General features: G+C 40.1%; 1 protein-coding gene across 1 annotated transcript; it reads left to right on the top strand.

Moving 5' to 3' along the window:
- The first annotated feature begins 1007 nt into the window (after positions 1 to 1007).
- Positions 1008 to 116585, top strand: usp43b (ubiquitin specific peptidase 43b). Its single transcript, XM_022190698.2, has 16 exons — positions 1008 to 2047; positions 12748 to 12894; positions 39032 to 39135; positions 51245 to 51337; positions 63683 to 63818; positions 64165 to 64309; positions 73685 to 73847; positions 77249 to 77360; positions 95798 to 95901; positions 100109 to 100186; positions 100271 to 100400; positions 104790 to 105132; positions 108565 to 108723; positions 109252 to 109425; positions 111319 to 112455; positions 113298 to 116585. The coding sequence occupies exons 1-16, from the start codon at positions 1421 to 1423 to the stop codon at positions 113306 to 113308; spliced, it is 3663 nt and encodes a 1220-aa protein (XP_022046390.2). The 5' UTR covers positions 1008 to 1420; the 3' UTR covers positions 113309 to 116585.
- The last annotated feature ends 2233 nt before the right edge of the window (positions 116586 to 118818 follow it).

Here is a 118818-nt window from a genome sequence, read left to right on the forward strand (position 1 = left end):
GTCTAGAACACATTATTCCAAACGGTCTGTTTTTTTTTTTTTTTTTTTGCCTGGATACCCTCTGGTTCACTGCAGTGTTGCTGTAATGTCCTTTTCAAACAGCAAAGTCCTTTTCCTGACGAGCCTTTCATACAGGTCACATTTTTCTTTCTGACTGTAGATGGCTTTGACTTGGACACCAACAGTTGCACCAACATTTTGGAGTTTTTGGATACTTTTCTCTTTTCTTTTCTTTTTTTTTTTTTACGTTAAATAGTCTGCTACTGGGCTAAAGTTGCTGCAACTCTTACATTTTTTATACTGTTGTGCTGTTAGGCTTTTATGAATAATGAATCTAAAAAATTGTGTTTATTCTATCAACTGAAAAGGCGTTTGATTGCAGAGAAAAAGCTAATTCCTCCAACTGGGTGTGATTTGTTTGTTAAACATAATTTCAGAACTTGGCTGAAAAGACTGATGCACACTGCAGAAGTCAAACATTATTCTTTAGACTGGAGCTGCTACAGTAAAACCCTGTTATTCAGCATTGATTTAATTGCATCAACTTAACTAAAAATACCCATTGGGACATTTTTTTATGAACCTAAAAAGTTTTGCTTATTCTTCAAATCATTGCTGTAATTCAAGATACGTTTGATTGGAGAGAAAAAGCTCGTTCTTCGAACTAATTGATTTGTTTGTTAAACGTAATTTCAGTAGAAGTTGCCTGAACTCGGAGGCCTTATTCTTTAGAGAACAGCAGCAGTCAAATCTTACAATTTAGCCAATTTGGCATCAGTGCGTAAAAATGACCAATATAATTCCATACTATTTTAGAAATAATGTATTATGTTGATAATGCTTCTGCAATTTGTGCAAGATGTTGAATTAAGGACCTTTATTTTAACAGCGTATTTTTACACCGAGAAAGTACTTTCACCAGATAAAGGTCTTATGAAAAGTAAATTGAAATCTGGGGTCTCTGAGCTGGACCTGATGTGAGCGGATCCTGGATCGGGGCTGCACTCTGCTGCTATCGCCTCCATGTGTTGGAGTGGGAGGGAGCAGACACACGATCACTGGCATTTTCCAGGCGAAGTTGGGAGCGATGGGAGGGATCGCTCAGTGCTGCGACTGGACGGCACAGCGGCTCGTCTTGTGCCGGCCATGACGAGACGCAGCCGGTGACAGCGGTGTCGGAGCGATAATGAACGCCTTCAGTAAGTGCTGGGATGGATGAGGAAGGTTTGCTGTCAGTGCGGGGCGGAATAACAGTGTGCTGCCGTGTCTCCCGGCTCCGCGATGGTGGCACCTCTGCGCGCTTTCCCTCCTGCTATCCGGACCAGGGACACCACCGGCGGAGAAGTGACACACCGGCGACGAATTTTGCACAATTATCAGCGTGAGCTCAGACGTTCGAGGGAGTAGAAGGGATACTGTCATGGAGAAACAGAGCAGAGTCAAGGAGGAAATGCCGACATCGAAGGAGGAGAAGCGCAAGGAGAAGAAGCCGAAATCTGGGAAGCTGTTCCGAAAGAAATCGCTGAAGTCCGTGGGGAGTTTTATGAACAGAATCATCAAAACTTTGGGCACTTTCACCCACTTTGGAGACGCGGACGCGCAGGACGCGGAGGACGACGACGGGGGGTTTCGAAATGGCGCACCTTGCACCCTCAGCGCCGGCTCAGGAGTAATCAAAGAGGATGTACAAATGGCTTGGGATCGAGTGGTGAAGAACACTTCGAGCACGTCTTCTTCTCTGTGCACCGGCAGAGAGAAACTCCTCTACCAATACGGAGACAAAATCCCGGGCGTTCTGGGACTGAAGAACCACGGCAACACCTGCTTCATGAACGCAGTGGTCCAGTGTCTGAGCAACACCGACCTGCTGGCCGAGTACCTGGGCTTGGAGAGGTACAAGATGGACCTGAGTCAGACCAGGATAAACGGGGTGGTGAAAGCTGAGGAGAGCAGGCTGGCCAAGGGAGAAGTCACGGAGCAGTTGGCATCACTTGTCAGGGCTCTATGGACTCTGGAGTACACCCCACAGCTGTCCGTGGACTTCAAGGTACCCAAAGTGCAAAAAAATTAAAAAAAACACAATCTGCAGGTGCATCTGGGAGGAGGCAGAGTGTCCGTAAACACCTACTATTGCATTATCAGCTGTTTAAGTGTAGTCTTCTGCTCAGTCAGACATAATCACATGTTATTCCCACCACTGTGAGCCGCCTGAATGTCAGGTTCAGCTCGGATGAAACAGGTGGCACAAGCCTTGCATCATTTTCTGTAATTACCAGTCGTACAGCACCCATTTGCCTCCGTCGAGCTCACCCTGTGACTCCAGCGTTTCCCTGCCAGGTGATAATGAGGTGGCTGCTCGGTGTCACAGCAAGTCTGAGGGCACCAGGTCAGCAGGTCTCTGACTCACATGCTGCGCCGGGCTTTTTTCCAGCACAACACCTCCCATTCTGCTGGAGGGCTGCACAGTATGTTGAGTGCAATGTGAAGTCAGTTGATACAAACAGAAAACTTGCGCGATCCACAAGAGAAGTCAGTGCTAAGGCTTCTTGGATGCACTTTTGTTGGGGTTTTTTTTGCATCCAGGTTCCACTGAAACACTGAAAAGAAAGACTTGGTTGCAAAAACAAATGAAATGTCAGAAAATATTCCAGCTACAGAAAGGATTATGTCACCCTCTCTGAATCAGATCTGAACACCGTCCAATGCAAAAAACTATTTTGGGTGCCTTTGCTAGTGTTACATCATATGAGAAAGCTTCCAAATGTTGTTGTTTTTTAGTTTTTTTGTAGAAGTATTTTTAATTTTGATGCAGATGTACTCTCCCACAAAATAACCCCAATCATTCTGGAATGATTATTACTTTCCCAATAGAGCAATTTAAGTCATCTGGTACAAATTCACATATTTTTTCATGTCAGTTTTTCCCCTATATTGTGCAGTCCTGCTCTGCTAGCATCATTTCATAACCAGTAGGTGTTAGAGCTGCACAGTGATGGGAAAACAGCTGACGCAGACGACTTAAATAACTGTTTGGAAGGAATGAATCACTGTAGAATGATTGGGGAGAGCATTTGCATAGAAGATAAAATGGCTTTTGGTTTTCTGCTTCTTTAGATCTGACTTTGTGCTTACATCCAAAGCTTTGCGGCTTAAATGGTCAGTCTGCATGGCAAAAAGCTCTGTGTCTTACAAATAAAGTTAAAAGAAACTAAGTATATCCAAGAAACCTAAAATTAGAATAAATTGTGTTCTATCAGGCTGACTTCTTTTGTGGATCCCTCATGGAAAATGAGAAGTTTTCTCTTTGCATCGAGCTGCAAAAAGGAGTCGTAGCACGATTCACATTCACCAGAATGATACATTGTGCGCCATAGTGGATGGGTGATACTTAAAATGAATCACACTCTGCACTTTCTTTATTCCAGCTCTCATAACAGGTGGCTGCTTTTCCAGTATTTATTTCGACGCATTACTGTCGCCATGCAAAGTTTGTTCGCACAGGAAGGAGATGATTTACTTCCCACTTAAGAATCTTTCTTCCCTGAGGATCAGTGCCTGTGACGGAGCACTATCAGGAGACCCTCAGGCTTTCCTACTCTGCCCACGCTGTAGATAGGGGAGGGAGGGAGGGAGAAGAGGGGAATGCAACTGTACTTTATCTGCCTGCAGCTTTTTACTCCGGATTTGTCTGAGCTGCAGTTCAGGGCAAGAAGTAGATAATATGGAGCAGCGAACAAAAGGAAACACACACTGGATCTATTCTTGGAAATGTTCATTGCTCTGTCGGGATGGCCAGTGGAGTAGTTTGACCCTTGCTCAAGTGACACCTTCATGATTTCTGTCACAAGTTAGCCTGAGAACCACCATGTCGATAGTCACTGATGCAGAGAATCAATTTGAACGCTATTTTTCTTCATTTTTTTCCGTTCGCCGTCCCATCTGTTGTGCTCTCTGAAAAACTCCCCTGTCAACCAGAATTCATGCTGCCAATAAATCTTCACTTCCACACTTTCATTTCCCTCTTATCTCTCGGGACACTGGTATCACATATTTTCAGCACGACAATCAGAGGGAGCAGCACGGAAACATCTCGCCAAGATTAAAAGAAAAAAAAACACTAAACACTCCTCCGTATGTGACGAGATGCTTCCCGTGTTAAAGTGCTTGCTGTGTTTCTTGGCTGCAGTTTGCGGCCATAGGAGGTCTAGAGTTCGTGCGGCGATCCCTCTGAAATTGCCTGTTGAGTAATACCACAGCTGCCTGGAGGGAGACTTTATGAAATGATCAGATCACTCTGAGGCCTGTGTCTGAGAGGCTAAATTAGCTCCCAGTTGTGGGAACTCCAGACAGCACAAAGCACTTATAAACAACGCTTTAAAACAGGTTTCGGTCTTTGTTTAAATGGCTTTATTAATCTCTCGGTTTTGTAACTTCATTATCAGTCCTTGCAGGCCTCTCAAAGTCATGTGTCTTATCACAAGGGCATTAGGAAGGTTCAGCTAAAGCAGCCAGATTAAAAGGACTACCTGTAGCACCCGTCTTCACATCACATGAATTTTGATAAGAGATGATAAAAGGGCGGCTTGCTGAAAGGAATCTCTCTTTTTTTTGACAATTAACCCTTCAGCGGGACGTACACAAATGAGTACTGCCGTTCATGTATAAATGTAGAATCATCCTCGTTTGGTCGCATGCTCTTGAAAGTTAATGAATCAGCAGTGGCCTCGTCTCAGGTCAGCTGGCTGCAGAGTCCCGCTCTGGGAGCAAAACGGAACAACAAAGTCGCACTGAATAGCTGGAGCCCTGCCACATTCCTGTACACCTGCTCTGTAGGACAATACAGGTAGTAGGAGGGAGGCAGCTTTTGTTAATGTTCACGAAAGATTAAGTAACACAGCCTGTCGCCACTGTGTCCTAAGCTTCCACTCCCACCTGAGTGTTTCTGACACTGCAGCTGAAGTTTCTTAAACCTGGGAGCAGATGGGTCAATATATAATTACAGGACTTTTTGTATCATAGTTGACATTTTTGCTGTTTTCAGGCCTAAAATCAACATGGCCACCTATAACCAAACACGACATGGAATTTTTACAGAAAGATTCTTCTAAATATTATGTATACAGTTGACTAAAGTTTAAATTGAAAGTTATTTATAAAGATATTGTAGTAGCACTGTCCACACTTGACTCACACACTACTTTATATTAAATAACTCAGAAAGCCTTGGGGTCTTGCCAGTCTTTTCTCCAGGAGGAAATGACATCATGTGGAGCAGGTCATGTGACCTGGAATTAACACACTTCCTCCAGAGGTGTTTTTGCAATGGGTAATGTCTTGGTCACAGATACAAGTTGTTAGCCTAGCCGCGCTAGACAACCCACGGCAACAAATTTAATTCTCTGCCAGGGTGGGTCTAGTTACCCTCCATAAGGCTCAAGGCTGGATTCTCCTAAAACTGGCCGGACCAATCACCATGAAGTGTAGAGTCAGAAGGCGGGCGTAACGAAGTGACGACAGAGGCGCGACGATTCTGACAGAAACAACCGGCACACAATAAATAGTTATCTTTCGACTTGGCTTTGGCCACAGCCCTTAAAGATTTGAAGCTAAAATTAAACTTGAAAGATAAACAAAGGACGGCACTTAAGTGTTTCATTGAGAAGAAAGATGTATTTGGACTTATGCCGACGGGATATGGCAAATCCTTAATATACCAGTTGGCTCCGCTGGTTGGGAAGCTAATGGGACTTAGCCACAATCCGCCGGTGCTCTCGGAACTACGTCAGCCTATTCATTGCGTTGATTAGTTGTATACCTACCCAATTGCTGCAGAGGGATTTGATAGACAACCTTTTAGCCCGCCTCCCTCCCTGTCGAGCTTCCCTAGACCCTTGTGCCGTCAGAAACATGGGTATAGCATGGCTAGGCTAACAGACTGTTATTTTCCGTATAAAATTTGATATATTGCCAAAAAAAGAAAGATCTGTCATGATTATCTCAACTTAATAGAAGGAACACAAAACAATTTTTGAATAAGCTCATTTTATTGTTGTTTAGTTAATTGGAAGGTGGTTGTTATTAAATTGGGACAGTTTTTTAGTTGTCATTTTAGTGATATCCAGTCATTTTTTTTAGAAATAAGTGCTTGTTTTCATAAAAAAAATAATACTGAGTTTGACATGATTAGATATGATCATAATGAACATAAAAAACATTAGTTTTGTTTTTTTACTTTAAATAAAAACGTGAGATATATCCCATGGACTTCAAAAGTTCCTTAATTATATGTTGACCCAGATGTGTTCTTTTAATCTGGACAGTGCATTTTCAGAATTCCCCCCTCCTGGCAGGGCGGTGTGTTTGCAGAGGGGCCTGGACAGGGACGAATCCTGAAACTCAAACAGTTACTCAACAGCCAACTTATTGGTTTCCATAACATGAGAGGCCTGAGAAAGAAAGAAGAAGGGAGTTTAGGGTGAGCTGGCCTGATGACCGGACAGGAATGCCTTCCTCCCTGCAGGATGCACTGATAGACCCATTTAGGAAGTTGTGATGACTGTGGGTTTTGCTCACAGATGTGTGCCAATATTTGTCGTCTCCATGTTGATGTTTAACAGTTGTACTGTGTTGCTGGTTGCAGTAAGTCACTGAGTAACTCGCAAGAAATGTACAGCAGATTGTAGTCGTGGTAATTTCTAACCTGGGATGCTGGAGGTAAGCTGTGTAGAACCGTTGAAATACATTATTGTTCAAAAGTTTGGGATCACCCAGACAATTGCACAAACTCACATTCTTATACATGTGCTAACATAACTGCACAAGGGTTTTCTAATTATCAATCAGCCTTTCAACACCATTAGCTAACACAACATAGCATTAGAACACAGGAGTGATGGTTGCTAGAAATGTGTCTTTACCCCTGTGGAGGTATTCCATTAAAAATTTCCATCTAGAATAGTCATTTACCACATTAACAATGTCTAGGCTTGTAATGGCTTTTGACTCCAGTCATGACTTATGATTAATTTAATGTTATCTTCATTGAAAAAATGTCTTTCTTTCAAAAATAAAGACATTTCTAAGTGCCCCAAGCTTTTTTGAACGGTAGTATACCGTATATTCACATATGTTGATAGCATTTTTTTAGACGTATATGGTGATATAAGGCTGCACGGTGAATCGGTGGTTAGCACTGTCACCTTGCAGCTAGAAGATCTCCAGTTCACATCCCACCCTGGGATCTTTCTGCATGGAGTTTGTATGTTCTCTCTGTGCATGCATGGGTTTTGTCCATCTACTTTGGCTTCCTCCCACAGTCTAAAAACATGCTGAGGTTAGCTGATAATTCTAAATCGTCCGTAAGTGTGAATGTGAGTGTGATTGTTTGTCTCTACATGTAGTCCTGCGATAGACTGTCCACGGTGTCCCCTGCCTTCACCCTAAGTCAGCTGGGATAGGCTCCAGCTCCCATGCGACCCTAATGAGGATTAAGCTGCTTATAGATCATGGATGGATGGATGGTAATTGGAAAAATCCATGAATTTTCACCAGATGACTAGAACAATTCTATTTGCAAAGAATGAATCACCCTTTTATGGGAGAGTGTCCGCGTAGAAAATTTAAAAAAAGATTAAAAAAAAAAAAACAGTTTGAAATCTTGCTCATTTGTTGGCAAAAGCATCCAAATTATTATTTTTTTATTGATAGGTATTCATATCTGGATTTGAACCTAGCATAGTAAGCTTTGTGCTGCGGATTTAAATGGCCTTATGTATGAACAACAGCTGCAGGACGCTGCTGACAGAAGCCTGTTTGTGATCAATATCATCCTTTCTGTTCCCCTAAATGTCTTTGGTTCCTCACTCATTTTGTGGTGCATGTGGAGTCTGCATGTCAACAAACTTTGCATCTTTTAAACCAAGTTAAACACCCCATTGTATCTTAGAACCTTTAATTTGGAGTACATTATTATGTAATTTAGATTATGAAATGAGTACCAGGCAAGTTTTTGTTCCCTGTCAAACAACAAAAAAACGTGTAGCATGATGTGTTAGAGGGCCTAATGCACTTCCCAATGTCGATAAGGTTTTTTTTGCAACAAAATAATCCCTTTGCTGCCTTAAAATGTCTTAGAAGTAACTCTGTCCTATTGCCTTCTCTAGAATGTGCAAATCTATGAAATCCTTGCCTCTGTCTGCACCCACCCGCCCCAGCTGACACAAGCTCACCTAAAATTCTGCTGAAACACTGTAAAACTAGACTGTTACACAAGGGCAAGTTTGGAGGAGCTCAGCCTTACATGTTGGAACTGATTCTGAAGAACAGTGACGATACAGAAAGCCCCTCTCAGGAAGTTGATATGACAGGGTTCTTCAGCTTTTTATTTACGAAACCCCACAAGTGTGAATCCATTTTTCCAATTTAGAAATGCTCAGCTATAATGCTGACTGCTTAAATCACTCATAATATCTCCAGCGTATAAAACGCGCCATTGGGACGTAGTAATGTGAATAAACGGGTCAAAATATAATTGCGGGACTTTATGTAACGTAGCTGACAGGTATCCTAGTTGACATTTTTGCTGTTTTCAGGCCTAAAATCAACATGAACACCTATAACCAAACACCACATGGCATTTTTACACAAAGATTCTTGTAAATATTATATATACAATTGAGTAAAATTAAAATTGAAAGTAATTTAGAAAGATATTGTTGTAAAACTGTTGACATGCCATAAATCCACACTTGACTCACACACTACTTTATATGAAATAACTCAGAAAGCCTTGGAGTCTTCCAGTCTTTTCTTCAGGAGGAAATGACATCATGTGGAGCAGGTCATGTGATCTGGAATCAACACACTTTCTTGAGAGGTGTTTTTATAATGGCTAGCTTTTTGAATACAGATGCCATTTGTTGTTTTTCATCTAAAATTTGATATATTGCAAAAAAGAAATCTCTCTCATGATTATCTCAACTTAATAAAAAGAACACAATCAAGACAATTTTTGAATAAGCTCTTTTTATGATTATTGTTATTAAATTCAGACGGTTATTTAGTTGACATTTTAGTGATATCCAGTCATTTTTTATTAATAAGTGATTGTTTCCACAATAAATAACCATGTAATTTGTAAAGACGTGATCACAATGAACAAAAATCACATTTTTTTTTTTTACTTTTAATAAAAATGTATGCAAGATATATCCCATGGACTTCAAAAGTCCCTCAGTTATATATTTACCCAAACAACATGATTTTTACTGAACTGGATCTTTAAATAGTTGCCTAAATGGTTGAAATACTAAACAGTTCAAACAGTTATCCAGTAATGACTAAATTATAATTCCCCCTTTTGTCTCTAGTTCAGTAGTTGCACACATTACCAGCAGACAGTGACCATTATGCCACAGATGGTAATAAAGAACACATGGCCTCTCCACAGCTTCAATTATATCACAGAGACAATTACCACCTTCAAAAGGGCTGATGGTGATTACAGTTATTGCTTCGCTATAATGACTAGCTGCACAACAGCTTTAGGTTAGCACAGGTCATGGTTCATAGTTAATATCAAAGCGTTTCTTCCAAACAAGCCTGAATGGTTCAAGGGCTGCACCAGTCTGAGTCGCCTCTAATCTGCCTGATTGAGAGACGCTTGTTGTAATGTGAGGGGTGAGAGTGCGATCGCATTACATCTGCAGTGTGCTGCAAGTCGGAGAGAATACAAACTGTGTCGAAATGCATCCACATCAGCAAGTGCAGGTTTTAGGCTATAAATGTCATGTTCTAAAAGTGAGTACAGGCTTTCTGTATATGCTGCAAAATGCATCCTGCTCCCTATCTGGGTCTAAGTTTGCATGCTGTATCTTGATGTAATAAAAATGAAACACAGAGTCTGTACATCAGCTTAAAACTTTTTTATATATCCTCTGACTGTAACTTATCTCCCAGTTATTGTGAGGATCCAGAGTCTGATGACAAGACTCATCACTTTTTTTGGCTTCCTTGAGATCTCCGAGTCAAGGGAAGCTTCAATTTCACTTTCAAGACAAGATCAAAAGGCGAGATTAGAGGACCTTATTGCTCTGCCAAGACTCCACCAGTAGTTTTTCTGTTTATGAATTTTTATGTTCACTTTTTTTTTTGCTCTTGTCTACGTTTCAGAAACGACTTTGAAGATGCAGTCCTGGTTTCACACCCAATTAGTTATTACTCTGGTCGTACTGAACGTCTTGCTTCTAATGTTTTAAACAGAAAGTTTACTTAAATAAATTCATTTTAGTTCTGCTTTTTTATTCCTGTGTTCAAACAGCTACTCTGACTAATATATATAAGGTACAAGATCCTGTGGAAATAGATTTTTTTGTAATTTTGGACCTTGCACCTCATATGACAGTAAGTCCACTTACAATATCTTTAGTGGATAGGTGTAATATCAAATCGAAGAAGATCTTGCATAGAAATCTTACAAGATTTACAAAAGATGCCACATACTAATCACAACATTATCTTAAAAATAAATAGAAAGGCACAAAATAAGATCAGATCCTCATTTAAGCACAAGTTTTGAGTATTTTCTTGAATCTTTTATCACTATGAATGTTGAATGTTTTGCTCAGGTTAGCGTTTTCTCCAAACCAGGTTATCATCCTGGTGTTCAAAGAGCATCTCATCCCTTAACATCTTAATTGTTGTCTGAGTACAGCAACGTTTCCCACAGATTGCGTCAGATAACGTAGGTGATGATGTAATATTGCATCAGCTGTTACTTTCAGCTGTATAAGCTGGTGCCTGGTGAACTTATGGCTTTGCTTTTCATGTGAACTGACAAATGGAAGCAAGTTCGGGGCTTCTGCTAACCTTTTAGCCATGAATGTCATGCTTACCAGAACGGTTATGTAAACGTTAAAAATTCCCTGTCAGATTTTACTTAACTTTGCCTTAGCTATTAAAAATGTTTGTTTGTACTTATTTTTTTAAGCTTTGCCAGTTTTAAACTCGGTCCAGTTTCAGATAGCATCAGGAACAAATGAAGTCATGTCATATTATTATGTCACGTATATACTTTTGACTATACACTGAGGGAAATGATTTGATTTGATATTTGATCTCCTGCATATTTCTTGATTTTGGCCACATACAAAAAAAGGGGGGGGAAAAGCGGTCTGTAATTTTAATAGTAGGTTTATTACGTAACTGTTATGTGACGATCGGCGTATTTCTGTCTGTCTGTCTGTCTGTTGGCAACATTACCCAAAAACAGACCAACGGATTTGGATGAAATTTTCAGTGGTTCGATGGCAGGTCTGCCACTACTGCAGTTACAGTGAATGGGTGAACCAAAAACATTGCAAGGTGCTTTGTAGATCCACAAAGATTAAAAAGTTAAATAAGTCAAATATGCGCTCACCATTTGATTGAAAATGATATAGACAGCATTATTTGCTCTGCACTACCTGTTTACTTGATTCAAGCTTAATTCTTATAGTGAGTCTGTAAAAGAAAAGAACAGTTCAAAAGTGGTGACTTTCATTAGTGAAATGTAGCTGTAAGATAAGACTGTTAGAAGACACAAAATCATACATAAAAGATGAGTTTTTACTATTGAGGGCAACTGGAAATTCTTTTTCTTCTCGGCGTTTTCTATATGAGGAAAACTGCCCAGCACAAACGCACCTTCATATTGTGCATTGATGCAATATTTAGCTACATGCTTTGCTCAAGGACACCTCGGCTGTGCTTTAGTTCAGTCTCTGTCCGTCCTTTTAGGAATTGAACTGGTGGCTTTTCATTCTCAATCCTCCAGCTTCATCATCAGACACCCTACATCACGTTGGGGTGTTATGGCTGTAAGAGGCATATCGCATATTAGTGATTACAGTCTTGCTCCCTCCGCTGTAATCTCTCATCACTGTCTCAGCGACTTCAGGCTGCCTGCTGCAGTTCATGGAGCTAATTCCTTGCCTAATTGAGTTGGGTGCCATTCACATCGGAAGTCACACGACACCGTGTGTGAGCTAAATTAGTCTCCAGCCCACTTTTAAGCAAAATTTTATTCACACCTCTCGTTTGATATCAAAAATTTTCTAATTTCGTTTCTCGACACCCAAGGGGGCAAAAGGTAATGCATTTAGACAGTGCAACTCTTATTAACAAGCTGTTTTTTTGTTGTTTTTTTAAAGTCTGAGACAAAAGGCAGATTTTGCAAATCTGAAATGTCTCTGCTTCAGTCAGAGTGTGGGCCGGGGCAGAGAAGCGTGAAGAGCGTTAGTGCAAATTTGCAATTCTAGGCTTCCTCTGATCAGCGTTCTGTGGAGAAGGCCCGGGTAAAGCTGCCCATTCAGGAGCCTCAGTAGTACCACCGAATACACCCGAGCTGTCAAAACCAGTAAACAGGCAGTGTTTGAGATTCACATTTTGTGTGGGAAGGATAATGTAGCAAGTCACTTTTATTTGGCTTCTCCAGAAACCAAATGCAGCTTTATTCCTACCAGGCTGTCGAATTCTAAAAGTCAATTTAAATGACCACTGCGGTGAAATAAAATCTGGGATGATGTGGACAGGATTTCTATATTCGTCGATTTCAGAGAGTTTTTCTTTGAAGTCAGAACTTACCATAAGAGTTCTGTTCCTGTACAAACTGTTTCCTTGCTCATAAAACACACTAGATCAACCAAACTGTCATAATTATGTAGCTCCAGAAAAATTCCACTTTCATCATGTCTGCTCTCCCCTCTGCAGACTATCGTGTCCAAGTACGGATCGCAGTTTCGTGGTAATTCCCAACATGATGCCCTGGAATTCCTCCTGTGGCTGCTGGATCGCGTCCACGAAGACGTCATTCTGGCCTCCCACAATAACAACAACAAGACCAAAGCTCCTGGAAAGGTAAGAATCTATCCCCATTATGGTAATTATTTATTTTTTTGGCAGTTTTTGCTCTATAGCTGCAGTGGTGATAAAGACTTGAAAAGCAGGGAGAGAGAGGAGGCTGACATGCAACAAGGGTCTGGGAGTCAGACCGTGGGTGTTGCAGTTACACGGTTTGCACCTTAATCATTACGCTGCCAGGGCACCGCTTACATTTTAAACTAAAGGATCATACTGCATGCTTAATTGATGCACAACTAATTCATGACTCTTTATGATTCAGTGCATAATATATGATGAACTGCTGTGGCCTGATACATAGTGAAGTCATTATTATTTCATGTGATGACACGAAACCGTAGGGATCATCATTTTGTGAATGTTAATGCACACTTAAGACACAGTTACATTATGTTTTATCGAGTCACGTCTGGACTTCTTGGAGACTTTTCCCTTCTCATCCAATAATCTTCCTCAGTTCTAATTACCTGAATGGGGAGTCCCAGGTATATTTATTCTCACTTCTAAATCGCATAGTTCATGGACCGTTATTAACCTAAGACTCATGTCCCTTGAGGTGGAAATGGTGGTGAAGCTGACTGGGACCTCAAGACTGCATTCTATGTACCTGATAAGTGGTTTTTTGGACTCCCTTCTCTGTTTCGAGACGGCTGTTGCAGTTTAATATAGATTGACCTCCTTTTGTCCTCTCCTCCAACCATCCAAAATGTAGATTTGCTATCCTCAATACAACATCTCTTACCTTTTAGATGCAGGCGGACTACGAACTTTTGGCTCTCCTGTGTTGTGCGATGCAATTGTGGAGCAGTTATTCAGTGTTATCTATACTGAGGTGCCTCGTTGCATTATACTACATAGACAACTTGTCTGTAGATTGGTCTAAAGTGCACTGATTTGTTGTCTTTTGAGAAAATCCTACTAAGATTCTCAGAGACAAAGTCTACATACATATGTTATCACTTTTTCATGTTACATGCTTTTATAAGGATTTTATCCTCTGAGCTTTATATTCTGTCTTTGTCCACACATTTACAACGTATTCCAAGGTCAGTGTCACATGAACTAATTGGGGATCGATTGATATGTTTTTTTCAGGGATGATACCAATGCTGTTTATTAGTAATCCAGAAACTCATAACCGATATTTGGAGCCAATGTGCATTACGTTTAATGTTTTAACACCATGTGATAGCAGAGAATCTGTCATTCATAACTAGGTTTCTTCATTAATAAGGTGACTGTAACTGGAGATGTTAAATACATAACAAGGGTGATTAAGTTAGAATGCTCTCCTTTGTTTAATTGACTGAGGTTGATTTGTTTTTCTCCTGCAATTGCATCTTTTGTTCTTCTGTTTTCTTAATGTTTCACTGCTCTGTCACTTTTATTGCCCAGTAAGGTTAATTTCTTAAAGTATTTTTAAATTTTTTTTCAGACTGTTTTGGGGTCATTTCTACTTCTTCGTAGCTGCTAGCCGTTAACATAGTTTTAGCCACGGTGAGAGGAGCTATTTGCTGGTTTGTGGCAATAACTTGAAGCAGTAATCAGTCAATTAAAATGTAATAATCACAAAAATGCCAAATAACGGCCACGACGATCACCCATGCCAATAATCAGTCTTTCCCTAGAACCAATACAAGTGTAGTATTCATTGCATGCAGCAGTGTAACTAATGAGAGATCTAACCTCCAGCATGCCAAGTTCATGTTGGCAAATATTTTTGACTTTCAGTTGCTCATATCTCTACATTTCTTGCTTATCACCAAGCTAGCAAGTCCAACCTTGCTGATAAGCTCGTCCTAAGATGTTCTGATAACTCCACAGTCAGCGCCGCTATCGTTAGCTCTTCAGAGGTTAGCTGCAGGTCTCACAATTTGTTCTGCAGAGTGCTTTTCATGCTCCCCAAACCAGTGTGGCAGTCCACACTGTGCAACCTTGTTCTGTGTTTGATACATCGCCTGTGGACAAGGAGGATACGAGTAAGTCTGGCGATTTGATGTTTGATTTTCTCTCAGCACGTCTCCTCCTCAAGGTACGCCGGCAGGCACTCTGCATCCTGATAGTCATAGAATGGAACTTTGAACTGCTCAGCGCTGAGCCATTAAAGCAAAATTTTCATGTATTATTAAAAACATGTTGTTTGTTTTTACTTTTGAAATAGACATCCCTCTTTTTTCTTTTTTCTTTTTGTAGATTTATTCGGGTGATAACCAATTCATGAGAAGTGTTGGTGAGTCATTGCAAAGAAATCGAGTTGGACTCAGGCCCCTATGGTTCCCAAGGCGATGACTTGTTCTGTTGTTTCATCGGCATGTGGACTCCCAAGGCTCTATCTTAACCCTCCTGTTGTCTGCATTTACAGGCACTAAAAAATATTTTTTCCTTGCCTGGAAAAAAAAAGTCCCCAAATTTCTGACAATTTGTAAAATCTTCAGGAAGAAAATTCCAATAATTCCTTAAAAGTTTCCCTTAAAAGTTTTATTTTTTTTAAATCCACCAATTTTGGCAAGAAAATTCTAAATATTTTCAAAAAATGAGCAAAAATCTTCCAAAAAAATCCTAAACATATCTAAAGTGATTGCATATACATCAGTAAAACTTCTAATGTTTTCTTTAAGAACATTCAGGGAAAAAAATCAACCAAAATCCAGTGAATTTAGCTGAATGTTCTTAAAGAATAATTTTTTTAACATTTGTTTTTTTCCACCAAAAAATGTTGAAAATGTGGAAGTTTTCACTGTAAAAATATTTTTATTTTCCACATTTTCAAACTTTAAAATGGGTCAATTTTGACCCTCAGGACGACACGAAGGTTAAATACTTTGATACAGCAATCTAAAACAATCTATTTTACAATTGAATGTTGTATAATTGATGCACAACTTTTATTTCAATGAACCATTATAGGTTATATTAAAAATTTTGACCCCCATGTTCATGTATAGCATTTCCCCTGTCTTCTGAAGTACATTAGGAGATAACAATACCTGTGAATGTGGACAGGAGCTCATTTTTATCCCCTGTGTGTGACCAGCTCCCTGTATTAATTAAAGTTTTATTTTTTACAACTCCCTAAGTTCCATATTTGGAATATATATCTTCTGCTGTTCATATAGATTTCTCTCGTGTCACGTTACTAAGTTTCCTTCCTCCTGTCCTGCTTTTAAATTCAGGATGAGAGTGAAGGATTGGGTGAGGTGTGGTGGGGGAGGCGGGGGAGGTCTGGACTGTATCTTAGGGCACTTGGGTGTGCAGAGGACAGGAGGCAGAGACTGGAGAGCTGCTGATAAGGTCTGTCATGAGTGTGCGGCACCCCGGGGAAAATGTCACCACACCTTGTTAACACCGAGAGCAGCCAGTGAGGTGTGGAGGACATAAAGCTGATGTAGATGATGGTGTTTGCATCGTGATTCATTTGATGGAAGCATCCCTTCAGTCCAGTGAGAAATACACAGTTTTTAAATTGCAACATGTGGAAATCTTTCTTGTCACTGTTTTTTCCTCATGTTTAAATTGGCCTGATGTTATAGCTCACTTATTTTACCTAAATACTATATGGGTCAATATATAATTGTGGAACTTTATGTAGCATAGTTGACATTTTTGCTGTTTTCAGGCCTAAAATCAACATGGCCGCCTATAACCAAACACCACGTGGTATTTTTACAGAAAGATTCTTCTAAAATATAATATATACAATTGAGTAAAATTGAATTTGGAAGTTATTTATAAAGAGAATGTAGTAAACCAAGTATGTGCTCATAGAGCTGCATTGCTGCAGAAGCTTTAGCCTCATTTGCAGGGACCAGCGTTACCTGGAGGATAGTTAAGGTTGCAGAGTTCTTAATTTCCTGTGAATCTGTCATGTCCTTACTTTGCAGGGGGAAAATTCCACCAAATTACCTGTCATGTTATTTTACCAAACACAGAGCTCATATGATAATGTTAGTCCCATCCCTGTGATTTTTGGGTCTTTTCTCTCTTCTGCTTCTGTCCTGCTTGAGCTTTCTTGAGGCTTTTAAATTCAAGTTTGGAGCATTTTTAGTGCAACTTTAATAGCCTTGTGTCGCTTCGCTGCATAGAAATCACTCACAGAGACCTGAAATGAATCAATTTTGAATCTGGAAGGGTGTTTAGATGGATCACATGGGGTAAGCAACATTTTTTTTCAGTCTTTTAACGAACGCAGCAGTTATGAAGTTATGGCCTATTATTGTCACGTCTGCAGGTAATGTCAGTAAATTTGAGTAAAACACAGACTTGGAGGTGTAATTTTTGAATCAAATGAGATCCACAGGTAATACTAGTCCCTTTCAAATAAGGCTTCAGTCTCGTCCATGTGCTGTTAAAGCAAAGCTGAAGTCTGCAAAGTTTTTGGTTCAGTGAAATTTGGATGGAACCTCTGCTGTTTACATACGATGTTCTTTTGGCATCATTAGTCTGTGATGCTCTCTGGATCCGTTCCAGTTTTAAGGTTACTGAGCCAGATGAAACCATGCATTTGAGGCCTTTTTCTGGAATAAAGTTGAGTGAAAACTGAAGAGGAGTGTAAGGGTGAACACTGGTGACACGCATCGACTTCAGCAAACTGCAAAACAAAACTCTCAATTAATGCTGAGTCTTTGTTGCAAGCCTCCTCTGTGGACACAAGCTTTAGGGTTTAATCAAAAACAATGAGACTGCAAATGCAAGAGATTAAAATCAGATGCCGCTTGACGAGTTGGCAGGTTTGTAATAATCTTTGCAGGAGTTGTACCAGACATAAGCTCATTGACACAGCGTGTACCTTTCTTAATCTGTCAACAGGTGCCAGGAATACGCTGTAGCTATTAAGCTGCTCCAGGTACAACTTGTAGTATTACGCTCTGTGTACAGTCTGTGATTAGGCTATTTCTGCCATCAGTGAATTAATAGAACTGTGAAAACCTCTGATATGTTTCATTAAGGATCATTTGAGAAGAATATGATGCATTAATAGAATATGCAGAGATATCATTAGCAATGAGAGAGAGAGAGCAGCACTATGGTCTGTGTCCAGAGTAGAAAATCTCTTGTGACAGTTGTCTCTTATGTTTGTCCAGGCCTTCCACTATCAGACGGTTTGGCTCTTTACACACATCAAGGTTGTCATGGATTTCATTTTTATCTGTGAGGAAACATGCGGTCAGATAGATACTCTGCTCACCAATGACAGGGAAATAATTCCAGTAATATGCTCTCCTCCATGAATCACCAGTCTCCTCCTTTCCTTATCTCCTGCTTTGTCCCTTCATAGCTCTTCTACCTCTGTGGGAATGTACAGTAAAGCTGTGGTATGCGGCCTGATATCACTGTGCCTCCCACAAAGGAGCTTTGTGAAGGGCAGAGAGGGCCTCACAGAGGGTAGGAGAAGAGCAGCTGCAAGAGAAAAATTGTATAAATCACATTCCTGTAAAACTTTAAAGCACCATTTGGGATCATCTTTGCTCTGTGAATGTTTTTGTTGTTTGTTGGTTCACCTCGGTGTTAATCTGCTCCGGTGGAGTTCTCTGGGCTGTCTGGCAGAGTCATCCAGGGTCACAGCCAGTTTACCAGTTTACTAGTCCGTGCACGTTCCCACTCACAGCCAAGGAGTCTGCAAGCTGCATCCTCTTCTGCTGCTTATCCAGGAGCCTGTGGGCCTGTGCTAATTGTTTTTAAGCATGTGTTGTTAGTTTCTATTTAGCACCAAAGAGCCAGAGCCTCAAGATAAAGTGAAGATGAGGAGACGCCCCCCCTCTGTCTCCGTCTCCATCCACAGTCCTGTCAGGCTGACTTCGTCTTTGTTTATCACAGTGCAGAGCGTCAGACTGGTTTGTAGTCGCAGCCAAAGCATTTAGTATTTCTAATGGAGGTTGACATCCTTCACACACACAATCAGACCTACATTACACACATTCTAACATTTAACGTCGACTCCCCATGGCTTTGACTCACGCAGCACACATTCTCTTTGGGTTTGTTGATCGTGTATCACTTAGGAAACACAGTGCAAGTGTGAATCCCTCTCTCTCTCTCTCTCTCTCCCTCAGCTTTATGAATGTGCCTCTTTGTAAGTGGCAGGAAGAAAGAAACACTTGTTGTGCAGGCCGAGAGCGCAGAGAAGGAGAGGTGAGGCGAAGTTCTCCGCAGTAGTGTGGCTATAGATGGGGGACAGTAAGCAGTAGTGACAGTTGGAGAGATGGGGAGACAAAGAGAGAAATCGCTCTGATTCTACACAAAAAGTGCTGTGTAAACGGTAAAACGTAGCTGTGTACAAAATGTGACTAGTCGAGTCAAAACACTGTTTTGGGACAAATCCAGACTAAAAGACTGTTTTATTTATCATTCTTAAAACACCGGGAAAGAAGCTTGTGAACGTTTGCCCGAGTAAATTCATTTTCACTGACTAACCAGAGAGGAAGACATGGATTGTAGAGAAAATCATAATTAAAATCTTTTATTAGATCATTAATGACTGACAGTTAAATAACCATTAAAGAAGGATGCAACAAATTTGTGTTCTGTAATTGTTGTGCTTTGATTTGTACATGCTTGCCAATGGCACTACCCAAACATAGTTGGAAGCTCTAAATTCTCCATATATCCTGTGCTCTGTCCACCAACTGTACTGTATCCTGGAAGCAGGAAGTAATGCTCAGCACACCTCTGGAATAATTTCTGTCAGGTTGCTACATCCCAATTTGTAACCTGCTGTTATATCCTGTAGAAAATGCAAAGTCAGTGCCAGTGGACTAACATGTACACTGTAGTCTGAATGAAGCATGTCCATTTTCTTAAATCAGTGTATGGAGATGGCTGAATGACGGGCTTATAGATGAGTGAATTAGTCTGTACAAAAAGCAAGTAAAGATTTACATTTAGAGGGTAGAGTTGGCATAAGTAAGCAATTATTCACACAAAGGTGTATTTGACATTAAACATGACTGTCTTAACCCTTTGATGCACAACATGGGTCAAGACATACCCGTTTTCCATTGAATATGGGTCACTTTTGACCCATGTTGTGCATCAAAGCGTTAATAGCTAACTGTCCCAGAACACAGCCAGATAATATAACCAAATAGTTATTATATGAGAGGAGTTGCTACCTTTCAGCACAGTGAACTCAGTAGGGTAGATTTATTATTCTTCTGTGGGGGTGCAGTGCAAAGGTTTGTTTTTTCTGTGTCCAACCTTGACAAGCAGTCAGAACACAAACATGTAGCAACTTAAACTACGCGTGACATTAAAGGATATTAATCAACAATTAATGTATTTTTGATGAACTAGGACAGTGTAAGGAAGATAACAGAACATTTATCTGTACAGTAGCTGTAAGATTCAGTGGGTCTAAACCGTCTGTTCCCAGTAAAGCTGACTGAAAATGTGTTGATAGTGTTGATAAGTCTGGACGTCATCCTCCTACACATTAACCGCACAATCACAATGTGGTCCTCCTTTGTTTAGTAGTTGCGCTCTCCTTTCCTTCCTGGAGATTTGATTTGCGCTACGTGGGTGGTTGTGTTCTGGAATTAGACTCCCATCCAGACAGTGACCCAGACATCGTATCAGAAACTTGGTTTCTTTTCAATTATGCCGGCAGTACATGTCTGTAAGTGCACCTCTAAAGCCGCACTTGGCCTGTGTGTGGTCAGTGCTGCTCCCTGCTCTGTTCAGGGTGGGATGGTTTTGTTGGGATTCTTGTGTGTTTTCTGCTGTGTATGTGTGTGTGTTTCCTCTCCGCTCTGCCTTTGATTTTGTCTGCCCTGCCAAGCTCAAATGGCTTCCTGTGGCTCAGAGCCACCCAGCTGGAAAAGCAGCTTGGAGGGCAGGGTGCGAATATGACCGCTTTGTGTTTGAGGTCCTCACTCACCTTTGACCCGGCTCAGTGTTGATTGGCTTAAGCCTCGAGTCTCCCACAGATGCTGAGGTGAGATATCTGAATATTAGTCAAAAATTAACTTATTAACTCTGTCTCAAATCCGTCCCTAATTACTCTACAGTGCACTACATTTACTCGTTTGATTTGAGCATCCAAATTCTGAATGTGTAATTATGTTACATTGTTCCCTCAAAAATGAAAGAAAGCATTCTGTTGCACTTACAATATGTTCTGCTAACAGTCTCACTGTGTTCTGCATTTTGAAAATTGTTGTTATGCTACTGTGCAGCTGTCAGTGATGACTCAGAAGGATGACAGGATGCTGTCTGAAATCTCAATTTACTGCTCACTGTCGAGTAAACACTTGCAAAAAAAGAGAGTGCCAAATCATTTAGATGCCAAGTTACTTCAAATTGCATCACATCTCAATATTTACATTTTTTCCTCTACTGAACAGTGTATCTTCTTGTGACCAATCAAAATTAAGTACTTTAGAAAGACGATATATAAAAAAATGCATGTCCCAAAGTACAAACTGAATGCAAGAAAAGTGAATACACCTGTGGTCACACAAATAAAAAACAAACAAACTGTGATCTCAGGTGTGATTTCCGGTTACCCTACTTCATGAACATGTTTGCAAAATGAGCTGTAAACAACATATAGGCTTTGTCTATCTTCATGTCTGCACCATGGCTCCACTGAGGAACTGAAAAAGTTAATTGTGAAACTTTAGAAGGATAGAAAAAGATACAGGAAGATTAAAAAAAAAATCAAGAAACACAGTTTCAGCAGCAATCAGGCAAGAAAGAATGAGCCACAGTACCACTAATCAGAACCACAGTGGTCCTCCTACTAAAATGATAATACAGACAGTACAATTACATAATCCAGCTCAGAAACTCGATAGGAAAGTGATTCAGACTGGGCACTGGGGTTATCAATGAAAATCAGTTTGTGTGACAGCTCAGACAGTGTGAAGGACATTCCATAACCTCTTTACTCTTTGAACAATTTCTCTTTAGCACAGAAGCACAAGATTAAACTCTACTAAAGAACATTAAATGCGATAAATACCAGGAGCACATTCTTTGTCAAACAAGTCCAAAATAATGTGTTTGACTGAGCAGTGTCCTATTTGTTTTGTGTAAACCTGACCAGGACTGCGATAATGAATGCATCGTCCTGACAGTGAAGCACCGAGGTCAGAGTGATGATTTGGGGGCCGAATGAGTGCAAAAGTTGTTGGGAGATGACATTTATAGATGGTATCATGAACGCCTGTGGTTATACCAAAAACACTGCCTGATCAGCTGACTCCCAGTCTGCAGAGATTTGGCAGAAGAGGAATGTCCTAACATGATAATGGTTTTAAGCACACTGCCAAAATTGCAGAAGAGTTTCTAAAGAAGAGCAAAAGGAAAGCTGTGACCTGGCCAAGTCTGCTGCCTGACTCAAATTCAAAATAATTCTTCTGGGGAAAGGTAGAGCAGCACAAAACCTGTAGGAAAGAGCAGCTGATTAATGTGATTCTGTGGAATTGCAGGGCATCGGTCCAGAAACTTGATATCCTCCAGGTGGATTGAGTCAAAAGTAAAGTTGGACATCTGCAGTAAAAATATGTACATATAAGTTTTGAATCTCAGTGATGAGATTTCTGCTAATTTTACACAAGAGACTAGGGAGAATGAGGGGACAGAACATTCTCTGTATCTGACTCGGCTAAAGTGTTCATCTGTCTGTAGTCAGTATGTCTATCAGTTGTAGAAGTTAGATTTGAAGCCGTGTTTACTTCCTAAAAATGCAGCTGTTTTTTAAGACTCGGGGTTGCTCACTGTGGCATAGACACAATTATGTTCCAACTGTCTGACTGCTCCAGACAACGCAATGCATCACCAGTGGTTTAAACAACAGTTAAAGGACACCGCCATAAAGAGCACTCATGCTCTGCAGGAAGCCCAGCAGAGAAAGACGTGCTCTCATTAAGTTGTGGAGAACTTTTAAATAAAAGGAAACACGGTTAGCATTTGCTTTTTGTGTGAGTTTGGGTTTTCAGAGAGGCTGCTTGGGTCTAATTACTTGGAGAGTAAAATATTCACAAGTTAAAAGTTTAAATCTGCAGCAGACAAAGCTTTAAAAGTCATTGTCTGAACTCTCATAGATTTGTCTTCAAACACGCTTTGCCCCGGGAGACGAATAAAGTGCTTCATCTTGTTTTGTAGAGAAATCTAGTTAAACGAACAAGCTGATTCTTTATTTAATATAAAGAAATTCGCTCACAACGAATTATTCTCAGCCCTGCTGTGGCTGATTGGCGTACACAGACGACCCCAACAAGTGAAATGATTCAGATTTGCTGAGTGTAGGCTTTCCAGAGAGTGTGTCAATTCAATTGGCTGAAACCCGGCTGACTGGGATGATTTAAACAGTTGTTGATAGAAATAATTTAAGCAGAGAGGTGTGCCTGTCACGCCAAGTCCAGTTTTAATGTGTTATCTTGAGTTAAATTGAATCTGCTTGTGAAGATGAATGGATTTTTAAAAAAGCAATAATTATCAATCCGGTCTAACTGACAATTGCCAGTTTAGAGAAGGAACTTTAATCAACATTTATATTCCTACCATATTGTCCATTTATTCTACTGTATAAAAACATTTGCTGCTGTTTATGATGACCATTAAAACAGCTCCAGAGGCTCCTGTGTGTTTCTCTTAATGTGTGGAGTCATTCTATCCTCATTTGTGTCACCGCAATCATCAGCGGCAGGCGCTGAAGCAGAAGGGTAATAATAAACCTCATCAGCTCATGTTGACCTGCCTTCATTAGAAATCATTTCTCCCTCAGCCTCTCTTTAAGGTGGAATGAACCACCTTAGGAACGCTGTTCACCAGCAAAAGATGTTTCTACTTTTTTAAAAGAACACGGTTTAAAAAGTCAGTGTCTGTGTTTCATGCCCCTTTTTCTGTTTTAAAACAGGAATAAAGTCTACAGACAGATAAAAATGGCATCAGTGAGCAATGATGGGCTCCTCTGGATCTACTGAGCTCAGATGTGTGTTTTATCTCCTCATATTTAACACACCAGCTCTCCACTGAAGCAAACGTTTAATGTGGAGTCATTATGCTACCGAGGCTAATGTTCTAGCCATGATTGTTGCCCATAATCAAAAGGAAACTGCTTTAGTGTTTCTGTAAACCTCTTTGTGTGGACACGATGAGGATATGTGTGAGCTTACATTAGGTTTTAACTACAGATTACTTCTGAAATACACATTTTTCATTTCCAGAGCAATTTTCTTTTATCATTTTTTAGCAAATGTATAAGGAAATTATTAAAATGCCATGCCAAGTATTAAAACAGTCCCTGGGCCAAAAGTTAAGAAAATATTTATCAACTTTTAAAACAGCTATAGGGAGTAAACTTTTGGCAGCATCAGGGCTTCTGCTGGTGGCCTGCCAGGTTTAACTTTACTTCCTGCTGGGTTGAACTTTCAACGAGTAAGTAAGAGTGCACAAGATGTCAATTTATTATGTTCCCAAGTATGCTGGAATGCTTATAAGTCATTAAGAATTATATGCAGGAAGCAGAAAATGATTGAAGGTGGTTTATTCAGAACCGCTCGAAGCTGCGTTACAGCAAATATGGCGGATGTGACTCAGGTGGCAGAGCGAACCATTTAGCAGCAGCATCGCAGACCAAAGCCAGAAACGCATTCAGAGAGCGCAGTCCTCCTCCAAGGCAGTTCGTTCCCCTCGTGCCCCTATCTGGCAATGATACAGAAAGCTTTAACAAACCGTGGATCCAGACTATAGGCGGCATCACTGTCAAAATCTAATTAGGTGGTCCTTGTTTTATTTTTGACATTCTCTGAAAATTTCATCCAAATCCGTTTTTCCGTTTTTGAGTAATGTTGCTAACAGACAAATGTGCCCCGATCGTTGCCTGATTCTGCCTCGTTCTTTGGTGGAGTAATAAACGAATACATTTAGAAATGTTCGGTTTCTTTGTAGACACTCTGTGATCTGTCAGTTGTAATGTGTAACAATAAACTGAGGCGTAATGTTGCTGAAATTGAACTTATTTTTCTTAAGAAATTTCAGATGTTTTGTACAAAGATAGTTCCTTCAGTGTGAGCATTTTCAGAGCATATCTTTTTGTACTAAAAGGAAAAATTTAGAGTTGTGATTATTTTTAAGTTATTATGCTGTAATTTTACTGGTCTGGCCCACTTGAGATGAAATTGGACTGAATGTAGCCCCTGAAGTTAAATGAGTTTGACACCCGAGTTCCAGTGCATAACATCCTGCACAACCAGAATGCGACATTTTGACATTTCTATTGCACAAAATATACAAAATTAGTTGATAGTGAGCTTGAGAAATGCAGTTTTGTCACCTTTGGGAGGTGGTTTTATCATTTTAACCACTTTACTCGCAAAATATGTGACTCTAAGGTCATCCTCAGCTCCGGCAACTGTGTTTCTATGTCCTTATATCTCCATTTATTCAGTCCACTACAAAACTGAACTGTTTAGAGCAGACCGTCACTCAAAGGCACATTCATACCTGTAAGCATTTTCCTGCCAAATAACACTAGAAACCCAGGTTACACATTTAAAGTCAGAGAAATCCAGTGGCGGGGTAATAAAAACTGGGTCATTCTCAATATGAGCGACTACCCACTCCAGAAAAAAGAAAATGTGAACCTTTCTGTCTTTCTTTTTTCTCTATTATCTTTTAAACGATCAGTTATCTCAGTAATTGGATTTACTCAAACTTTGCTTTTTGCAGCCCGAGTCAGCATCCATTATTAGTGAGTCACTCTGAGGTCAGACTATTTGTCCAGTCAGTAAAGGACTTTGGGTCAAGTGGATGTTGATGTCAGTATCACTCCCTACACTGTGCTCATGGCCTCTGTTTAAAATACGACTCACTTATGTGTCACCAAGAGAAAAAAAAAACAAAGTTGCGTACTCTTTCTCCGTGTGGTTAGTGGATTTACTGCACCACGCTGTCACTCAGAAATTGTGCTGACCAAGAATTTTCAAGCCGCAAGACTACAGCCTTCCTCCTGACCGGCGTCTCATCTTGTCTGTGTGTCTGTCACCATCTGAAGCTTCATTTTCTCCCTCTGTCTTTCATTTTCTCTCGTTGAAAGCAATCTGGTGCGGATGAAATTCATGACTCTTTTGTCATGAGGGTCTTGGGCTAACAGAGTCAGTACAGCGCCTCGATGAGGGCTCTCTCTTTGCACCCTTCACCTACAGATAGCGGCATTCAATGAACAGCCTTTGTTACCGGTCTAGTGTGATTAACAGACAGCCTCTGATGCCGGTACAGAACAGTCAAAGTCAGTCTTGTAGTGTCCACGTTGCTCTCATCTCACTTACCATCTACGTCTTTTACTTTTAAAAGCGGAACAATCCATTATTTTTGGTAACTTTAAGCTACCACCTCTTTAGTTTTATGTGACTTACATTCTACAGTTGTACAACTTTTTTATTCAAAGCAACATACATCTGAGAGTGGATACTACAGAAGCAAGGATCTAGTCAGGAGAAAACTACCTGGATAAGTGCCATAAAACAAGTTCAAGTGTGATAAGACCGTGGTGCCTACAGGCAGTGCAGACGCAACAGGAAATGTTTTAATTTTGCATTCTGTCAAGTGAGGCAAGAGTTGGGTTTTTAGTCTTCTCTTAACCCTCCTGTTGTCCTCATTTACAGGCACCAAAAAATATTGTTTCCTTGTCTGAAAAAATCCAAAAATTCAGCAAAAACATTCCCCACATTTCTGAAAATGTGCAAAACCTTCTGGAAGAAAATTCCAGTAATTTATTAAAATTTTTATTTTAAAAAATCCCCCAAATTTGGCAAGAAAAATCTTGTAAATCAAATAATGAGTAAACATCTTCCAAAAAAAAATCCTAAAAATATCTGAAGTGATTACATTTGTCAGTTAAACTTCTATTTTCTTTAAGAGCATTCACAAAAAAATAGCTGCATCGAGGTGCATTTTGATTTTTTTGTGAATGTTCCTAAGAAACCCACAAGTTTTGAAAATATGGCCATCAGAAGTTTCACTGTGAAAATATATTTTTTCCACATTTTCAATCCGGTAAAGTCCCAGCCCTATTTTTTTTTCAATCAGTTGATTGATAGGATTTAATAAACACAAAGTTTCCTTGGTTGACGACTGCCCTTGCCAGAAATATTACTTTTAGAGTTTTGCTCCTCAGCTCTACTGCACAAAAAATGTATATGGAAGCTGCATCACTTTGCTTCCACTGTAGTCAATGAGGGCCACACCAGCTGTGTGGCTAAGTAGTGAGATCAGAGCTGCAAACGTAAAAATAGATCAGTCTTCTATTCGTATTTGTTACACAAGGTGTGGAGGGCCCTTTCACACAGAAATGGATTCTGAAGGGTCTTTTTTTTTCTATTAAGCTGCAGAGTCTTGATCGCCCCGTCTGCATTTATTTGGCAGCACCAGCTGACAGTTGCTTAGCTGCTTTATCCCTACAGAGTCTGCTGTTGTCTGTAGATGTCAATTTACTATCTAAACAAACTCACAACTCGAAGTTTCACAGTGCTGTGCTGTGTTCAGAAACTGAAGACCCAACAATGCCAAAATGAAAGCGAGCCGTCTTGTTTTTTTTTTTACCACAACACTGCAGGTGAAGCCAGTAGAAAGATCAGCTCTGTGGTATGGCTTCTCAACAAATGGTCCACATATCAGTGCATGCTCAGTGATTTGATGTCAGTTTTCTATTTGGCTTGATAATGCCACTGGATCTGCAAAGGAATCAGAATTCATCCGTTGGGAAACATGAATGTCAATACCAAATTTCATAGCAATCTGACCAATAACTGTTGAGATATTTTACAAAGAGAGGATTTCCCAAGGTGTTACTAAAGTCTACAGACAAGGAAAAATCTGGGTTGTAAATAAATCACAATGTGAAAGATCCCTCATTAAACAATATTCATCTCTGACAGTTTGGTCAATATTTGTGCCATACTTCTGTGTCCCATCTGAATAGATTAGCTGCAGTCTAAACTGCCACTGAAACAAAATGTTCATTTAAGATGCATTTTAAATAGATTTTAGAGTTACTTTTGAAATGTTGAATTCAGTGTTTGTTTTTCTGAAATGCTCAAGTTGAATATCAAAACCAACCTTTTCCGTTTTTGATTGATTTGGTCATTATGTATCCAGAAAGTATCGTACCAACACAATGACTAGATGTTTAAGATTTGTAAATGACACTCACTGAAATACTTTGAAATTCAAAGTTTCAACCCTAGAGTGTTATTGGAGGACGTAAGACTTTTATTTATTCTTGTGACATTTTTCAAAATTTTTAATTTTCAAGTTAATATTCAAAGTCAGTGAAGTTACCATATATGGTTCCTTGCCCAGTAAAGGTAAAATAAAACAAAAAAACATTTAAATTAACGTATATATCATCACTTAGCACAACTACTCTGCCGTTTAATGTGAGTTTCGTCAGCTAACCATGGTTAGTTTTGACGGCAAATATGGAAGAGGACTGAGCCGCAAGTCTGTCTTTTTCCAACTTCGGAGATAAAAGAAAGTTTGAAACATTCCAGGCCTCTACTGATTGGTCAGATGCCACGATGTAGTGTCCTGGAACGTAGAGTGAGCTTCGCTGATTGGCTAAGTGGAAACCACATGCTTCTAAACCTCACTAAGAGACAGAAGCCATATTTAATGTGTGCGCAAGTTACCAAATATGATAACTTGTCTGAAGGGCTACCCTGCCGTTGACAGGTCGCATATTGAGTTTATTGCTAGGCAACTTTAACACATTGGACATTTCAAAGGTGATCTCAGAGGGGTTCTTTGGTTTGCTCTAACTTGATTGTTTGACACTTAATGGATCACTTTGGGAGAATTTCTTTGTGTTGTTTCTGCTTTGGTACTGGGAGCTCAGTCTACAGAAGATGAGGCTAGAAGGGGATATGGTGTATTGTCCAAAGACATCCCATCGGAGTGGATGCTTGCTGTTCACCATGGCATTACAGACAGCAATGCAAAGTACTAAATGGAAGATCTGACAGAATGACAGATGCACTACAAATATCTTCCATGAATATACAGTATATTCTCACAGCCGTGGCCACCTTTTACTCATCCATGACCTGACTGATGGCTGCAACATTGACTGGCGTAATGATCGTCTTCAGGGCCCGATTGCCCTTCCTCCATTATACGATATAGCCGCACAGCACACAGCAGTCATTCAGTTACAACCCCGAGGTCAGTTTGAGTCCATGCACCGATGTCTGGGCACTTACCATGTCCATACAAATGCATCCCGCCCAGAGTGATCGCCCAGGGGGAATAATGGGCCGAAGGGTCAGAGGGAAAAGCTTCTAGCATCGGTATTATTGAGACTATTTATAGAGAGGAAACCACGCGACAGCAAGCTGTGTTGAGGGAGACTGTCCATTATTTATCAACGCTCTGTATGTCAGCTGAGTACGCTACTTTCTCAATAACCGGTTGCTCTATCTACATGTCTGCATCAATAAACACACATACATATTCAGCGTCTTTACGGCTGTCCTATATCTTTATCTCTTCCTCTCTGAGCCGCTCCGTTACAATCGCCACGGGGATTCCGGTGCTGTTGGGGCTTGTTCTCAATCACTCCTCTATAGTGCTCTCTCCAGCGGCAGCACATGTCCATCCCTGTGTGTTTCTACGGCTTCTTTAAATTATTCACATCAGGGCCATTACTGAGAACGCTCGAACCCCCCACCATTTACGATCTACCTCCCCCCAAACATCCCTGAAAACCCATCAGGATGAGACAGGTGGTCTGTGAGGATGGGGGCCAAATTTCCTGGATTTTCACCACAGCCGAGCGAGAGTGCTCGAGTTTTCCTTTACAGTGGATCTACTCGCAGAGATGAATCACTCCCAGCAACATTTTTTGGGTGAATTATTGAAAGCCTCCCCGTTGGGACAGAGTGCACCGGTAATCTGTGCGATTTCAGGCTTTCATGCTGAAGTACAGATGTCCAGGAGTCAACAGTCCTGGATTTAACAGGGGCTTGGTAGCGTGCTAGTCATCTGTGTGTCTACATCCTCACTGCTGAAGTGGATAATGAGTAAACGTGGGGCTGTTTCCGAGGCTGCCAAAATTCCTTTTCATAACACTGATCTCGCTGTGGAAAAGCAACCTGAGTATTTGTTCTGCCACTTTCATTTAGTCAATAATGTAATTATTCCACAATTATTTGAATTTTATCATTGTTAGAATTAGACATACAGGGGGTCCTCGACTTATGTCACAATGTGACGTAAGTAAGATTTTCGTCTTAAGTCAGAACTCCTATGAAAATGTAAACAAGGCCATTACGTGCATCATGATATCAATGAGTTTGCATATTTGTACAACTACAGTAACAAAAACAGTCATTAGCTCACACTGAAACAAAACTCGATAGAAAAATACCGGCGAAAATGTAAACAAAACCGTTACATAAGTCAAACAAAACCTTTATGTATCAATTTAGTGTATTTGTACAACTGCAGTAACAACAAACTTCAACTATCAGACTTTTAACACTATTGTTTCTATTTACGTGTGTATTTATATATATTTAATACTTGTTTTATAGAGCTGTTCAATGTTTGTTATACTATGTTGTTTTTGTTTTTTTGGATGTGCCAACAAAGTTTCATTGCAGAAATGCAATGACAATAAAAGTCCTTGAATCCTTGAATTGAAACAGTCCTTAGGTCACACTGGAACACAGCTCGGTAGGAAAATACCGGCGAAAATGTAAACCATAAGTCTGACTTGCATTTGGGAGCCGTAATGAAGTTAGCAAATGTAGCATAATCCAGTGTGGCAGCGAGTGTAAATAAAGCCATCGTATAGCGTCGCGTGACTACTGTACATACAGTATTCATCCGCTCCGCTCGCCAACTAGTTCCACTAACCCAGTTCTGACGTACCACATTAAATCGAGGACCGGCCCGTAATCGGTTCCGATGTAACTGAGAAACGATGTAAGTTGAGGACGTCGTAAACTGAGGACCTCCTGTATTTATCAGTGTGAATAATTATCTAGAAAGAACAAAACTCCAGATTAGCGGTGTATTTTCACAGTGACGTTCTCAGCAACTTCCACTTAAATCATCTGCTGTTCTGTATCCTAAGAAAATGACCTTCTCGGGCAGCGAACTGCACAACAATTCGCTTATCACGGCTTATTCTCTCCATCTCTCCGGCCCCTTCTCTCTTCTCCCATCAGTCAGCTTAAAAATCTCACTTTGTGAACCCTGGCCTCCTGCTGAGACAGCGGCCGGCCTCCAGCCCACTACTCAGTTGCATGCTGTATCTTTGCCATTTATCTAAATCCCACAAATCAATTACAGCACTCTAAGGTGCCAGGGTGAGGGATTTAAGTTTTAATTTTCTCCTTGCTCCTTGGGCACTGGCAAATGCCCCTCTCTTGGCATTGAGGCTTACGGATTAAGCAGAGGTAGACGATTCTCAGGCTTTACATATCTTGGATATCAGCAGTTGCACATTTTTGTGTTCATTTTTGACCATGTTACCTTTGTAGATATTTAGCGGTCCTGGTTTTACTTTCATTTTATTTAAAAGTCACTCTCCGAACCGTTAATTAAACCCCTAAAAGTATGCTTCAGTGAGGATTTTTTTTTCTACAGTAGCTCGCTGCCTTGAAATTCATAACCCATGGTGTCCTCTTATCTCCCAAATATACAGATAGATACACCCCCTGTCAAAAGTTGTAGGACGGGTTCTACTTTATTTGAATGAGAAAGTGTCCTAAAACTTTTGACAGGGGGTGTAATTCAGATTAAGAAATACAGAAAAATCCACCCTGCAAGTTGACAGGATTGGTTTCTTATTTTTGCGACATATGACATCTTTGTTTTGGAGAGTTTCATCATTATGCAGCAAATTCAATGTAGAAATACTCAGATATAGTTTTTCCTGCTTTTTCGCTAATGATTTGTTTTCCTGCATATATGGAAACATTAACAAGGTGAAAAAAAACTTGATTTTCACCAGAGGGATTCTGTTACTGTACCTGTCACATATTCTTTGACCCAGTTTGTGCATAAGCTTTGCAAAATCAGTACAATAAAGAAAGCAATAAGAAAGCCGACAACCCTCGCACAGCCTCACACATACTCCCAAGTTCAAAGCTCTGCCTACATCTGCTGCCTCCTGACTTAGGTCACCATTACACCAATCATGAAGGACCCCGCTGCTGAAAAGTAGTCAGCTTGAAATGACTCTAAAATACCCCAATTCAGGCCCCCAACAAAATGCTAGTCCTTCACTGACAAAAAAAAAGACCACACAAAACCTAGTCTTAGGGGAAATAGCTGGCACAGTAAGAACAACTTGTCATTTTTCTCCTCCAGAAAGGGTTGGTGGATTGCTGCAGTATAGCCTTGCCAAAATCAGTGACTATACAGTAGACTTCTCCAAGACGAATCAGTAGCCACTTTGTCTGCCACAGGAAGCAGCAACAGGAGGACAGAGTCGGGGCCAAATGATCAAAATGGCTAAATTAGACTAACACTAATTTACTCCTGTCACAATATTTTCATCCTGGACGAGCCCCCACGTGCCTCAAAGCAGCTCACAATATGTGATAATTAGATACAAGTCCAGTTAAAGTGCCAATAAATTAGCTTTTTTTTAATGAGTATGAAAACAGAGCAGTTAGTCAGTGATAATTACTATGTGAAGTTACCATGAGGATATTTAAGGTGTGGGGGTCAAAGGAAATGCCAGGATGTGTGAGAAATGTGTGTGTGTAGGTTATAGATTGACAGACCAAAACATAACAAAAAATATTCTGTTTCAGTGTGTATGCTGCATATACAGGATGTGCAAATGAAAAATACTGGAAGGTACGTGTACGAATGAAATTTCACACCTTGGGCTTTTCCTTTTTTCTCCTGTCTCTCTGTACTCTAAAAATAGCTGCTCGGGTTGTTTTTTTGTCTCTGCTGGCTGCCTGTTTAGTTACGTCTTTATCAGGTGGAAGTTGGCATATTTTTCTGACAAGCAATTTCAAAGATAGCATCTCAATTTCAGACTGGCGTGTGGCATCTCTGGAGATGGACCCCTGTTCTGCTGGGGTCATTTCACAACCTGTAAAACGATTTCCTTAGACCGGCAACAGCTTATTCCGTGGGGATTGATATCTGGCCACGATCGTTTAGATGACTAATGTCTTATCAGAACCACATGTCAGTGGGCATGTAAGCTGTCCCACTTTCTCAGTGTGCTTAAATGTCCAAATCGCCAACAGCCGCTGTTAACTCACAGCTGACACCTTGCAGTCTATTGACATGGCAAAGCCTGGCATGGATTTCTGAGAGGTGATAAGACCAACTATGTTTGGCCTCGGTGTTGCTTTGTTATCGCTACATAAAGATAGGAATGGAATCTATTTCCAAGTATGTGGAGGGAACAGAGGGAGTATTCAGTGTATTAGACTGAAAAAACAAACGTGGGAAGGATTGTGCTCTTAACCTTCAACTGAATGTGAGACAATAGCTGGGTTAATATATAATTATGGGACTTTATGTAACAGAGCTGACAGGTATCATAGTTGACATTTTTGCTGTTTTCAGGCCTAAAATCAACGTGGCCACCTATAACCAAACACCACATGGTATTTTTATACAAAGATTCTTCTAAGTATTATATATACAATTGAGTAAAATTGAAATTTAAAGTAATTTCTAAAGATATTGTAGTAAACCTGTTGACATGCCATAAATCCACACTTGACTCTCACACTACTTTATGTTAAATAACTCAGAAAGTCTTGGAGTCTTGCCAGTCTTTTCTTCAGGAGGAAATGACATCATGTAAGGGAAGGTCATGTGATCTGAAATTAACAAAAATGACCACAGAGAGACACAAACTGACAAAGAAGCACAAAATGCTCAAAAAGACACAAAATGACTCAATGAGACACATAATTATCATATGAAAATCCAAAATAATGAGAGACACACAAAATAAGTTCAAAAAGTTGCACAATGACCAAAGAGACACCTAGAATTATCACAAACAGACTGAAAAGGGCCACAAAGGTGCACAAAATGACCACAAAAAAAAAACTCTGTACAAACTCAGTGTGAAAATGATCAAAAAAGCACAAAATGAGCACAAAGACACACAACACAACTACAAAAAAACACAACATGACCACAAAAACACACAAAATGACTCAGTAAGACAGATAATTGTCATTTAAAGACAAAATGACGAGAGAGACACAAAATAACTACAAAAAAATTGCAAAATGACCACAAAAACACCTGAAATGACCCCAAACGGACTGAAAACTGAAACAAAAATGCACAAAGTGCTCACAAAACCACTTGAAAATGACTACAGAGAAACAAAATGAGCAGGTCATGTGATCTGGAATCAACACACTTTCTTGAGAGGTGTTTTTGTCATGGATAATTTAGTTTAAAGTGATTTCTCGCACACAGATACAAGTTGGTATTTTCCATCTAAAATTTGAAATATTGCCAAAAAAGAAACATCTGTCATAATTATCTCAACTTAATAAAAAGAACACAAAACAATTTATGAATAAGCTAATTTTATTATTGTTTAGGTAATTAGAAGGTGGTTGGTAATTAACTGGGACGGTTATTTAGTTGACATTTTAGTGATATCCAGTCATTTTTTTATTAATAAATGATTGTGTTCATAATAAATGATTATGGAATTTGTAAAGACATGATCACAATGAACATAGAAAGCATTTGGTTTTTATTTGGTTTTAATAAGAATGTATGCAAGATATATCCCATGGACTTCAAAAGTCCCTCAAATAGTATATTGACCCAGCTAAAAAATCTGTTGTTTTGAACTTCCTCTTTGGGCTGACATTAGAGGAGAACATGACAAAAACAGTGACCCCCATGCAAAGAGGAACGCGTGATGGAGGAGGAAGAGGTTTGTCATTGTGCGTTGAAGCAGTGCAGCACAGAGGTCAGGTTTCTGTCTCCAGCTTGAGTCTTCTCAAAGCTCAAATGCTTTTAGAAGAATAGATTGAGGACTTGAAATGTTGGTGAACTGCAAAGGATTCCTCTGTCTCTCTGTGTGTGTTCACCTCACACTGGTTTCTCCGACGCACACACATGCCCTCCGCTCAGAAATTCTAAACCTCCTTTCAGCTTCATGTGAGAGTGGAGGTCATGGTCGAGCTGCCAGCCTGGGAACACTGGCAGCCAGTTTGGACCAGTAGCTCCAAATGCGAGGTCGAGCAAACTTAGTGCGTCAAGTGAGACGACTCGAAACCGTGCATTTCCGTTTGACCAGGCCAGCGTAGCGCAAAAGCACTGCTGGGATGATGTGATGACTTAATGCATTCTCAAGTACCTGACTTCTACACCAGGCTATTGTGGGATTGATAGCGTGCGACAAGAGAAACGCTAACGCGGTACTTGTATGCCACATGAATGCCTTTAAAGCAGAACCATTTAAAGAAGTTTTTTTTAGGACATTTTCCCCGCCTGAAAAGGTGTGAAATGGAGTTGATGCTGTACAGAGATATTCACACGCTGAAACAGTGCAGCTGCTTATTATAACTTTCAGCTGTTTTAGAGTTTTGGTCTCCGGCGCAGCCATTTCACAGATGATTGGGTGAAATAGTTTGATATTTTGGGAAATATGCTCATTTGTTTTCTAGCTCGGAGTTAGATGGGAAGACAGATAGCACTCTCATATCTGTAATTGTGAAGCTCAGCGTAGCTAATAACTGACATACAGGAAAGGAGCTCGACTCCGATGAGAGCAGGCAACGTTTTAGTGAAGTGAAAGGGGAAAAAAAAATGTTTATAAAGCACATTTGAAAACAAACCCTTAAACACAATGACTAAAAGACAGTTAAATAACAAGAATAAAAAGTTAGAACACAATCTGAGCAAGTCTTACATGAAAAGTTGAACTATTCCAGAGATTAGGAGCAGTCCAGCAGCTACATTTTGCACCACCTGCAGTCTCTGAGGATGCAAAGAGTCCACCTGAGTGGTAGAAAGGGCACAAATAACTTTCAGTTGTTGGGAGAGAGATCTGCATTCACCTTGACTAAAAGTCTCAGCTGAAAAAAGTTGGTTTTGGCCTCTGAGCTAAACCTGTCCGTCAGACTTGAAGGAACTGTCAAAATTCATTGCAGGGTTCTTCACAAAAGATCGATTGTACGAAACCAAAGGGCCAAGAGGGCCGTCAGGGTCATTTAGAAGGTCCAAACACAACAATCTCAGAATTTTTTTTGATATAAATCTAAGTCTGAGAAAGTTTAGAATCATCCAACAGATTTCTATGTTGTCTGCAAAACTATTTTTAAAAGTCTTATGTTTGTTAAAAAATGGATCCCAAGGCCAGCATGTGCAATAAATGAGTGAGCCCAGAATGGAGTCTTGAGGGACACCATAAGCTAGCAGCAGAATAATCAGTCAAGACAGAGAAGCTCCTATCTGTCAGATATAACTTGAACAATTTTAAGACAGTACCTTTGTTGCTCATACACTGTTCAAGACATGAAAAAGGATCCTGTGATCTGCAGTGTCAGAGGCAGCAGTCAGATCTAAAGGCATCACAATAGTAGTTTCCTGAATCCCAACACTCAACATGAGAGAAGAAACTCTAAGAAGAGCTGAAAACTGTAACCACTGCAGTATTTTGCTTACAGAAAACTAGATAGCTCAGAAATTAACACCTCTAACTTTGCCCTGAGAGACTGGTGATTCAAATCAGGGCGCAGTTTTCCAGTGACGACCCTTTGGCTGAAAGCCTCTGGTAAATGAAATTATCAATTGTAAGATTACTGCTACTCACTCGGATATTGATCTTCCCTCTCTGTCTCATCTGCAGTCACTGCAATACTACTACCTGGTCCTCAAAAAATAGAAAGCATTACACCTTTAGGAGCATCCCTACACCAGTTACCTGACCACAGAACTGATTTTTGGGTTCTTTTATTTGTTTTTAAAACCATGCATGGGTTAACGCCTGATCTACGTGCTCCACATACGAGACTTGTGGGTAACGAGAGATTGCATTATTTTTTCTAGAATTAATCGGAATTAATGCGTTAAAGTCCCAGCGCTAGTTGCAAATTTGACTTGTTTTCTGTCTTGCTTTTTTGTACATACAATATTATCTTTGGACAACTCTGGTTGTCTTAAACCGTGTTGCATAGGTAAACTTGTTGTGCAGTTGTTTAAGGGTATGAGTGGAGAGATGTGGAAGCCAGAGGGGTGATCCAGAGATGCGGTTGTATGATGGTTTGGCAGGTGAGCGAACGGCGGCGTGCGGAGCTGGTGGCTGGCGTGTAGCTGGGCTGAGCAGAACAGACGTGGCAGGACTGGAGCAGAGCTAACAGGAAGGTAGCACAGAACGACCGGAATACTGATGCACAGAGAGAGCGAAACACGAGGAGCAACAGGTCGCCGAGGCTGGATTTGGTGGAAGCGTCGGCACCACATGGCAGGCTGAGCGGTCTGGCAGATAAGTGAGGTGTTGGACCGGCGCTGCTGGCTGGAGCCTGATGATTCGATGAGTAGCAGGTGTGCAGGTGGATTGGCAGCCAGGGGATAATTGAGAGCAACACAAAAGCAAAAGATTCACACAGAGAGAGACACAAACAAGAGAAACCACAAGGACAGAAAAATGAAAGGAATGAGGGAGCGAGCACAATCACAGATCGTCAAGCCAGAAGATAAGATCCTCGTCAGATACAATTAAAATGTAAAGTAGTGTGTCTTAAACCAGGAGTGTCAAACATGCGGCTCGACGGCCAAACTGGACCGACAGAGGGTCCAGCCCAGCCTGTGGGATGACTTTTCAAACTGTAAAAATTACAGAGAAGACATCAACTGCAAATTGTAAATTTGTAAAACTAAAAATTTAAAATAATTTCTAGACCATGACAAGTTGTTTTGATCATAAAGTAAAATACTAGATTGCTCATTGTTCTTTTGTAATTTTGGGTCTTATTTTTGTCATTTTGTTTCTCATTTTTGTCATTTTGTGTTTCCTTCTTGTCTCGCTTGTGTTTCTTTGTCTTATTTTTGTCATTTTGTATTTTGCTATATTCATTGTTTTTTGTATCATTTTGTGTTTTTTTCTTGCTTGTCTATGTTTTTGTTGTTCCTCGATTTTGTCATTTTTGTCTCGTTTGTGTCATTTATGTAATTTTTTGTCTTGTTTTTATCATTCTGTGTCTCTTTTTGTCTCACTGGTGCCGTTTGTCCCTTTTTTGTCGCTTTATAACTTTCTGTCTAATTTTTTTTGTCTCTTTTGTTTAGTTTCATGCTGTTTGTCCCATTTTGTTTCTCGCTTTTGACTTTTTGTGTCTCGTTTTTGCTATTTTATCTCTTTTTGTAATATCTTGTCTTGTTTTTGTTAGGTTTTTTTATTATCATGCAGCAAAATACTGTGTTGTTCAGTTCCAGATACCTGTGACTAAATGTTTTGTTCCTTTGTAGACACTCTGTGATCTGTAGGTTGTAATGATAAACTGAGGCATAATTTTGTTGAAATTGAACTTATTTTTCTTAAGAAACTTCAGGTTGTTCATAATGTTTTATAAAAAATAATTCCTTAAATGTGAGCATTTTCAAAACATACCTTTATGCACTAAAAGTTGGAGTTGTGGTTATGTATAGGTTATTACACTGTAATTTAACAGATCAAATTGGACTGAATGTGGCCCCTGAACTAAAGTGAATTTGACACCCCTGTCTTAAAGTATGGAAAACATGCTCATTGTTCTGTAAAACCGATGCAGAAGGTTAGTCGTGTCATTAGTACACAGCAGTTTGTGAGACACACATCCCACACATTCGCTTTGTGACCTTGCAAGCCTGTCAGTGATCACACTCAGCTTTTTCCCCGTCTTTTATCTTCATCCAAGGCCAGCTTACCCTCTGTTGTAGGTGAGAACATAAAAGAATAAAGACAAGGGTTTCTCCGGAGGGTTATGTTTAGACCGGTGCTTTCTGCCGCGCTTCACTGTGTTTTTGTTGCAAGAAAGCAAAATGTGTTAAAACTGCTTTTCCGCACATTTTTTTTTCCCCTCAAAATGATTGTTGCACCGCTCTCCCATTGATAATGCTCGACAGCCAGTGATGGATGAAAGAGTGTGAGAGTGTGGCAGTGCTGTGCTGATGGGTGGTCTCCTGTGTGCCGCAGGGTTCCGCTGGAGCTGAGGAGGTTCTGTCTCCTGACCCGTGCCCGTCCCAGCAGCCCAGAGTTCAACACAGCTTCGTCCAGGAACATTTCCAGGCGCAGTACAAGTGAGTTTGCTTTTCAAACACGCTGCACTTACATTTTTATCCTATTCTAGCCGCTTCACATTTACATTTTTTAAGCATTACACCCAGGTTGTAAATTCCGTTTAAGTGTTTCTGTATATATTGTTCAAACCTATACAGGCTCTTTGTTTTGTGTGTACAAGCAGGATAAGATGCACAACATTTCTCTATGCACTATGCCATGTAAAAACTGTGTAGGTAACAACTTTGACTTGACAGTGACATCTGCTAGAAATGAAATCTGCACTAGCAATAGATTAGCAGGTTAAGTGTTAGAGATAGTGCTGCAAGACATTGGACAAAAGCGGACATTACTATAGTTAGTTTTTCTGCAATATGCGCCCACTGGCCACTTTATTGGTATACCGTGACAGTAAAAGTTCGAACCCCCTTTTGTCTCCAGAACCCTTTGATGCACAACATGGGTCAAAAGTGACCCACATCCAATGGAAAGTGGATATCTCCTGTCCCACACTGTGCATCAAAAGGTTAATTCTTCTAGGCATGCTTTCAACAAGGTGATGGAAACATTCCTCACAGATTTTGGTCCACATTGACATGATAGCATCGAGCAGTTGCTGCAGATTTGTTGACTGGACATCCATATTGTGATTCTCTGGATTGAGATCTGGTGACTGTGGCGGTTATTGGAGTACAGTGAACTCACTGTCATATTCAAGAAACCAGTTTGAGATGATTTGAGCTTAGTGACATGGTGCATTATCCTGCTGGGAGTAGCTATTAGAAGATGGTCCACTGTGGGACATGTTTAGCCACAATACTCAGGTAAGCTGTGACATTCAAATGACGCTCAGCTGGTGCAAAGGGGCCCAAGGTTTGCCAAAAAAGAAAATCTCCTGCACCATTTCTCCACCACCACCAGCCAGAATCGTTGATGCAAGACGGGATGGATCCATGCTTTTATGTTGCTTAGGCCAAATTCTGACCGTACCATCTGAATGTTGCAGCTGAAATTGAGACCCATCGGACCAGGCAACATTTTTTCCAATCTTCTACTGTCCAATTTTGGTGAGCTTGTGCGAATTGTAGCCTCAGTTTCCTGTTCTTAGCTAACTGATATACAAGCTACTGTTTGTGTATGTGTATCATTTTTATTGTCAATATCACAGTTGATCATTGTCATAAATTTGGGAATCTATGAAAGTGATCAACATTCCATTAATTAGTCTGAACATTTTTGCTACTAAATCTTCTGCTGTTAGTGTTTCTCCCAGGCGTAAACTAACCGTGACGTCACCCGTTGGTTTCAACGCCGAGAAAATGAAGCCCGGATTTTGCTACTTCCTGGTCGCCGTTTTGGATTTTTTGGAGCCAGTGACGTAAAAAGCGTCAAACAGACTGGACCGGAGAGCAACTGGGGGCAGGATTGGCTGAGGACTCTCTTATCCCGCCCACATTTTACCGCAGAGGCTTCTGTTGCTGTCTATCAAGTATAGCCACGCCCCCTGGCTCCGCCAACTTTAACGATTTATTTAAAATTCAGTATTGATTTATTTTAAGATCGGCCACCTGATCTCTCATTTTGACCATGAAAACTAACGGGAAAAAATCCTGAGCTGTAGAACATCAGTCTATCAAATTTTATTTTTTCCAAAAATGAATTGGGGTCTATGGAGAAAAAGCTTTTTGGAGCCAGCCCTAGCGGACGGCGTGATATTGCAAGTTTTTGACACTTCTGGGTTGGCTTGAATTCTGGAGCCAGATGCTACGTCCACTATATTTACAGTCTATGGTTCCTCCCCTGTTCTTCACTCCTTTTGCTGCGCACATGTGGAGCCTGCATGTCAACAAACTTAAAGTCTTGTCAATGAAGTTTAAAAGAAATACTCCAAAAACCCTTAAATCAAAGTAAATGATGATCTACCAGTTTATCTATCAATTTATTTGTAGATTAGTCGTGGAAAATGACAACCATGTATGTTTTTCTTTTTTTATCAAGCAGCTAAAAGGCTTTTAGTATGATGTTTATTTGCGTTACTTCACTTTGGACTTCATGCACACACTGCAGTGTTTATGCTGAAATGACATGTTGTGCAGCCCTGCTTGGTGGCCAGTAAGACGACACAGTAATTTCCTGGGAAGATTACTATTGTTGTGAAGAGCCGACTTCTCACTAAACCCCTCCCCTGACCATCGACTGTTTAGGTGTATTTTGGTGCAACAGTATCAGAAGGCCTGTCCCAAGCATGCATCTGTACTGCAAATACTGCAGTATTTATTCATTTTCTGCATCCATACCCCCTCAAAAATACCAACTCTGTGTGTGGATGTCAGATCCACTCTTATCTATACGATGGAAATCAACACACGCCATTTCATTATGTGTCTTGTGAGTTTTATTTACTATACAGTAGCTCTGCTGTGCTGTGGTCAGATGGTCTAAATGTCAGATTGTCCTGCCCAGGAAAGGTCATGCCTTCAATCGCCACTGCAAACATGTCTGTCACAGAACAGACAAGTGTTTTGTCTGAACTCACACTGTGTGGTTAAAAGACAAAAGTAAAAAAATCTAACCACAACAACTGTCTAGAGACACAAAATCCACCTTTAGGCTGTTGTGGTTTTGAGGTTTTCACTGATCAGATTACAGGATAATTTCTAAACACAGCAGATTTAATAGAGATGTCATTATTTCTTTTCCCCAGAAGTCTTCAGAGACACAGATGCAGAGCTAGAAGGACAGTAAAGCTTCACACACATGCCCACACACACACAAACATAACAGTAATTACCAGCCAGACAAGAGCAGTAATTCTGAAAAGGCCTGATGAAAAACTGCCCCTGGTTCTCTAACCTTTGTGCCTCTTTGAAGAAGAGAAATCCCTTTACTACAAGTACTTATTGAGAGTGCTTACCCTTTGTGCTGAAATAATTAGGGTTGTCAGATGTGCCAATGGTCAAGTATTTTCTCTCTTGTAATACCCTTTGAATGAGAGAGTTTTTTTTTCTGTACTAAAACGCTTCCTGTTGCTTTTTTGCCGAATAACAGAGAAGCTTCACAACACAGTATTACCAACATTTCTCATGCAGCTGGATGTCCTCACGACTCCCATCAGTCTGTCATCCGGGAGATAAAAAAGCAGTCAATTTAGTTCATAATGTATGCATCTGTCAGCTGTAGCCTGCTGAGAGCTGAGCGTCATTCAGGGGTCGAGTTTATCTGGCATATTTGTACAGTCAAAAGCGCCTTTCAGACACTCCCGTTAGTCTGACGGCAGCTGAACAAGTCTGAATGAGAATCCTGGCCAGACAGTCGAGATCTTACTATTCACACCAAGCAAGGTTTCTGCATCACTTTCAACTGCGTGGATCATTTTAACAGATATAATTGGAATTCTTTGAGTTCTGTCACATGATTCTTCCACATTTTAGCTCCAATATTGGTCCAAAACATCACAGAAGATACCAAGTTTGTGCTGAAATCACAAAACACCTTTCTCATTCATGTTGCTTTACAATTTCATGTCTATGACAAACTAAATGTCTAAAAAAATCTAATAACTAACCATCAAGACACATTCTAGAACATGTCTGATTAATGACATTCGTCAGTTAAGAGTGGCAGGTTTTGACAAAACAGAGCTTTAGTTTGTTGCGTCCAGCTGTTTGTTGGAGTCTTTCCTCCGAGTTTGTTAAATAGCAGCAGCAGGTTGTCAGGAAAATTCTTGAATGAAGTCGTGACTTCTCCAAATTAATACTCAGAGTCGTCACTCAAGTCAAAACAAAGTTTTGCTTGCAGCAAGGAGCACCTGAACAGAACAGTCTGGACAAGTCACTGACAAAGACGAGAAAGAGCACAGCTTTTATACAGGCACTTTTATACAAGCATGAGCTACACATCTTGGTATGAGTAATCTCTAGTTTGCTGTTGGTTAGGCCTTGGTTCCTTTTTAAAGCGTGTCATGGAAAATTACTGAGCACAGCTTCATATGAGTTACACACCACACAGTTATATAGTATTACAATGAATAAGAACATTTAATCATGAAATACAATAATTTTCAGGGAGCCAACTGACCTCATTCTTTAGGAACATAACGTTGCTGAACCTGACCAACCCCAGATCATAACCGTAACCCCCACAGGCTGGTAGGCACTATCCATGATGAGAGAATCACTTCATCTGCCTCTCTTCTTGCCCTGATACCCCCATCACTGTGGAACAGGGTAATCCAGGACTCATCAGACCACATTTGTTCCCGAAGATGATGGTTCTCGACTATCCTTCAGGTTTTAATAATGCGTTGGACGGTTCTTAACCTGATTTTAGTAGTTTCAGAAATCTCCTTAGTTTTTTCTTCCTTTCTATGACCACAGAATACGTATTCCAACATGGTTGTTTAAGAAATGAGAAGCTCTTCATTGCATCAGCTAGAGGTAAATAAGTTGTTTCATCACTGCAGTAATTATCCAATGGAAGGCTCTTACCTATTTGCTCTGTTCAATCTAGGTGGCAAACTTTGTTTTGGGCCAGTCAGTGTATCTCATCTTACTGTTTCCAGGCAGTTTAAAATTTAAATGCAGCCTTTTTTGTTTGCATTATCCCATTAATTTCATCCTTCTTAGTTATAACTTCTACTCTCTCATCAGTTTTACACTAATCAGCTGCACCATCTGTATTGAGCTGCTGGTCCAAAATCACCTCACTGTCAGAAACCATCGAACAAAGTAACTGATGATCCAGTTCTTTTATTCTACAACATCATCTGATCGACAATGTGTTTAATTAATAAAACTTTTTAAAAGTGCCCTCCTTCCTCACTGAACTGCTTGTATCATATTTGTTCGCACCTTCCTCCATCTGTTAATTTCTCGGAAAAATTGGCAGCTATATGTGACTGCCAGTAATACATCTGTCAGAGTGCAGCTCTTAATTGCCACCCTCCTTGTCAAATGTTTCCGCACTGACACCTTGGGTGTGTCTACACACGAAGCGACAGTCTTAGCAGCCTTGCAGGCAAAATTTGCTCCTCTCTCCCACTCAAGTACTGTGCTAGCCAAGGAGAGTGGGTGAGATGGCACACAGAGAATATGTATACATGACTGGAGGAGCTCATCTCAAACTTTACAAAGGAACTCGGGCACATACAGTCAGTGTACAGTCTATTTTAACGATGCATAAATTGCAGACACCATGCACTGCCAGGCTGAGGTTATAAGTGGACATGAGCACTGTATGAATGCATTATCATTGCCGGAATTGGACCTGGAACAAATACTTCTTGACTCCTGCACCTCTATACTCCGCTAAGTCCCGAGGCTGTACCGCTGAATGTGTAACTCTTTGCAATGCAGTGTCCGATGTAATGCAACATCTAGAGTTGACAGACCGGAGAGTTATCCTTGTAATAGTCTGGTTTGTCACTGTGCAATCATCACAGCCAATATACAGCCATAGAAAAATGATTAGACCACCCTTGTTTTCTTCAATTTCTTGTTATTTTAGTGCCTGGTACAATTAAAGGTACATTTGTTTGGACAAATATATTGATGACGACAAAAATAGTTCATGAGAGTTTAAGTTAAGAGCTGATATCTAGCCACTTTCCATGGTTTTCTTGATAATTACCAAAATCACTTTAGTTCTTCCATCAATAGCTATGGCATTGTACTGTCAACAACAGCTTTTAGGAATCCCATGTTTTCTTTTCTGTCTGTTTTAGTCACATGATCCACACAGGAGTTAGTACTGATTCATAACCATTGTTTCTGATGACTGCAGCCATGCGTCTTGGCATGCTCTCCACCAACTTCTGATCACAGCAGCCCATTCCTGTTGCACAAATTCTAACAAATTTGCTTTGTTTTTTTACTTGAAGTTCTCCATTTTGTGTTGATGATTTTCCACAGGTTTTCAGTTGGATTTAGATCTGGTGATTGAGCAGCCAAGGCATGGTTCTAATGTTCTGGTTCTCCATCCAGGCTTTAACTGACCTCGTCTTGTTGGAAAATCCAGTCATTGGAGGCAGGAAAGAGTTTTCCAGCTGATGGAGGAAGACTGTTTTCAAGAGTAGTCCTGTACATGACCTGGTTTATTTGCCCTGTTCCAGCCAGACTGAAACAACCCCAGACGGTCACTGATCCACCCCCATGTTTTACTGTAGGGGCAGACAGTCTGGTTTGTAGCTTCTCCAGGCTTCCTCCTAACCAGTAAGTTGGCTGGAGTGGACATCAAGTGAAAATTGTATTAATCACTGAAGAGAACCTTAGACCAATCACCAACTGTCCAATCCTTGTGATCCCAGCAAAGAGTTTAACCTTTAGTGGTGACAGGCATTGAAATGAGCAAGAAATTGAAGAAAACAGGAGCTGTCTCATAATTTTTTTTCCATGACTGTATGTATTCAAACAACTTAAACTACCATCTGAGCAGGTCGAACTGAGAGTTATTCGAACTTAATTTATGTTTTGTGTCATCACATTCTGGAGGTGATCAAAAGATGTATTTTGCAGCTTTATATTGTGATGCCATTTCTATTTATTCCACAAGATCTAATTCATTCATTCAAATCTAGTCCCCTGTACCCCGTCTGATAAAGTAAATGTTAAAATCTATTACATATTGAGATCTTGTACTATACGTGGATGACTCACTGTGATTGTATTTACTGAAGAACTGCAATGAAAATGTCTCTGTCGAGCTGCGTTTACTGCATAGACGCCGAGTGACGGGCAGCCGAGCGGTTCAGATTACAAACATGGTGCACTTTCAGAGCAGCTCGTCTTACTCCGATGCCGCTTTCTCTGAGAAACCCTCTCGTCTCGACCTTTATTTTGACCGTATCTCACAATTTGCTGTGATCTGTGGGGTTGGGATTGTGCCTATTTATTTTCCAAGCCCAGCAATGGGTCCTTTTATTGTAATTTCAATTGGTAAATTATAAGACACACGTTAGGGTTTATGCCTTTTCAAATTCAGAGCATTAACACACTGAATAAACTTCCCTTCATCTCCCAACAGAGGATCTCCGCCAGGCTCAGTGAGAACAACGAGCTGCCAATCAATTAATTTTCGGACTTGAATGAAAATGAATGGGATAAAGACACCTGAGTGATTTGTTATTCAGGAAAGTTCAAAGCTCTAGCAGCGCGTTGTAGTGCAAAGCATCAAGGCCAGAGGCTCTTCAGCATGACTGCATCCCAGACAGGGAGACACATACCTCTCAACCTGTGCACGCTTCCTCCATTAGAGCATCACCAGAATATCACCTCTTCCTCTGCTTCCTTTTCTCTTTTTAAGTGTTTTAGAGCGGCGGCGGGCACATCTATGTTTTAGTGAAGCCTGAGTGTGATTTGTATGCATGGAGTGCAGTTACCCTCACTGTTTCCTGGCGAGAATAAGACATCCGTAGGGCAGCCATTCTACTCTGCCAAGAGGGAGAGATCCACTAAGAGCCTGTGTCAGCTGGGCTTGCTTGAATAGAGCTTTATTCACTCCTCCTCCTCTTCCTCCCCTGCTGGGTCTGTCAGGTGCTTTCCTTTAAGGAAAACACATTCGAACAGTTCAGCTATGCCTTAGTTTCCCATGGAAGGGCTGGGTGAAGGTCACAGAGCTACACGATACGTAGGATTAGGGAGTTAAGTGTTGCTTACAGAGCCAGAGGAAAAGATAAGAGGAGAGAGAGGGGTTTATTTTTAGGTCTGTTGATGACACCAAAGGGATATTCAACTGAGTATTTATTCCATTTTGGTAAATTTGTACAATTTGCTTTTTGTTTTGTTTTTCTTTTCCAGAATTGAAGGACATTTGGCCTTCACAATTTTTGAAAAAATAAATCTTCTGTTTTACAATTTTCTGCTCCATTTTCATCAATAATAGGTAATAAACCATCAAAGGCTTGATTGGCTCAGCTCACACATCAATGGTACCATTTTTATTCCATGTTATATTTGTTGTCTGCTAACCCTACTCTAATCACAGTGAAAGGGTGACAAATCCACGCTATTATTAGCTTTTTCTCAGGAGTAGAAGCTACGTATTTGTCGAGCTGTTACTGCTGACCAGGAGGACAAACTGACTGATGGAAAAAAGTAAAGATACAGGCCAAAATAATTTGTCTTTTCCTGATAATATGAGGTAGAGTGAGACATTCATTCAAGGCTGACAATGTTATGAAAATATGGAAAATAGAAGAGAGGACATAGCTTTGCTCTACCCATTCTTTAGGAAAACTGATGAAGTTAATTCTAGCATTTCATGTGATTCACAGTTTTCTTCTTCTACCAGCTAAAACGGTTATGCTAACAGGGTGCAAGTTGTGGGACACGTTCCATGTATAATAATAATTGTTTAAAATATTATGTTGATTAAAAAAGAAATGTTCCCACAATTACAAGAGACATCAATGGAAAAAAAAATGCAAAAAAAGGAGATTTAAATTTAATTTTAACTGTTTCATTTGGGATTCAATTTGGTCATCAGAGGGGTGGGACAAGAGAAAAATGGCATTTTAGGAGGAACTCCAGACTTATTTGGTATTTTAACAATATTTTCAAATATTCTTTTCTCCAATAATTTTAAAATTTGGTTTCAGGAAAATTAAATTTACTCAGCAGCTGCATGTTTTAGTATTTTGTACATGGATTATTTTAAATTTGATGAGTGGGACCCTTAAACCGCTGAACCCCAATCTTCAGATTGGAAAGAAATCTTCAGATCTTTAAAAAAAAAAAAAAAGAAGGTCCAAACAAATCTTGCTTTCAGAAGCAAGAAACTGGAAATTAACAGAAAATTTTGTCCAATATTCAACTTTCCAGCAGTCCTAAAGCTGCTCATCTGTAATGTGCTATTCCATCAGAAAACCGGTTACACTCTTTTATTAAAATTACTTCAATTTTTTTAATGCCAAAAAGTAAGCTGTTGGCACCAAACAAATTCTCTAAATAAAAATGAAACAAAATCTACCTTCCTCCAGACAAGAAGGCATTACAACCCACAGTCATGTGACCAAAATTCAGCTGTTATTTGGCTGAACTATAGGCTGAGTTGACACAAATGGGGAGACTGAACAAAAAATTGGGAAAAAGTTACTCAAAAAAATATCAAAAGTGTTAATTAAATAACTTATTTTCTTTCCTTTTTGTTTTAATTTGCCAAACTGACAAATTCCAGTCCTTGATGACTCAAACTTGGTCCAAAATTACCTAAAAGTTGCCAAAAATGATTCAAAATGACATGAAATTTGTTCAGTGACTCAAAAAATTCCCAAAATCACATATAGTTTGTACAAAATGATCAAAGATTGTCCAAACTTCAACCTAAACGAGTCTTAATTTGTCCACCATGGCTTTAAAATTTGTCTGAAAAGCCTAAATTTGTTAAGAATGACATGAAAATGGTCAAAATGATTCCAAAATTCTAGGAATGATTCTGACTCCTAGAATTTTAGTGTCATATTCCCATTTTTAGCAGCACAAAATGTTGTAAGTGCTGATTCCAGGTTATATTTTTGCGAAATTGCTAATCAAGGAAAGTCAACTTTTATATTCTAGTTATTGTATGACTTATGGCTTTATAGATTTTTAATACTGCACAGACATTTTTTATTTTGCTTTGCTTCTAGACATGATTGTGCTGTTTCAATAGAGATATTTTACTTAATATTACAGTATGTGACAGGAGCAAAAAACACCCAGAAGCTGTTCAGGATTCAGACAGTTTATCTACGTATGGTCCGTATATGTTTATCCCGATGTTTAAAATGTTTAATTTGTCTTTTTGTGAGTTCCAGCTCTCCCTGCATACTTCCACTCACTGTACCACTCAGTGTGCTTTATTGCTGCTGGGTTATGCTTTCCACAAGTCTATTATCAATTTATGTGCAGAATGGTGCGTTCCATACTGTTGCTGTTAGAGTGGTGAATCAAAACGTCACTGATGAAAAGTTACTTCCTCTCGCATAGCCTCAGATTTATGTCTGCCATGCTGATAGTAAAAGAAAAGGCCAAATTGTAGTAATTACATTAGCACTGCACCCTGTAGTTTCTATTGATATATATACTGTGCAGACAGCCATCACAGCGAGAGGTTTCAACCCCAACAAAACAGTAAAATCACTGGAAATGTGTTTAGACATTCCAGCAGCAGCATTTTTTACACTGAGACACCGTCAAACCAAGACCTCTTACCACAGTGTTTAAATGTTACATTGAGAAACTGCACTCTAGAGGATATTTTTATTCCCGTTCCCACGAAATAGATTTTCCAGCTGGTTTTCAAATGAAATGTCCGAGCTTCCAAGGTTACTTCCTCAACCTCTGGCTTCCTCTAGGCTCCCAGAAAGCTGATTAAATTCATTATAGCTTGTAGATGTACAGTAAATGTGTAAAACATCCACTGAAGATTGGGACTGAGCCAAGTAGGGCGGCTCAGTCAGTTAAGTACTGGGTTGGTCAAGATTAGTGTCCAGCAGTACCACTAATGAACCCACAGCAGATAAACCACAAGTAATACATTAGGCCCTTTAAAGCATGGGTTCCATTGCTAATTCTACAATTTATCAATCAGTGTGGTTATTTTTTGGCTGTATTTTGTACTTTTTATCCTTTACACGTCATGCTACAACTTTTTTGCTGCTTAATACAAAAAGAGAACTTGTTCTCATTTTTAATTTCTAATCTAAAAGACAATTGTGTTTGACAGAACATCATTTACTTTGATTTCAGAGTTCTCAGATACACTGAGTCTTATTCAAATGTTGCATGTTTAACTTGATGTTAAAAGTGCTCCATTAACAGAAAATACATTGTGTATCACATACAATTTCACAAAGCCATTTTTTACGGTATGACACAGCTCTATTTCTTTTTATTATTATTTTTAAAAGTGTAAAAAAAAACATACACTCTACCATAGCAACACATCGCAAATGGGGGTCAAAGTGTTACAGATGCCTCAATGATCTATGATATATATATGTCAGGGTAGAGACTGCGATTTGGTAGAGTTGGAGTTTCTACCAGTAGAGTTTGCGATCGCAACCTCTACCAGTAGAATTGGAGTTTCTACCAGTAGAGATTGTGATTGGAGTCTCTACTGGTAGAAACTCCAATCCTACCAGTAGAGATCTGTCAGGGCTAAGGTTAGACTTTTAAGGTTAGGGTCAGGGCAGGGGTCAGATTTAAAGTTCCATCTCTACTGGTAGGATTGGAGTTTCTACTGGTAGAGACTCCAATCGCAATCTCTACTGGTAGAAACTCCAACTCTACCAAATCGCAGTCTCTACCCTGACATATATATTAAACTTTTCTCAAATTAGTCCATAATTTCCTCCTGACAGCTTCAGAAGTTCCGGGCCCTGTCTGAGAACCATTAGTTAGATGAGGAAAACCAATGGAGTGCTTTATTTCAATTTTAAATAAAGATTCACCTAATTAGGTCCTTTTACAGGAAGTCTTATCCAGGAAATCGTCCTCAGATTAGCTCAAAATACTGGACAAAAGATTTAATTTAGCGGCAGTACAGTTTACAAAATCACTTCCAGCGATCTGGCCGTTAACTTCAGACTCATTGTTCTGACAATTAGCTCACTGGAATAACTTATTTCTTCCAGTGAAGTTGAGGAGGGATTATTGAAAGAGGTGTAATCAGAGAACAAAAGGGACTCAATGGAAAACTGTTGGAATAGAAAATCACTACCTCGTGCACTCGGTCAGCTGTGTGCATTCAGACGCAGAGGAAGAAAAGACCATCAAAGTTCCTCCCTTTTCTTTGCTCGGGATCCTGTAATGGCATCACATGAGCGGCGAAGGTGACGCAACAAGATGGAAACCACTTGTGCCGGTTTAGAGCACCGATCACCCCAGGGTGCTGCTACCTCTTGCCCCACCCCCCATCCCCCGCCTCCCTCATTCTCATCAGTTGTATCACTCATCTTTTCCTCTCTCACAATCAGATCAAAGCAGCCGAATGGAACACTGGATTCATTTTCACTATGTTGTTCTCTTGTGTAGCAGGATTAAAGCATCTCCTTTCCCGTCAGACTCAATCAGAGGTTAACTCTGAGTCGTGTCAAGTCGGGAACAGCTGTTCTTTCCAGACTAATTTGACCGTGTTGTTTCCTCTCCTCAGATCTTCGTTGACGTGCCCCCACTGCCTGAAACAGAGCAACACCTTTGACCCTTTCCTCTGCATCTCACTACCCATTCCTCTCCGCCAGACCAGGTGAGCACCGTGTCGTAAAGCACACTTTCTGGCTAGAAAAACCTGTACAAACCTGCTCAAATAAATGACTTTACTGATCCTAGACAGGACTCTTACCTGGGTGTCTGAGTATTACTGTGTAGTCTAATTGGAGGTTGTTAGAGCTGGAATGATTGCTCCATCAGCTATAAGTTAGGCAACTGTTTTGGTAATCAGTTAATCTTTCAAGTCAATGTTAATGTCGGGCTGTCACGTTAATGCAGATTAATCCATCATTATTAATGTGATTAAAATTTTTAACGCAATTAACCCATCTGCAGCACAGAATGACTCAAAATCCCTGAAACTTCTCTGGCAACGCTTTTTGGGCAGTTTGTCCAAGTAGACTCACTGTCGCGCAAATGGGCAGTTGATCCGGTAGTGGCAGAAACAACCAACTCCAAATGGAAGACGCAAAACAGCCCGTTGGCTCTCAGTGGAAAATTTGAACGCAAAAAAAAGTAAGACCGAACAATCAACCGACATCCAGTAATATGCACTCAAGAAAGAAAGAGTTTTCTTTTTACCGAAGCACTTCCAGCTTAAAGTACCACGTTACTGTAAAGCATGCGTTAGACTGGGATTCTGCAAGCACTTCAGCTAACGTCTTTACTGGATTTATTTTTGAGACATCCTTTTACGTTTTAACCCTTAAAAAGCCGGGACCGAGTATACTCGGTTCACGCTTACTCGTACACACAGCCGAAACCGAACATTCTCGTCTCACTAATTAACATAAAATATGCACACACCCGTATGTTTAAGTCGACCAATGGTAAGATATAAACATTGGCCCCAAATTTGCTTATTTCAAACGATAAAGCCGTATAAGACGCCGCAATTACGAAGCTTTTATCGGGGCCGTGTACCGTAATAACATGGCCGAAATTCACAATGGCGAACGTCTACGACAATGCGACCTCGCAAGACTTTATCGATATTTTTATGGATTAGGTGGTTTTAGTATATGTTTTAGTATATGTACTTCTCCAGAAACATGGCCTTGTAAGGGTTAAGTTAAAATATTCAGATTTTTTAACACAAATACCAGTCTCAGTAGCTGGCTGAAAAAAGTAACAGGGCCACATTAATGTGAATAAATGTTTGCTTGGAAAAAGAGAGAAGTTTTTGGTTAACATGAACCTTTAAAAGTGTTTAATAAACACGTTAAGTTCATATATTCCCTTCTGTCCTGAGTCTGTTTGAGTCTCATACAAAACAAAATGTGATTAATATATTAAAAATGAAGTAGATTTAATTGTGATTAATTAAAATTAATCCACAGCAACCCTGTTGTTAATCTGATTAAATTTTTTAATCATTTGACAGCACTGTTTTAAAGCCATTCTACGCTGCTGCTGCTAGCTTTAGGATGCAATCAGGGGTTAAACTGTTACCTGTGAGATCAGTGCTCAGATTGATCTGCTGACAGTAAAAATAGAGACAATTCCTTCAATCAAAACTATTTCCAGTGAAACTAGTTCACATCTGTAGTTGTAAATTGACCAGAATAACAAAAAAACTGTTTCTGGGATGAGATGTTGCGGTTAAATTTTGTAACTCTAAGTTTCTTTAAACAAAACTGAGTTCGCCTCCATTGTTTTTGATGAAATTTTAGTCTGATATCTCATATTCTATTTTTTCTGAAGAGCAAAATACCACGAAGATTCTCATTTTTGTCTTATTTCAGTCATTTGATAACCTTCTGTCTTTTGACATATGGATGGTCCAGTATTTAAAAACTGGAAGGAAAAAATCACCTTAGCGAAGCTCTGAAGTTCCAAAGGACAGTAATATATTATTATTTTTTAACAATATCTGCATGTAATTGATGTTTCAGTAAATGTTCCAACCATACATAAAACACAGACGTCACTATTAGACCGACTGTCTGCTGCCTCTTTTTATTAACTGATCAGATCCTTTCCACTCTTGCAATAATGCTGCCGCTGTGAATAATATTACATTTAAACACCCAAGCTGCAATAATCCACAAAAACAAGCGTGATTCTCTGGAGGAGACGATATTTATGAAATGATATAAATGAAAGTGTAGCGACAGCCCTGGTGGTGCCGAGTTCATCTGTGGCACGGCTTTGTTCCAGATGATTTCACTGTAGAAACTGTGAATTTGTGCACAGTTAAAGCATTTAGGTTCATACGGATACATATGATCACAGGGACACGTCAGACGTGTAAATGATTAATGAAGTGCCAGCTGCTGTGCCACCTGAGTAGATTGTACTCAGACAAACTCCCAGTGTGGAGACAATGTGGATCCTACTGCTGTGTGATGCTGCTGTTTGTTCAAGTTAGAGAAAAGAAGACGACGTTCTACGTTTGTTCAGTTAAGTCAAAGTTTGAAAGCAGATTTCAAGAGTTATGTTTGTCTGCGAGTTGGTGATACTGAAGGTGATGGAGCCGAGCTTCAGCAGGTCACAATCTGGATGTTTAAGCTCTGCATTCAGGCATGAGAGCACTTAGAGTTTTTGCATGGGGGCAGCTAAACATCCATCCATCCATTCTCTATACACCGCTTTATCCTCATTAGGGTCATGGGGGGTGCTGGAGTCTATCCCAGCTGACTTGGGCGAAGGCAGGGGACACCCTGGACAGGTCGCCAGTCTGTCACAGGGCTGCATATACAGACAAACAATCACACTCACATTCACACCTACGAGCAATTTAGAATCATCAATTAACCTCAGCATGTTTTTGGACTGTGGAGGAAACCGGAGTACCCGGAGAAAACCCACGCATGCACAGGGAGAACATGCAAACTCCATGCAGAAACCAGAACCAGGGATCTTCTTGCTGCAAGGCGAAAGTGCTAACTACTACTCCACTGTGCAGCCCGCCGATAAACATACAGCACCAAATGTCAAATTATTATTTTAAAGCTTGAGGCGGTAAATATAGGTTTAAAATAAGAAAACAACCTAGACAACACCCACCTTTGCTTCTGCACTCCTTACGATAGGAACACAAGTCATTGTGGAGCTGAAGGGGCTGGGATCAAAAAGGAAAAGCGGGAAACAATGTCTTTCATCTTCACATCACAATAGTCACTTGGCCTCCATGTCAGGTCAGTGGGGTTCAGGAAATCCTGACATTTTCAAAGAGGGAGACCCCATTCACTGTTTTTTTTTTTTTTAATTTTATTTCAGCCCTATCCATGCAGTAGTAGTAGACACGTAATCATGTGTCTTTTGTCTGAAACATTTACTGTTTTACATGTTTACAGTGTTTTTAGTCTCTATTGTGATCCTGAGAACATTGTGTGAAACTGAATTGGATATTTCGCCTCATCTGCTGTCCTGTGGAGGTGGGTTCTGAGCAGTTTTATGGTATCTCCAGATGAGCTGTGATCTCCACCCCCACACCTTGTGCGCGTCTACCAGACAATTCCTGTGTGATCGAACACAATTATCTGGCATTAGCATCTGCGTTTCACTTTTTCAAGATCCTTGATACACAGTCATCCAACCATAATCATATTGTCTGCCTAGGAGGCCGAGGTCTAAGTCTTGTGTATAGCAGTGTACATGTGGCATTTGCTGTTTAATGTCACTGTTTACAGTCATTTTTGCTTTTGTTTGTGGTGCAAAACATCTCATTTACATCTAGAAAATGACTTGGTTTGGGCTCAGAAATACCCGTGCAAATGTTTTTCAGATGTTTCATTTTTTTAGTCACTTTTTTGTCTTTTCAGTTGCTTTTTACTTTTGTTTTCTGTCATTTTCAGTCACTCTTTGCTCTCATTTTCAGTTGCTGCTTTTTGTCCCACTCACTCCCTGTTTACATGTGTTTTCAGTTGTTGTTTACTATTGTTTTTAGTTGCTGTCTTCGGTCATTTTCAGCTGCTGTTTGCTTTCAGTATCAGCCACTATGTACTAATGTTTTCAGTAGCTGTTTTTTTGTCCTTTTCAGGTGCTGTTCACGTTTATTTTCAGCCGCAGTTCTCTGCTCTTTTCTGTAGTTGTTTTCTGTCATTTTTAGTTGCTCTGTTTACTTTCAGTCTCTGTTTTCTGTTGCTTTCAGTTGCTGTTTGCTTTCATTTTTAGTTGCTCCTTTATGTTGCTCTCAGGTGCTGTTTTCTTTTGATAACGGTGCAGAAACATCTGGTCAGGTTTAGGCATCCAGACTGCTTGGTTAGGCATAAGAAAAGACCACAGATTGGGTTAAAATTTTTTCCTGTTGTTTTCCACATTGCCAAGGTGACGAATCCCCTGAAAAAATGCGAGCATCTCTATATTTTTTTTAGCTCTTTCACATTTTTGGAGACTGGGCTGTCATGTAACAACTGATATCTAAATTCCTAGTATCCAGTGACCCTGAAGAGGCAAAGGCATTCTTAGGCATTCTGGGAAATAAGTTCCCGCGGGTGTTCATTATAAAAGTATAGACAATTAGCTTAGCTCAGCAGAGCTAATTGTCTGTTTCTCACTGCTTGTCTTTTCTCTCTCTAATCTCTCTTCAACCTAACCAGTCGAGGCAGATGGCCTCCCTCCCTGAGTCTGGCTCTACTGAAAGTTTTTTCCTGTTAAAGGGAAGTTTTTTATTCCCAATGTGGCAAAGTACTTAATCAAAGGGAATTGTTTAGTTTCTATCGATAATATAATATTGTAAGGGCTTGACCTTAGATGATTTTTCTTGTGAATTGGTGCTATATAAATGAAATTAAGTTTAACTAAAGTGAAGACTTAAACATGAAAAGGTCAACTATACTCTACCAAAGGCAACAAAATCCAATTGTTTTTTGACAAACACGTTTGGTTGGTTGGTTGGTTGGTTAGTTACATTTTATTTTTATTTTGTTTTACTGGTTGCTCATTTGTATTTAAAAAAAAACTAAGGGAAAAAACAACAACTTACCATCTACATTACCAGTCAACAATGTGGACACACCTTCTCATTCAATGCTTTTTATTTATTTGTTTTATTTTCTGCATTGTAGGTTAATAGTGAAGATTAACACTTTTTTGTTTACACAAACACAATTCCATATATATTCTTTCATAGTTTTGATGTCTTCAGTATTAATCTAAAATATATAAAATAATAAAATAAAAGCCATTGGATGAGAAAGTGTGTCCAGACTTTTGACTGGTTGTGCATTTACCCTTTATTTTTTTGTCCAGTTTAAATAAACAGTTTATAAGCTGTTAATTTATAAGCTTCACAGTTGTTTGTAAGTTGATTCTGTTACTGTTGAACAGAACCTGGCTAGCTGTAGTCTTTGTACTATGCTAAACCAGTGGCTAAATTGGCACCATATTGGAAGAACAGATATAGTAGCTGTGTCAAGCTTTTCACTTGCAGCAAGAAAGCAAATATGTGTATCTCCCAAACAGTAAAAAAAAATATTGTTTAAACATAAAAATAAGCATGTGATTGGCAGATCTTTTTAAGATGAAATGTGTTTTTCATCCCCCTGTTTGTGAAGCTCAACTCCTGGACATGATTGACACTCAGAGGTGTGGTGATGACTCATTTAAGGTGCACTTTTTCATGCTAGGTGTTTCCTTCCTTTTAGTTTTTACTCTTTGAAATAGTTCAGAAAAGTTCAGCCAACATCCCTTCTAATTTGGGAAATTGTTTTCAAGTGCTTCAGTCTGACAGCGTGCCAGGTTGAGAGTGCTTAGTTACCATCCTTTCTTTTGAGTGCGTGGCAGAGAAGGTGAGAGAAAACACTTCTGAAGAGATAAACAGAAGAAAACAGATGGATTGTCTTTTAAAGCTTTTATTATATATTTTCCTTTTGTGAAAAGTTCAGCTCACTCACACCCAGATCATGTCTGTAAGCCATAAACACATACTGTTTGTTACCAAACCAACACTGGCTGTGCTTGGCAAACTGGCTCTGTCCCTTGGCAGCCCTGTGTCTTTCTATTTTAGAGTTACGTGGAAAAAATCAGTACATCCCAACTCTTTTAACATTTGTAAACAGTGTTCCTCTTTGAAACACGACAACAGATTAAGGTGATACACTAAGAGACATTTTGTTGCCGTTGTCGCCATTTAAATAGACGATAAAACCAATCAGTTACATAGTCCTCGTATTATTACACCTTTACATGTGTCGAATTAGAATCAGGAGTTCCAAATTGAGTGCCAGTAAGAAGAACCCCCTCAGGAAGGGTTATTTAAACCTCTCACATTGAGGGCCTGCTGTTCTCTTAGCTATTGAAGTGTTATCATGCTAAGATCTAAAGAGTTTTCTAAGGCCTTCAGAGAAAAGACTGTGGACATCTATGAGCCTGGCAATGGAGGATTAGAAATATATCATTCCCTTGTAAAAAAAAAAAAAAAAATCATCTACAATTGGTCTAGATTTTAAACGATTTGTCCCCAGCAAATTCATCCCAAGAGTCGAATGTTTGAAAAAGAAGCCTTAGAGAAGCTCCGAATTTCATCACAGGCTCTGCAGGTAACTCTGCAACCACTGGCGTCCAAGGGCTGCGTCTTTAATCAGAAAGAGATTGTAGAAATTGGGCCTGTGTGGGAGGCAGGAGGCCAAAAAGGACATTAGTAGTACACCATACTACCAAATCCACCAGGAATGGCTCAGAGAGAAGAAATGTTGAGTTATGGAAAAGCCGAGTCAAAGCCCAGATTTGAATCCCATTGAAATGTGTTGGGATTTAAAATGGGCAGAACATGCAAGAAAATCCTCAAACATGTTGCCGCTAGAGGAATTTTGCCCGGACGAGTGGACAAAGATTTCAATTTGCTGATGTCGGAGACAACGACAACAAAAAGCACCTACAAGAAGTTATTTTTGCTAAATGGAGCAATACCATGTTTTGATGCCAAGACTGTACTTCCTTTTTCCACTGAAAAATAATTGAATAAATCATTGAAAAAGACAATTTTTTGTGGTGTTGTTCTAATATATCACTTTAGTTCATAGGTGATGTTGTTTAAAAGAAAACTAGTGTTTTCTTTGTGATTTGTGTGTATTTTTTCACACATGATTGTACACATAGCATATACATAATGCTTCTGTTCTGTGGATATGGCCTAGACCTTTTGTGTATATTCTGTCTAATCAAATTCATTAACTGAACAGTATATTAAGGCTGTACATGTCTGTAGGAGCTGCAGCTGAAGTGTTCCTGTGTACAGGGCATGTTATTACAAATCATCATGACTGCATATTATATTGTAAGGTATGAGCAAAGACTCCCCAGAGAATTCATTATGGAAATGAAGCTTTTGGAGAACAACACAATCCAGTCGTTTTGTTTATCATTTCATGTGTTTTGTGCACGCAAAAAGCCATCAGAATAAATTTCAGACACTTCCTTTACCTATTTCGATTAGTGCTGCCAATTCACTGCAGTTTTTTTTGCTTCTGCTTTTGAAGTTTCTGAGCCAAATCAATGCAACAGAAGTAAACACGCTGGTTCAGTAGTCTGTAAGCAGGCGAATTATGCAAATACCTTCTGTTGTTTAATCTTTAACCTGGCCTCCAATTAGTTATTGAACCAACTTCAAAGTGCTGCTAGTTTACGGACCACTTAATTGCTTAATGTCAGAGTACGTTTCTGATGAGTTTGAAGAATAAAAAGCCAGTAGAGCCTTTAGATCTTTCTGAAACACACAGTCAGTGGTGCCAAAACCGCACAGTAAAGCTAATAGCTCAACAGAATGACAAAGAAATGTAGAGTGCAGTAACAGAGCCGCTAAAACAGAACAAGTTTGGAGGTTGAACTGCTGATTTGTAGCCGTCTTTCATAAACTGAGAGTCTATATTAGCCAAAAAATATTCACCCTCATGCCAACTTTTGATTTGTAGTGACTGATTTTTTGACCAATAAGATTCTTCTGGCTGGAAATGACTCAAACAAGAGACAGAAGGCAGTAATGTACGTATTATGGCACTGATGTTAATGATACGTTTTCAGTTTTTTTGCATTATTAGTAAAAAATATCATGTCCAAAATTCATTCCAAACAATCCTGGTTTGTCAAGAATTCTAATTCACTACAAACTGAGGACAGCTGACGATGTCGTTCACTTGTTACTTATTAGTTAGCATTAAGTCATGACCGAAAACAGAGTTTAATGAGCTGCTGTTAGGGCCCATCATTAAGAGAGAATCCCACATTGTGGTTGCTCTCAAAAACAGGCCATAAAGTCATATCCGAGCGTTTTCAAATGCCAGTGGCCACAGTACAAAGCATCGTCATAAAGAACAAGGAGACCCACACTGTGAAAAAATCCCAAAGGCCTCGTAGGAAGCTAAAAGTAACCCCTGCACTGGGAAAATGGTACTGTGAGGAATCCACGAATCATCATCAAACGATTCATGAGGAATATGAGCAATTGGGATACCAACATCTCAATCAGACACTTAACAAGGCTGATGTCAATGGATGAAGACCAAGACGAACTACACACTTAAAAATGGTCAAAGAAGCAAGCTTTTGGTCGTCAGTTCTGTGGTTGAATGGCAAATGAAAGGAGAAGCATTCCACTCCAAGAACGCCATCATCACACTCAAACATGGTGGTGAGAACTCTTTGCTCTGGGCTTTTTCAGCCAGTGATCCAGACAACCTTGTCAAAGTAAAGGTCGTCATGAGAAACGAGGAGGACTTTAAAACTGTGGAGGAAAACATCAGACAATCTGCAGTATACTTGTCCTTGGGCAGCTTTGGACCTTCCAACAAGACGATTATGTAATACAGCAAAAGTGGTGAAGAAACGATTAACAAGAAACAATATGAACGCGTTGGAGTACGGACCTGATTCTAAAGATCAGAGTCTTAGCCTGGTGATCATCATAAAGAGGAGCAGAATTCCAGTGGAGACATGTAGAAAGACTGTTGGTATTTACAAGAACTGTTGGATTGATGTGGTGGAAAATAAAGGCTTTGACACAGATTGCTAAGAAAGACTGAATAATTTTGGACAATTTTAGTAAGAATGACCAAAGAAATGAAAAAAGAACATTTCTCGTTTCAAGCCAGAAGAAACTTATTTGCTAAAGAAAAATCTCTGAATCAAAAGCTGACATGGGTATGAATAATTTGGGGGTTTAGCTGTATAATCCTATACAAATCCTATAGAAATCTCTATATATGCAATAGTCCAAGAGTGTAGGAGTCAATGCCTTCATTTTGATGCAGAAAGTGGCATCTTACACAGTTTTTTTTTTCATCAAATATCCTTTTATTTTACTAGATGAAGTTGACGTTGACAAAACTAATTAGTCAACATGTTCAGTTAGTTCAACAGAAAATACTGAAAGGAAAGACTATACTATTGTAATGGCATTGTCAGTTTCTGAACTGTGGTCCTTCAGTTGGTTCCAGGACTCGGGGAGATACATGCATAGGATGAACAGAATCACACAGATTTCTCTCTTTTGCTTCCTCAGTCTTTACAGTGCCATCAGGATGTCCAGATAAATTTCCAGATTTATGTCAATATCTTTCTCATTTCTTTTTTTAATTGACACTTTAGATCAACTTTATTTTCCTCAGGGCGTCCTCTCACACACTCCTTTTATTAAAAAATCAGTGTGGCCCAGTAAGCCGTTATGGCTTCCTCATTTTGTACTAACACACTTCAGGCCCGCTTTACATTCATCTGGGCCTCCCGTTTATGCTCAGCATTTATTATTTTTATCATGCAGTATGGTCCAGTGCGCTTACAACCTGTAATTTCCAAGACCCTTTGTTCTAATTTTGCTTTTCACATTCAGTCACGCAGCTTTTGTGCAGATACAGTTCACGCTCCCTCTTAATGCTTTTATTATTTGATTAATTCAGACACATTTAATTATAATGTGAGGATATTATTGAGTTTACCTGATTTGCCCTATACATAGACTGTATACAAAGACAATTTTTCTCCTCACTATCTGACATTAAATCAGACTAAACTTTTCCTGTTTTAAGTCACTTAGAATTAGCAAAATTATTTGTATTTGCTAAATGCCAGCATAATGAGAGAGATAATGTTTTTATTTATTTCTTCAAAGTCAGAAGCTTACATTCATTTCCTTAGTATTTGGTAGCATTGCCTTTAAACTGTATGACTTGGGTCAAACGTTTTGGCTATCCTTCCACAAGCTTCTCACAGGAATTTTGGCCCATTCCTGCTGACAGATCTGGTGTAACTGAGTCAGGTTTGTAGGCTGCCTTGTGATGGCCACAAACATTGACTTTGTTGTCCGTAAGCCACTAATTGTAACTAATTTGCCAGTATTTAGGGTCATTGTCCACTTGGAAGACCCATTTGCGCCCAAGCTTTAACTTCCTGTCTGAAGTCTTGATGTTGCTTCAATATTTCCACATAATGTTCTTTCCTCGTGATACCATCTATTTTGTGAAGTGCACCGGTCCCTCCTGCAGCAGAACACCAACATAACATGATGCTGCCACCCCCGTGCTTCACAGTTGGGATGGTGTGCTCGGGCTTGCCAGGAAAACAGTTCAATTTTAGTTTCATCAGACCACAGGACAAGTCTACAAAATTAAGGTCTTTGTCCCTGTGTGCATTTGCAAACTGTAATCTGGCTTTTTTTATGTTGCTTTTGGAGTAGCGGTTTCTTTCTCACTGAGCAGCCTTTCAACCCATGCCATGGATAGTGACATTCCCCTACCAGCTTCAGCCAGCATCTTCACAAGGTCTTTTGCTTTTCTTCTGGGGTTGATATGCACATTTCACACCAAAACAACTCTGGGACAGAACCAGTCTCCTTCCTGAGCAGTATGAGGCTGGACATTCCCATGGCGTTTATACTCGCATGTAATTGTTTGAACAGATGACTGTGGAACCTTCAGGCATCTGGACATTGTGCCCAAGGATGAACCCGGCACTTGCCTTCCTGATATCTTGGCTGATTTCTTTCGATTTTCCCATGATGCTGAGGTGTGCCGTAAAATACATCCACAGGTGTGCCTCTAATTAAGTCAAATGTTGTCAATTAGCCTATCAAAAGCTTTCAAAGACATGACATCATCATCTGGGCCTTCCCAGATAGTTTGAAGGCATAGTAATGTTTTTGTATGTAGACTTCTGACTTTGAAGAAAGTAATACAAAATTCTCCCAAAAAAATGTCAGTCATTTAGCAAATAGAAATAATTTTGGTAAGCCTAACTAACCTGAAACAGGAAAAATGTAGTCTGATTTAATGTCAGACAATGAGAAATAAGAAGATTATGTGTATTTTTACACAGTGAAATTTAACTTCTGGTTTCAAATGTATGGATGAGAAATATAATGGAAAGTTTAGTGGAAAAGGGCTGTCAAGGTATTTTTTAATTCAGGGTCAAACATTTATCAGTTTGGTCAATGATTTGACACAGATATTCAGCATTTCCTCTTCCTCACCTCGGATTTCGGTGCCCAGCCATGTCTCCTCTATATCTCTTACCGACAGATGGTGTATGTGGGTGTGTGTATGTTGGTATGTTTTTGTGTGTGGGTCTGTATGTCTGTTCGTATGTCTACGTATGTGTGTGAATGTATATGTGATTGTGTATCTGTGTGTATATCTGTGGGGGGTGGGAGGTTTCGGGTTTCTCATAGTGTTTTATATTGTGGTGTTCTTGTTTTTATCCTCTGTGAGGCACTTTGTGTTACTGTACTGTATGAAAAGTGCCATATAAATAAAGTTGATTTGATTTGATTTTTCCGATTAAAAGTTTAATTTTTGCAGCAAATATGTGTCAGTTGCAAATGTAGTCTCATTGATTGCTCTGAATACAGATATATTTGTGAAATAATGTAGCTAAGCTTCTTTGTTTTTGTGTCTTAGCTCTTCTACTTTGTACTTTCTGGTTAAAAAGATATTTTTTAAAGGTTATTTATCTATGCTATGCATACATTATCATGCTTCTTGTTGCTTTTATGATTTGCCCTCTGCATTTTATATTTAGGTACAAACAGATATAAAAATGTCTGTCATCACCCTTCCATTTTTTGTGTACATCCTCTGGGCCACGTCTTTCTGTGCAGTTTGCTGCAGACTTCCACAGGTACCTGACAGAGTTCCTGTATCTCCTCACTGTGCTGTTATTCAAAGAAGCCATTATGTCCCAGCACCCTACTCATGTCAACGCTCCCTCTGGAGAGGTCAGAGCCAAGCGCTCCTCGTTTTTAAAAATGCAGTAGAGATTCCATTATTTCGCACACATAAAACCAGGTCCTAATGATCTATTATTAATGCTAAAATGTATTGATTTATTCATGAAAGTCTTCTTTTGTCCCTTCTTGGCCGTAGAGGAGGCTGCAGCGGGAATGGCACAGAAATCAAAATAGAGGTTCTATTTCTCACCGCCCTTGATTGTGTGTCTTTGTCTCCGGCAGGCCGATGTGTGTGACGCTGGTGTTCAGCACCAAAGGACAGCGGTATCTGCGGGTCGGGCTGGCCGTGCCTCTGTTCGGCTCCGTGGCCTGTCTGAGGAGGATGGTGGCCGACGAGGGGAAAATATCCCCGGACCAGGTACCGTAAAGCAGGAATAAATGCTCATAGGTCCAGTGGTTGAACTATAAACTATTGAACCTGCTTTTTGTAAAAAAGTTGAAATTTTAGATGGATTATGAATGAAATCTTGATTTTTGCTTTGGTATGATATTCCAATAAACTAACTGCTCACCTCTTATATGCTTTAGTGATCGCCTGCAGTTGTAATGTTGCACATTTTGCCAGAATGTCATAAATGTCAGGGGGGTTGAATCATTATTTTTGCAATTGTAGATCTGAGTTCAGGGGGAATGATAGTGCAGAGGTTGCTGGAGTCAGAGTTCACTCCTACTGCCTTCATGAACAAACTGGTCTTTGTCTGCAGGTGATCCTGACAGAGGTTTACTCTACGGGGTTCCAGCGCTCCTTCTTTGATGAAGAAGATCTAACTAGCATCGCTGAGAATGATGTCATCTACGCCTTCCAGGCTCCACCGCTCTACATCAGAGGAGGCTCTGCTCGGATCTCAGGTATCTGCACCGCTGAAGACGGAAACTCTTGTCAGTTTTTATCTTGGTTTATAACAAAAAACATGATATTTTTAGTCACAACAATACACATGTTGTCTTTAGGCATTAGTCTGTGTTGCCACATGAATATATTCCTCTGCTTTAATGTTGATGCACAAACAGATCTGTAAGCAAACAAACCCATTTTATTAATTTGCTTAATGAAACCTTCAGGGAACACACCTTCCTGCAGGAGCTCCTCAGGGAACACATTAAGAACTATAGAACTTCACAAAGAGCTGTGTGAGTTACCTCCCCTCCTGTGCAGATTTCCCTGGCGCTCTCAGATTTATGTCTTCATTTCATCAGTTCCTCAGCTCGTGATATAAAACGTGCACTCAGAAGTACTTCAGTGTTCCCTTGCTTCTTTGTTTTGTGCTGTAAACAAATAGGTTGTGCTCGGTTGTCCTCTCTCAGAAGGCTGTAAGTCCCAGCACTGTGTCAGCACTGATGTTCCTCTTGAAAAATGTGACTTTTAGTGCTTTAATTTATGTTGGTCAACGACCAAACACAGTAGTGCTGCCTAAAAGGAGCCTCCACATGACAGTTTGCTGGTCTGCATGCTGGCACAGACTGAAACCCCCAAGTTCTCTCTGGTTGAGTCTGCTGGGGCTGATATGGAGACTCGCAGCGAACTGTTACTCACAGTGACACGAGAATACATCGAAGATATTATCACCCTTTAAGGAAATAGCAGGATATGTGCTTGTTTGCCGTTCAACTTACGCAGTGTCTACACAGTCTGTGAAGCGACAGCAGCACGTTAGCAGAGCCGCCGCGGCAGCTTTGGCCCTCCGTCTGTGTCTACACATGAAGCATTCAGGCACCTGCACTCACAGCCCAATACACAATCACAGTGATTATGCACAGAAAGCAGAAGAAAATCGACTTTCAGCCAAAAAAAAAAAAAAAGAAAGAAAGAAAACACCTCAGGTTCCGCATAATGCAAGAAAGCTCTGCCTCGGTAGAAGTGATTTAAATAGAATTACATCTGTTCCTTCAGACACCTTTGTGTAGACAAGCTGTTGGAGTTTTTAAAGAAATTAAGACTAGACTTGTTATCCCAAAATGACAGTGTTTTTTTGAACCATGATGTCACTGAGTAGCAATAGAAGCAAAAGAAATCAGGTAATATTTATGTGATAAAGTGAAATTTGTGCAAAGCTCTTCTGATAGAACATGACAACTAAGATTTAGCACCTCTACTACCAGAGAGAGGCAACCTTTGTTTGTTCTGCTGCATAACCATCTGAACCCTACAGTCCACTGCTGGCTTTAAAAGTTGTATTATCTTTTAAATAACCCAAATCAAACCATATATTTGATAGATTCCAATGTTTCTTGAACATCTGTGACATGGCATTCTGGTGCAAAATGTATCTAAACCAAAGAATCATGATATTTCATCAGTCACTTTATTCAACAGAATTTAATCAGCAGTTTGAACCAGATTCAGACAAAAAAGTGTTCCTGAAGGATGAGGGTTAGAAGCCTTTAGCGAGCAAAAGTCACATTACAAAAGTTCTGTGGCTTTTCAGCTGAACTAGATTGAACTGCAGGCTGTGTGTATGTAAAAAGATGTCAGCAGTAAAATATCTATTCTGTGTCAAGTCACATTTTTTCAGTATTGCAACCTTTTGGGCAGTTAAAAAAAAGTTCTTCATGCTGATACCATTTATTTTTAAATATGGTACAGTAAATGGATCGTAGCAGAATTGGAGGACATTTGGGTTTCAGAATTTTTGAAAAATAAACTTTTACTCTTTTACAGTTTTCTGCTTCATATTCATCAATAATAGGCAATAAACTATAAACTACTATTTTTTTGTTTGTTTGTATTAATTTATGACATTATAATGTTCTTATAATGCAGAGAACACATTTTTTTGAATTCTCTCTCTTTCTAACCATCGTCGTGCTGTTTCCGTAGAGGTGTAGACGTTTTATATTGCAGAAAAAATGAGCCCACAGTGAGTAAAAATATGACAGGAAAAAGCTCCCAGAAACTGTGGTGGATTCAGAGAATTAATGGAGAATGAAATAAATGCTTGTAAGCTTTCTGAACATTATTTACATACATAAATGACCTATAGAGTAACTTCATTTGCTTTTGTTTCCGCCAGAAAAGAAAATTATGACAGATAAATAGTCTTGCTGTTTATGCAAAAGCAATAAAATAAAGCAATAAAATCAATGTATTGTGAGTAAAGAGGGCCATTAAATATTAGATTGTACATATATTAACAAATCTAGTATTGTATTATGCATGAAATACAGCATTACTGCAGTTTTCCCCCCTCCAGTTAAAGCAATGATCTGTAATGCTTTTAGACAGTCTGGCACCATAAAAATGTGATCTTTATGCCCCTCTGCAATTACTAAATCTAACAGGCCTGATCCTTGAAAGACCCTGAATCAATTATCCATAAATGATTAAATGAAAGTTAAAGAGTCTTGTGGTTTGGATAGAACTCTCGCCAGTGGTTTCATTAAAGACGGGATCTAAACATTTTCAGGTTTTGCGGTCGTGTTGGAGAAAGGTTTTCAGTGTGGACCGTGTTCTAAGACGTTGAATTAAACCACATAGTAAGTGAGAAGTCTGTGTGTATAGAGCAGGTTCTGGGAAATGCAGATCAAATACGTCTTGTGTGCAATTAAAGCAAAACGACCGACAGTTAAAATGCTCCAACACGCTGGTTTCTGATCAGTATCCTTCGAACACATTGGACTGATTGGATGCTGGTGATTTGTTCTGTGAATTCTGAGTTGCTCGCAGTCATACAATAAATTTCAAATCTCCAGATGTAAAAGGTTGTTTGAGAGACAGCATGAGGAGCTCAGGAAAGAGCAGCTATGAGTGAGAATATTACATACCCTTGGATTAAGCCAAAGGCAAACCAATGATGACTCTCAACCTCCCCGCTGCAGTATTAATGTTAATCTTTTACATCATCTTCTCCCTGCCGTATACATCACCTTTCCTCCAAAGTCATCATGTCACTCTGTTTCCTAGCACTTCTGCTTCATAAAATCATGGAGATATTTACCCTCTGCTATTACTATGAGTTACAGTAATTTATTATTTCTATAATTTATTATAGTTTTTGATACAATTCATGTCAGTGTAGTAAATATGAGACCACCACCAGGACTTAGACTTTTGGCATCATTCGGGTCAATATATAATTAAAGTCCATGGGATATATCTTGCATATATTTTTTTTATTAAACGTTATGGAAGTAATGCTTTTTATATACATTATGATCATGTCTTTACAAATTCCATAATTATTTATTATGGAAACGAACACTTATTAATAAGAAATGACTGGATATCACTAAAATATCCACTAAATAACCTTCCCAATTTAATAACAACCACTTTCTAATTAGCTAAACAATAACAAAATGAGCTTGTTCAAAAATAGTTTTGATTGTGTTAAGTTGAGATAATTATGACAGATATTTATTTTTTGGCAATATATCAAATTTTAAATGGAAAATAATAAATTGTATCTATGTCTGAGAAGTTCCCCGTCACAAAAACACCTCTCAAGGAAGTGTGTTAATTCCAGATAACATGACCTGCTCCACATGATGTCATTTCCTCCCGAAGAAAAGACTGGAAGACTCTAAGGCTTTCTGACTTATTTAATATAAAGTAGTGTGTGAATCAAGTGTGGCTTTATGGCATGTCAACAGGTTAACTACAATATGCTTATCAATAAGTTTCAATTTCAATTTTACTCAATTGTATATATAATATTTAGAAGAATCTTTGTGTAAAAATGCCATGTGGTGTTTGGTTATAGGTGGCCATGTTGATTTTAGGCCTGATAACAGCAAAAATGTCACCTATGATACAAAAAGTCCTGTAATTATGTCTTGACCCATTCATGATAGAAGTGCAGAAACTTTCATATTCTTACTTTACCATGATTTTGTATTTTGATCCCAGTATTTTAGTATACTTCCAATGTCGTAATCAGGTATTAATAATACTGGTAAAAATCTCATAAATACACTCTCAACTTTCAGCAGAGAGAGAAGTCTTTTTCTGTTTTCCATTTCATGCAGACAGAAATGAATAAGCATAATATCATTATTAAGAATATTGGTGCCAGGGGTGAGACTTAAAAATTGCATCACCTGCCAACGAATACTTGGAAACAGACACTTGGCTTTCGCAGTTAAATATCCATTTCACGTGCTTTTATCTTGGTTACAAACAGAGAACTGTTTCAGCCTTGCAGTCGTTTGTTGCCCAGTTTTCAGTAAGATGAGATCATCCTTAGACTCCAGTTCGGGTTTTGTTGGTTAATGCCTGAATCATTTATTGTTTATTAATTGTACACATGATGAACAAGAGCGGTGAGCAGAATAACAACACTCAAGGCACAGTAATATTCGGAGGATACACTGCTGCTACGTCCGACTGTTTTAGCCATTTTACTGGGACTTTTAGGTAAACCTGTGCAGAACACCTGATTCTAAAGCTGTAAAGAAGCTGAGTCAAACTCAGACGCCTTGGTGGCTAAAAGATCCAACGCTTCTCTACAACTGTATGGTTTTCTATTTGCTTCATTGCACTGTAGCATTGAGGACCCTGGACGTCCCGGCAGTGAAATCCCTCCATTTATGTGCATCAGTTTCAGTTAAAATTCTGTTCACAAAGACATTTAGTCATTTTTATTACTCAGGCCAGCTGTGTGGTTCCAGGGATACTAATGTCAGTCAGCTGCTAAAATATGTCAACCGCTATCGGATGGTTCCCAGCTTAGGTTTAGTTATTTTTATCATCCTGCCACACGTTGCTGAAGCCATGCAGGAAACACTTTAGTAATGTAAATGTGGGCAAGCCTTGAATTTGCTTTGCCTGCTTTGTTTATCTAACTGGAATAATGAAATGTGATGGTAATACATATGGAGGACAACATACTTGGTAGGGCTGCACGATTTTGGAAAAAAACCTAATTGCGATTTTTCTGACCAAAATTGCGATTGTGGTTCGATTTGCGATTTTTTTGATTTTCTACTTTCAAATGCATAAAACTGCAAATTATGATTGAAAAAAGACAAGCTGACACATAAAAACAATGCACAAATAATCTACAGCAGTGGTTGGCAACTGGCGGCCCGCGGCCCAAAACGGACCCGTCAGGAATAATATCTGGCCCACCAGATGATTTTGAAAATTTGATTTGGCACGGAGCCAAGCCAGTCCGTCACCGCAACACGAAACTCGCGTGGTCGGCTGCTGCCGGGCATTTCCGCGTTTGCGCTACACGGTTGTACACGGTTGTAGCCAGATTTCACTGAGCAACAGTGTGTGCAAAACATGTGTGTCTCGGCAGTCATTACATCTGTGATCAGAATTGAGACGTGTCCCCCAAGCAGCGGCGATCAGCTGTAGAGGCTCCGCTGCTCGCGGTACACACACACACACACACACACACACACACACACACACACACACACACACACACACACACACACGACTCACCAATAGCCAAGTGGAGCCTGTGTCCAAAACATTGCATCATACTGCTGTCGGTGGTGATTCCTCAAGTGTTGGTACAAATTAGACGTGTTTCCTCTGGATCTGGCTACTGCAGGACGACATATTTTGCATTTGGCTTGCTTTTGCTCCACATCGTTTTTCTCAAGCCCAAAGTAAGTCCAAACAACTGAAATAGAGTTCTTTTTAGATACCAACTGCTCCGCACCCTGTTCTGTTACTGAAGACGTTCCTTCAGCCATTTTTACGCCGTTAATGTGTCACAATGAAAACTTTTTGCTCCTCACGGCATCGCAAAGTACACGTGCGGGTTTGTTGTTAGCTACTGGCTAAAGCTAGCTGCGGTAGTGCAGTGCATACGCACTTGCTTCCTGTTGCCATTTCTGATTGGCCAGTGGCCAGGAGGATCACGAGACTCAATGTTTTTGATTGGCGAATAGGTCTGTCACTCAAATAGGGATTTTTTTAAAAAAAACCTCACCCTCGTGAGGTTAGGTTACCGCAGTAGTTAAAACCTCAATGTCGATGCGATGTCGATTAATCGTGCAGCCCTAATACTTGGCATTAGTTACCTTTACTCTAGCCCTAACTGGGTGAGGCAGATAGCTGATGGGTTATCTGCTAACCCTAACCCTGCTCAGAGAGAATCCAAGGAAACTTTGGGGTTGTATAGTTTTTTTAGGTCTTCATCTTACCTTGTGAAGTGCACTATGTAAATTAAACTGAGCTGAATTGAATTAGTTCACTCAGACACAGTGCAAAACTAGCGGCAACCAAACTTTAAAGTTCGATAAGCTCACTAACCATTGGAAATGTAACATTGTGGGTTGTATTTTCTTTTCTTTTCTTTTTCTTTTCTTCTTTTTTCTAAACAAATTACATTTTATATAATATTCAAAAATAAGTCTGCACTGAAAAATGTAACAGAGCTGTGAATGTAGATCTGTTCTGACTGTCTGTATACCAACATCTTTTCAAAGACCTTGAATATGACTGTGCAGACATCTAATGGGATTTGGGGGTGTAGCTGTTGCTGTGGGTTTAGTCGATCCCTTCAGGTGTAGAGGTGTTTAATTATGGGCTTTCACATAGTCTGCCGGTGTTTAGCGTGGCTCACCCTGTGTGTCTGTTTGACAAAGAAAGAAGCCTGAGAGTGCAGAGGGATGATGTGTTCACAGGCTTCCTGTGGTTTCTTGGAATTAGTTTGAGGCTTTTAGAGAATACAGCATCAAGAACAACAGGTATGTAGACTAAACAAAGGAAACTTTTGGTGTGCTGTGTGTGTTTGCGTGTTGCACATTTCCCATGCTTGTACTGTAAGGGCTTTTTCCAGCATACCTGTGGGAAGAGTTGCATGTGTTGACATCTACACAGGACGAAAACAAAAGCACACAGTCTCACCTCCTGACCATTAATCATCTCGGCAACAAGGTTTAAAAAAATCAAGAGAGCAGTGACAGCAGCCTTGAAAAAAATGTCTAGAAACAGTTGAGTATTTGACAGCTCCCCGTATAAAAACGGTGATTTAATGAGCAATGAGAGGTAGGTCTAGTCCCGAGCAGCCCTGCATAAATCTTAGCGGGACAGGCCGGGAGGTGACCTCTGCATTTTACTGCTGTTTCATGAACATGCTTCATAGGGAATTTAAAAAGAGATTTCCACCCATAAATCATCACCGCAACTGTCAGAGGTCGCTGCTCAAGTAAATGAAAGCACATGATTAAGTAAGTTTTATCACTTGCTTGATTAGAGTGACATTAATAAATGAAAAGCTGCTCGTACTTATCGTTACGCTCACTCTCCGGGTCAAGACACTGCAATCAGGGGTTTAATGTTAAGACTTCGGCGGTTCATATGTAGACTCTGATTAGTTCTGAATAGGTCTTGTCCTTCATATAGTGCACAGCCGTCACAACCCAATTACTCGTGCAAGAGGAGGCATTGCTTCACGTGGATCTCGGGGATGCTCAGCGGTGGCATTTGCTTTGTCAGTGACGAATCATGCGTCAGGTGCAAACAGTTAAATGAAACATCGAGGTTTGGGGAAGGCACGGCCCCCACGGTCAATCAATACCTTCTCATCTGTGTCTGCGAGTCTAATTCACCGTGCGATTTATCACCGTGAACTTCTGAGGGCCTGACCTACGTGCTCAGCTCAGAGGTTGTCAGCCGTGTGATGAGAAGGCAGCTCCGCCACACTGCAAAAACTCTAAATCTTACCAAGTCTGTTTGTCTTAGTTTTAGTTAAAACGTCTCATCCCACTTAATTTAAGATAAATTCACTTAACAAGTGACATTTCAGCAACATGGAGGGACTTGTTTTAAGACTGTGCATCTTAAATATCTTGTTAAGTCAAACAAGCTTGAAATTATGTTGTTTTGAGTTGAAATTTACAAGAAAACTCAAAATACGTTTGACCCTGATGTCGTCCCGTTTTAAAGTTGGAAAATGTGGAGAAAAAAAATTCACAGTGAAATTTCTGATGTCCACATTTTCAACATTTTTGGGAAGTTTTTGAACATTTTTGGTGGGAAAAAGAAATGTTTAAAACGTTTCCTGAAGAACATTCACAAAAAATCAACCAAAATCCAGCGAAATTCTATGGATTTTGGTTGATTTTTTTAATGAATGTTCTTAAAGAAAATATTAGATGTTTTACTATGTAATCACTTTAGATATTTTTAGGATTTTTTTGGAAGATTTTTCCTCATTTTTTGAAAATATTTTCAAGAATTTCCTTGCCAAATTTGGAGCTCTTTTTTTTTAAAATAAAACTTTTAAGGTAAATTTTTAAGGAATTATTGGAGGTTCTTCATGAAATTTTCCAAAAATTTGTGGAATTTTTTTGCAGATTTTTTTGGATTTTTTTCAGACAAAGGAGCAATATTTTTTGGTGCCCATAAATGAAGACGACAGGAGGGTTAAGACATCTCAAATTAGAAGGTTACATGAAATGAAAATCTATTTTTGAGTGAAAAACTGCTCTTTTTTTTTTTTTTTTTTACCATATCTGCCTTATGTTAAGACACCTAAGCTTGACAATCTTGGTAAAATAGAGCTTAAAATAAATTTTCCCAGCTAATTTTGAGATCTCAAGATTCTAAACATATTTTATTTCAAGAACTCTTCCCAAGCCATTTTTCACTTGTTCTATTGGCAGATTTATTTTTTTCCACTTATTTTAAGGTAAAAGTTCCCTGAAGTAAGTATTTTATACTTGTTTTGAGAGGGGCATTTTTTCCCAGTGTGACGTCACATCTCGCAGGGATCTCATAATCTCAGCTTTTCACTCAGTCGGTCACACTCCACGGCGGCGGCGGAGACGTGAGGGAGAGAAGTGGCGCTGCCTGGCACCCCACCAGGACAGGATGTGGAGCAGAAGCTGCGTCAGATAATACCTCCTGCTGAGAGTGCAGGCAGCCATTGGTCCATCTGTTCTCCCCTCTGAATCACTGTTCCCCAAATAGAAAGCTGCTGTCTCGCCACTTTGTGTATCTCAATTCTCCTCCTCACTCTTTGTTGGAGGTGTTAAGTTTAATGATCGCATTTTCAGGATGTGAAATCCGATCATCTTCCTTTCACATGTGAAACACCGTGTGCTGTCACGCTGTCACTGTGATGTCGTTAAACATCAGATGTCTGCCTAAAGACTGTAAAATCAATACGTGCTCAGCAGATGTAAGGTTTATCAATTCTCTCTGACTGTATTGCGAGAAAAACAACAAATCTTTCGTCTCACCTTTTTCTTTGATTCGCTGTAGCATCCTTTACAGTTCTTCCTCTCAGACTTTCTCTTGTGTTTCCCATCCTCTTCCAGGATACCATCACAGCCTGCCGTCTTCTCCATACTCCACTGGACCTGAGGGTCAGAGATTGCAGTCATCTGGGACCTTATCGTCAGAGTTCCTCAACCAGGGAGTCCCCGTCAAGATTCTGCTGCTGGTGTGCAACGCTGCAGGGGCTGGCCAACAGACTGTTAGGTAATTATGTCAACTGACTGTTCGCTGAACCCTGTCCTCACACGGCTACTGTTGAGTCACAGCTTAGAAGTCATAACTAAACTCAGCAGAACCGTCAAGCTTTGGATTTCTCCTCGTGTCCAGGAATTGTGTGTGGGGCTCTAATAAGAGTGACACCTTTTGGAGAGTAGTTTAAAAGATGGTCTTATTTTAACCATTTCTTAACATTTTTCTGCTTTAAAACTGGAGTGGTGAACTTTTAATGAATGTATGCTACATTCAGTAGGTTCACAGAGTACCAATTACTTTTGAAGAAATCAAATGAACAAGAAGTTCTTCATCATAAGATCCAGACTTTAACAGCCCAAGTGGAAGAGCTGAGCTCATCGCTCAAACAAGTGGAGCAAGAAATTCAACTTAAACAAGACCTACTGGCTCAAACCCATCAAGAGAATGTCCAACAAAGGGAGATACTTCAACAACAGATTTTAACCTCTGAAGAGGAGGTACAGAAACTAAAGGCAGGGATCCAAGAAAAGAATGAGCAGCTCTTGATGCTGAAGAATGTCAGCTCTCAACAGTCTGAATCACTGGAGCAAGAGATTAAAACGTTAAAAGACCAACTGGAATGAATCGGTTCATTCTTTTTTGAATAAGTCTGTATTCTAAATCATAGGACACAAATACTGTCATCGTGTCAGAAAACATTTAAATGCTGACTCCTGAAGCTATTCATGATGATATAAAGCGGTGGAAAAATATTTTCGGACACAGCGTATATAATGTAATTTCACATTATAAAAGTTGTAAGATGTCATATGCCAGGTCTGATGAGAGGAGCGACCATAGGGATGGAGACAGAATAGGCTACATTTCAGTGTTGTAGTTTGGTGAAAATACCTAAAAAGCATCCAAGAAATGTTTCTGATTCTCCAGATACAAAAGAAATGCTGCATTTAGTTCAAGGACTGCAGTTTAACAAGAAAACGATTGACCACAAGGAAAAGGCAGTGGTGAGTGTCCAGGGAGAAATTTTTCTTACTACGAGAAGGGGGAGACAGAAGTTCCACAACACCAAGTTTAACCAAAGTTACCACTTCTAACAGGTAGGCACTACTGGAACTTCAACATCAAACTTACTGGCCTCATGGCATTGAATCCTGGATCCCACCTCATTTCATGTGGCTGTTAAAGCCAACTTGTGATTTCATCCAAATTAGGCATAATATAAATTTTGTCGTCAACCCACGCAGACCAAAATGTGAATGCGATGATTTTCTAGCCTTTGTAGGTACTTTGATGTTTTCCATCGACAGAACCCAAATACAGTAGGATGTCCAGACTTCTCCAGAAATCCCGTGCTATGTCCACCCACTTTGTTGGGCACACCACAGGAATATATCGCATAAACACAACGCTACAACGTAATCTGTAGCCGGCCTCTATATTTATGGGTGTTTTCTATGTCCAGTATGAGGGAGCATGCACCTGTCCATTTAACTGACCAACTCAAACTACCGTAGTATGAATAGACAAGGAATTGGCAATTACTTCGTCACATCCTACCTACAGGTTAGCAGGTTAGTGTACCTTTCCTCACAACAAAAATTACTCATGAATCACACAAAGAACATGGCCAAGAGCACAATGTACAAAATATCCAGATACTATTTAATCCAGCATCCATGGGAGGAGCCAGAACAAGCTCAGTGGAGGCCATTTTCCATTGAATAGGGGTCACTTTTGACCTATGTTGTGCATCAGATGGTTAAGGTTTTCCTTGGACGGTGTTAGTTAGATCAGTGAATGCACTCCTGTGCTATCCAAGATACTGCAATATCAGAATTTTATGCTATCTTCAGCACCTCTGCTTTTCTCTGTACGTTTGATTTGGAACTGACTGCTTTCGAGCAACTGCAGCTAAACTTGTCTTAGATCATGTAAAGTTTGCAAAATGTCTCCAGTTCTGCCATGTCCTGATATGCATTACTCTTATAAGAGTGCTTGATATACTGTATAAGAACATCAAAACAGAACTATAACCACTGTGTTGCTAGTCCAACTTGTGTTTTTCAGTAGTTTTAAGGTTTCAAACAGTCAGTTGTGTTATATGTAATTAGCCGTTGTGTGTAGGTTTGGAACCTTTTCACAGTCTCAACTTTTGAACTAATGAGCTTCAACAACTCCTTGTGTTTTCTAGCCTTCCTCTAGCACAGCATGTCAAGGTCATGTTAGCCCCCTGTAACAGAAAAGACTCACATTTCACTCTTTGATGAGACTCAATGAGATGAGTTTCAAATCAAACGGCTGAGGACTCTGACATCTGGCGCGATCCACAGATCCATCAGACAGCCGTCTCCCTGACAGAGTCCACAGAGATCAATATAGGTGAGCTCGCCAGCAGGGCTGTGAGAAAGTCCGATCTCATCTATGAGGGTCGCTGTCTCAGTTTCTCCTTCAAACGCCTCTCTGTTGTAGCTCAAACCACCCACCTATCTCGCTCTCATCAGATGACAGCTGGAGGACCGGACTGTGCCAAGAAAATGACATTGGAGTCACATACTTGTTTCTCACTCTAGTTCAGCATTGAATGGCATCACAGGTACATTTCTAAAAAAAAAAAATAGTGTGAAAACTCTCGGTTTTTGTCGTTTTTTCAAAACTGTGAAACCACATTTTTTGCGTGGAAACCCAAATGTTCACTGTTTTTCTGTCACTTCTCTTCAAACTTAACAGTTTGATTTGATGACATTTCACTTCTGTTGTACCTTGGTGCTGATTCTCATGTCTGTGGTGGAAGCTGAAGAATAAATATTGATCACTGCATGCTTGGAAGTAGATTTTAGGTACCTTTCCAGCCCATTTTATGCATTAGACTTTCTCTATAATGGTCACCATGTCCGTTGCTAATTCAATATTGTTTCTATGATTGGTTTCTGCTGTTTTGTTTTGGGTCTTTAAGAATGTTGCAACCATGAAGTACAATTTTTGAAAGAGAAGTGATGCCTTTACATGTGCAACAAATCCTACTTTTCTTTCATTACCCGTCCACTGTGTATCTTCTGTCTCTTTATGGATGCTCACATGGTTCCACGCTAATAAATCTCGTGCATACAATGGAGGCCTGCCCTCAATTAGAAGTGTATTATAATGTGTAATGCGATCTATCATTGCAGAAGGATGGTTTTTCCCTCTCCTCATCAACCATTTTCACCCCTTATTGTTTGCCTCTGTCCTTCCATAGATATGTTATAATGAGAATCCCGCTCTAATGCTGATAATGATAATAAATAATTATTTACATTACAATGGGATAAGGAGACGTGCAAACCGGCCAGGGTTAACGCGAGGGTTTGTTAGGTCATGATGTGAGTTGTCGCCTTTTCGTCTTTTAACTTTAATTTACTCCATGCCTGTTTTAGGTTTGGACCTCCGTTCCTAATGAGGGAGGACCGGGGTATTTCCTGGGACCAGCTGCAGCAGAGCATCCTCAGCAAGCTTTATTACCTGATGATCAATGGAGCTCAGGCACAGGTACTGGCGGCTAATAATAACGTAATGATGAGTTCCTTTTTTTTTCCTCGCCCCTGCTTCAAGGTAAATACAAAAATACTGAGCATGGAGCTGGTACTCACAGATTTTGTTGGACAGCAGATACTTGATCCCATTTCTTTTGATTAAACCCATTCGGCCAAATGACCTGTTCACATCCAGTAAAGAGACAACAATTATTCAAAGACACAACTTGCTGATTGAAGCAATGGGATACACAATCATGTGCCATTACCGCAAATGTACAGTGTCGATTAAAAGCAGTCACCCCCTTGGAAGTTTTCCCCAACAAGTTTTCAACATTGAGCTCAGGCCAATTTAGCACAGTTCTGCAAAGCAATGCCAGTTAATTACAATATGACATCTAGAATCGGTGATTGTGTAAGTATACTTTAAAGTGACTCACCCAATTAAACACAGGTGCATCCAACTGGTGCTAGAAGTCACATAATCGGTAAAATGGCGATCATCTGAGTCACCTATGACTCCTCTGGGGGAGTTACAGGCTGTAGCGTACTCAGATCTCAACTAGAGTTTGCCAAAAGCCATGCAGGACTCTGAAGTCAATTTATAGAACATTCTTTGGTTTGATGAGACTAAAGTTGAGCTTTTTGGCCATCAGACTAGATCACAAATACACTGCCCGGCCAGAAAAAAAAAGTCGCACACTCTGACACTTTGTTGGACCACCTTCACTGTGGCATCGTTTCAATAAGCTTCTGCAATGTCACAGCATTTATTTCTGTCCAAAGCTGCATTAATTTTCTACAAAGATCTTATATTGATGATGGGAGAGTTGGACCACTGCACAAAGTCTTCTCCAGAACATCCCAAAGATTCTCAATGGGGCTCTGTGGAGGACAATCCATCTCATGCTCTCTGATCCTCTCATTCTCAATCTGAGCCTCATGAATCCTGGCATCATCATCTTGGAACATGTCCATGACCATCAGGGAAGAGAAACTCCACTGATGTAAAGACCTGGTCATTCAGTATCTTCAGGTATCAGCTGACCTCATTCTTTGGGAACATAACATTGCTGAGCCTGACCAACCCCAGATCATAACCCTAACCCCCACAGGCTGGTAGGCACTATCCATGATGAGTTCATCACTTCATCTGCCTCTCTTCTTACACTGATGCCCCCATCACTCTGGAACAGGGTAAATCTGGACTCATCAGATCACATTTGTTGGCTCTCCACTATCCTTCCAGGTTTTAGTAATGCATTGGACGTTTCTCAACCCAATTTTAGTAATTTCAGAAATCTCCTTAGATATTTTCTTTTCTTGATGCAGGTCAATAATTTGACCCTTCTGAGACAGATTAACATCCTTTCCATGACCACAAGAAATGTCTTCCAACATGGTTGTTTAAGAAATGAGAAGCTCCTCACTGCATCAGCTAGAGTTGAATAAATTCTTGCAGATGAAACGTGTTCATCACTGCAGTAATTATCCAATGGTAGGCTCTTACCTATTTGCTTAGATAAATCCAGGTGGAGACTTGGCCAGACAGTGTACATCATCTTCTCAACAGCTGCTGTAATCGTAACCAAAGGTGCATCTACTTAATACTGACTTGAAGGGGAATAATACTTATGCAATCACTTATTTTTGATTAGATTTTCTTATTACCATTTAATATTTTTAACGAATTGACTTTACTCTGTCAAAATCTGTCTCACTTTGACATGAAAGAGTCTTTATTCTAAATTTCTTGTCAAATAAGCCAAATTCGATTCAGTGTCGAAAAGCAATAAAAGAGAAAAACTTACAAGTGGGTCGATACTTTTTACAGGCACATTAAGGAAACTTTCATTCCACAAAATATTATTTATCATAACTTCTTAGATTTTTTATTCAGAGCAGCTACAGTCACAAAAGCCCTGAAATAAGAATGCAGTGCAGCCTTGTGCAATAAATCAGAAGAAATAATAATTACAGAGAACAATAAAATATCCATGGTGGTTATAAATCATATACTTTTAATAATTGTGTGAGTGGGCGGGCTGATTTGAGTACCGGCTGGAGAGCGGACTCGGTTCCCCCATCGTCGTACCGGCTGGTGCACCTGTTCCAGAACAGGTTTATTGGCTCGAGAAAGAGCAGAGCATGCCCACACAGCGACACTGTGTAGTGCAGGTGGGAGGGCTTAAAGCACAAGCTGGTGTCCTCTCACTGCACCTGCTGGCAAACCAAAGCACAGTCAGGTGAGCCTGTCTGAGGCAGGTCATAGCTCACCGAGGGGACACGTACATCTCCTCTGTCAAGGCCGTTTGTTTTTGTGTGATAATGAATTGAGTAATTGTGGACGAGCAGCTTCTCCTCTGTAAACATTGCCTTTATCCACCCAACTCCCAACTGATGGAAGGTCGTTTTTTTGGTGAGTACATCGATATTAAATGGCCACATCCTATGTTGCCGTGATTTCCGATTATCAATAACAAATAAAAAAAGGCTGCATTTCTACAAAAATATGCTGTATTTTTGACAATGCCATATGGGGGAATGAGCAGCCTTGGTAAGTAATAAAACAGACACAAAAACTATACTTTTATTTAAAATAGTCAATTTATTAGGTGTGAAATGAACAGCTTTACTGATAAGAAAACAACCACGGATGTCAGTAAAAAATAAATAAATAAATAAATAAATTGCGCAAATGCAAAAGTTTGCTTTGTGATACTAGAAAGCCTAAGTGAAGTCCAAAGTTGTGTGTCTACCTCACAAATCTTGCTTTTTGCTACAGGCTTAACTCATTAATGGAGTGGAATTTAATAATGTCCTTTGGAGCACTTAAAGTATTAGCAGCTTTACGCATAAATCCACAGAAAATTTTCAAGTATGAGGCTACGGCACAAGTCTTTGCTTAGTCACAGGGGGCTGCTGGTTTGTTGATTTTCCACAAAAACCTCTCTAGAATGTTGTTGACACACACATAATCTGGATTCATACAGTGTACGGTCGAAAGGGAAAATTATTTGTTTGCTTTTTCCCAATTGTGAGAATGTGCAGCCTTTAGAGACATTTAATAATGTACTCTTGTGGGATTTTCAATCTGAATAAAATGTCTGTTTTAATTTTCCACCCTGACCCATGTCGTTCAGTATAGCCTTCTTTAACCCTTGCCTCAGGTTAAATCAGGACCAGCTCTCCGTTTAAAGGGTTAGATTCTATCTGCCTATTAGTATTCCACCTAACAGGTTTCAGCAGAATAATTAAGCTGGTGTCGAGGAATACTCGCCTAGGTCCTAACTGTCTTCTTCCAAACGTCTTACCCCTCTTACTCCAATAAATACTCTCTTACTAAGCAGCCCTCCTAAGTAGTAGAATTGATTTATTGACCACGTTTGTTAACGACAGCTTTCCTCTTAAAACTGTGGCACTTGTTGATATTCCTAGGTTCGTTTTAGAGGTTTGGAAAACTAACCTCAGGGGTAATGTTTAAATAACTAGTTGGATTAAAGTAACCTTTAAGAACCATTAGATTTAATGCACACAATCAACTTAACTTTTTACCACTTTGCAGAATAGGTGAATCATAATCATTTCATTAGACTTCTCTTTAAATGCAATATAGCGTTTTATTAAGCAAGTTTTAGCAAGGGCACAGCATCAATTCATGATTAAACAATTTAATTATTTCTGATTATTTCAAACTAAACTAAACTAAGCTGAGCGTACCTAAGAATCTTCTCTAATTAGTAAATTTAGGAGAGAGAGCGGACAGCCAGGCCTTAGCTGCCACGCCCGGTCTTGACCTGCGTCTAGTTGAACTCCTCCGTGGACCAGCAGACTCGGTACGAAGTCTTCTTTGTGGGCAGAGGGTGTTCTTCATAGGCAGGGGGAGTGGAGAGGTCCCGATAGCCAATCGTTGGTCTGGCAGTTATCTTTAGTAGCAGCTGGAACACAAGTGCGGGCGTCTCAGCTGTCTTCTCAGTCGGATGGTGGTGGTGGAAAGCCCCCGTCTCATCAGGCTGTGGTGGGTCACTGGGTCTTCCAGCCCCTGGAGTGGAGCAGCCCTCTGCTGCTGCCTCCTGTGCCTCTCTGGATGCCATGGGTGCTTGCCTCTCTTCATCTCTTTGGACAACTGCAGACCTCTCAGGACTCTCTGTCTGGCAAAGTGTGGTCTTCGCTTGTTGAACAAAGTCAGACAAAGACTTTGCCTCCAACGATGTTCTCAGCGAACTCTGGAGCCTAAGTCCTGCGTTGTCTTCACGTCTCTTGGGCAAAAGGGTCCGGTGTCGACTCTTCAGAACTTTGGCGATGCTCTCCGGCAGCTCCGGCGAGCAGCATCTCTCCCCTCCGGGGGAGAACTCCCAATTCAGTGTCTGTGTCTCTGGGTTTTATACCCTAGTTCGACTTCAGCTTAGCACATACACCTTTTCACACACAATTCTAACTAATAGGTACGCCCAGGTAATTAATTCATAGGTTTAAGACACAACCTTCTTCCTATCACGCATACATCATTCTTTCCATCTTTTCTGTTAACACATCCACTTGTTACACACACTTCAGTTGTCATGACAATGTAGGCCTGAGCCCATCCTGTCATCCTGTGGAAACTCCAAGTTCCTCATTTCTGAGGAGACTTCTGCTTTTCCCATCCTGTCTGCATACAGCTCAGAACAGCACAGATTACTTCCATTCAAAACGCACTTAGTTACACTGAATCACTTCTTTAAATCATTTTTCTTAGCATGATCATGTGGTTAACTTATATAGTTTCTCATTTTAACTTTTCATTGGTCTGCTTAAAGCTTTTATTTAGGTGGTGGTTGCTCCTGGGATCTCAAATAACTAGGCCCCACTTGACACCCTCTCCTTGAGATCACAGGTAGCTAACACCAGGTCATTTGAAAAGATACTCATCATCCTCTGGAGCAGACAGGTTAACCACACCACCCAGCTGCGTCTGTCCATCGTCTTCAGTGGTGACGGTCACTTCCCCAGCGATCTGCAACAGTTCGGATGTGTCCTCACAGCCGCCGATGACTTGCATCTCTTCATCATCTGACAGGATTCTGCTTTCAGCATCATCCAGTTTCTTCAGGGCTCTGCCTGCCCAGAGCCTCGTTGTATTTCTCTGCATAGTAACCACCCCTTTGACGTTGGCTACTCCGACGAAGGGTGGTAAGCCTTGTGTGCTCGTAGCCATGGTTTCTGGTTCCTGGTTTTCTTTAATCTGGAACTGGCTCTAGCTGCTCCACTTCTTGGATTACTCTTCTTTCAAGCAAAACTGTATTGCTATCTAAAACTTGCTTTATTATGTCAGGCTTCTCGTATTTAGCTCTTCTTAGCATGCCAACCACACTGTAGCTGTTAGCTTTCTTCACTGGTTTAGTAACCATATGGAATGACATAGAGTCCACCAGCACTAAAAGGTATTTCTCACCTCTTCTCCCTGCAACCCCCATTGGGCCTGCTACGTCCATGCAGATAGAACCCCAGGGAATAGTGCTCCGGATGGTGAGCCCGTCTACTCTTCGCCCTCGGCGTCCTGCGTTGTATCGACCACATACTTCACAGGCCCTCAGCACTTGTCGTATACGGCACTCTGGAATCCAGAGTTGCAGCTTCTCCAGCTCCCTACGGGTAGGTAGTGTGCTCACATGGCCAAGCGCTTCATGTACGACCCGCACCACTTCTTCCACGTACTTCTCTGGGACAATTTTTCTTTTAGGGGTTTGGTCCCATTCCTCGATCCCGACAGCAATTCTTCTCTTCTGGACGAAACGATCCACCTCATCGTTTCCCAATCAGACAGCCTCCCCATCTCGTCTGGGCTCTCTGGTACTTCAATTACTCATTTCCTTAGTGACAGCTGCCATCCTCTACAGCCGCTTCTCTGCCTCTGCAGCCGGGGTGCCTGCAGCTGATGTGGCCAACTCTATTTTTGGCCTTACTTCCTCATCTGCGTCTGAGCTCTCACCCTGCGATGCAGCATGTCCTGTAACTCTCATTTCCTCATCTGTGTCTCTTGCAGACAGTTGCTCCATCCCTCTCCTACCAGTACAATCTGGTTCTGGTACCGGAGTGGAACCTGGGTGAAGCTTCTTCGAAGCGGACTCTCTTACCACTTAACTGATCGTTGTTTACCCGGGCACTGGGGTTTTGGAGGATGAATCTTCTTCCTCTGATTCATCGGAGCCTCCGACTTTCGCGTCTTCTTGAACTGGCTCTTTTTCTTTGGCAGGGACGAGTACATCTTTCTCTGGCTGGCTCTCAGCCATCGTCTTTGTCGTCTCGAGTTGTCTGCTTCCTCAAAACCTCTCGTAGGACCGTTGAGCAGGGATGAGTGCAGACCCAATCTGGCTGCTCCGCGGTGCCTCTTTTCTGGGTTGCGCTGGCCCAAGGTCACTGCGGCTTCTTCTAGCCTGCGGTTCTCACTGTACCTCCCGTCAGGCGTGATGATCCCGAGTCTCTCTGTCGGCTGATCACCCGTGCTGTGGATCCTCGGTCAGAAGGTCTCGTCCTTTTCCTTCCCCAATCTCCGCAGCTGTGGACCCTCGGTCAGAAGAGATTCGCCCTCTCTTCCCCAGTTTCCACTGGAAGGCTCTGGCGGTTGATTCTAGGTGTCGGTCTGGACCCTCAGAATCTTCTTTTGGGCGCTTCTCTCTTAGTCGTGGTCGAGCCCAGGGACGCCATGTCGGTCAGTATCATCTGACAGGAGTCCCTTTTTAGCGTCTGTCTTAGTCGTGCCGTGCCCACCCAGGGACGCCATGTCGTTCAGTATAGCCTTCTTTAACCCTTGCCTCAGGTTAAATCAGGACCAGCTCTCCGTTTAAAGGGTTAGATTCTATCTGCCTATTAGTATTCCACCTAACAGGTTTCAGCAGAATAATTAAGCTGGTGTCGAGGAATACTCGCCTAGGTCCTAACTGTCTTCTTCCAAACGTCTTACCCCTCTTACTCCAATAAATACTCTCTTACTAAGCAGCCCTCCTAAGTAGTAGAATTGATTTATTGACCACGTTTGTTAACGACAGCTTTCCTCTTAAAACTGTGGCACTTGTTGATATTCCTAGGTTCGTTTTAGAGGTTTGGAAAACTAACCTCAGGGGTAATGTTTAAATAACTAGTTGGATTAAAGTAACCTTTAAGAACCATTAGATTTAATGCACACAATCAACTTAACTTTTTACCACTTTGCAGAATAGGTGAATCATAATCATTTCATTAGACTTCTCTTTAAATGCAATATAGCGTTTTATTAAGCAAGTTTTAGCAAGGGCACAGCATCAATTCATGATTAAACAATTTAATTATTTCTGATTATTTCAAACTAAACTAAACTAAGCTGAGCGTACCTAAGAATCTTCTCTAATTAGTAAATTTAGGAGAGAGAGCGGACAGCCAGGCCTTAGCTGCCACGCCCGGTCTTGACCTGCGTCTAGTTGAACTCCTCCGTGGACCAGCAGACTCGGTACGAAGTCTTCTTTGTGGGCAGAGGGTGTTCTTCATAGGCAGGGGGAGTGGAGAGGTCCCGATAGCCAATCGTTGGTCTGGCAGTTATCTTTAGTAGCAGCTGGAACACAAGTGCGGGCGTCTCAGCTGTCTTCTCAGTCGGATGGTGGTGGTGGAAAGCCCCCGTCTCATCAGGCTGTGGTGGGTCACTGGGTCTTCCAGCCCCTGGAGTGGAGCAGCCCTCTGCTGCTGCCTCCTGTGCCTCTCTGGATGCCATGGGTGCTTGCCTCTCTTCATCTCTTTGGACAACTGCAGACCTCTCAGGACTCTCTGTCTGGCAAAGTGTGGTCTTCGCTTGTTGAACAAAGTCAGACAAAGACTTTGCCTCCAACGATGTTCTCAGCGAACTCTGGAGCCTAAGTCCTGCGTTGTCTTCACGTCTCTTGGGCAAAAGGGTCCGGTGTCGACTCTTCAGAACTTTGGCGATGCTCTCCGGCAGCTCCGGCGAGCAGCATCTCTCCCCTCCGGGGGAGAACTCCCAATTCAGTGTCTGTGTCTCTGGGTTTTATACCCTAGTTCGACTTCAGCTTAGCACATACACCTTTTCACACACAATTCTAACTAATAGGTACGCCCAGGTAATTAATTCATAGGTTTAAGACACAACCTTCTTCCTATCACGCATACATCATTCTTTCCATCTTTTCTGTTAACACATCCACTTGTTACACACACTTCAGTTGTCATGACAATGTAGGCCTGAGCCCATCCTGTCATCCTGTGGAAACTCCAAGTTCCTCATTTCTGAGGAGACTTCTGCTTTTCCCATCCTGTCTGCATACAGCTCAGAACAGCACAGATTACTTCCATTCAAAACGCACTTAGTTACACTGAATCACTTCTTTAAATCATTTTTCTTAGCATGATCATGTGGTTAACTTATATAGTTTCTCATTTTAACTTTTCATTGGTCTGCTTAAAGCTTTTATTTAGGTGGTGGTTGCTCCTGGGATCTCAAATAACTAGGCCCCACTTGACACCCAATATCTCCAACAATTTGTCTCCCCCTGCCTTTCTCAACACACACACTCATACATACCCACACACACACAGAGGGAGAACAGGAAGCCCAAAGCCAGAGACTTGTTTACCAAAATCTTTGGTTGTTGAAATGCAGGTGCTGTTGTATTTTTAGTCACATATCTGGTTTGTTACAGTGAGCCGCTGTCAGTCTAAGGTTGTGTAAAACGCCACGGGTGTCCTGTTATATAACATCGAGCTCGCTCCGTTACTGATGCATAAATACAGCCGAGGATCAAATCAGCATTCAGAGCAGACCTTATCAGAGAAAGAATAGTTAACAATCTTTTTAATCTAATATTACTGTGATAATTAATTACTGTTAAATCAAAGCTCTGAAGCGGCTTATAAAAGCAATTACAAAACTAAATCACAGGATGACAAAAGTCCAAGTCTCATTTCATATTAATGGTATAGGAGCGCAGCAAAATTTATAGAATATAGAATGCTTTTATATGCATAAAATATAGATGCATGAAATAAAGTGTGTTTTTTCTGATGCTACGGTTCTGGATCAGTGTGTGATATTAGTGCGTGCAGCCAAATAAAGTCATTCAAGGCTACTGAGGATTTAAAGGTAAAACTGATATATTAGTGTTCAATTTCAAAAGAAAATACCAATGAGCTTTGTGTTTACACATACAGTTCCATTTGAGGCTATGGTGGTCCTCAGTTTCGGATCCCAGTGTGACTTGGCGTCTAAAGAATTTTGCTATTACAGGAGTTACTATCAGAAATAAAGGCTGTTATGAGGCCACATATGTATTCATAAAAGTAGAGTTATGTCTTGTTACTACTGTCTACATTAGCCAATACAGACAGACAACATTACAGAGGCTAACTGTATGCTCAATTATACTTTTACTTTGGCCCAAATACGGTTTTTACATTTAATTTGTTGTACTTTACCTAACAAAAAATAGCAACATAACAGCCATGTCCAGTTTAGGATGAAATGCAGAACTTCAATATAGGAGTTTTGTGTCTACATGAAACATGGGGTTACATCAAATGTTTAGTGATAATGGATTCAAATCTATTTTAATTTCAACCATGCCTGCTTTTATCCAGAGTAAACGTGACATGTGACATGATAAATTGCTATTTCTTTATCACATTAAAATAGTCAGTCATTACGGAATGTTTTTTTTTTTTTTTTGCTGATGAAAACGAGTGAATGATAATGAGGGTACTTCAGAAAGTTCTCGACCTCACATGGAAATGAGGGCTGTAACTGTCTTTTTGTTGCCCCTAGTAGCAGACGTAGCCAAATGGGGCTTTGAACTCTTGCCTCATGCACCGTACACCTGTGCGATGTGGATGGATGCATTGTCCAGCATCACTACCTCGAAGTTTTCTTCTTCTTTTTTCTTTGAATGCTTCAAACATTCAAGTTTTTGTGGACAGTGATAGAAAGTGTTTTAGTACACAGTCAGAGTATTCTCTAAAGGGCTGCTGTATTTTTACTCCACCAAGGAACGCAGCGGAGTTATATGATGATTGGCGTGTGTTTATCTGTCCATCTGTTATCCCGTCTGTGCGCAACATTACTCAAAAACAGACGAACGGATTTGGTTGAAGTTTTCAGGGAAGGTCAGAAATGACCCAAGGACCAACTGATTAGATTTTGGCAGTGATGTGACTTATAATATGGATCCACGGATTTGTTGAAGATTTCTGTATCATCACGAGATGGCGTCACAGCGTCACTGTAACTATGACGACGAGTGAACGCTACATCAGCTGCCTGCAGATAATCACATGATTGTGATCCTGCTGCACATCCATCTCGTGACTTATTCATTGGAAATCATACGACCGAGCAGCCTTGGCAGAGTACTGTGCTCTGAGTACTTTTCTTGTAGACACATTTTCCATCATTAGTCATGTTATATGTTAATTAACTTTTAATATACATGGTCAAACTATTTCAGACTCTCAGAACTGTAGCTACCACTGATTTCACCCTCTTATCATACATTGTAATAGAATAGATATATATACTATTTGCAGATACGTGCATTGCTGTGCATGTTAATGAGATTTGATTGGACCAGAATTGTTCTCCTAACAAGATGCATGGCGTGCTTGTTTACCTTGCCCTGCCTGTATTAAGCACTGTAAAGCATGGGATTTAATGACATAAATGCAAACAGCATACTGTAGATACACTCCCTGCTGTGTCGCCATCCAATCAATAATTTACTTCCCCGAAGCCAAAGGGTCCATTTTCTAGTTGTTTGTGCCTGTGCTATACACATTCCTGTGCTTCTACATGATTGTGTGCAGTAGCACGCTGTTAATCATGTAGCCAAACAGATTTTCAATCAGCATCTCTCCGCGTGGAGCAGCCGTACAGAGCGGAGGCCGGGCCGCACAAGAAAAACCGTCGACTCGCTCGCAGCGCATCGCTTTGTGCCCATTGAGAAGTGTCAGCAGAGAGGGAGGAAGAGTAGAAGAGGAGGAGAAGAGTCAGGTGCATCACTTTGAGCAACTCTGCTGGAGATCTGTTGTCTCGTTTGTGCCCCATGCTGTCATCTATTTAATTAAAACCAGGCTTGTTCAGAATAATCGGTTTGCTGGAGCCTAGCTCTGCCAAGAAGGGAGCAATGCTCCGAGCAGATGTTTGCTCTAAATCTTTCATCTCAACAGGATCTGTAGTTTTCTTGCATCGATGAATTACATTCACAAGTGGATTTTTCCGCTTCTGTCTAATTTTAGCTTCAGCTAAGATGGAGTTCAGAAAGAAAAGCGTGGCTTGTTTGACAGCCGTTTTTCCTGCTACTGACATCTCTTAACAGCTTTATTTTAATCGTGGCTTCCATTATGTTCACTAAAGTAGACCTACCAAGATGATTCCTCACAGGAAATACATATGCATAATCTTACAACTAGAAAATATATCAAATATATTCACTCACCTTTAGAGATTTTGCATTTTATTGCTTTACAACATTAAATAATGGTCAATTTAATTTGACTTTTTTGACAAAAATGTACAAAAAAAGGCTCAAACTGAAATCACCTATTTTACTTTTTCTATTAATACGTTGATTTACTTTGTAAAAATCAGTTTTCACTTTGACATGAAAGAGTCTTTATTTTTGTGCATTTTTGTGTTAAAAGTAGTAGTGGGACATGATTAAAAATAATCTAGTTAATTATAGGCTATGTAATTAATTTATCTTGATTAATCCCATTTTTGTCAAATAGCAATATTTGCCACAAAAAGCAAAGTTTTTCAATTCAAATAAATTTTGGTTGACGACTGAATCGATGAATAGACATATACGTGAACTTAAACAACAAAACTACAGTCACAGATTGCTGCAAACTCAAAGTGCAATTATAGTGACTAAATTCAACATATTTAGTGGGGATGTCCATTATTGGCTTTTTTGCCAATAACTGATATGCCGATATTATCCAACTCTCAATATGGAAATAATTCCAAACCACAGACATACTGTTTGTCAGGCACAGCCAGCTTGTTACTGCAGCCACACGTTTACACACTTGACGACGTAGTTTGATGATGTGATCATTTGCGCACCGGTAAATGCCAGGGAAGTCCAGGCATTATTTATTCAGTTTTCATGATAGACCAAAAACTGATCACGATATTGACCGATATTACAATTTTATGCCAATGTAGGTGGGCTGATATTACTGGACATCCCTAATTTGGAGAGTTTTGTAATCTCAGGCACTTTCAGTGTCTTGAAAAGTGGTCTATTATGGGCTGGTTACATTGTTTGCGGTACCAGGACTGCCGTAGCTAAATGTATAATGCATTGTCCTGGAGCTCATTTGCATAAAGTAGTTTCATTTATGCAAATGAGGCACAGGGAGCACAGGTTCGATGCATTGCAAAACTTTCGTTAAATCTCTAAACTAGCCGTCGGTGAACTAAAACACGGACAGATTCATTATTTCTCAGTTGCTTTCAGAAATACTTTTTGCTGAATTGTTCTTGTTGTAAAAGAGAAAGTTTGAGATTAGCCGCCATGTTCGTCCGACATTTCTGCGCTGATTCGGACTTTAGGTTCATTACTGCCACCTACTGGGCTAGACTGTACATCAGTGTTAACGGTATGCCAGATATTAGGGAACTGAGAAAGGTGTGATTAATTTTTTTCTGTAATTAATGAATTGTAATTAATGCATTAAAGTCCAGCTCTATTTAAAAGCCAAATCAAATTGACGGCAATTAAATGTTAAGAGATTAAAAGGACTGAATGCTTTTTACAGGCAATGAGCTTCCATTAATACATAGATGAGCAGTCACACACATGCACAAGTTAAGATTCTTGTTGAACACACACTGAAGGATTATTAGATTTTGTCTTAGTAATGCGGAGTGTTTTAGTACAACAACAATCATATTAACTAACCCACTGTACTGCACTGACAGATGTGAAAGCACTGCGCACACACACATAATGAAGCACTAAATGAAACTCTTTGTATGGGTTATAATTGGCAATCTTTTGCTTTGTGAGGCACAAACACTGTCTCAAATATTCCTCACTTTACGCAGAGCGCAAACATTGATTAACCTTGTTCGAAAGCGAGACCAAGGACTTTTCTCTCCATGGAGCCCCCTCGCTACCTCACTCCTGACAGAGCCCGACTCGATCTCAGATGCTCATTTGTTCATTCCTCGTCTCAGTCACACTTACTGTCTTTCACAAACACCCAGTAATGTGTTTATGCCCGCCTGCGTTTGGTGTTACTCTCACATATTCATCTTCATCTGCCGCTGCTGGTAGGAAAATAAACATGTACACACAGAGGGAGGCGTACATCCGCACAAGTCATTTTTACTGTACTGAGGAATTTCATCTGACCCTTAACAAGCCCCAGTCCGGTAACTTCCTGCTGCAACGCCTGTCAAACGTCAGCTCTCACGTAGTTGTACTTTATAGAGAAAATGCGTCAGAATTCCAGTAGATTCGGAAGGACCTTTTATTTTTAGACAGAAGCTGACAAAAGCAGTCGTCTAATTTGCAGCTTCTGTTTAGTCCGTTTTGTTCAGCAGGTTTTATCAGCTGTAGTCATCTAGCTAGATAATTAGGCGAATGAAAGCTTTATGAGTTTGTTGAAATGGCGTCTCCAGCAGAGTCCTTTAACACTTAGAGTCAGACGGACGCAATTTGCATCCAAATTCACTTCTTCGTGGTCGAATTGCTCTCAAAGTGTTTAGTGCCGCATGGCGTAGAACGATTCAAATGAAACCACATGGCTCGACCTTTCCAACAATGCCGGTGATTAAACGTAATCTTGGATTTACATCAGATTTAATCATAGTTACCTCTGCGATCAGCTTTATACACATTACTCTTGTTTGGATTCCTCATGAACTCAACATTGCATGGATATGTTATTGTTACTCAGAATCAGGAATACTTTATTGATCCCTGAGGGGAAGTTATTTCTTTTTTGGTCAATATATTAAATTTTATATGGAAAATAACAAATTGTATCCGTGTCCGAGAAAATTTGGGGAAATGTAACTTGGACTCAAAAAGCTGTGCCATCAATGCCATCTCAACAACTACAAAACAGTATTGCACATAAAACAGTATAACATCATGAATAAACCTTCAAACCCCTGTTATTTCATTGTGTAGGTCGACCACATATTAAAATAAACAGAAGAAATTGCCCTTTACAACAATATTAGTAGTTTCTCTGTGCACTAAATCCAGACTCTGGATCACAAAGCCTGTGAGGCAATGTGGCCATTTGAGGTGCCTTGTTTGGGGGGGGGAAACATTTGCCACCACTGTCATACAGTCATGGTTTTGATATTTCTGGATTCTAAAAAATCTCCTCTACACATAAAGACTTAGTCCTTTATAATGGCCTAGATGAGAGCTTTAAAGTGAAGGTAATAAAAATGTCTTGAAAATAGCCTCGGGTTCATTAAGTTGATATGAGACATAACTCCAAACATACCAGCTGAAGCAATGGGATAAACACACTCATGTGCTATTAGGACAAAAGTACAGTAGCTTTCATTTCAGTGTGGACATGTGCTGTAAATTATGCAGCAATATGATCTAGAGTGAAAGAAAATGAATTGTGATTTTTTAATTTTGTTTTATTTACTCCAGGACTGAAGTTGTAGTACTTGGCAGTCCATACCAATAAAGAACAATGGATAGATGGATGGATGGATGGATAGATAGATAGATAGTAATAATACAGAACAATACAATATCCAAAAAACTATATTTTTGCAATTTCTAAGTTACACATTATCCCACCATATTGACTCTGATATTACCAGACTCCATACCCTTAAATAAAAAAAACCTCATGTTAAAAAATCTGAAAGTATTATCATATCAAATAATGGAAGTTCTGGATAGACAACAAAACAAGACACAACATGTGTGTCTATTCCTCATAATAACTAAGATATGAATTTTAAAGAAAAGGGAGTAAAAATACCATGAAAATAGCCTGAGGCTCACGGGGTTACAAGAAGAATCCAATAAAGCTTCTAAAAGGTGCACTTGACGCTGCATCCATGAATTGAACAGTTGAATGGCATCCTCCTGTTAATGCTTACCGAAGATGGAAATAGTTGTGGTAATGCAGTGCGGAGCCTCTTATGTAGTCTCTTCACATGTGCAGTTTCTTACATTAACATCCTGTACACCTCTACTCTAACTTTATACTACATGAGGAGAAATTCTAAGCCTGGCAGCTTTATGTCAGTTCAACCTGAAACATCTAACGTGCAGGCCGGTGATGCTGTCGAAGCAGTCGATAGACCTTTGAAGTATGTGCACATGAACGTATCAGTTTGTAAAGGAACTTTCCACTGCTTCTTGAAACAAGAACCTGGACTCCTTGGGTGGTCTCCACATGTACTTGCAAGCCTTTCACTGGAACTCACAGTGAGCCTAAGCAAAGAAAACTCCTTTTGAGTTTACACCTGTCGTGCTGCATTCCCCTTCTTTTCATATACTGGAGACTGAAAATGATCTTGCAGAAAAGTTCTTTGGAAAAGAAACACACAGCACGGGGAAGTTTGATGCCTGCAGTGTCCACAAAAACACGATGCTAAGACGCAGGAGAGAAGATAAAATATAGTCAGAGTTACAAACTGTTCTGTTTATGCGCTCAAAACGAGGGCACGAGAGCAAACAGTTCCTTGGGCATGAAGCAGTTCCAGCCGTTAGTGCTAAGTGCTGCATTTCAAGCAGCTGACTCGCACTGACATTTTAAATGCATATTGCATATATGAGGCAGTAATTCACAAGTATTGTCTAAATTTCCCTGGGGCTTTCCAGTGGCTTCTTGCGATCAGCATATCAATATTTTCCAGGAATGTGCTGTCTGCTCCGCTGCGCTCCTCGTCATCAAAAAGATCCTGCTGGCCTGAACTTTCCTCGCAGGAGTCAGAGTGGGTGTTTGTGTTCGAGCTCAGCCGGCAGCTACACACCACATTTCTCTAGAACAAGAGGAAATTAATTTCATTTTTGCAAAGCATCCCTTCATTCCTAAAGCACCTCCAGTCGAAGCAGATCTCAGAGTAATATACTCAGAGGAGCAGAAACATCTCGGTACCTTATTTGTTCTTTCACTTTTCCTCGCAGCTCAAATCCAGTTCGCGGAATATGAGAGAGATTATTGCTATTGTCTGATAATGTTGGTGTTTATGTATATTTTTGCAGTCAACGCCTACTTTTAAACACCTAAATACTGTGCTCTTTGTTGAAATTCTAAATATTGATTCAAGCTGAGCTCAAAATGCCAGGTGCAGGTTTCAGCCTATATTTCATGATGGCCTACTTTGTCCTTCTTTGTCTTCTTTTACTTCTCCAGCCCACACAGTAAACATGTCTGCTTAAATATGACCTTGAGAGTGTAAACAGCTCTCTGTCCGAGAGCTGTTTCAGTATGACTGCAATCAGAAGGTAATGATAAGAATGAACAGAGCATGTAAACATTCAAAGTGCACGGTGGAAAAAGTGTGTGAACCTTTGGATTTAATAACTGATTGACCCTCCTTTGGCAGAAATAACCTCAACCAAACGTTTGCTGTAGTTGCAGATCAGACCTGCACAACGGTCAGGAAGAATTTTGGAACGTTTCTCTTTACGAAACTTTTTCACCTCAGCAATAATTTCGAGATGTCTGGTGGGATGTCTGGTTTACTCTAAATGGGACCATAATTTGCTAAATGAGCATCATGATGTATTGATAGAGACCTGAAACTAGCAAGTAAGCCCACAAACCCACAAGGAAAATGTTTGCTGAGGTAACAAACCAGGTGAGAGGTAAGGTCATTTTCTCATAGACGTCTGTATTATCCATAGACTGTATACTAAAGATGGACGTAGCTACCGTGACGTCACCCGTTGGTTTCTGCACTGAAAAAATTAAGCCAGGATTTTGCTACTTCCTGGTTGACATCTTTTAGAGCCTGAGGCAAAAAAAAGATTCTCAGAGGGCGGAGCCGGAGAGGAATGATTGTTCAAACTGACTGAGAGCCGAGGAGACTCTGTACCGCCCACATTTACCAGCTTCTGCTTTCCCAACGCTGCTGCGAACAACCGTAGCCTCCAAAAGTAAAGATAAAAATGAAACAAGGAGAACAGGGTTTACGGTGAATGAGCATCTAGGTTGCCGGACCTGTCAATCCTTCCAGACCAGACTGTCAATCAAGTAGCCACGCCCCCTGACTTTGCAAAACTTTAACGCTTTATATAAAATTCAATGTTGATTTACTTTCAGATCGGCCACCAGATCTCTCGTCATGAAAACTAAAGAAAAAAAAAGTCTGAGCCGTAGAAAAGTAGTCTATCAAATTTTAGTTTTTCCCGTGTAGAATTGGAGTCTATGGAGCCAGAACTTTTTGTAGCCAGCCCCTGGTGGACGGAGTAATATTGCAAGTTTTTGACACTTCTGGGAAGGTTTCATTTTTGGTGCCAGGCACTACGTTCATCTTCATCACACAGTCTATGGCAGGAGTTGGCAAGTAGATGTGGCTTCGGGCCAAAATGTTTGTAAACAGTGGAACAGCGGGCCAACCTGGGGGGGGGGCTCCGCGAGCAGCGGAGCTTCTACAGCTGATCGCTGCTGCTTGGGACACACGTCTCAATTCTGATCACAGATGTATTAAAAATGACTCCCGAGACACACACGTTTTGCACACACTGTTGCTCTGTGAAATCTGGCTGGTACAACCGTGTCCGACCAGTAGCGCAAACGCGGAAATACCCGGCAGCAGCCGACCACGCGAGTTTCGTGTTGGGGTGACGGACTGGCTTGGCTCCGTGCCAAATCAAATTTTCAAAATCATCTGGCGGGCCAGATATTATTCCTGATGGGCCAGTTTTGGCCCGCGGGCCGCCAGTTGCCAACCACTGGTCTATGGTATAATCCAACTTTAGTCTAAGCAGAGTTGCCACCCCCTGCTGACTGTTACAATGATTGCAAGTCGAAGGCTCTTTCTCATTGGCTTCACTTTCAGAGGCTATTCAGGGGTTATGTCCATCTTTTATATCCAGTCTCTGAAAAACAAACCCAAATGTCACCAGGGTGGTGGTAGAAAAAAGGGCACATCTTCTGGGGACCATGACAGTTGACCCTACGACAATCAAGCCATTAGTTATTGAGATACTTTAGTGTGGGGTATGGTGGAGGACTAGTCAACCAATCAGCACAAACATCCACAGAGCCATGGCAACAGCATGGAAAAAACACAAAATAATACAATGTACTAGTTTATGTGAGTATGTCTGTAGAGTATCAACATCTCCAGGATAATCTAGTGTTGAGTCTGAAGGTCATTGTTGTTTAGCCAATAATGCAGCCGTGGTGACGTAGTGCTGTTGTTTACAGCCTGTTGTTTATGAAAACAATAAAAACACTGAACTGCCATGTTATTTTCTACCTCTCTTTCAGAATACCAGAGTGCTGTTCAATATCCGTGTGGTGGGAGGATCTGCATTTTACAGCTACCTGTCCCCTCAGGACGGGCGTCCACTCTACCACCCAGCTGTCGACAGGTGAGAGGGTCAAAAATACGTTGAATTAATTTTGGTGGAGGGCTGACATCACACTTGTGCTGCTCTTATGTTCTCCAAATAGAAAAACAAGCCCTGCTGTTATATACCAACTGATTTCTCCCTCCACTGCCACAGCTTACCACATATATAATTATCAGTAAATTATTAATTGTGAAATGCTGATTACACTTCCTGCTGAATCCTACGTCTCACTCTGCAGCTTTGCAGAGCCTCTCACAACAAACTAAAGTGAATAATGATTCAAGCTGTTTAACATCCTATGTTTCTTGGCTGGATGATTTTGGACACTTTTCTACACAGTTGCTTCAGAAAGTATTGAGACCCTTCATGTTTGCATACTTGATATTTTTGAATTATTAAAATTGGCATTTCCCCAGTGGTCTGCTATTAATATCCCCTAACGACAGAGAAAACTGGTCTTTATTTTATAATTTTATGCAAATGTATTAATCATCTGAAGTAAGGGACCCTTTGTTGTGATTAATTGTGATCAAGTGCATCCTGTTCACTTTAACAATCCATTATGTGTCCACTGGAACTATATTGGAGTCCATCTGAGGCAAACTGAAGGACTCTATAGACTTTCAAAGAGTGCACACCTGTGCAGACAAGACCCCACAATTCAGTGTGCATGTCAGGCCACAAAAACAAATCATGAAGTCCAAGGAACTCTCTGTAGACCTCCACAATAAAAGTCAGGTGCAAAGATTAGGGCAAAGGGTTAAAACCAGTCCTAAAGCCCTGAGTGTCCCCTCAAGCTCAGTGACCTCGGTAGTTGTGAAACAGAAGTCATTTTGAAATCACCAGGAATTTTTGTTGAGCTAGCCACTCAGCCAATCAGAGTAGTCTAGACAGTAGGTCCTCAAACACGTGCTTATAGTTCAGCAAGTAGATGGAAATTACTCTCAGTAAAAGACATTGCAGCCTGTTTGTTTGTCAAACAGCATTTCAATGAGTGTAAGGAAAATGATTCTCTGATTGGAGAGTCAAAAAGTGAACTATTTCCGTCAAAAAACAGATAGTACTCATTCTCTGCTAACATTACCCCTGCAGTGAAGCATGGTGGTGGCAGCATCATGCTACAAGGTGCTTCTCAGCAGCAGAGGCTGAAAGACTGGTAAGATGGGGGAAAGGAAGAATGCTGCTAAATGAAGAAACAATGCCCCAGAATGCACCTGAGACTGTTCACTTAATTACAGTGAACTAAATTATACAGTAAGGCAGTGCTGGAGTGGCTTCAAGACAAGCAACTGACTTTCCTTGACTGCTCCAGTTAAAGCCCAAACTCGAAAACCAAGTTTTTGCATTGTTGACATGTTCATACTGGGTTTTTTTCATGAGCGAAACAATCAGCTAACACCACAGATAAGACTTTCTACCTTGACGCAGCAGTGTATTAGTAACAGTCTAAAACACTGACTTAGACTTCCAGAGTCTAAATCAGCGGGGCTTTCTGTATCACTATTCTTATTCAGAATTGGTTTCTTGCTCACACATGTATAGCTGAAGTACTCCAACATTACAGGTTTCCACTGTGTAGTGTAGAGTTGTTATACAGTGTTTGAGTCATCGGTGAGCTGGTGTGCTCGAGCTACAGACAGTTGACAGGGCTGAGTGGAGAAAGGTAGTGCCCAAAATGATCCACATTTTGTAGTTACATTCAAGTCATTATAGGATAGGATTGAATTGGGTTTTTTTTCTTTGACGAAAACGTGCAACTTTGACTCCGAAAAAAATAGGTTGTAGCGCTTAAATCATTGACTAAAAAGACAGAACATCTATGGAGAGATGGCAGTCCACAGATGCTTTCCATCCAATTTTAGGAACCCTGACAGAATTTGCTGGGAAGAATGAGACAAACTGCTTAAGTCTGTTGCAAAAGCCTGTAGAGACTAACCTAAGAAACTCAAAGCAGTAGTATCTGCCATGGGGGCAGCTACAAAGTATTAAATTAAGGCTATGAATGTCTGTGTATAAATGAGACTTCAATATTAATTTTTAAACATATAAACATGCATATAGACATACCACAGGGGTGGAAATGCAATCAGGAGAGTGTCTGCTTATGATTCCAATGTTCTGTTTTCCCACGTTTCCTGTCACTATCTGATAAGGACAAATAATGACTGTGAAAATATACATTTGTGATACATTTGAAATGTGCCAGCACAAAGGGAAGGGCTCTGAAGTGACTGTAAATATAGATTTCAAGAACTTTTCCACAAGTAACAGGTCTTGTTTTAGTTGACTGGCTGTCTGCTCATTACATTCTTCTGTTATTAGACTAAAGGGTTATCAGATTACTTTAAATGTGCTTTTGAGTTGTGGATTGACCATTAATGCGCAAAACCTTCAGCACTTAAATGACCTAATGTTCCCACAAGCTCATTCAAATTTGATCTAATGTAATCAGTTTTAATGCAATTTATATCTGCCATAATCTAATTTAATCAAATGTTTCTTGAGCTACAGCTACATGCAGGTAATGAAGACATTTTGACAGAAAACCTTATGAGTTTCTGTTAAAGTCCAGCTTTGTTCAGTGATTGATATTTTTTCAGACGTTCTAAAGTCAAAGGGTTTTTTTTATCTTCTTTTTATATCGTGCAACTGTAAAGGTTAGACTAGATTTTACAGCCGCGACTGACGTGTGCAGGCATTTTATCTTTCTTTGGAAATGCATGCCTGATGGCTTTCAGTTGCAGAAGTGAATTGCTGTTTCAAAGGGGCATTTTGGCAAGGTCTTGAAAAGACTTCCATTTGTGTAGCTGCTAAGAACAGTTCATTCATTTGCTGAATGGTGCTGATGGGGGCAAATGCTTTTGAAATCTTTTGATATGCAAATGTGGCAGCACACTGTATCCTAGAAACTCATGTAATGATAGTGTTTGAACTCTAATGACTCAGAAATATGCTCTGTCCCCAAGTCAACCCACATCAAACAGTGCAAGAATGCACTAGTGCTGGAGTTTCGGTCTACTTTGTTCGTGTTTATTGGCCTCTGTAAACTGTCTGTGTCAGTGTATAATGTCACATGCATTACTGTTTGTCTTTCACCAAAAGGATTCATGATGCAGTCCTTAATGTGTAGTCCAAAACTGTCTTGTCAGCAGCTTTTTAGTCATGTCAGCTTCCATCTATTGATGATGGTGTTGGATTTTTTTGGACTGAAAATTCTCAGCCATTATTAAATGGATTACCATGGCATTTTTGTAGATAAACCCTGCAATCATGGGTGATCCCCTGACTTTTACTTTTGTGCCACCGTGAGCTGGAAATGCCTCCACAATAATGGATTCATTAGCAAATGTTAGTCTGCTAACATGCTACACTGAAAGGGTTTCTGTACCAAAGTAAAGCCACTCAACAACTGAAATATCCTTAAAAATAAAACTGTGCTGCAATGGAGACAGACACTGTAGACTCAATATGCATTATTTTGCACAATTTCTACTATTTATATATTTATTTATTCATTGTGTGTTTTTATTCTCTATACTTAATGTTTCGGTCTGGAACAGGTGCACAATGCTTTTTACTGCACATTATGCTATGTATAACTGTGTCTGTGATAAAGGTCTTGAATCGTGTGTGTGTGTGTGTGTGTGTGTGTGTGTGTGTGTGTGTGTGTGTGTGTGTGTGTGTGTGTGTGTGTGTGTGTGTAATTTTTGCACATTTTTGCATTTTTTTTGTATATTTGAGTTTTATATGCATATATGATTTTGAAAATAATTTTAAAAAATCAGCAAAACAATTTCTTTTAGTTACATTTTTTTATACATTTGGGTTTTCATATATATATATATATATATATACACACACACACACACACACACACACACACACACACACACACACACACACACATCCATACACGCGTTCTTGTTTTTTTTTTTTTTTTTAATTTTATTAATTTTTTGCTTGTTTTTTGTCAATATTTGGGTCTTGCATTGTTAAGCCGCTCATCCCTTATGAAAAACTGCAGCAATGCTGACATCTGGTGGTGAAAAGGCTTCAGCTCACATATTTAGTGTTTCAGTAGATTATAAATGTTCTTTAGCTTGAAACTGCAGCACATTTTTAACAGCATATTAAAAATAAACAAGGAGACTGTTGATAAAAGAGCTGTTATTTTGTTCTGATGCTCCTTCCTCTACATGTGGTGACCGATCATTCTGTCTTTTAGAGCTCTGAAGCTCTGCGGCTCAGGAGGACCTCCACATGTGAAGCTCATCATTGAGTGGGAACACAGAATCAAAGACTGGTCAGTGCATTTTGCATCACATTATTGCTGTTTAACTGTAGTATGTTGCTGTATTAGCGTAACTCTTTTTGTCCTGATCCACAGCCTGTTTGGTAACATTCAGGAGGAGGTGGTGAAGGATGCTGAGAGTGTGAGGAACCAGCAGCAGCAGCACGTCCAGCAGTACAGCTGCACCTTGGATGAGTGCTTCCAGCTCTACACCAAAGAGGAACAGGTCTATTATTGTGCAATACAGACACAGAGCCTCACAAATCCCTCCTTAATCTACTCTTGTAACATACTGTGGGCACACATGCCCAAACTGACTAATTGATTGCAGTTTAAAATTTGTGTTTATCTAATGCTGCAAAATTATCCACATTTTTATTTTTGCATGATTTAAGCTGGGTGGCCCTGGTTGTGATCAAAAGTTTCTGCTTATTTGGTGTTTAATAAGTGGAAGAAAATGGACTGCATTTTAGCAGCTGGAATTACAGAAACAGTGTGCAGAATATCAAATAGTTTAAATGTACAGATAGATGACAAATTAAAGGAAAATCCAACATAAAGTTACTTAAAAAGTGTTTGATCGTTGATTCTCCAAGTCTCTGAAACTCTACTGGAGGGATTGAACACCATTCTTCTTATTTCCTGATTTGGTGTTTTGATGGCGGTGGAGAGCGCTGTGTTGGTCCAAAACCTCCCATAGCTGATCAGATAGGTTAAGATCTAGAGACATCTCTGTCATTCTAAAGTACTCGTCCTGGAGAAACCCACTCCCATCATGATAAGAACAAGTTTACATTGATTTGACCCTTCCCTCGAAGGCTGCTTGTATTTGAAATCTCATTCTTTCAGTCACTATCCAGAGCACATGATCATAGGTACATCAAGAGCTTTACCCTCAGCTCCCTCCTCACCATGATGGTCTGGTACCGCAGGGCGGCGGAGCTAAGCCTAAGAGAAGGAACCAGCTAAGGTGGTTTAGGCATGTGGCTAAGATGCCATAAGGGCATCTTCCTTGGGTTTCTGGACCACTTCAACTGGAAGGAGATCCCAGAGTAGACTCATGGGTCAATATATAATTTTTGTATCATAGTTGACATTTTTGCTGTTTTCAGGCCTAAAATCAACATGGCCGCCTGTAACCAAACACCACATGGCATTTTTATGCAAAGATTCTTCTAAATATTATATAAACAATTGAGTAAAATTGAAAATTATTTATAAAGATATTGTAGTAAACCTGTTGACATGCCATAAATCCACACTTGACTCACACACTACTTTATATTAAATAACTCTGTAAGTTGCTCTAAAAGTAGTTATACCACAGAATGACTTTTCACTATTTCTGAGGTATGAAAATCTTGTTTGTCTGGAATAAAGGGTGCCTGCATGGTGAGAAACACTGACTGTAAAAAAAAAAGGGGAAACCTGTTTGTTCATATTAAACAGGCTTCGTTTGGACCAGGCAGTGAACGGTAGAATGGTAACAATCAACCAGGAAAAGGGTATTTATTTTCAGCAACACGTCGAGTGCGTGCATCCTCTCCTCTGCCGTAAAGTGGCCAGTAAAAGGCCACGTTAGACAGGCTTTGAGCAGGCCTCTGCTGCCATGTGGAGTGTTACTGATTCAACAGTTTTCCATTTGTTTCTGTGCTGCTCATCAAAAATCCCCTGCTATGTTCAGCCGTCAGCCACAGAGAGCAGCATGGTTATTTTAGGGCTTTTTGGGTAGTTTTGTTGTAGTACACTTCAGTTTTTGTGAAGGATTGTTGTCAGTCTTAGGGAAGAACCTGTCACACAGGTGTTCAGAATGTGAACTGGTTTACAACTTTACATTCTCGGTAAATTATAAATTGCTGTTATACAATATTTATGCAATGTCGAAAGCAGCACACAGTAAAAGGACTGAATCGAATCGTCCAAGAGAGGATATCTGTTTTTTTGTACAGCTTTGACTTTACCAGTGTATATTTACACGGCCACAATGCGCTAAAGACACCAAAATACTTCACATTTCAAGTTTACTTCTTGTGCCAGATCCCTGACAACATTTGTCTTCCAGCAAGAAATAGTTATTATTAGTAACACAGTGACCTGAATTACTATATAATGTATCACTGTTGGGTCTGAAGCAGCTTTTATTCTGCATTTTGTCCACACCTTCTCATCCACAGTGACATTTCTTTCTTATCTTGCGGGTTATTCAGTAACGAAATGAGGAACTCGCTGTTATATGGACCATTTAGTGGTTTATGCTTCCTTTTTTTATATGCAGATGAAGCAGAATGGAGCAAAGTAACGTTTTGCGCATTATTTAGGCTTTAAACATTTGAAGAATTGAAGCTAGTTGAATTTGAGCATTAGAAAACCATTTGTATAATTTGCAAGATGTGATTATTGAATTCATTTTGCGTCTAACATGGTGGAGCCAATGAGTGGCCTCTTGTGCTGTGCCTTGTAACCAACAGTAGAGTCTGTTAGGGAGACATAAGTATTCATAGGACTGGACTTACATCCAGTAATTACTATTCTGAAAGAACTTTTTTTGCAGAAACAGTTCTTTTCAGCTCATGCAGATGTATTTTAACAGCACATCCACCCCTCTTCAACTGCATTCAAGCAGGAAGTTATTAGTATTGTCAATGAACAGTGTATACGCAGATAAAATACGTCTGTTTTTAAAGGTAAACAGATAATCAGTTGGTGTGTCTTTTTATTAGTTGAATTAGTGGAAAAACTGTAGAGATCCGGAACTGAACAATATCGTGTTTTATGTTATGATCAAAACAACGTGTCAGGATCTAGAAATGGTTTTCAAATTACATTCATTTCCACATCTGTGTAGTATTACTGAGCACCAGAACTGACACGCCACACAAACTGAAGTGGAAACTAGTGAAGAAGAAGGTTAAGTTCTCCCTGTGCCTTGTAAATTTATACATAAAAATACATTAAAGTTGTGGCAGCGCGTCAGCCAAATTGAACTGTTTTGCACTGAAGCTGCTTACTGACTTCATATTGTGCAATGTTCAATGTCTGCTCTGTAATTTTGACACTTCTGCCATGTGTTTGACACCAACGCTTCAAGATATGGATCTTAGTGGACAGATACAGTTATAGAACAGTGAAATCTTCATAAAACAGAGCAGAACAGCAGACATTAAAAAAAAAAACTAAAAACATTGGTTGATACCTACAATGAACAATGTAAATCTGATCCAGAACCTGCAGCCAAAAGAAAGAAACCTAATGCTTCATGGACACAGTGGGATGTCCGGACTAGGTGGGTGTCCTGAGCAGAACAAGGACGCATTGACGGAAGAGTCCTACATGCTCTTATCTCATGTAACTTATACTGTAATTATCTGATGAGCCTAATAGATGGTATATAAGTTTATGTGTTCTTCTACATGGCAGTCTTGCCTACATACACCCTCTGTCAAAGGTTTTGAGACAGGTTCTAATTTATTTGAATGAGAAAATGTCTCAAAACTTTTGACAGGGGGCGTATGTATAAATGTTGAGAATGAATGACCCAAAAATGTGGCCTTTGATAAAAGAATCAAATGAGACATGGTGCCACCTCAGTGTGAGTAACAATCTCAGCCTGTCAACTCCCATAAAAACTGTCTGGCTGCATCATTATATCAAAGAAATGAAAATTGTCCACAGTGTGGTTCCCATATTGAACCACTTACCTCATGTCGCCACCAGGTGGGGCTACAGGCAAAAGGATCGACCTTGCTGTTGGAACTGAGCAATCGCTGGATTTTGGTTGATTTTTTGTGAATGTTCTTAAAGAAACATTTTTATCATTTCTTTTTTCCACCAAAAAATTTTCGAAAATTTCCCAAAAATGTTGAAAATGTGGACATCAGAATTTTCACTGTGAAAATAAATATATTTTTCCACATTTCCAAACTTTAAAATGGGTCAGTTTTGACCCACTGGTCCTGAGTGGGTTTCATGAGTGGATTTCATGCTCTCTGCTGCTTCTTGCTTTGATCCACCATCAGCTCTTTGGTCTCGCTGACGTTCAGGAGGAGGCTGTTGTCTCAAGACCAGCCCTCCATCAAATAGTCCTCCTCATTGTCAGAGATCAGACCCACCCCTGCTGTGTTGTCAGAAAACTTACTGATGGTGTTAAGAGTCTGATTTATCATGTGCTTTATCCAGAGGTGGCACAACATGACATAAAGTTAGAAAAATAATCAAAGCAAGATGAAGATGAATAGTTGTTCCTGAAGTTAGCTCTTTGTGACTTGCTTTTATGCACATTGCCGCCCTGCAGAACATGTAGAATGTACTTGATTGTGTTGTGCAGTAAATAAAAAGTGAAAATCTTCAACACTTTGGCGTAAGGTTTAGGTGGATGACTTTGCTTGAGAAGAACCACTCAACCCTTCCCAGTGTTCAGAACTGCAATCAGAGGGCAAGTGGGTGAAGTTAACAAATGTTGTCACCATGGCAACTGTTTGAAGTTGAGCTGAGCAATGTTTGTGCACAAGATCTGAGCGTCTCTAAGAATTTTAATATGTGGAATTAGAAAATCTAAGAAGGAGCAGATTTTGATTTATCAGAAAGAACTTTCTTCCCCTCTGGTTTCCACCTCCAGCTCGCCCCAGACGACGCCTGGAAATGCCCCCACTGTAAGCAGCTGCAACAGGGCATGGTGAAGATGAGCCTGTGGACGCTGCCGGACATCCTCATCCTGCACCTGAAGCGCTTCAGGCAGGTGGGCGAGCGACGGAACAAGCTCACCACGTTCGTGCATTTCCCCCTGGCGGGCCTGGACCTGACACCCCACATGGTGCACCGCGGCCACAGTACCCATCAGCCACCTCTCCAGCCAGGCTGGAAGCAGCCCAGACGCCCAGACCTGGCTCCTCCTGACTTCCTGTACGATCTGTATGCCGTCTGCAACCACCACGGAGGGATGCACGGCGGACATTACACAGGTCTGATTTATTTATTCATTTAACCTTCACTTAATGAGGAAAAAGTTCAATGAGATAGAGTCTTTTCTTCAAGAGTGCAGCTGGTTACAGTTGAAAATAGATACACAACTCAAATAAGGTGATGTCTTGTTTTTGTCATTTTGTATCTCAGTTTTGTTGTTTTGTGCCCCATTTCTGTTGTTTTGTGTCTAAATTTTTTCGTTTCCTGTCTGATTTTGTCATTTTGTGTCTCGGTTTTGTCGTTTTCTGTCTCGTTTTTGTCATCTCGTGTCTTGTTTTTGTCATTTTGTGTCTCATTTTGTCATTTTGTGTCTCAGTTTTGTTATTTCGGGTCTCGTCTGCCTAGGCCTGAAAACAGCAAAAATGTCAGCTGTGTTACAAAAAGTCCTGCAATTATATATTGACTCATAAAACCTAAAAAAAAAAGTGCAACAAGTCATCAGTGTCAGAGATGATACAGTATAAATGTGAGTGACTCTATATTCATGCGTGTCAGTCGCTATGTCACATTAAGCTGTTTTCCTCTTAAGGACTGATTCCAAATGATTCTAAGAAAAGGAACAGATGCAAGTTAGCTGCTAGCTAACTCTGGTGCAGTTACTTTAAAATGTCTCTGTGAAAATAAAAAACTAAATTAAAAGGAGTAGTAGACTTAAACACCCTTTGTCCCCAGTTCAGTATGAGCTCTGAGAACACACAGCAGGAACACTACATGATTACACAATACGATCCAGTCTGTTTGAGACCTATTCACACAGGTTCCTGCTGTAATTGTAGCAAATATACATCTACTGATTACTGACTTGAGGGGGGGGATATCTTTGCAGTCTTTTACTTGATGTTTGAGTTTTTAATTAATTGAAGTTACTTTGTAGAACTGCTTTCACACAAAATACTCTTCTCTTGTAAATTCCTGCCAAAAAGCCTAATTATATAGTGATTATGATTCAATGTGAATCACTAAAAGGGAAAAATTCAAAGTAGAAGACTGTAAGTCCTAGTAGCAAAGATAATTGCCTTCAATACCTTTTTTTTACAGATACAGATGTGCAGGTATGAAGGAAGCAGACAAAGAATAACTTTGATGTGGTCTGTATATATGAGGATACTTCAAAAAGTTCTCAACCTCATCAGAAAGCATCACAAGAGCAAAACTTTTCATGGCTTTATTTTTCATCGAAATGTCTTTTAACTTAAATGTACTTGGTCCACTGATGTTCAAACTTCGTTATTCCTTCACTGAAGGTCACATCTGGAGGCTCCATGCTGCTGGACAGCATGGATGACTTCATAATCACTCTGAAACTGGCAAATGCACAAGTGGGATTTTTAATTTGGGAAATAGAAGTCAGATGTTCAATATATAATTGCAGGACTTTTTGTAACATAGTTGACATTTTTGCTGTTTTCAGGCCTAAAATCAACATGGCCGCCTGTAACCAAACACCACATGGCATTTTTATACAAAGATTCTTCTAAATATTACATATACAATGAAGCAAAAGTAAATTATATATACAATTGAGTAAAATTGAAAGTCGTTTATAAAGATTTGGTAGTAAACCTGTTGACATGCCATAAATCCACACCTGACTCACACACTACTTTATATTAAATAACTCAGAAAGCCTTGGAGTCTTCCAGTCTTTTCTTCAGGAGGAAATGACATCATGTGGAGCAGGTCATGTGATCTGGAATTAACACACTTCCTGGAGAGGTGTTTTTGTAATGGGTAACTTAGTGGAAAGTGATCGTACACAGATACAATTTGTTATTTTCCATATAAAATTTGATATATTGGCAAAAAAAGAAATATCTGTCATGATTATCTCAACTTAATAAAAAAGAACACAATCAAAACAATTTTTGAATAAGCCCATTTTATTATTGTTCAGCTAATTAGAAAGTGCTTGTTATTAAATTGGGATGGTTATTTAGTTGACATTTTAGTGATATCCTGTCATATATTTATTAATAAGTGATTGTTTCCATAATAAATAATTATGGAATTTGTAGAGACATGATCATAATAAACAGAAAAAACTTTTTTTTTTTTTTTACTTTTAATAAAAAATGTATGCCAGACCTACTTCATGAACTTCAAAAGTCCCTCAGCTCAAAGCTTTCCTCTCCTTTTTTCTTTGATTGATTCAAATATTTCAGTTTTTGTTGACAACCAAATACGGCCTTATATTTCCCCTTGTTTCTAGATGCAGTCGAGAACTTTTTGAAGTACCCTTGTCATACCCTTGATTAAAAGATTTCAGATTTGTCAGAACTCTAAGTACATATCTATGACTTATCCACACAAGTATAAAGCTGGTGTCAAACCAGGAGTTGAATTGCTATCCTGATGTTCAAATTGCACCCTGTTACAGTTCAGCTCTGTCTCCTTTAATATCACTGCATCAAACTCTCACAGAAACCTTGAAATCTGCTATAGCTCTGATACGTTTTGCATAGAATGTTCACTTCTTTTCTTCATCAAACAGCATTCCACAGCCGCAGGATCCATGCTGAGAGAGGAGTTGTGTGCACACAGCAGTAGCAGCAACTGTGATAACTTCATTAATTATTGATGTCTAATGATGTGTCGTCGTCGTATTAGTCTAAATGCTGTTCTAGAAGCAAACGTATGAGCTGTAACTTATCTTATCGTGTCATGTCGTATCGTATCTTGTCGTGTCGTGTATTGTCTTGTCTTTGTCTTGTCGTATCGTGTCGTGTCTTGTCGTACTGTATCATGTCATATTGTGTCTTGTTGTTTCATATCTTGTGGTATCGTGTCGTATCTCGTCGTATCTTGTCATGTCTTGTCTTGTTGTATCTTGTCGTGTCGTGTAGTAGCTTGTCATGTCACGTCTTGTCATGTCTTGTCTTCTCGTATCATATATTGTCGTGTCTTGTCTTGTCTTCTCGTATCATATCTTGTATCTTTTCATGTCTTATCTTGTCGTATCTTGTCTTGTATCTTGTCATGTCTTGTCGTATCTTGTCGTGTCTTGTCTTCTCGTATCATATCTTGTCGTATCTTGTCGTGTCTTGTGACTTGTCTTGTCTTCTCGTATCGTATCTTGTCGTGTCTTGTCTTGTCGTATCTTGTCTTGTATCTTGTCATGTCTTTTCATATATCTTGTCTTGTCGTATCTTGTTGTGTCGTGTAGTAGCTTGTCATATCATATCTTGTTGTGTCTTGTCATATGTTGTCGTGTCTTGTCTTCCTATATCTTGTCGTATCTTGTCATATCTTGTCTTGTCTTCTCTTATCATATCTTCGTGTCTTGTCTTGTCTTGTCTTGTCTTGTCTTGTCTTGTCTTGTCTTGTCTTGTCTTACCTGACCTTGACTTCACTTACCTCGACTTAACTCATTGCTCATGGATACATCAGATGCATGTGTGGTTCATCTCCTTCCGTTCTTATTGTATCTCCAGCCTTCTGTAGGAACTCGGTGGATGGCCAGTGGTACAGTTACGATGACAGCAGTGCCGAGGCGGTTCCAGAGGCGGAGGTGTGCACACGTGGAGCCTACATCCTCTTCTACCAGAGAAGAAACACTATCCCTCCCTGGTCTGCCAGCTCCTCAGTCACTGGTTAGTCTTCCAAGTGCTAGACGGTGGCTTTTTCCCATTTAGGAGAGTCGGGTTCAGTCTGCTGCACCCTTGCTTTTTAAAAAAGATCATAACAAATGAAGGGAAGGTGGGAGTGATATCACACTATTATTATACACAAGTTTGACCTGCACAAGTCCATTTTCAACATCAGTGTGCAGTTTCAATTTAATATCAGGCCCTGGCTAATGGCCAGTAAATGAAGAGTTTCAGTGATTGTAGAGAAAAACTGACCGGTTGCCAGGAAAAGGTCTCTGTTTCCTGGAGTCATAGAAACACCCATCTTTGTTGTTCCAGCATAATGAGAATATTCACAGAAGGATGGAAATGCTGATGCTCCCCTGTGGTGTCAGATCTCATTTAGCTGTCTAAATGCAGGACTCTTTCTTCCCTTTTCTCCCCCACTGTGACTTATATGGAGCCATAGCTGTGGCTGTTGGCAGGCTTCTGTCTCTTGGTGTGTTGTTTACATGAATCGATGAGCAAAACTCAATTCACCTGTGTTCATAGGTTCCACCAGCTCATCTGCCTCCGACCACTGGCTGGTCCGACTGACGGGGGGCAGTAAGAGGGGCAGCGTGGTGTCAGGCGGACCCATCCCTGGACCTTTGGGGCCCACACAGGCTCCAGAGTCCCCTGAGTTGCCAGTGTTTGGAGAAGAACCCCCAAGAAGAGTGGAAACAAGTAGGTGTCAAAGTTGTTTTAGTTTTACTTCACCATAATGTGCAGCACCAAAAAGTGGAATAGGATAGCTTTGCAATGCTACATTGTTGCAATATTGTATTTAATTTCAAATCTTTGTAGTGTTAGAGAACAGTTATCCATTGTCTTGCTTAAAATTTAATGAGAAGATGCTGTCAAATAGAAAACCCATGTAATTTATATAGCAGCTGCTCGGCTGGTTTTGCACAAACACTGTCCAAAGAGAATAAAATCCAACTGCCAGAGCATCTAAAACTCACTCAGTGACACACCGTATTTTGTTTTAAAACTGCACAAATATCAAATGACAAAAACAACATTGTGCTATTTTTGAGTGGTTATAAGCAGAACTTTTTCCACAGACTTCCATCCATTTGGAAAGAGAGCGGCATCAAGGCTCTGGTCTAACTCTTATGAAAGAAGAAATGTTGCCTCAGGTTGTCTGTCAGTGTCTGCTTTTGAATCAGAGCATCTTGAATGTGCAAATATTTGAACTAAACCATCCTGAATATTTAAATGTTTTGAATGCTTATCATTCATTCCATGCCGACTCATTTATCCTTCATGAGGGTTTTCTTTTCGTTTGCTCTATTGCAGATGCTTTTTTAGTTTTTTGAAGTTTGGCCCTCTTAGCAAAATTTCAGAATTTATGTGAAAATCTAAAGCCAGTGTTTACTTTGATTGACACTTGCTCTTTAAATGTGCTATACAAGTAATGATGACTCGACTCTGCGGATCTTCTAGTGTTCAAAGGTCCGTGTGATGTAAATGTATCACCTCCCAAAGTCAGCAGACTTGTGCAGACTATATAGATTCAGACGACAGCATTGTATCAGAACAACAACTATACACATCCTCAAGAGCTGATAATGAAGGTTTAAGCATCACTAATCACCTTTTTCACCTGATTGGGTCCAGATTTATGGCATAGCTGTTGCATTAGATTAAATTGGATTTCACATGAATACAGTGGCCAGTGAATGCAAGTGTCATATAGAGATTTTTTTTTAAAAACACATTTTATCAAACGAAACCACTGAATGCAATATTACAGCCAGTGAAAAGTATGAAAAGGTTAGCTTTTTCAAGTATTAATTATACTGTATGGGACTGGAAAATAATTTTTCTTTTGATGCATCTGCAGTGAATAATAGAAATGAAAAACTTCAAGGATTTTTAACATGGAGCCAAATAACCTATGATACATAATAGAACTTTATTAGTTCTGCACAGAATGAAAATGTGCTTGCAAGACAGTAAGAAGTAAGGAGAAAACAACTTTGAATATTCAAGATTGCCTCTTTTCAGGTAGAAAAAGAGTATTTACTGATCTGATTACTGTGAAACAATGAGCAACAACTGTTTGGTTGCAAATTATCTTTGGGGTTTGTGAATGTGCAGTTGGGGGGGGCTAAAAATAAATTGCAAAAGCACTGAACTGTTTAGTTACAAGGGCCAAACTTCCAAAAATATAACTAAAGTGAAATATTTAGAGCACAGGTTTGTGGTTTTGCACCATGTCATGAATTAAATAGAAGTTTTTACATTAGTTTCTTCAAGAAAATATCTGACATGAAATGCGGGGATTCATGAGTTGTCATGGAATGCCCCTAGATATTTCATGTATTTGAATACTGTGTTGGCATAAATCCGTTTCACAATATATTTGAGAGGCTGCAATGAAGTCCTGTTACCTCCCACACTGCCTTTTAAGGCACTTATCCAGGTTGTTTTCTCCTGACTAGATTCTTGCCTTTGCGGTATCCACTCTCAGATGTACGTCACTTTGAATAAAAGCATCTGCCAAATGAACTTGTAGAACATTCCAAATATGTCTTTATAATTGAAGTTAATATATTGTGTATTTTCCTACAGATGTGTCTGAAGTCAGTCAGTTTGTTCGAGGAACCCAAGGCAGGAGTGTAAGCATGAGATCGCCAACTAAACCCAAGGAGACTCTGAACAAAGTTCTTCCCCTGCGGTGGTCTTTTGGATCCAAAGACCGCATTAAACACTCAGTACAGGCGCAGTCTGGTGAGCTGGTCGAGTACCTGGAGTCTGGGCGCCGGCCACGCTGCACCAAAGACCCGATTATCTCTCTGGTGGCCACCCCACCACAAAGGAGTGTCCAGGGAAGAGTGTTTGAAGCAGGACAGGACTGCAGTTCACCCAGTGGCAGCAGCCTCAGCTGCACCGACAGACTCAGCTCAGACACTTGTTACTCCCCTAAAATACCAGAGGGACAGAGCAGACCTTATCTTGAGAGAGGCATCAGCCATGGAGTTGGAAACGGCAGCAACGTTAACATCAGAGATGACGATTCTCTGAGGCAGAGATCCTCTAAAAGAGGGAGGCCAGACCAGGGCAGAACCCTGGATTTCCAGCTGCACAGAGGGGCTATTCTAGGTGGTCACATCAGCCACAGCGCACCTCCAAGTAGAGACTCTACACTCAGAAGAAGCAAGGTCCAGACAGGGGCGACCTCCAGGGCACAAAAAGACTTATTACAGATGGTTATTCAGTCTGAAGACAGGAGGGGGCAGAGGGGGCAGGAAGCTCGGAGCCAGGACAGCCTCTTGTCTTTTTTCAAGCCTGTTTTCATGAAGAAAGACATCAGTAGGTCACCGATCAGGGGACAAGATACATGTATGAATGGCCACGGTCAGCTGGGGAGGCTGGCCAGCAGTAATTTAGCCAAACTGTCCCTCTCCAACGGTACCCTGACTGCAGTGGCATCAGAGGAGAGGAAGGGAAACGTCGTCCCTGGTTGTGACTCACACACCTGCAAAGTGCAGCTGGTCAATGGAAAGACTGGGAACCACGAGCCCGTTGACATTAAGCGCGCCCACAGCTCCAGCAACATCCAGACGAAGCTGGATTTGACATTTCGCAGGTGTGCCTCCCTGCAGAGGAACGGAGAAGTGGTGGTCCCTCCAGCCCACCGTGTCCTGCTGTCAGAGAAGCCCTGCTTTGCCACCTTGCAGAGGACGCGGTACAGTACCACCTCCCTGGGTAGGAACGGACCTTTGTAGGTCTGTTTTTAAGTCCACAATGCACTCTAACCCCCGTGTCATCCTGTGAGGGAAATTGACCCGTTTTAAAATTTAAAAATGTGGAAAAAATATATTTTTTCACATATATATTTTCTGATGTCCACATTTTCGACATTTTTGGGAAATTTTTGAACTTTTTTTGGTGGAAAAAAGAAATGTTAAAAAATGCTTCTTTAAGAACATTCACAAAAAAATCAATCATGTGACAACACTAATATGTAATAATTTAGGACCAGCTCCGACCGGTCCTACGAGAAACCAGAACTTACAATAGATTCCAGGGTACGTATTGAATATGCACAGACTGGCATTGGGGGAATGAATATGCTATCTCTGCTGCAGTCTGAATTAAAGCGGTATAACAGAACATCCCGTAACAATCTGTCCCATCTCTCATCAATGGCAATTTTCTCGTAGCTCTCTCCATCACTGTGATAAGTTTGGCTGAATAAAACCAAGAAGAACATTTAGTGACCTGTGTCTGACTGCGAGAATTCATTGTCAGTGATTTTAACAGACTGATGAATGCACACTGCTGCGTGTCCCACGTCAGAAAAGGGCTGCAGTGAATAAATGTCACTAAGTTTGAAAAGCTTTTCTCCTGCTGACAGCGTGGCATAAATTCAGTCTCACAGAAAAAACCTGGAGACCTTAAATTGCAGTAAATGCATCCTCACTTCTCCAGTCTCACAATTTACATTTGAGTCTTTTTCAGAATTCTTTTTTCATGTTAATCATAGCGATTACTTTTTTGACAGCTTGCCATATGACTAATACCTCTGTGTTATTTTCTCCTCTAAGTGCCTCTGTGACAGCCCAGAATGCCTGCTGAACACTAGGACCTCTGCTGATTTCTGCACCCAGAGAAGCCCCCCGGACGGAGTCATCACTTGAAATAAAGTACATCTTCTCTCTCCACTTCATAGTACTGTTCTAAGTTCTTACCTGTGTGTGTCTTAAACTAAAATCTATGCAGAGTTGAATTACTGAGGAGAGAAACTGCTGTAATGGGGTTTTGTTCCGCTTGCCTCCACATTTTGTTTGTTTACCGTCGGTATACGTTGGGGTTTTTGATCAGCGGAGGGCAATTAGCATGCTTTGAGTCCATTACGACATCTGTTTGGAGGGTAGGAAATGATCTTTTGCTTTTTGGTTTATGTGGTTTATACATTGAAAGAGCGAAACAGCATATACAGTTTACAGACAATGGGCTAAGACGTGTAAGATTGTTTTTAAACACTGCAAAAAGTACTAACAGCGCACTGTAAATTGGCTGCTATAAGAAGATAAATCATTTGCTTTATCACTTAGTATCAGTTTAATATTCTATTATATTATTGATGCACTTTTAAAAAAAAAAATATTGCCATATTTTTTCTACATGACCTGAGCATACATGCTAATTTGGACAAAGAAAAAGAGTTTCATTAACCCTCCTGTTGTCCTCATTAACGGGCACCAAAAATATTGTTTCCTTGTCTGAAAAAAATCCCAAAATTTAGCAAAAAAATTCCAAAAAAATCACATATATAGCAGTAAAACGTCTAATATTTTCTTTAAGAACATTCACATAAAAATCAACCAAAATCTAACGAAATTCGTTGGATTTTGGTTGATTTTTATGTGAATGTTCTTAAAGAAACATTTTTAACATTTCATTTTTCCACCAAAAAATGATTTCCCAAAAATGCTGAAAATGTGGACATCAGAAGTTTCACTGTGAAAATATAGATTTTTTTTTCACATTTTCAAACTTTAAACTCGGTGAATTTTGACCCGCAGGACGGCATGAGGGTTAAAGACCTTTGATGTGCGAATTGTAACAAATGGATGAATAAATAGTTGAAGAAGCTTCTGGATGTACAATACATGAAATATGTAAAGGGACTCTGTACTGACAGCTTGGTTTTGTTAGTTTTTTCAAAAGCAAATGTGAAACTGAAAATGACGTTCTCACCATGACCACGACCCTGGTAATAACACACACACACACACACACACACACACACACACACACACACACACACACACACACACACACACACATATATTAACCACCCTAGTTAGACTTGGAACTCCTACTGATAAAATACCAACATTATCAGGTCCAGATACAAAGGTGTCGCTCCCTTTAAAGCAGTTTTCACATTTGGGATTGAAAAGGGGATTCACATTGTGTGCACAATTATAGGATTTGTTGCAGCTTTATGCTACGGCTGTTAATTTAATTTGGTTCCTCATTAGTCTACATTAAGACCTTTTAGTGATGAAGCAAAAGCTGAATTTTATATAAATTTTATATATATATATATATATATATATTTAAACATATATAAAAACTCTTTAGCTGTGGAGACGCTCATATGGATCCTACTGCTAAATTATGCTGCAAATATTTAATAAAATCAAAGGAAAGACTCCTACAAACAGCTGGAAACTGAACTTCAGATCCCGCTTAGTATGTGTAAGAACAACATTAACTACAAAATAAAATGAAAACATAAAAATTCATTTTTACGTGCATTTCAGTTTGCAACAGATGTGAATAAATCTTACCGACATAAGTACTCAGACCGTTTGCTTGGTAATAATATGAAAAACCTTTGGCAGCAGTTACAGCCTCACATCTTCTCACATAGCCTTGCACAGGGCCAGGATTTCATTTAGGCCATTTCTTTGCCCTGTTTAGCTTTCTGCTAGTCCCTGCTGCCCCACAGCATGATGATGCCACCACCATGCTTCACCACTGGGGAAGGAATGCCAGGCTTCCTCCCAACATCTTTCAACAATTAAATTTTCTTCCCAAGTATTACCATCTAACAGAAATGGGAGAATGTGTAGGTGGCTATGAAGCCTCTGCAGCCTACTTGGACTGGTCGGACCCTCACCTTCCAGCCTCGCTGTTTGGCATCGACGTCAAACTTCATATATCTCAACTTCTTGCGCTTGTAGGCCTCCTCTGCTGAGCTCTCCCAGGGCACTCTGGCCTCGATGATGTAAATGTGCCTAAGCGAAGCTGACCAAAGCACCAGGTCTGGTCGCAGGTTGGTGGATGGGATCTCAGGTGGGAAGCAGAGCTTTTGGTCCAGGTCTACCAGCATCCTCCAATCGGAAGCCTTGCGATTTGACGATGCTGGCAGAGATAAGGGTCCTCTCGGTCTCATCCAAGAGGACTCTCACCCTCCCAGAAAGATGTTGTTTCTTGCCATCGAGCTGACGTGGGTGGAAGGACGTTAACACTCATGCACTGCCTTTCCAGCACTAGCGCCAGACTCTTTAGCATTCTGCCGCCAGGTGTAACGGCCTTGAGCGAGGCTGGTCTTGCAGCCCACAGATGTGTTTGAGTGCAGCTGGAGTCGGGCAGAGTGACTTATAGCAAAGGGTCTGAGTGCTCACATCAATCTGATATTTTAGCTTTTTAATAATAATAGCTTTAATAATTGAGCTTTTGCTTTGTCATAATGGTGAGTTGAATGTAGACTAACGACAAAACCAGTGGACTTTGAATACTTTATGTGTGCACTGTACATTCATTTCACGGCTGTTTCTATGTCTATTTTTGCTGCTGGAGGAGGAAGAGGAGCCCAAGGGAACATGAACAGAAATCATAATTTTATCTGGATGATTAATATTCCATTTTTTTTAATATACCATCTCAGATGCTCTTTTGCTTACTTTTGCATTGTAAAAAATTCTTCTCTGAGGATTGTTAGTGAGACTCCTGACTGGTTGCCGCCTACACTGTATCTGTCTTCACCTCTCATATTGTGTCCCTTAACATTGCTGTTTAACACCAAAATCAAGTGATAGTATATGAAGGAGTCTGAGACATTATTTGGGGAAAAAAATGGCTAGATTATATTTTATTAACTTTTTTAAAGGTCTACATTTTGTACCGGATGTGTAATTATGTAATTTAAGATTAAAACTGTATGTTTCAGGATACTTGTATGAGGTCATAGATTCTGGTAAGCGGGTTTGAATTGGACACAACACACAAAAGTTCCTGTACTGGACTGTCTATAATGTCTGCTTAATGTACTGCAAGTTTTATGGATTGCAAATTAAACACAGCTTTTCTCACAATCAGTAGATGATTCATGTCAGCCTGCTGGGCGTCTCGTCATTCTGCCATCTGAGACTCACATCTAGCAGCTTTCTGGCAGCTGTTGTTTAGGATTGCAGGCAGGTGGGCCTCTTCTTTATGAATGGTGTGCTTTGCTCCAGTCAAACAACAATTGGGGAAAAAATAGCAGCTCTTTGCCTGTGATGAAGGTTTGTTTCCCTGAAATGCAGTGAAGTGAGACCAGAGCAGTGAAAGGTTGCGTGCAACATTCAGTGCAGCTCCTGTTTGATATGTAACCGAGGAGTTTGAATGAAGGGAATGAATAAAGAGAACCACATTTCATTTTAAAAATTCTGGGGCTGTGTCATTAGGAGTTGCACGCCACATTTGCTGCGCTTCCATCAACCAACGTCAGAAATATCTTTCACTCTAAAAGTCTCCCTCGAGGCCCTCCTCAGTGATATTCTGCTTCAATTATCCCTCTGCGTCATCTGATAATAATTTTGGTATTTTTAAATAAACTTGTGGAGTGTATGACCTTTTGAAAATGATAAGAGGTAATTTTCTGTTGCCTGAGCCCACAAAGTAATTACAGATGTTGCTGGGACAGGGATTACATTAAGCAATATACAGTGGTCTGTAGATTGTTGCTGTTGCATTATGTGAATAATATGAAGCATTAAGAATGTGAACTTTATTATCAGCAGTGGTGCAGGAAACATTCAGACACAAAACTGAGGCACAAAGGACAAAAATGAGACACAAACTGACAAAAACGAGACACAAAATGACAAAAGCCTCACTTAAATGTTAAATGATTCAACTGTGTATCATCTTAAAGCAGGGGTGTCAAACATATGGCCCATGAGCTAAAACCAGGCCTGCCAGAGGGTCCAGTCCGGCCCACAGGATGACTTTCCAAAGTACAAAGTGCAGAGAAGACATCAACTGCGAATTTAAAATTAGACCTCGACAAGTTGTTTTGATCATAAATAAATGAAAATACTGTATTGTGCAGTTCAAGATACCTGCAGCTGAATGTTTTGTGCCTTTTTAGACACACTGTGATCTCTAAATTTGAATGTGTAAATGATAAACTGAGGCATAATGTTGTTGAAATTGAATTTATTTTTCTTAAGAAGTTTGTTTGTTCATAATGTTTTGTAAGAAGATGGTTTCTTCAATGTGAAAATATTCAGAATGTACTTTTTTGCACTAAAACAAAGGGGGAAATGTGAAGTTGTGGTTATTTCTAGGTTACTATGCTGTAATTTTACTGGTCCGGCCCACTTGAGATCAAATTGGGTTGACCTAAAATGACTTTGACACCCCTGCTTTAAAGTAATCACATTACTTCTAAGTTGAGCTGTAGTTCTCTACGTTAAAAATATCGTCCTCGCAGTAGGAACTCATTGTAGCGTAAGTCACATGACTGAAATTCAGCTCTTCCTATGTCCACCTTTTTTCTTCCGACAGATTCAATCCAGCATTGCACAGTTTTCTGAAGTCATATTCTGCCGTTCCTCAGTGAGCTTTTTTTTTCAGCTGGTCTTTGCTGGAGGGGTTGTGTTGCCCTACATTTCTTTTTAAAACACCTTAAGGTGCTCTGTTGGATTTAATCCAGGTAACATACTTGTCCAGGTCATAGATTTCACTTTGTACCTCTTCAGAAACACTTGTGCGGTTTTTGGCCTGTATTTTCAGCGCATATCCACTGCTTTAAAGATGCAAGTCTCAAATTGTAAATGGAGCTCAGATTCTCTTTTTTTTTTACTCTATCTGCTATTGCAAGTTAGTGCTAGAGCCATCAAACCTTACAGAGTCAAGGCTGTAAAGAACTGAATTGAAGCATGTTAGAATAAAAGATGAGATCAATATGAACAGTTCATCGTTTAAAGACGGTCTTCTCACCGTCTCAGCGATTGTATACCTTCTACATCCAGTTTTTTGGTGTGTAGGCGAGCTGACTAGAGAAAAGAGACCAACAGGTGTGTCTGCAGCTCTGTGCCTGTTTTAAAAGTTTCAACTTTCTGTTAGCTGAGCTCACAAAGTAACTACAGAGAAAGAACTTACATTAAGCAATATACAGTGGTCTGTAGATTGTTGCTGTTGCATTATGTGAATAATATTAAGCATTAAGAATGTGAACTTTATTATCAGCAGTGGTGCAAGAAACATTCAGGCACAAAACTGAGACACAAAACAACAAAAATGAGACAGGAAACGACAAAACCGAGACATGACATGACAAAACTG

Source organism: Acanthochromis polyacanthus, chromosome 21, assembly GCF_021347895.1.
Source record: "Acanthochromis polyacanthus isolate Apoly-LR-REF ecotype Palm Island chromosome 21, KAUST_Apoly_ChrSc, whole genome shotgun sequence".
NCBI lineage: Eukaryota > Metazoa > Chordata > Actinopteri > Pomacentridae > Acanthochromis > Acanthochromis polyacanthus.

Coding starts and splice junctions, on each gene's coding strand:
- usp43b (XM_022190698.2), top strand. CDS start 1,421: ATGGAGAAACAGAGCAGAGTCAAGGAGGAAATGCCGACATCGAAGGAG. Junction 64,310..73,684: donor AGGCTCTGCTCGGATCTCAG/GTATCTGCACCG, acceptor ATCCTCTTCCAG/GATACCATCACAGCCTGCCG. Junction 100,187..100,270: donor GAACACAGAATCAAAGACTG/GTCAGTGCATTT, acceptor CCTGATCCACAG/CCTGTTTGGTAACATTCAGG.